Here is a 124,585-nt window from a genome sequence, read left to right as displayed (position 1 = left end):
AAAGATTCAGAGGCCAATTAAGAGAGTTTGAAGGGAGATATCTAAGTAAAAAGATCAGTATCTAGGATTCCTAGATCTAGATTAGGATTTCTCCTGCAGCAAAGGTATCACTTCCAGCAGGGCAGAGGAAAATGACAGAGAAAACATGCAGTTTATACAGGATTTTCACTATATTGGTTACCCAAGTGATTACTAAGCACTGAGACAATTTGGAGACAGATATGTTGACTCTTGGGGCGTTACAATCTGCACATCGCAGGGACACAGTATTTGATACCAGAGGCTGAGTGATATGTACCCAGGGTGTTTCTTCATCACTGAACAAGGGAGGGGTTAACAGATACCATCTTTATTGCAGATAACAGGAATGGGAGATTCATTCACATGGTCCTCAGGGAGTGAACCTTAATTTCAGTATGCAGATGGTCTGTTATCAGTTCTGTTGAATAAACATGACAGGCTTCGGGTTATCATAAGGCCAAACGATCAGGCAGGAAGGGCGGGGAGAAAGTATCACAGAGGAAGTATCACAGCAGGCACCTGCCTGCTCTGTTGGGCAGAGGGGGTATGGCGTCCGCGGCCTGCCTGGTGCCACTGCTTCTCGTGCTGCAGGAGGCAGCGGTGCCAGGCAGGGAAACCCCCTTTGCCCAACTGAGCAGGCAGCTGCCTGTTCCATGGGGCAGAGGGGGGATGGCAGCCATGGCCTGTCCGGTGCTGTGGGGATGGCAGAGGGGGGATGGCGGCTGCTCTGGAGCAACAGAGGGGGTTCCAGAGGGACACAGGGGCTGCGGGAGGATGGTGGCCACTGCGGGGGCAGAGGGGGGATGGCAGCGCTGCAGGCAGCAGTGCTGGGCAGGGAAACCTCCTCTGCTTGATAGAGCAGGCGGAGGGGGGGTAACGGCTGCGGGAATGGCAGAGGGGGGATGGCAGCTGCTCTGGAGGAACATGCCCAAGCTACCCTCCGACCTCCAGGGGCCGGAGGGAAGTGTGGGTGTGTCCCTCCAGAGCAGCGCTGGAAGGAGAAGTGAGTGGAGGGGATGTGAAAAGCGGCACCCTCACGCACGGAGCTGGTTCAACCCCTCCACTCAACCTTTCCTTCCAGCGCTGCTCTGGAGGGACATGCCCATGCTACCCTCGACCTCCAGGCCACCCGGAGCCGCAGTATAAGGCTGAAAGAGCCACATGCGCCTCCGGAGCCGCAGGTTGCAGACCCCTGATCTAAGCCATGAGATATTGTTATGCCAGGGTTTTTTTTATTAAGCTGAAGTAGCATAATGGCTAAGAGAAGGATGACCTTAGGCACTCTCAACTACCCATCTACAATATGAGAACAACACTGGCTGACTTTTCAGGGCCATTGTAAAGACTACCAGATAATATTTTAATTGTTCAGAAAGCTGAGCATGTGCTATAGAAATGCCAAACATTATTATTTTATTTAGGCAAAGTGAAGTAATACAAAACATCCAGCCTTCTGTGCTTTGCCTCTATTCACATAGGATTTTTATCCCATCCCAAGAGCAAAGATGCAATCAGAAGCACAGGTTTTCCTAGGTTGTGCTTAATTTGGCTTGATTAAACAGAAGGCCTGGATGTTGATATCATACATGACAACCAGCTCTTCTGGGTGCAATTGATTCTATAGGATAAACAGTGTTTCTTAAAGGAGTATTTTACTTTTCCACCAAGCATGACTATATTCTGTTAAAACAAGCTTATGCATCCTTAGTTGCTGTTCAGGACTACCTGTGCCACTTGTGGTATCAGTGCTGCAGGCTGCACGCCAATGCCATATAACACATTATACTGCAATGAAAGGAAAAGGTCTGTCAAAATAGTGATGTACAAGTGCCATCCTAAAGCTGAGTTAGTCTATTCTGAGTCCATTGAAATCAATGGGCTTTGAAGGGTGCAACTCTGTTTAGGATTGCACTGTCAATATACTGAGTTATGTACATTGGCTAAATCCTGATACTTTGCCAGTAAATATCTTCTATAGCTCTATGTGGGTTTTTTGGTTCACTTCCTTTTGCATTAATCTGCTGGACGTCTGTCATCCTAGCTTTCAAAGTAATGCTGATGCAAAGTCTAAATAGCTGCATTCTTTTGAGAGCAGATGTGGATTTGCTTCCACTCCAGCAATTCTGTTAATAATAGACATTAGGATGATTAGTCACAATGTACAACAAAGAAAAACAATAAGAGGTTTATTGATGGGTGAATAAAATTCACTTTTATCCTCATATGTGTCACAGCACTATCCTCTTACACCACCAGTAAATACAATCTAGCTGGCTTTATATAACTGCAAGTGAATTAACAAGCCATTCACTGGGTATCGTTTCACCTACTATTTCACAGTAAGTTTAATTGAATTCCATTGGACTTACTTTTGAGTTGAGCTTAGTGGTAGCCCAGCTGGCACGTAATACTAACTTCACAGTTGCTGAGCATACTTACTGGGACAGCACAACATCATCCATTGGAGCAGAGGAACTGAGGAATTAATTTGGCTTCCCAAAGATTCCCTCACTCAATGGTCTCTGTGATGTAGTGGCTAGAATGTCAGACTAAGTCATGGGAGAGTGCAGTTTAAATCCTCACTCTAAAGCTCAGGGATGAATATGGGCTATTGGCTCTGTCGTCTTCATTTACATCACAGAGTATCTGTAAGGACAAAATGGGGGGAGTGGCAGACAACCATCTAGCTCAGGGATCTAGCCCCGCCTTTCAAGTCTATAGCAAATGTTGGTATTCTGACACAGGGTAATAGGCACACAACCACAAAATGACTGCTGCAGGAGGCGGAGCCAATCTCAAAATGTGAGGGAATCAAAATATGCATATTTTATAGTAACTTTTCCATGTTCCAGGCAGAAGCACTAATTAACAGGATGCCTTTTACAATGAACATACTGCTTGCAAATATTTTCTTGCAGACACACTGCTTACCTTCAGTCACACAATGAACATTCTTGAGTTGTGGTGGCACCTCTTGCTGAAGCACTTTTTAAAAATGGCCAGTTACAAGCTCCCCAAGGCAAAAGCCCTGGCTGGTTCTGCCCACTTTCTAAAAGCACTTGGAAGACCGAGAAGGTGTTAGTGGGTGTCGTGGTCCCCATGGGCATCACACTAGGGACTCTGCTCCATCCTGAGCTCCTCATATGAGGGTATAGATAAAACAGATGCATTTTTCTCTACTTGCATGTATGTAACTGCACAATCTGAGTAAACATGTACAGGAAGCAATCCTGAGAAGTTGTATTTAGAAGTAAGTTCTATATCATTCAGTTGAGCATACTCTTGCACAATTATTCTAATGACTAGCAGCAAAGCCCATTGCAGGGGAGATGCAATGGGCCCTAGCAAAGGGTGGGGGAGGAAGCATCTCCTCCTGCAATGGGCTGTACTGGGGCTGAAGTGCCCACTGACCCCCCCTCCCCCCGGCTTCTGGTGCGATGCATCCATCTACTGGTCGTGAGTCTGTGGCTTGTGAGTAGGAGAGGTGGGAAAGGTATGGCTTGAGGTAAGTGGGAAGTTGAGGATTGGGAGCAGGTGGAAAGGTGGGGGTGGGCTGGAAGATGTGGCTTGGGTGAGAGGAGTAGGAATGGGGAGGCTTGAGGTGGTCGGAGGGTTGGAAGGTATCGACTGGGATGGAAGAAGAGTTGGAAGGTGATTATTGGGGTGGGAGGAGGGTGGGAAGATGAAGCTTGGGTGGGGGAGGGTGGAATGGGGACACTTAGGGTAGAAGTGAGGTTGAAGAGCTGTGGTGGGCTAGCAGAGTGGAGTGCTGCCACCAGCAGGGATGGCATCTTGAGGGCAGGGTGGGAAGCGGGAGGGCTTTGCAGAGCAGCATGCATCTAGGTGCTGCTGCTCTGCCGGTGGGGCTGGCCTCTTAGAGGCGGGAAGGTGGGAGGGCTTTGGAGGGCCGGCAGAGTAATGTGCACCCAGGTGCCACTGCTCCATCAGCTGGGATGGCCTGTTTGGCATGAAGTGGAGTCAGGAGAGCTTCTTCAGGTTTGGGAAGCAGCGGCTGCCAAGGCACCACTGCTCCGAGACCCAGGAATGGGCTATTGGGGTGGGGGGAAACGGGAAGGTTTTTTTTGGGCCTGTGGAGCAGTGGGTGCCAAGGTGCTGCTGCTTCACTGGCCGGGCTGGGGTGCTGGGGCTTTCTCCGGGTTTGGGGAAAGGCATGCGGGGGAGGGGATGGAATGTTGCCCACCACTCACTTCATGAGTCCTGTGGTGATTGGTGGAGAGTTCAACATTCCATCCCTCCGCCTTTTATTGGTTAAGGATTGCAGCCGCAGTGTCTCATTGCTTTTGAGTGCTATTGGCCAGATTGTTAAGTACAAACTCTAAAAATATATGCAACATTAAAGTGTGGAATCTATGTCACATAAAACAACTTTTGCAAACAAATTTGTTCTTCTAATCAATGAAACCACAAATAAAATCTTCACCCAAGCTGTTAAAATTTATTATAGGAGCAAATGGTTCTCCTTTGGCTAAATAATATGAATGTTAAATTCAAAATATTTACATGTATTTTCAAACAGTTCCCATCAAATATCTTTGTGAAAAAAGAAAGATATCTGATTATAAAATAATATATCTAATGTATGAAAGCTCATTCATTAGATGAATACTACCTTTGTAGGAATACCTAAACGAAGACATCTCAAATAGGAAGAAAGATAGGAAGTATGGATTCCGGAAGCCAGGTAGCTGGGGAAAAAAGGTGGAAAGGTATCTGAAAGAAGGTAAAGATGTTTTCAGGACATAAGGAAACCATGGATCTCAATACACCAGCCATTTCTTTGGCTGCAGATTTCTGGATAATATCTGTGTCAATATTATCTTCAGTCCTGTTCGTTATCTGATGGTCTGTTGTTTATTAATGTCTATTATTTGTGAATGTCTATGTCGTAATAAATCAGTCTCTATGATGCCACAAAGCTTTGTTCAACAATCTTTACTGCCTTTTTCTTTGACCAAAAGCAAACATATATTTGAAAGCACAGGGAGGTTGGTATGCAAAGGTTTTTTTTTTTTTAAAAAAGACATTGCAAAGATGCTAAGATCTGTCAATCCTGTTATTCATAACTGAATGTAAAAAGTGTTATGGAATACATTGCTATAGAAGCGGCTTTCCAATAAAGGGGTTGTATAGACCTTACTTGCCTAAGCAGTACATACATTTCTGGAATTTCTGCCTTCTAAAGTCATGTTTTAGAAGCTTAGCCTGGAATTAGAAGAGAGGTATGTGGCTGCAGCCAAAAGCAATAAACCTGAATCTCCTCCTCTGTTCTCCCCTTGGTATGAAGCCACTGTGCTACTAGTTTTTCTACCAACACAATTGATATTTAATAAAGTACAATAGTAGCCATTGTGAAGGAAAGAGGAAGAGGGATCGATAGCAGTGCTGATCTCATAGTCTACAAACATCTTGCTTCCAAGCAGTCCTCCTTAGGATGGTTCCCATAATGTCTAGTCTGCATGCTAGTTAGGAAATCCACAGTTCAGAGTTTGCCTCAGCCATGATCTTACTACAGGAAGGAGTGAAGCAAGCCACAGTTTTTCATCCTCAATCTCCTCCAGCCATGTATTTATTTACTTTAGCAATAATCACATTGGTTTATAGGTATATAAAAAGACCACAGGTAAATCAGACTATTGGTCCATCTTGTCCATTAGCCTGTGTTGTACGGTGGCCAACAAGTTGTTCTGGAGGGCCAACAAACAAAGCATAGTCACCAAGGCCTTCCCCAATATAATCTAAACTATATTATACCAGGAATCTGATGCAAAGAAAGGTAGTGGGGGCCAGGAAAAAGCATGGTTCCCCATGGCATAAAGAACCCATCTGTTTTGTGAAATGTTCTGAACATAGAGCTACTGAGTCAATTTTGTACTCTCTGGACCCATTTTTTTTCAGTCCTCAATCACTGAGAGAATACTGGTAAGCAACCTGTTTGCCTTCATACTTTAGGTTGCTTTTATGCATGGATTTTTTTGCCATAATGATATAAAAACAAAACTAAAACCAAGTTATTAAAAGGTAATAGCACACAATGTTAATAATAATAATAACATTTGGACAGCTAAAAACTGGTGGGAACATTGTCCAGAGAAAGTAGCAGAAAGTGAGAAGGTCAAGATCTTGTGGGACTTTCGAATCCAAACAGACAAAGTGTTGGCACATAATATACCAGACATCACAGTGTTCAAGGACAAGAAAGAGACCATCATTGACATAGCAATACCTGGTGACAGTAGAGTCTCTGAAAAAGAACATGAGAAGGTCACTAAATACCATGATTTGAAAATCGAGATTCAGTGACTGTGGCACAAACCAGCTGAGGTTGTTCCAGTGGTAATCAGTGCCATTCCAAAAACACTAGGGTTGCACTTAAAACATCTTGAAGTCAACAGAATCAACATCTGTCAGATTCAGAAGGCAGCCCTGCTGGGATCTGCACAAATACTATAGCAATACATTACAACATCCTAGGCCTTTGGGTGAGGCCTGAATTGTAAAAAATGGCCAACAACAATCAGTTAAAGAACTGGAAGCTGTGATATTAAACAAAATTTAATAATAATAATAATAATAATAATAATAATAATAATAATAATAATAATAATAATAATAATAATAATAATTGCAGCCTCCCTCCAGTTTTAAATCCTTTGTGCCCCGCAAAGGACCACCAGCAGCATGTGGGGTTGGGGGAGAGAATTAACAATTACACAATGCAGCATGGGAATTTCTTTCTACAGCAACAACAACCAACCAAGGCTGACCTTGATCCTTTCTGCTGGTTAGTCAAGCACATCTCTCCCACACAAGGAACAGACTGAACTGAGTTAGAGTTCGGCTATCACAGAGTGGTGGGCAGCACTTTGAAATGCAGCAGACCTCCTTTCATTGCAACAATGACTAATTAGTCTGCAAGTTGGTTGCTGGAAAGAAACAACTTTTTTTGCTAGCCTCATCGTTCTATGCACACAATACATACCATTACAACTTGTTCTATTTAGTACTATGGAGTACTAAATACTATTATATAATGACTTGGCTAAATGGCAAAATATAAAATACCCAATTATTTACTAGTGAGGAATGAGAATCAAAAGAAACAAAAGGTACAGTTCTATGCATGCTTACTCGTTTGTCCTATTGAACTGAGGATGTTTCTGAATAAAGATGCTTAATTGTCTTTTAATGTTACAATCCTACATGCACTTTCTCCACTGAATATGGCCCTTATTTCTGAAAAAATATACATGAGATCAGGATGCCAAGCTTGTAATAATTTTCACTCAGAGAAGCTTTTTTTTAAAAAAAAATCAAGGACTGTCATAATTCATATGATTTTAATTATATGCCCAGTCATTCAGAAACAAGCCAGTTTTCAGTGTAAGTAGATAATGGCCTTGTATCAAAATGCTCTCTTAAGCAAATCTCTTGAATTTGAGTACCATTGAGAAGTTGCAGAGTCTGGGGATTCTGCTGAATATACAGTGCCCGGCTTTGATTAGGAACAGTGTGCAAAACACGCTGAGAGTGCAGTCACTGCCGGAATTCCTGAGGAACAAAGTCATTGCGGTTTACCCACAAGGTCTGGCAATGAGTTTTAAAAATCTACTTTGGTAATAGCAAAATCACAGCAATTGATGATCTTTTCCTATATAGCCAAGTCCAGATGGCGTTGTTTCTTCTTTCTCTTAATCCTCCTCTATCTTTGGGCTCTTTGTGGAAGTCCGAGTGGAGAGGGGGAGTGGAATAGAGGCACAGCACACTGGCAAGGTACAAACAGTTGCGTAGCACCAAGGGGGCGGTGGTGTGTGTGTGCATGATGCACCAGGCGCACACCAGTGCAGGGGTGTGGTGGGGGTATTCTGGGGTGTGGCAGGGGCGCAAGGTGCACACGTGCCCTGGGCGCAGTTCCCCCTTGCTCCGGCCCTGGGTACAAATACAACATTTTGAAAAGTTTAATTATAAATGTTTTCTTTTATCATCCTATGTTAAACTTGCTGATCAGGCTACAACCGTTCAAGACCAAACAAATGAATTCTGTCTAAAAGATCAGATGTACAAACACTATAACAAAATCTCCATTTAATATCAACTGATTAAAATCTCACTTAACCCAAGACGATCCATCCATTTGACAGATGATAGATTTATTCAGGGAGTCAAACTGTTAGAAACCCAGGTTCAAGACCCTCTAAAAGAACTTTGATTAAAAGTTGGTGAAGAACAGCAAAGATTTATTAAGATTCAATCTTGCAAGACAGAGCATCTGTATAACAGCTTCAAGCAGCATGATTATAATCATGCAGCTTCAAGCAGCATGATTATATTTCCTTTCTTGGGGTTTGTGCGTGGTAGGTGGTCCTTCCTCTTGGTCTCCATTGGGTAGGAGCCCAAGAGTTTGCAGCCTATCATATTTGCACAAAACATACCAATGCTTCCAACCACAAATTTTAGATACATAGTTCTTGAAATGTCATTCATTGGCCCCTTCTGCACAGACCAGGGAGGCAGGCTCACACTGGTGTACTTGACTCCAGTGGAGCCCTGGGACCGTTCACACACATTTGTGCGAGCAGCCTCGCAGCTGCTGGGCACCACGGACGCGCCTTCGCATGGAGGCACATCTGTGTTTCCCTTCCCCGCCCCCTCCCACCTCATCCCTGCTCGTCCCTGCTTGTACAGTACAGTACAGTACAGTACAACTTCGCAGGCAGGCAGGGCCGACCTCTTGGGCCATGGGCCGGCCCCTTTCCCCCCCTGATGGCTCTGTGAATGGGAGTCGAGGGAGGGGTTGTGTAAGAATCGCTCCATGAGTGTGTTTACAGTGGTTGACAGCTACGGCAGTCCACTGAGCCACAGCTATGCTCATTGAGCAATTCTTGTGTAACCCGCTCCGAGAGTGCTGTCGCGGGTTAGGGGCAATTTAGAGTCATTTGAAGGGCGGGAACAGTGTGAAGTTTCCGCCCCAAATTGTGTTAATACCGCCTCCAACCCAGCTTTATTGGCCAGTGTGGAAGGGGCCTATGTAACCTCTGCTTGTGAGTTCTGTGGGGCAGAACTTGGAAGGAGTTTGCAACAACTGAATTTAAAAAAAATGATTTACTTTTCCTTAACATATGACACTTATTAGACATTAACATTTAACATAAATGAGCCCTTCGGGGGAGGGCGGTTTATAAATAATAATAATAATAATAATAATAATAATAATAATAATAATAATAATAATAATAATAATAATAATAATAATAATAATAATAATAATAATAATAATAATACTTCAAAGTCCTCTTCAAGTTTCATTCCAAGTCCTTCTAATTACAGTCTGATGATGCCAAGTCCATTTCTTCCTGCTGGTGGTTGGCTCATGAAGACTCCAGAGGTTTGGTGAACTGGATTCAAGATGATGAAGGTCCCCAAAAGAACTCTCTCCAATTACATACACAAAAACCCTGAAACAATAAATTCTAACATTTACAATATAGCAAAATAAACAACACCCTTCCCACATTGCAGATACCTTAAACAAGGTGTTAAGAGTTTATAAAAGAAATAACTCAAGGCCCCAGCCTGGTAGCCTTGCTTCCTCCAACTTCATGAGTTTTGCAGCCTCCTGCTGCTTTCAGTCTTCAACCCTTTCTGGGTCATCCCATTCTGAACATAGGGGTTACACCTATACTTGTCCTCACCTATATGGCTCAATTTTCTAATACGCATTCTGCTTTAACTACAATAACATGTTTTTCGATACTTTGCGGTTCAGCTTACTTGGCTTGTGACCTTTTATCACAGGTGCAAAAACTTCTTCCATTCTTGATGTTCCCTTAGATAAGTTGCTCTGTGGTTTCTAGCATTTCCTATAGAATCTTTTACAGTCTGGAAACCCCACCACAACCAGTTTTACACTTGGTATTATGACCTTTAATTTGCAGCATTTATTTTAGCCCAGGATTTAGCTTTCATATCTCATACTAAAATAGCCTAGAAAGAGTGTCTGTAAGCTCTAATCACTAATATTGTAATAACTGAAAAAGCAATATATCCTTATCGATCACAAAACTCACAGACTACAGAATAGTCACTTGCTGTGAGCAAGGAATGCATGAAAAAAGTGGCATAGTTATTGGAGAAGAAAATTGAGGAAGACAAGGAAGACGGAGTCCTTGATCCGGAGCTGGGAAAATGTCACAAATGTCCCCACTCCTACATTCCTGCTGGCTGACCTTGGGCTAGTCACAGTTCATTCAGAACTCTCTCAGCCCCACCTACCTCACAAGATGTCTGCTGTGAGAAGAGGAAGGGAAAGGAGTTTGTAAGCTGCCTTGAGTCTCCTTACAGGATAGAAAGGCAGGGTATAAATCCCAACTCCTCTTCTTCTTCAATGAAAAATTCCAACTGTTCTAAAACAGTGGACCACAAAGCAAAAGGCTAAGATGCAGGGGACTTGCATGATCAAAGAGTATCTGACAGTTAGTGTCTGCACACACGGGAAAGAGTTAAATCTAACAACTGAAAGTAATCCAAAATATGTCATGGAGTTTCACTGTTTGGTGAATTGTCAAGGTGAAGAAGTTTACAGTGCTATTCTAAGTAGAGTTATAGGCTTCTAAATCTGTTGATTGCATGGACAGAGAAGGGTGTATCACTGTTCAGGATGGCAGAATTATAGTTATGCCATAGTCATGGGGGAGTAATTAAAAATAGCTTGCTATCTACATCCATAATTCAGATGTGGCTCAAAGAAGAAAAGGTTGAAGGGTTACCCACAATCACCATTACAGATCACAGCAGAGCATGATGGATTGTAAGAGATGATGGGTTATTGAATTTACAAGTCAGAAACCAGTGTTAATTGATCTGGTGCACAGTGGGTAAGCTCAGACGAGTTGCAAAAGGAAGTGCAAACTGGCTTTCGGCTCTCCTTAGACTAGTTTCCCCACACATCTTGACTAATCCAGTAGATGAACTTCCTCCATTTCTGTTGTTCAAGCCCTATAATGCAAACAGGTGTCTGATCTCTTTGATCAAATTTTTGGAGTGTTGTAGGACAGCACTGGGAATCCCTCCTTGGAGAAATATCAACTATTCCATGAATCTGCATGACTTCTCCCTAATTTTGACTGCTATCTGTCTGCCTCCAAGCACAGGATAACACTGACATCCAAACCACCTGCCTTTGTTACATTTGAGATGGAAAATCTCTAACTTAAAAAAATTAATCTCAGAACTTGTCTCCGCTGTGATTGTACCATGAATCATAGTTGAATAGAAGTAAATTTAATGTTAACCATTTGCTACTTACACCATTTATCTGAAAATATCTAGAAGTTGGTAGAAGAATCACTGAAAGTTATGACTGCAAGATTCAGTTCACATTGCACCGAGAAAACAAAAAAACCTCCCCAATTAAAAAAGGCACAAAAATGCTTAGGGAAGGAATCTCCTGCAGAGTTATTCCACTGGGCTTAGACTGAAGTAATTCTGTATTTATTTATTTATTTGTCTAACTCAGGGGTCTGCAACCTGCGGCTCTCCAAATGTTCATGGACTACAAATCTCATCAGCCCCTGCCAGCATGGCCAATTGGCCATGCTGGCAGGGGCTGATGGGAATTGTGGTCCATGAACATCTGGAGAGCCGCAGGTTGCAGACACCTGGTCTAACTCATTGGAAACCCAAAGCAACTTAAAATAATTTTCCTATCCTCCATTTTATCCTCACAACAACCTTGTGTGATAAATTAGGCTGAGAGTGTGTGACTCGTCTAAGTCACCCAGCAAGTTTCCATCTCATCACATCAAGCTGCCTTATACTGTATTTTAACAGGGGTTATCTCTTTTTCTCCTTGTAAGGCTCCTGAGAGCTGAGACTGCTGAAGCTGCTGAAAGGTGGGGCTTAACAGGGGTTAACAGAGTTCATCTCTTGTTCCTCTTTGTCCTGGGCTGCTGAGAGGTGGGGCTTTAGTTCAGTCTCTGGTACCAGAGGTGGGGCTTTAGTTCAGTCTCTGGAGCCAGAGGCGCATGCCATTAGGCGCGCACAATTTTATTTTTTGTTTTTTAAATTAATAAGGACATTTTTGACAGATAGTACATACAGATAGCTCCAGAGGGGCACTGACTAAAAGTTTAATATTTAAATATCTAAACAAAATCAGATATGAAGGCAGGAAGCCAGCAGGGGGATGGGGGCTTTCCAGTGTTTTGCACTGAGTGTCACATGTACGACTATCTGCCACTAGGACAGAGAGTTGTGGGTGTGCCACTCGCTGCAATGCAGCTCTCCCTGGCACTCAAGGAACGTGGTGCGTTCTCTTGAAGCCAAGGTGGCAGACCCTGGAGAAGCTGAAAGAAAGAAGGCAGAGAGAGGGGTGACAGACAAGGCTTTCAGGGAAGCCTTAACAGCCGGGTCCCACTCTCCAAGGTGACATCTCTTCAGATGTCATGGAGAATGAAGGTCTTGGGGATGGAGGGGTGCCAGTCTGAGGTGGGGAAGATGCTCCCCTTATAGATGGGATCCCTTCCTTAGCTGGTGATCAGCTATCCCTCTTGCACTGAGGTGATACCCACCCTCGGGGGGAGGTGGGGGAGCTCACACTGTTAGTGGGTGATTTGATCATTAGAAATGTAGAGAGTTGGGTTTTGTGAGAAGTGATGACCGCATGGTGACTTGCCTGCCTGAGATATGGCGAGGTTCTTGGATGTCCAAACCCGTCGTCTAGTTAGGCTTTTAGACAGTGCTGGGGTGGAGTCAGCAGTTGTGGTCCACATTGGCACCAACGACATTGGGAAATGTAGCCAGGAGGTTCTGGAAGCTAAATTTAGGCTGCTAGGAAACAGGTAGAAATCCAGGACCCCCAAGGTGGCATTCTCAGAAATGCTACCCGTTCCATGCGCAGGGCGAGCTAGGCAAGCGGCGATACAGGGTCTCAATGCGTGGATGAGAGAAAGGCTGCGTGTAAGGCCTTGAGAGGGTTTTCAGATTTGTCAGGAACTGGGGAACCTTTTGGGACAAGGCAGGCCTGTACAAAAGGTAATGCAGGCTTCATCTTAATACCAAAGAGGAACCAGGCTGCTGAGCTCAACAGTTAAAAGGTGGCAGAACAGCTTTTAAACTTCGATCCCTGGGGGAAAGCCGACAGGAGCTGAGGTGACTTCGGTTCGGAATACAGTATCTATGGGGATGCAGACAGAGAGGGAGGTTGTTCTAAATCAACCACATACAAGCGAGGAACATAGCAATGTGCATGTGACAAGGGATAGTGTCTACAAAAGACTTGAGGGTAAAGCACATAAATCCCAGAGTTAAGGACTAGAGACAGGGTATACAGGTGTCTCTATGCTAATAGTAGAAGCCTTCGACCTAAAATGGGGGAGCTGGAGTACAGAGTTTTGAAGGAGGACTTTGATATAGTGGGCACTACAGAGACATGGTGGAATGGGGAGAACCAGTGGGATGCTGTTATACCAGGCCACAGGCTCTATAGGAAGGATAGGACAGGGCGCATTGGGAGTGGAGTTGCCCTTTACATAAAAGAGAGCATAGTGTCACATAAAATAGACAATGCAAGGGGAGCTGGTTCCCCTACAGAATCACGGTGGATATCAATACCAGGGGTAAAGAACAGTTTAATATTAGGAATATATTATCGTCCCCTGACCAAAGTGCAAAAGAGGATTCTGAGATGGAAAAAGAAATTAGAGAAGCCAACAAAAACAAAAATGTAGTGGTAATGGGTGATTTTAACTATCCCCATATAAACTGGAAAAATGCATGTTCAGGTCATAGTAAGGAGAGAGCATTCCTGGATATGCTAAATGACTGTGGCTTAGAACAGATGGTTGTGGAACCAACCAGGGGAGAAGTGATCCTAGATCTAATTCTAAGTGGGACCCAGGACCTAGTGCAGGAAGTCAGTGTTGTTGAGCCGATAGGGAACAGCGACTACAATGCTGTCAGATTCAGTGTCTCTGCATGCGAACCAGTGACAATTATGAATGTAGTTATATTCGCCTTCAGAAAGGGAAATTTCTCAAAGATGCGGGGGATAGTGTGCAGGAAGCTGAAAGGGAAAATTAAGAGAGTCAAAACTGTCCAGGATGCTTGGAGGTTATTTAAAAACACATTAATAAAAGCTCAGCTGGGATGTGTTCCGCAGGTTAGGAAAGGCAGCACCCAGTCCAAAAGAAAGCCACCATGGTTAACAAGAGAGGTTGAGGAAATTATCAGAAAAAAGAAAATGTCTTTTAGAAAATGGAAGTCCAGTTTTACTGATGAAGAATATGAGAGGGAACACAAATGGTGGCAAAAGAGAAGCAAGTTAGCTGTAAGGGAGGCAAAAAAGGATTATGAGGAACGCATGGCTGTGAACATCAAGACCAGCAACAAACAGTTCTTCAAGTTGCTTAATATCAAAAAGTAGGAAGCCAGCTAGGGAAGCAGTAGGCCCATTAGATGACAAAAGAAGAGGAACAAAAGGTGTGTTATGCTTGATGACAGGGAGATTGGGCAGAGAGAAGCTGAGATGAATTCTTTGCATCTGTCTTCACCCAAGAGGAAGTTAGGAAAATTCCTGCACACCTGAACCATGCTTCTTGGGAGGTGAATCCGAGGGAACTAGCGTAGAGATAGTGGTAGACAAGGAAGAAGTTCTGGCAGCCATTGATTAAAACTAAATGCTACCAAACCCCTGGCCCAGATCGCATTCACCCAAGAGTTCTTTAAAGAGCTCAAGCATGAAATTGCTGGATCTTCCTCACTTTTAATATGCAACTTCTATCCCTAGAAATCAGGCTCTATCCCTGAAGACTGGAAGATGGCCAATGTCACACCAATTCTTTAAGAAAGGGATCTAGGGGGGACCCAGGAAATTACAGAGCCAGTCAGTTTGACTATCTGTTCCTAGTAGAATTAGTAAGAATCTATCATTAAAGATAAAATTATAAAACATGTAGAAAAGCAAGACCTGCTGAGAGAAAGAGTCATGGCATGAAACTTTGTTAGCAGAGGCAAATCCTGTCTTACAAACTTACTAGAGTTCTTTGAGGGTGTAAACAGGTATGTGAATAAGGGGGAACCAGTGGACATTGTCTACTTGGATTTCCAAAAGGCTTTTGACAAAGTTCCTCACCAGAGACTATTGAGAAAACTCAGCAATCAAGGAATAAGAGGGGAAGTCCTCTTTATGGATTAAAAAAACTGGTTGAGAAAACAGGAAGCAAAAGAGTGGGTGTAAATGGGAAGTTCTCACAAAGGAGATGGAGGGAGTGGGTGTCCCCCAGGGATCCGTTTTGGGACCAGCAGTGCTCTCTTTAACCTATTCATAAATGACCTGTGAAGTAGGGGTGGAGTAGCTGATGATTGTGGCCAAAGTTTGCAGATGATACCAAATTATGTAGGGGTGGTGAAAAGGAACCACAAAGGATTCATACTGAAAGAGCTCCAAGCGGACCTTTGATGCAAATTAGGGTAGAGTGGAGCTAAGGAAATGGCAAATGCACAGTTCAATGTAGAAAAAAAATGTAAAGAGTGATGATGCACATAGGGGCAAAAAAATCCAAACTTCACATACACAAGCTACAAGGGTCCAGTGCTATCAGCTCACAGACCAGGAAAGGGATTTTGGCTGTCTTAGTTGATAGTTCCATGAGAATGTCAGCTCTCAATGCATGGCAATAGCTGTGAAAAAGGCAGAACTCTATGCTGGGGATCATTAGGAAAGGAATTGATAATAAAACTGGGCAAAGATTGTCATGCCCATATATATAAAAGCAGTGGTCTGCGACCTTGCAAGAGACAGAGTACTGTGTGTCCAGTTCTGGTCAGCCGCATCTCAAAAAGGATATTGAGGAGATAGAAAAAGTGCAGAGAGAGGACTAACGCAGGGATGATTGAGGGACTGGAGCACCTTCCCTATGAGGAGAGGCTGCAGCGCTTTACAGGACTCCTTTAGTTTGGAGAGGAGACGGCTAGACTGGGGGGATATGGGATTGAAGTCTGTAAAAATTATGCATGGGAGGGTAGAAAAATGTTGACTAGAGAGAAATACTTACTAGAACCAGGGGAGACATTCATTGTTGAAAATGCTGGGGGGAAGAATTAGGACTAATAAAAGGAAACACTTCTTCACGCAACGTGTGATTGGTGTTTGGAATATGCTGCCACAGGAGGTGGTGATGGCCACTAACCTGGATAGCTTTAAAAAGGGCTTGGACAGATTTATGGAGGAGAAGTCAATTTATGGCTGCCAATCATGATCCTCTTTGATCTGAGATTGCAAATGCCTTAACAGCCCAGGTGCTCGGGAGCAAAAGCCGCAGAAGGCCATTGCTTTCACATCCTGCATGTGAGCTCCCAAAGGCACCTGGTGGGCCACTGCGAGTAGCAGAGAGCTGAACTAGATGGACTCTGGTGTGATCCAGCTGGCTGGTTCTTATGTTCTTATACTGAATCAAACCATCATTCTGAAAATCAATATTGTGACAGTACAGGGAGCCAGTTTGGTGAAGTGGTTAAGAGCAGAGGCCCCTGATCTGGAGAATGGGGTTTGATTCCCCGCTTCTCCACCTGAGTGGTGGTCTTAAATTGGGTGAATCAGGTTTGTTTCCTCACTCCTACAAATGAAATGTACTGGTTGACCTTTAGTTAGTTCTCTTTGAAGTCTCTCAGCCCCACCTACCTCACAACATGTCTGTTGTGGGGAGGGGAAGGGAAGGTGATTGTAAGCCGCTTTGACACTTCTTATAGTAGAGAAAAGCTGGATATAAAAACCAACTCGTTTTCTTCTTGTGCACTCTCCAGGGTCTCAGGGAGAGGTCTTTCACATCACCTCCTACCTAGTCCTTTTAACTGGAGATGCAGGGGATTGAACCTGCGAAATGCTCTGCCATTAAGACATGGCCCCTTCCATTGCACAACTAAGGATTCAAAGTCTTCCGGGTACAAGTGGGTCTTCCAGGTACTACTTCAACACTGACTCATTCCGCACATGCAGAATAATGCACTTTCAAACTGCTTTCAGTGCTCTTTGAAGCTGTGCGGAATAGCAAAATCCACTTGCAAACAGTTGTGAAAGTGGTTTGAAAATGCATTCTTTTGCGTGTGCGGAAGGGGCCACTCTTAACCACTTGACCGCACTGGCTGACACTAAGGTAATTCTGCAAAGGATGTTACGTAACCTTACTTTGCAGTCATGGTCTGGGATCATGACATTTGTTCATAAAACTGCAAACTGAGAAGACATCAACCATAGGCATGATTTAGGTCTCTTTCACTGGTTCTGGCTCTTTTAAATTGTTCTATGGTAATTAAAACACATCCTTGAGTCTTCAGTTTAATGATGGAATGTAAGAATGATTGAGATGTTCCATGGTAGATTTCCAGGAAATAAAGGTTACATTTCAATGTGTACTTACCTGAGAGCAACTCAATTGAACACAGTGGAACTTACATCTGAGTAAACATGTACAGGATTGCTCTGAAATACATTAAATACATCCAAACTAAAAGAATTTGGAAAGTGTATTGTACAACATGCTACAATAGAGAAATGGAAGGAGATGTTTGATTGCAAAGGGCTTGATATGCAGAAGATCAATTCAACTAAATCTGTATTTAGTACTCAGTTTCTCAATGTAAGAGGGCATAGATTTTATTGCTGTAATAGAGTGTTTACTGCCATGCCTAGTAATATGACTAAATTCTCAAGTACCCAATTGAAGACATATCATTTTGTAGCTGGAAATACCTCATTTTACACATATCTGTTTTGACAGAAGTAATTTGATAAGAATGATCTAGAGGTGAGCTAGCAAAAGGGAAATGAACATTTACATTATGAAATCTCCCCCATCACTCCCAGGATTAATGAAAGAAAAGAACTGCTATAGAGGCAAAAATATTTTACACAGACTACAGCTTCTCAAATTGTGTCTATGATGGGTATATTTCTTGTGTCCTACTCTCACATCTCGTCCAACACTGCAGATGTTTGTAAAAAATGTGGAGTTGTGTTGTCATGATGGGTATCTCCCACCAGCCCTTTACCCATAGGCAGAAAGATTCCCCAATTCTTTTGTAATTTGCTTCTTCTGATAATCTCTCTGGTCAATTTTACTATATATAACCTTTGAGGGGGCTGCTCACACATCTCATTGCCACATCTCATACCTCACTAAAGTGGTATAGACTTGTTTGCTCTTAAACAACTGTTGTCCCAGACGAAGTGAAAATGTGGCTAAATTTCTAACGGCAGCTTTATCAAACTTGTGTAATTTTAATCATTGATATCTACATTTATGGTTAGTTTTTTCAACTCATTTTACATTTATGCCATTAAGGGTAAAGAAAGTTCATAAAATATTGGCTGCATATACATTTTCTAGTGGGATCCAATAGCTATATTCCCTCTCTGTTATCAGATCACTTTATTTCAGAATGGTATACTTTGATCTTTAGAAAGGTTGAAGCTATTGGTTTCCCCTTGGAATCACTCCTTTGTAGTCGACCCACGTGGTCAGCGTAAGAACGAGACGAGACGCGGAAACTTCACATACACAAGCTACAAGGGTCAGTGCTATCAGCTCACAGACCAGGAAAGGGATTTTGGCTGCCTTAGTTGATAGTTCCATGGAATGTCAACCAATGCATGGCAGCCGTGAAAAGGCAAACTCTATGCTGGGATCATTAGGAAAGGAATTGATAATAAACTGGGCAAAGATTGTCATGCCCTTATATAAAATACTGCGCGACCGCAAGAGACTTGAGCACTGTGTCCAGTTCTGGTCAGCCGTGATCTCAAAAGGATATTGAGGAGAGAAAAAGTGCAGAGAAGCAACGCAGGATGATTGAGGGACTGGAGACCTTCCTATGAGGAGAGGCTGCAGCGCTTGGGGACTCCTTTAGTTTGGAGAGGAGACGGCTAGAGGGGGGGGGGGGATATGGGATTGAAGTCTGTAAAAATTATGCATGGGTAGAAAAATGCTGACTGAGAGAAATACTAGAACCAGGGGGGGCACGGCCGAAAATGCTGGGGGAAGAATTAGGACTAATAAAAGGAAACACTTCACGCGAACGCGGTGATTGGTGTTTGGAATATGCTGCCACAGGAGGTGGTGGGATGGCCACTAACCTGGATACAGTTTTAAAAAAAGGGCTTGGACAGATTTTATGGAGGAGAAGTCACCTCTATGGCTGCCAATCATGATCCTCTTTGATCTGAGATTGCAAATGCCTTAACAGCCCAGGTGCTCGGGAGCAAAGCCGCAGAAGGCCAGCTGCTTTCACATCCTGCATGAGCTCCCCAAAGGCACCTGGTGGGCTACTGCTATAGCAGAGAGCTGAACTAGATGGACTTGGTGATCCAGCTGGCTGGTTCTTATGTTCTTATACTGAATCAAACCATCATTCTGAAAATCAATATTGTGACAGTACAGGGAGCCAGTTTGGTGAAGTGGTTAAGAGCAGAGGTTCTGATCTGGAGAGAATGGTTTGATTCCTCAAGCCCACCTGAGTGGTGGTCTTAAATTGCGAATCAGGCTTGTTTCCTCAATTCCCAAGTACAAATGAAATGTACTGGTTGACCTTTAGTTAGTTCTCTTTGAAGTCTCTCAGCCCCACCTACCTCACAACATGTCTGTTGTGGGGAGGGGAAGGGAAGGTGATTGTAAGCCGCTTTGACACTTCTTATAGTAGAGAAAAGCTGGATATAAAAACCAACTCGTTTTCTTCTTGTGCACTCTCCAGGGTCTCAGGGAGAGGTCTTTCACATCACCTCCTACCTAGTCCTTTTAACTGGAGATGCAGGGGATTGAACCTGCGAAATGCTCTGCCATTAAGACATGGCCCCTTCCATTGCACAACTAAGGATTCAAAGTCTTCCGGGTACAAGTGGGTCTTCCAGGTACTACTTCAACACTGACTCCATTCCCAAGCATTATTGCAGGAATAATGCACCTTCTAAACTGCTTTCAGTGCTCTTTGAAGCTGTAAAGGACAGCAAAATCCACTTGCAAACAGTTGTGAAAGTGGTTTGAAAAATGCATTCTGCAGCGGAAGGGGCCACTCTAACCACTTGACCAAGACTGGTTGACACCACTCAAGGTAATTCTGCAAAGGATGTTACGTAACCTTACTTTGCAGTCCTTGGTCTGGGGATCATGACATTTCGTTTATAAAACTACAAACTGAGAGGAACTATCAACCCTTAGAGCATGGTTAGAGATACTTTCGCTGGTTCTAGCTCTTTTAAATTGTTCTATAGTGAATTCAGAAACACATCCTTGAGTCTTCAGGTTGTCGATGGGATGTAAGAATGATTTAGGATGTTTCCATGGTGGTTTTCCAGGAAATAAGTTTGGCTACATATTATTGCTTACTTACCTGAGGAGCAACTCAATTGAACACAGTGGAACTTACATCTGAGTAAACATGTACAGGATTGCTCTGAAATACATTAAATACATCCAAACTAAAAGAATTTGGAAAGTGTATTGTACAACATGCTACAATAGAGAAATGGAAGGAGATGTTTGATTGCAAAGGGCTTGATATGCAGAAGATCAATTCAACTAAATCTGTATTTAGTACTCAGTTTCTCAATCATGGGGGCAGCGTTTTATTGCTGTAATAGAGAGTGCTTTACTGCCATACCCTAGTAAAATTGACTTAATTCTCAAATTACCCAATTGAAGACATATCGTTTTGTAACTGGAAATACCTCATTTGCCACATATCTGTTTTGATGAAGTGAATTTGATAAGAATGATCTAGAGGCCCAACGTTGTACTACGGAGCTAGCAAGGAAACGGAACATTTACATTGTAAATCTCCCCATCCTCCCATAGGATTAATGTGAAGAAAGGAGCTATACTCGGTAAAATATTTTACACAGACTACAGCTTCTCAGATCTTGTATTATAGTCGTTTATTTCTTGCTGTCAAGACAACCTCTCTCTCACTACATCGTCCAACACATGCAGATCATTTTTTGCTAAAAAATGTGGAGTTATTGTTGTCATGATGGGTATCTCCCACCAGCCCTTGGCTACATAGGCGAAGGGTTAATGTGCTGAATCAGCTCTGCTGGAGGGAGAAGATTTAAGAATATGGAATGTTCTAAAAGAGTTTGTTCATGTGATAGGACTACGGTTGAAACACTTGACCATTCTTTGTTTCTATGCCCTAAATACAATAAGATACGCATGAAATACATGAATTCCATTTTCTTGCAATGTTCTCAGTGGCATGAGTGTTATAAGATACCCAATCTCCTGAATAGCTCTGATGTGCTCTTTTGTGAAACTGTTGCAAATTTTATACTGGAAATTAGTAATTTTAGCAATTTTAACTGTATTTCTTAACCTTGTTCTGTTTTAAAATTTTGTCCTGTTTTATATGCCAATAGGAAACATGTTGTTGGGTAAAGAAAGTGTTCATAATAGTGCAACTCAGAAGGCTTTTGACTGTTTGACAAGATTTCGTTACAGATTTCTAAATTCTTTGAAATAAGTTAGACTTTCTTGTAATACAGCTTTGACTCTGACTTGCACTCAGAGGTTAATATACATACATACATAAGCCTTTATTGGCATAGTCAGAAAGAAATACATAAATCAGGAGCAAATGCATGAATATATGATAGATAAAAAGGCCCCATGGGGAGCACAACAAGTACGTTCTACTGAGAACTCTCAACTATTTCCGCAATGAAATTGGCGATCTCTTCACAAAGACCAGGGTCCGAATTGTTTAACAATAGAGATAACCTAGTCAGATCAGGCAGCCCAGATTGGAAGAAAAAAATGTAAGTTGGTATATTTAGATCTGAGAGGTTCATATATAAATTCTAGTGCCCAAAATCTTGAAGGAACAGAGTATTCACCCAACTCTGTTTTCTCTTCAGACTTCCCCACATTGTAGGATCACTTTAGAGTTTTTGAAGTAAATCTGTCTCAGAATTAGGGATGAGAATTCTTCTCCCACACATTTCATCTCCTGACTAGAGATTGGCCCTTCTTTGGCACCATCTCTCTCATTCAAACAGCTCCCGCTGCTCTACACAAACAATTCAGGAGACAAACTAGTGAAGAATTCATATTTCTTTAGATGTTTATTCCCCTTCTTGGATAGAGTAGGGTCCTTTTCCCCCAAAAGCTCTTTTTTTTTGCTAACATCATAGGTCTAAACATTGACACTAAACAAGTCTGAACCCTCTGGTTCCAAGAATTCCCCCTAATAATCCTGTCAGCAGCTCTGACAGAGTTCTAAACTCCACCAACTCCCAACATGTCACCAACACACTCAGGCTCTGGGAGGAATCATCCCATCAAAGTCAGTTTTTCCCTGTTTCTGTATGCTCCTAGCTTTGAAATAGCATTATACGGAATGGAGTTTTTATGCACTATTTTCCTTAGGTCTATCACATATGTTTATCAGGAGTGCCCACATTACAAGCAACAATCCTTTTAAAAAACCACTTTCAGCACTGAAATACATTTTTAGTCGTTCTCCAAGGACCCAATTAGACTTTCAGCAAAGCACACAGTTGCTGCCAAAACAGCAGCTATGTATCTAGTTGTCTCCATAAGGCCTAGTACAACTGACCCATGACCTAACATTATGGCCTATGATGTTGTGCATAGGTGGACAAACACAGAACATCATGACTTTATGATACAGTTACATTGTACTAGATGTTGCAGAGGGGAAGGAAAGAACACATGATTGCCATTTTCAGTGGCAGGAGCATGACTAGCATAATGCCTAATCAGAATCCAGGATTCATCAGGGATATCTTCATAGGTGCCTGCACATATTCCATGCCACAATAATCTGACAGGGACATACATTTGTTTGCAAATGAATAAAACAAAACAAAATCTATATTAGTTTCATTCGGTAGGAAAATTTTAAAATCAATGTAAAATCAGTGTTGTGGAGCTTGATTTACAGAATTGCTGTGGAGCTTGATTTACAGAATTCAAAGATGTCAGAGGGAGGGAAAAGTCTCCTTTTGATCTATATCAGGGGTCAGGAACCTTTTCCCCTCAAAGAGCCATTTGGCTCACCACCAAATTTGGCTCACCACCAAAGAGCCATTTGGCTCACCCCCACCCCCCCACCCACTCGCTCGCCCCCCGTCCGCTTCCTGCAGGGCGGGCGAAGAGCCAATGACTTCAGTCTGGCCGGGGAGGCCTCCCTTCAAGCAAGGCGGAGGGCAGAATAAAGCCAGCAGTAGCCCGGCAGTGAAGATGTCACCCGCCCTGCTTCCCCTGCAGGCTGGCGGGCCCGGCCAATGACTCGGCCTGCCCGGCCGCCCGAGAGCGCCCGCCCGCCAAGCAGCCGGGGGGGGGCAGAAGCCAAAAAACGCGGCGCGGCCTTGCAGCGAACGGAGATGTGCCCGCCCTGCTTCCTGCAGGGCGGGCGAAGAGGGGGCCGGCGGCTCCACTCATGGAGCCGCAGAACAGCAGCGGAAGAGCCGCATGCGGCTCGCGAGCCGCGGGTTCCCGACCCCTGATCTATATCCTCCTGTTGTTTCTCTTTTCCTCATTCCTTTTCATCATCATATGAATGAAGTGTTTGTTACCTTCAACTTGCACCTATATACACATTTTAATATGTGATGACTCCTGTGGAAATTGATAACATGATGGCTTGATAGTGTTCTGAGAAGTTACGGCTCTCACAGCAGTAACATATCTCCTGCTCTGAATGCATTTCTAGAAAGATATTGGAAATACTGTGGAGGTTTCAAAGAAGAGCAGTGGAAATTATTGATTAAATGTAAAATTCACTCTATAATGAGACAGTGGAAGAGCTCATTAAAAAGCTTATCAAGGTTAAAAGGTCACACATTAGTTGCTCTCAGAAATAAAAGATAACTGGAAGTACATGACTATTTAATTTAGAAATCAAAATTCTGGAAAATTCTCTTAAAGCTATTTACCTCCCTTGATTTATTTATCAGTTATCTCATTCTTTCCTAAAGGAGTGGAAGGTAGGAGGGTGTTCTTGTAGTTATACCACTTTGATGTACACAGCAGGACCGGATTTGTTTTTGAAGGGAAGCAAAAGTACAAGATGATGCCCCATGTCTTATTTCCATATTTTCTTTATATATTATGTTGATCTCTATGAATTGTTAATGAATAATTGCACTTTTACGTTATTTTATCTATAATATTGACCCCTCTGCACACATAAAAAACCAACCAAAGTGGAAGATTTTTCAGGCTAGCCTTTTCCCAGACTTTAAAAAAAATATAGCACACATAATTTTGACATCGGAAACACCAAACACACCTTACAGTTCTTCACAGTCTGATACAGTGCAAGAAAAGCTTCATGCTATTAAAACTTAAAATGACTAAACTGAAGCTACTAAACTTTAGTCACTGGGAAAGTCTAACTGGAAATGACTCCACGGATCCATTTGACTCCAGGCTGGTGGTGGGGGGGGGGGGAGAGAAAGAGAGCAGGAGAGAGGGGCATATCAGGCATTCTAAACCATTAATGGTGACCAATCCCCAAAACTTTCATCTCCCTGTGAGTATTCAGTATGTGGCCTAAGCGCCCCCCCAGGTCTCGTATGCTCAAAGCCTACCACAGTTACTGTCAATATGCTGTTCTTGAAAGGAGGGAAGAAAGTCATGAAATTGGAAGATCCTATAGATGGAAGAGTAGAGGGTACCTCAGCCAGGGAAAGGAGGGGACTGAGGAGGCCAAGGAAGGGCACCTGGGGGTCTATGTCTTCTACTGCATAGAACTTGACATCTCTGAACATCTCAAGAACTTTTAGTTCCCCCTGCTCTTCACTCACCATAGTCTTGCCCAACTAACAGCTGCAACTTCTTCCTTACCAAGGGATCTGACTCCTCTCTGAGGCCAGGGGTCTCAATTTCCCTCCCCTCCTATCTGCAGCCTAATCAAGGAACAGAATGGCACTGCAGAACGAGCCATTTCTGCAGGGCAAAGAGTCCTCTCCCACCTCCTTGCAGTAGCCTGACTGGAAGAACAGGACGTGCATATGCAAGTGAATGAGCCATCTCTTCCATGCAGTTTAGCCTCCCCCACAGTTGGCTGTAACACCACCACCTAGCAGCAGCCTTATCAGTGGAATGAGCACGCCACTGCAAAATGACTCATCTCTTCCAGGCAACTGAGACTCCCATACCTCCTTCTGCACCCTCTTTGCTCACCGCCTGGGAAACTTGCCACCCTAGATCCAGCCCTGACTCACAATGAATGATATCACAAGAGAACAGTGTGTTCCTCAGCCAATCACCATTTGAACACAGCTCTTCCAAGTCTACAGTCTCGTCATCACATTTCAGTGCAGTTTTAGCCACTTATTTTATTTGAAAAACATTTACCCTTCCTGCCAACTAAATGTACCTGAGGCAGCTTCCAGATAACAACATCAGTTAAAACAGCATGGTAGGCAGCAGTATGGTGGATAGCAGTGGAAGGGTTAGTGGTTTGGACAAAAATGTGGGCTTCTCTCACACACAAATGCATGAACCAAAACCAAAAAATTGCCAAAGCCTTAACAAGGAATTTGGGCAAAGGCAGTAAAAGCCACAACAGATATTTTATTTACTATAGCATTTTTATCCCACTTTTTCTCACAGCTCAAGGAAGCTTCTGTCTGAACTTCCATTTGTGCTTCAATCTGTAAATTCATTTATAACAAAGCTCCCAAACTGCAAACTTGCTTCTTCCAGTGAGTTGCAAACATTTCTGTGATTGGCAATACTGTAAACCAATAGAACTCAGTCTTGTCTGGACAAATCTTCAGCTTATTGACCTCCATAATGTCAGTTAGGTGTAATGGTTAAAATATTCAGGTAGAATGCAGGAGTCAGGTTTCAGTTCCCCCTTTGATATGAAGTGGGGCTTACCCCACCCCTGCCCTCTGTCACCCACACTCAAGCAATCGGATAGTAGGAAAACAAATGGGGGCAGAATGAGGTCACTGATATTACAGCATCCCAATGCCCTCCCTCCTAGAAGTAATGTCAAACTCTAGCAATCAGTTGAAACTCTATGGTATTCTGTGAGAAGATTCTATTAGCTGTAATGGTTTACTGTGGGCATATCATGCTCATCTCAGTCGGGGTGGAAGGTAGATCTGCTTTGCATTATAAAATATTTGTTAAGATTATAGATTCAATTAAAAAAGATAATGCCTGGGTATGGTCGTGCTCAAATGTGCCCGTTAAAGCTCTATTTATATCAGTGGGAGATTTGACCGAATTATTTGTCTTTGTTATTGGAACTAACTCTCAGGCAACATTGTCCCCTCAAGATTATCCTCCAGCTGTACTGAAACCATTGCATTCCACTGTCTCTGAACATTTCTATCTGGTGTTGTACAAAGTGTGGCTCCTGCTGACAGTGCCAACCATGCTCCACTGAAGGAAGGACTGGCTGCTCAACAGATATGTTTGCTAAGATGTATTAAATCAAATAGTAATGTAGCCATTTGATTTTGGATAAACCACCACTGCAGCACACTTTAGTATAGGTCTTCAATTTTTCTGATTACTCCTGTCTCTTCAATGACTGTTTGCTCTTTTATTTTTCCCATCAGCAGAAATGACACTTATCTGGGGATAGTTATGACACATGGAATGGTATCAGCTTTCAAATTTATTTTATAGCCACTGGACATTTCATCAAGATTCCTGAAGACAGATGGGTAAGTTGTCTGACAGCATTGTGTCAAGGATGTCTGGTTTACTATTGCATCCAGTAACTGTAGTATTTTAATTGCCAAAACCTAAAGGACACAGTGAAAGAGTATAGCGGAACTAGAGATGAAAACAGAAAGATACCTGCTACATGAATGCATATATATGTGCATATTTTACACACACGCACGCACGCACGCACACACCACACACACACACACCACACACACACCAGAGCTAGTGAATCAGGTACAAAACATATATCACAATAAATCACATATATAAGAACAAACCAACATATACCAATGAACAGAACAGCACAATATACACCATAAAGAAACAATATAGAAACTGTGCTCAGGCAGTGGTGTACTGGGCCTAAATGGCACCCGGGACATGACTGGCTCCCCATCCACCCACCCTGGCTAACCGTACCCCATTTACGGGAGCCAGCAGAGGGCGGGGCTCGGGGCGGCTTGGACAGGCCGGCTCCTGGGCTCTGCCCACCGCCAAGCCCTGCCCCAGCCTCCCTGCAGTGGGGCATGGGGTCATGTGATAAAAAAGAAGAACCAGTTGCTGAAGTTGAGTGAAATAAAAAGGAATCCTCCCACCACCGAGTTACCATGTTTCACCATCCTGTTTCTCCTTCCAGCATATGTATGAAACAAGGCAGAAGGATGGCACCATTGGTCTCTGTGCATGTTCATTAGCCCTCCAAAGAGCAGCCAGAAAGACAGCTCTGCAGGGACTTGTGATCTAATGAGCGAGTCTACACACAGAGCTGACCCAACTATATAGGTAAATTAAGTAGTTGCCCCAGTCACCAGAATTTAAGGGGCACAAAATTGTCCCTATGTCCCCATGGGCAATATGTCCCTGAGCTCAGGTCTGGAAGGTTGAAGACTAGTACCAGAAAACGGTCCCTGAAAAGGTCTTTTTTTATCATTTCATACTCACATGATTCTGCTACTATGTCCAAAAATGATAGAACTGTTAGGCTGTGAGAGACTTTGACTGTGGCAATTAAATCTACCCTCTTCATAAATTTCATTCCCCCTTAGAAAAGACTTCTACCACTTTTTGTGCTCTTCACAATGTGGGACAGACACCAGCTTTTGTTTGTTTGATTCCTCACAATGTAGACCACAATATTCACTTAGTAATTTTCAGGTTGTGAATGTAAACCAAACACTGTTGAAATGCCTAATTAGGCCACATTCCAGGGGGGCAGGAAATCAAATTGTTCCAGTGGGTGCCAGTGCCAGGAGTTTGAGCCCCATGAAGCCAACAGAGCCATAGAAAGAGCGCATGGAATGCCCATGCCATCCTAAGCCCTTCTGGGCGCACACGCTGCGTCCCATCCCCCCGTGAGTCACAGGTCATGAACTACCTGACTCACGGTCACCAGGTGTCCCAGACAAAGGGACAAAGGGGCTCTTGCCCCCAGGTATGGATTAGACCCAGACGCGGACGCTTCCCCACCCGCCGCGTAGCCACCCCGCGAGATCATGCATCACAGCGGTGCTCCTCCCAGCTCCAGCTTATCTGCCCTGCTCGGCCTCCTCTACACGCGCCCACTAAGAAACCCTGTAAAAGGTGCCAGGGACTAGCTTGCTGCGGCCAGAGTTGCCAGGCCCCGCGGATATTCAATGTTGCCGGATCCAAGGACCGCGCTTCCTGCTGCTGGCTCTCTCCACCGGATGATATCACCGCGTCTCGCCTCTTCCTTGCGACCCCTGCGGGCCGACTTCAGTGTAGTTTTGAATGGTTCTATTCTGTCTAGGAATAGATTTGTTCTTATGTGAAGTCATGGCCCACTCTGAAGCTTGTTCCAGTATTTCCTCTTTACAAATGTCTTTAGTTTCCACAGACTGTACTCTCTTCTGCTAAGCTCTTCCTGGAATTTTTTTTGGTGAACTTTAGGGGTTCATCTTTCAGAATCCGATTCTGTTTTGCAGTTAGTGGCAGGATTCACCCACTTTTGGCACTATGTATTAGTAACAGGTCTGGCTTTTCAAAATGCTTTATTATAGCTCTAAAACAAAGCTGTCCTCTCCTGATGACATCACACAGCTCTGTTAATGGGTTCCGAGGTACTTTTCCTGAAAAAATCCTTCCTGCTCACCCTGCTGCTTTATGATAAGGCACAAACAGGAGAATCTAACCTCTGGTCTCATGTGTAAAGACTAAGAGTGCTAACCAGGAGTAAACCTGTTGGTATTTTTGCAAGTGTCTGTCACAATTCAGTTACTAAAGGGTTAACTGTTTGTATGTAAACCAGTTGCTGAGGTCACTGTTTTATGACCTGCCCTATTGATTAACTATTGGTCAGTGAATCACCCTTGCATATGTGCTGGCAAGCACACAGCCCAGAAGTTATAAAGCTACCTGTTTTCTTTGTTTGAGTGTTCTCAGTGATGTATAGCACACACCATGATGTGACTACGATGCTAGATACAAGAGGTAGTCTTCTACTGTAAATATGTAATAGAGAAGTACAGCATTTATTGTTTTATCCCATGAAACTCTTCCCTAAACTCAGAGGCGCAGCAAGGGGTAAAAGCGCCTGGTGCACTGGTGCATCCTCCACCCCGCCCCGCCCCCAGCCCGCCACATCACGCCCCTGCCACGCCCCCAAAGGGGCATGTGCCCAGTGTGTCGCACCCCCCGTTCCCTTGGAGATACACCTCTGCCTAAGCTTTTTCATATAAAAACAACTCGAGAGGAATCTCTGGCTATCTTTCTTTTCCACATGTGAGTTTGTCTGCACATTTCTGCTATTTAAGAATTTCTATGAATATATTAAAAAACCTACAAAACCCGTAAACCCTAATGTTCTCAAGCAATTAGTGGCACTTGCTAACTCAGTTTGCCAACTGCCTGCAAGAAAAAAAATGACCTGTCCCTTTAATAGAGGCTTAATGGGATGCTATTTACCAGATGATGGAGGCTTCACCTGCCCATTTCCATGCATTAAGTCTTTGTTAAAGGGATATGTCATCTTTCTTCAGGCCTATTGGCAACTACACTAAACACCCGTTACTAAGACATATGTGTGTCAGTCTCAAAATTCCCACATATTTGAGATTTTATAAAAAGTGTTCTGTAATATAGACATTGCATTCTTCCCGAGAGGTTGGTTCATTAAATTCATTAATTACTTAATTCCAAGTCACATATTTTAAAGCACCTCTGGGCTAATTTGGCATACAAGAGGAAATAAATATAAAAGATTAATAGAGTGATTACAAATTTATGAGGCTCAGAGTTGCTACATTGCCTGCTGTAATCAGTATTAATGTTAAAATTACTAAGGAATTATATGGCATAGAAGTGTCATTTAATACTAATTAAAGCATCCATTTAATATTTCTTATGTAAAAGCCCAACAGACTGGAATGCTAGCAGTAGGGATAAGTGTTCATTAAAGTAAGATTGGCCCCATGCATTCTATATGCCATTATAATATGTGCTTACAAGCACATCTCTGAAAAAGCAGAGGAGCATCCCAGTTAAAGTTGCCAACTGGCCAGGAAAAAAAGTATTTTCCCTGCAGAAACAGACTGTTGAAGCTCGTCATGTGGTGCTAAATAACATCACATGACAATTGTATACAGTCCTCTATTTTCAATAGGGTTTTATACATACACATCTAAATTGAGACTGGCTTTTTAAATGTTCTTTTATAGAACATTTTCTGTTCACAAAATTTGCTCCTACCATGTTGAAAATTGCAACCCAAAATAAAGAGTCCACAAGACCTTTTCCAAGTAGGTTGCCAACCTGCTGGTGGGGCCTGAAGAGTTCCTTAAATTAGGGCTGATCTTCAGACTACAGAAATCAGATCCCCTGAAGAAAATAGAAGCTTTAGAGCATGAATTATATGGCATTACACAGTTCCGAGGTCTCTCCCCTTCGCAAACCTTGCCCTCCACAGGTTCCTCCATGAAAATCTCTAAGAGTTTCCCAAACTGTGGCTGACAATCCTATTTCCAAGCCTGTTTCAGGGGATAGCCACATTCATCTCTAGTTGAACAGCTAGAGTTCAACAAGATTTTAGTGTATAAGCTTTCTAGTCTATTTGATGAAGAGAGCTTTGAAGAAAGCTTATGCCCCAAAAATCTTGTTGATTTCTAATGATCTGAATTTAGCTACTTCCAAGCCAGTTCTTAATTAATCTGCAGTACCCTAATAGTTAACTGTGTTCCATATAAAATATAGTTGTAAATCAGTAACAGAAAAACACTGTAATCCTAAACAGAATTACACCCCTCTATGCCATTGATTTTAACTCTCTGCTTAAAATTGCATAGGATTGTGCAGTAAACTACACTAAATTGCTCTGAGATGTATGAATTTCCAAGGTGCAAAGCAGGATGTTCATAAAACAGGGTGCCATGGACATGACAATTCAAAGAACTACTAGGAATGACAACACTTGAGAAGCTAGCCTAACAGGATGAGAGAAGAGCCAAAATAGTATTGTGTTATGTGGGTGTCCTCTTAAGTGGAGACACTTTTTCTTGGAGATTTCCCCCCCTCACAAGACATTTGGATAAGAAGAAAAGAACCTGTTTCTTCTCATGTACTCTCAGCTCTGGATACTGATGTGCTGCAGCATGGTTTACATTTGTATGGAAATGTGTTTAGTTTCGAAACAGTGACCTAATTGCAGTGTGTTTCAAATTTAAAACTGAAACATTATTTTTTTGAAAAACATTTTTATTATAGTGTAAAGCTTTTCAGTAAGTGGAATGTTTTTTTTTAAATTGCCTACACCTTTGAGTTGAATGAAGAAAAATCTGCCATCACAATGCTGTTATATAACACAATATTACTATGTTTGGTAACTGAAGTCTGTAGCTTATTGTGCTTATGTATCAACTAAGAATTATATATGTACTAGGCAATGTAGTTGTACTTATGCTGTAAAGCCAATTAGCTTTAATATAGCTATACTCTAGTAGCACGGGGCAGCCCAATCCGGATTTGGCCAACCCGCCGGCATAAGGGGCACCTACACTGGCGGGAAGGGCAAACTGGGTGGTGCATGGGTGCCGCACAGTTCCTCAGTGCCCAATCTGGAAGAGGCTGCCTCCCCCAGAGCTGTGGCACCATAACTGATGATGCCAGTCAGTGCAACTGGGAGTGAGCTAGGGGTTTTCATGGGGTGGAGCCAGTGGTGGGATCCAAAAATTTTAATAACAGGTTCTGATGATGGTGGTGGGATTCAAACAGTGGCGCCGCCGCACACACGCGCCTCCAGTCCCTATTGGGCATGGAGAATGCTTTAGTAACCCCTTCTCAGCACTCAGAAAAAATTAGTAACCACTTCTAGAGAAGTGGTGAGAACTGGTTGGATCCCACCTCTGGGTGGAGGTGACTTTAGTTGCCTTCCACAGGACTTTTGGCCTCCCCTCTGATTGCAGAGTGCAGACTTATGTCTTGAGAAATTGTGGCGCAAGCTTGTTTGGCCTATGAGGCTATTTGGGTAGCAGGAGGGTTTTTTGATTTCCCTCATTGCTGCAGCATGTAAGGGTCTGTTACTCCAGTAATCAACAAGACTCAGGAAGATTTCAAGAGTTTTATTTGGAACTGTATCAGCCCAGGCTCAGGTAGCCGAAACTGGGAGTTTCGCTCCCTGACTCCTTTACAGTTTATATACTTTACAGTTTGGTTCAACACTTGAGTTTCCCTCACCCACGTATTCCCATAATATCAGCATGTGAAAGACAGTGGAAACAGTTGTATTGTTTGGGTATTCAGCTCACTCCTTCAGATAAGGGAGAGGTTAAGCACTCTTAACTAGTTACTTTGCAACCAAAGGGAAGCCTCCATAGCCTTGAGCTATGATAACGACTGAACCATTTGCAGCTGGGGTGCATACATGTGAACTGCCAGGCCTGGCATGGCGCAGGTCTGACACAGCACCTCAAACCTCTTTGGAGGCAGCGTAGCACCACCTTTGCTGCATGGTCCCCACTGCTGTAGAGCTCTCCCCCCTGCCCCCCCCCCAGTCTGGTTTGGGCTATTAAAGACCAACAAGATTTTAAGGTATACATTTTTGAGAGTGAAAGTTACCTTTGTGAGATACTCACTGTGAGAAAATAGTTATCTAAATGAGATCTCAGATTATTTATTCCAACAGAGACAAGCTGACAATCACCTGTTTCAGTTTTTAGTTTTGGAACTGTTTTTCAATTCTGTTGAATCTTCCACTTGAAATTAAATGTGACGCAGTATTCTTAAAAATTGGTTTGCTTTAATGCAGAAAGGACTCTGATGCTAACAACCTAAACTCATTTTTTTAGATTTAGAAGGATGTAACTCCACTTAAGATGGCACTGAAAGAGGCAAGGAAGTAATATATATTATTTTGATGTTTATGTGCATGTATATTGTAAAAAAAATGGGCATGAATTGATCAATAATTGCTGTTACATTGGAAATTCAGGTACTGATTATTTTATTTCCTTACTGGAAAGGAACATTGCTCTGACAAGGGTACTACATTCCAATACATAAAAAATACATGATAGATTGGGGGGGGGGGGAAGAGGAGGCAGAAATAGTCCACAGTTAAAATCAATCTCTGAACAAATGATAGAACCTTATAGTGAATTAGACCACTGGTCTATCAAGGTCTCTGTTGTGCACTCTGACTACAATGGCTTTCCAGGGTCTCCAACAGAGGTCTTCTAAATTGTCTGTTACCTAACCCTGTTAACTGGAGATGCCGCAAACTGATCCTGGGGCTTTCTGCATGTAGAGTAGATACTCTGGTCTTTCTCCATACAGTATCAGTCCCGGAATGTCATTGCTCAGGTTGTATTTGATGCAACTGATGTTTACCTCAATGAATGGTTAAATCATTTCTGAAACAACTTTTGTGCTGGAGATTGATTACCATGGAGCGCCCCCTGTGGCGCCCTAGGGCAGTGGTGGCGAACCTTTGGCACTCCAGATGTTATGGACTACAACTCCCATCAGCCCCTGCCAGCATGACCAATTGGCCATGCGGCAGGGGCTGATGGGAATTGTAGTCCATAACATCTGGAGTGCCAAAGGTTTGCCACCGCAGCCCTAGGGTCAGGCCTGTCTGTCGTCCCTCCTTCCCTTCCTGAGTGATCTGCAGCCTGTCCTTGGGTTCTGGGCTCTGGCTTACTCTTGGTTCACAGGCCTCAGGCTATGCTCTGCTGTCTCCCATGACCCTCTACTGCCCTCTGGATCCCTGGCTTTTCCACTCCCTCTGTGTCACCTCGCTCTCTTTCTTTCTTCTCTTATTTTTTTCTACTCTACCCTCAGTGCTCCTTCCTGCTCCTTATCCCCTCTCCAATCCTCCAGCTGCCACTTCCCAGGCTGGGAGCTGGCGTGGCCCTGCTGAGAACCGACAGCTGGCTGAGAGAAAAGTCAGCAGACAGAACTTGGAAATAGATGTGTGAATTGCAAGTTATCTGGTGGAGGATACTCCTATGAAAAGGAATGCATTTGGAGGTTTTGAATTAGAACAGGATCCATAGCCAGTTATCTATGAAAAATAGATCTAAGGCTTATAGAGTAATTCCCAAGATGTAAATGGGAAATGACTCTAGTGAAATGAGTAATCCCAGGCCAGTTTGAGAGAGAAACTGGAGGTGTGTGTCAATGTTTCTGAATTCTAAAAGTAAAGAACCACTTTGAAAAAGAAAGAAACTTAAGTTTAAGAAAGTATAAGAGAAGCTTAAGTTTAAGAAACCAAAAAGTGACTGCAAGAGAAATCAGTCGAAAATAGTAGTTTAAACACTTTTATGTAAACCATCTTGATATGCCTGGAATTTCAATATATCAGGCAGCCCCATCCCCAGGGCCAGACAGCCGGCCACAGTACCGCAGCCATGGCAACCCACTGCTCCCACAGAGGCTTCTTGGTGCCACGGGGAGGCTTTAAAAAGCAAAAATGCCTCCCCGCTGCTGGGAAGCCTCTGTCGCAATTGAGTTATGCCACCTTTCAAGATTGAAGTGAGTAGCCAGGAGGAAGCTGATGAGTGTCAGCTCCTCCTCTGGTCTGGCCCCACTACACTGGTGGTGGAGACAGGGGAGCTGGGATGCTGGTGGTGCATCAAGCACCATGTTCCACCATTGGGAAAGGCTGCTGTGGCTGTATGCTGACAGGATTGCCCCTCCACCAGGGTAAGTGCCCCAGGGAGGGTGAATCTTCCAGCACGGCTGCACACCACTCCCATGGGTGAATTTGCCCCCCCCCCCCCCCCCCGGATGGGGCTCTTGGAAGAGCAAGAAGAAAAGTTAGGTTTTTATAGCCCACTGTAAGGAGTCTCAAAATGACTTACAATCATGTTTCCTTCCCTTCCTACAACAGGTAGGTGGGGCTGAGAGAGTTCTGAGAGAAATATGTCAGCAGGCTTCATGTGGAGCAGTGGGTAAACAAACAATACTAACCATCTCAAACTTCTCAGTTCTGTTTTATAGTTACAATGTATATTCCTGTTATGAAGAATTGCTAACCTGACTTTTAAATCCCACAAAAAGAGACAAAAGTATTTTAAGTTGTATTTCAAAAAGTCTCTCAAGTGCCAAATATTTGTATCCATTTTATTATTCAAAAGAAGTCTTTCTGCCACAACTGTCGCATACACTCACCTCCATAAATAGCCTTTGGCGTTTTCCCCATGGCTAATATATCCTGGGATGAGGAGGTGAAACTTCCCTGTTCGGCCATGACTTCCACATGGCTTCCGGGTCTAACTCGGCCCTGCCATGCAAGATTTCCCTTATCCTGCATTTTTCAAAAAATGATGAAATTGGCGGGAGACAGACCTGAAAAATGGGGCAGTTCGCGCATGCATGGCAACGTCAGCAAGGAAAATGAAACTAAATCGGGGGCTATGCAAGTTCTTCCTCCCAGCCTGAATGTGCTGCCATGCATAAGGTGACCAGATTTTAACACTGGTAAAGTGGGACACCATTGACCTTCGCGCCCCACCACCAGACCTACCCAGGCTCTCAGGGTCCCCGGGAGGCACAAAACATGTCAAGGGACCCGATACCCCGAGGCACGCCTTTCCGTTTAACCCAAATGGACGATAAGAAAAGGTGCTTCAGATCCTTTTTTTCAAATACCTTAACTCAGCAGAGCTGCAGCCCTCTAACATCACTCCTGTAACCTCGTTAAAGCCCTTTCTTGGGCGCAGAGGTGTAGCTAGGGGAAATGGAGCCCGGTGCAAAATCTGAGTTTTGCGCCCCCCACCCTGTGAGGCGGCTTCCCCAAAACCAAAGGCAGCCCTCCCCACACTGGGACCAAAGAACAATTTTTTGCACCGTGTCATCTCAAAGAGTCCTGACAATCACATTATAGAGGAACATGCCCCCAACTCCACAAAATATGAGACACGTACATGCCCCAACTCACAAATCCTGGGCTCCCTAGTTTGGAAACAATATTGAGAAAGTGATGCTGTTTTGGGGGTGCTTGGGTGGAGTGGGAGGAATCCCACCCTGAAACAGCATCACTTTTAATGTTGTTTTAGACTAGAGAGCCCAGATTCTCCCTTTTAAATCCACTTTAAAGGGAGAATCTGGGCTCAGACCTAATTTAAACAACATTGAAAAAAATGATGCTGTTTCAGGAGTAGATTACCCACCACCCACAAACAACATCACTCAATGAGCCAATTGTTGTTAATGTTTTCCAGGCTCGCGTGACCCATTGATTCTGGTAGATCTTGTTCCCTAATGTTTCACCTGACATCTGTGGCTGGCATCTTCAAGGGAGTGTATCACAGAGAGAGAAGTCCTGTTATACACTGTGTCCAGACTTCTCTTATTACAGACTCCTCTGGCTGCGTCCTAAGCCTCTGAGAGATGCCAGAATCACAGATGCCGGAGAAGCGAAGAACTGTATTAGGAACAAGATCCTACCACCAAACCTACCCGACACCACGGCCAGAAGCGCCCGCGAACAACCGAGTTGAATCCATCTGTGCAGAAGCCTTCAACTTAATGTACTTTTCAATTTTTTTTTAATCTAGGGAGCCCAGATTCTCCCTTTAGAAATCCCACTCAGAGAGGGACCAGAAGGGATGGCCAATATCTGGGGAAAATTGGAAGGTGTGCCTGTCAGGGTAGCAATGGTTAAGCAGTACCCCAAATTTTCAGGCTACTTTCAGGAGACTATCCTGGAATGATACCACCCCAGGTTTTGAGTGAAGTTTGGTTCAGGGAGTCCCAAAGTTATGGACCCCCCAAAGGGGGGGTTCTCCCATTTCCCCATTGTTTCCAATGGGAGCTAATGAGTATAAACCATACTTCACTAAACCCACCTGGCTGGTATCAGCAAGGAGGTCTACATCCTGATGATACCACCATACTTCACCAAACCTGGCTTTAATTTGTTATCAGCAAGAGTCTATCCTGATATTACCATAGGTTTGGTGAAGTTGATTGTTAATTCAAGGGAATCAAAGTTATGGACCCTCAAGGGAAACCCATCTACTAGCCAGCTCCCATTGGAAACAATGGGAATGGGTAGCACACCTTTGGGGGGGGTCCATAACTTTGGACCCCTAGACAAACTTCCACCAAACCTGGCTGGTATCCAGCAGAGTCTATCATGCAAGTGATACCACCCAGGTTTGGTGAAAGCTAATTCAGGGAGTCCAAAGTTATGGACCCTCAAAGGGAAGCCCATCTACTTATTAAAAGCTCCCATTTAGGAAACAATGGGAGAATGGTGGCACACCCTTTTTTAGGATTATAACTGGACCCCTGAGCAACCATCACCAAACCTGGCTGATATAATCCAGGAATGTCACCTGATGATAACCCACTGAAATTTTGGGGTGCCGCTAGTCCTAAACATTGCGCACCCTGCAGGGCCGACAAAGTAAAAACACTAAGAAATATTTTTTAAATGCATTTTTTGGCAGGTTTGGGCAGGACCCAACTTCCAGGCATGCGCCCGGTGCATCCACCACACCCCTTCGGCCCCTGGGTGGCTATGCCACCACTGCTCCCAGTGCCTACCAAATCCTAAGGCTTTCAGCTTCTTGCATCACTTCCTCATCATTGCATTGAGCCCCCTGGAATTTCTGCCTGCTCCAGTGGATCTGTGCATACTGGAACTGATAGCAGTTCTGAGGAATGCTATCTTGGAGATTCTGGTCTTTAACTTTCTACCACTACTGATGTCACCTTCTTCCTCCTCAGGGCTACACCAACTACAATACAAGCAGACTGCATTGACATCTTTCTTATGTCTTCTTGAAGTATTAGACAAAGGAGTGGAAAGCCCTGAAGAAGTTTCCCTGTCACGTTTAAAAGTTTCTGGCCTTTTTGGAAGCCACATAAAAAAGGACAGGAGTTCTACTCAGAAACATGCACAGGAGAGAAAGCTGGGGCACTAAGAATTTCTAAACTGATGCTTAAATATACAGGCTAACTGGCCAGATTCCAAGGCTGGTGGCCTGGTGCTGGCGATGAGGCAGGCTTCCAAAGAACTGAGTCCCCCTCCCAGATCACAGAAAACACAAAGAATCTCTCTTTTGTGGTGGGAAAAAACTTCTTATTTTTTTTTTGAAGGGAAAAAGCCCCTCCAAAACTCAGAAGCCTAACTGAAACAGCCCAGGAGTAGCTGAGCCAGGGAAGGGGACAGCCATTCCATATGGCTAGCTTATTTCAACAAACTGGAAGGGGGGGGACTAAGTGTAAGGTCTCTCAGAGGTACAACAGTCCGAGTAAAAAGAAACATAAGAAAGGAGCCTGCTGGAACAGACCAGAGACCATCCCTAATCTGGCACTCTGCTACTGTGCTTGGCCGGCCCACCAAGGTGCCTTTGGGAGCTCACATGCAGGATGTAGAGAAGCAATGGCCTGCTGCTGCTGCTGCTCCTGCAGGCACCTGGTCTGCTAAAGGCCTTTGCAATCTCAAGATCAAAGGAGGGATCAAGATTGGGTAGCCATGAATCGAAGCTTCTCCTCCATCAATCTGCCCAGAAGCCCCTTTTAAAGCCTATCCAGGTTAAGCAGCCATCACCACCTACTGTGGCAGCATATTCCAAACATTAATCATGCATTACGTGAAAAAAATATTTCCTTTTATTAGTCCTAATTCTTCTCCTAAGCATTTTCAATGGATGCCCCTGGTTCTAGATGTTCTGAGAATAATAATGGAAAGAGCTCTTCACTTAAGCTCAAGTAAGCCTTCACTACAGAACTGGGTCCCGGAGGCACCATAAAAAGCAAAAAAGCAAGAACTGAGAGTCTCAGCTAAGCTAACATTTAATACTAGCAACAATCCAAAGTCCCCTCCCCCCCCACTATTCAAGCCAGCATCTTCAGAGATACCACAGCTTAGGAGACCTTAGTTTTGGGAACCCAACCAGAGGAAGCTTGAGAAGGGGAATTGTTTTGCTTGGCTCAAGTTCATCACCTATGAATTGCCATTTGAAAAGACACAGCAATTAAGACTGGAAAAGGGCAGTTGCATGATGAGCTAAGAGCTAAAATGAGAGCCTGGTTTTTCCCCCAGCAAACACCACAAAGCACCTATGCATTTCACCACTGCCACCCCCCCCCCTCCTCTCAACTCCCACTCTTTCTTACCCCCACCCCCCTACCTCGTTGGGGAGACCGTGAGGAAGTTCTCTCCCTCTCCTTCCATCCACCAGCGAGCAAAGCAGCCCGGAAGGAGAGAAAACCAAATGGCGGAGATCCCAGCCCACAAAAAGTCCCGATTCCTGTGCCTTGCTAGGCTGGCTGTGGAGACTGGAGTGAGTCAGTCAGGCTCCAAGTCTCTGCAGGGAGAGGGGAAGGGGTTGAGCAGTCAATTGCTCCCTTTTGCTTAGGGCTGATCAGGGCTCACACAGTAGAATGCTCTGGCCTGGCTGCAGGAGCTGGCTGCTACCCGGCTTGCAGCTTCTTTGGGATCTCTTCTGTGAGGAGCCGGAGGCCACAGCTGAGCAGCAGACTGACGAGGGGGAAGGGAGAGGGGCCGGGGAGAATTTTGTGCCCCCCCACGTGACCCATAGCCGTGCGCCCGGTGCGTTGGGCACCCCCTGTCACCATCACCAGCACGAGACAGCCAAGGAGAGCCATAAAAATCGGGACTTTTTTACAAGGCGGAGGGACGAGGGAGAAATTGTTAAAAATCGGGTGGGTCCCGCCAAAAGCGGGATGCCTGGTCACTATAGCCATGCAGAGATAGAAACATTCCGGTATGTATGATCCAGGTTTTGTTCCAGGCTATATTGGCCATGGGGAAAATGCCTTAGGCCTGTGTGGGTGATTGTAGGAACAACATTTTTACTAGCTAAAATAAGACAGGCCAGCCCAGGCCAGAGATGCCCCGATGAGGCTCGGCTTGTAGTATTTTTAAATATCGTGTTTTCCTTCTGTCTTAGTGTGTACTTTCCCAACTCAAATCTCTCCTTGAATGGTAAAGAACTGTGAGGGTCACCCTTTGAGCATTAACAAATATAAAAGTGGAGCAGAAACTCACCCTTAATTCTGTTGCAGGTGCCTTCTTATTCTGGATTACAGGTCAGATTGACAGCTGAATCCTATTGGGGTGTGTGTGTGAAAAGGCCAATGGAACTGATGTGTTTTCCTCCTCCACTGATGCAAGGGACACCCCTGCTGGCGGAGAGGGCAAAGACGCTGGCGTCCAGGTGCCCCACAGCAGCAAAACCCAGAAGTGGATGCTGTCACAGAGCTATGCTGGTGTCTGAGCAGATGCTGACATGGGGGTGGTGGAGCCAACTAGAATTGGCTGCAACCCTGGCTTCCAAGCTAGGAATGCTGCAGCCAGGGCCTTGAATTTGGCATAACTCCTTTCAGCCCTAATAAAGCTGGTATTTGCCTAGCTAAGCTAGCTCTTCAGTTTAATAATATATAGTTGAATGGTCCATCTAACTTTGAAAATGCTGATTAATTTGGTATCACAGACAGGTAAAAGTGTAATAGACTATATTTTACTTCCCCCAGAAATGCAGCAATTTGTTGATTCATTTATAATAGATGACGATTTTATTAGTGACCATCTTCCTCTAATATGCTCCTTCAACGCTGGCGTCCAGGTGCCCCACAGCAGCAAAACCCAGAAGTGGATGCTGTCACAGAGCTATGCTGGTGTCTGAGCGGATGCTGACATAGTGGGGTGAGGGGGTGGGGTGGGGGTTGCCTTCATGGTGGTGAAGCCAACTATAATTGGCTGCAACCCAGGCTTCCAAGCCAGGAATGCTGCAGCCTGGGCCTTGGATCTGGCATAACTCCTGTCAGCCCTACGGAGGACTTCCCAGGTGGTTTTTTTCTGTTTTGCAGCCTCTCCATGCCACCTGAAAGCGCTCTGGAGGCAACACAGTGGCAGAGCAGTCCCTGGCTGCTGTGGCCTCTAGATTGGATGGCATGGCCCTTTGTTTAGGGTAGAGTACAAAAGTAAAAAATATCTCTAGAGAATTTTGACTCCATTATATGTTTTTATATATCCATGACTGTTTTTTTTCCTGATGTAAATCTAAGTAGCTACTGGGGAAGGGAAAAAAATCAATACTGAAGAGAATGAAGCATTAATGGGACCATAAAAGCTTTCGGAATGAATCTATAGCCTTTCAATTTGCTAGCATCTCTGTGGCTTTCAGCATTTTACTAAATAATTGCTTTGGCTAAGGGACAACATTTTCCAGAATCAGACATACAAAAGTTTAACCCTGAGAGAAACAAATCAAGTTTATTTGAATGGTATTATTTATGATGTGCATTTTACTCAGTATCCAGATATTGATCTATAATGCTATTAGTGTTTCACAGTAATTAATAAACTGTTTCTATGCTTGTCTATTGTATTCCATTTACCTTTATAGTTAACTCTATTCCTACAGCCCTTACAGGCTACATAATTCCATTTTTTATAGCTCACATTCCCAATTTCATATTGGGTGGTGGAGGGAACCAAGATGATCCCTGTTCCTGAAGGCACTTTTTTTTTTACTACATTCAGACAAGATATAGTCTAAAACAAGCCAAGTGGCAAATTATTACGTATACAAGAGCTGCATCAATATGAAAGTTTATCTCCACCTCATTTTCCAAACTGGAGTGCTGATTTTGGGAACAGCCATATAATAATGTCCTCCTGCCACACACTTTCTGCAATTTTCCTGTCTTTGGCATGCTGTTTCTCAAACCTAGTTAATTGTGATCTTTTCTGAAAGAACACAGTCTAAGCATGTTAGCTCTGGGCAGGAAGGTAGACATTTTCAGAATTCCTACCCACTGTAATACTATAGTGCTATGATGCTATAAAATTCAGTAGCAGGACTTGCAGGTAGGTTGGTGTGAAGAAGTGGTGGCAGCCGACATTTTTAATAAATGTGCACACCTTTTGTGACTTGCTGTAGCATCTCTTCTTTCAAAGCTGTTCCTTAAAGGTATTTGTAAGCTATATTCAAACAACAAGCATATTTCCTCCCAAACCTTTGTTCACTTGTTTGTTCTCTACCGAACAAAATAGCCTTACAGTGCAGTCCAAAGCATTTCATCAGACTCAGAAGATGGACCTGTGTATGGAATTTCACTGATGTGATTGATTAGTAGATGATTGAGGACTGGAAAAAATGATGTGGGGGGGAGAAAATAAGAACTAAACTACTTCATTCTGTACCACAGATCAGATTTATCTTGAAGCCCACAGATTCAGGGGGGGAAAGTTTTCCATTGCTACATAATTTATTTGACCCTAATGTGGTGAACCTTTAAGCAGGGAAGGGGAGTGTTGGTCCATCATAGTATAGCATAGTTTATTTCAGTGTTCAGCACTTTTAACCTCTTGATGTATGTATTCAGCTGCCCCTTCCAGTAGCGGAATACTTCTCACAGCTGGTGTAGCACAGCCGTTTATTATTTCATTTATTTAAAACATTTCTATCCTATCTTATCTCCAATGAAGCAAATGAAGCAATGACACAAATAATAGTCCAATTAACCAAACGGAACAGATTCGCAATGGAGCTTGCTAGGTGACCTAGACCAGTAATTTTCTTTTAATTTTCTGCTTAATCCACCTTACCAGGTTGTTGTTGTGAGGGTAAAATGAAGTTGGAAGGGGGGGAATCATGCTTTAAGCCATCAGGTATAAACAGGGATAAGAGTATAAACAGCCAAATAAATAAATAAATACTTCCTTAATTTATAGGGCTGTTTGAAACAATAACATAATTTGGACTCTTAAAATGAATAAGTGCTGTTAATTTTGAACTGAAATAAAATATGACATTTGAGTGTTGACCTCTATGTTAAATATTTTTCTCAGATACTTCTGAGTTTTATAATATGCTTAAATTAGCAATAATGTCTCCAGAAAACTCTTTGTCAATGAGTGTTATTAATGACTTAGTTCGGAACCATTTCTAGCTACACGAGCCAAGCAAAAACACCTCCAGTTCCTTAAATGGTTACATGTGCTTGAAACTGTGCAGTGGTTTTTAAGAGCTGGTTTAATAACAGCTAGGAGCGCAGCAGAATTTCAGCTATGTTGCCCATATGGTTCTAATTTAAGAGACTGACTGCACTATAGAACATCTGCTGCCTACAATTCATACAGGCAACATCTGCCAGCACCTGCCACCTGCTAGTTCCTATGACTGGAGCTCAAGGAAAGGAACTTTCCCACTCTCTTCTCTCCTCTTGTGTTCACAGCCGTCTTTTCTTGCTGATTGGTTGCCAACAACCTGGAGAACAAAATGTCCTGCCCCTTCAATAGAGGTTTAATATACAGAAATGGGCTGGTGAAGCTACTGATGACTTGGAGGTAAATTACGATACCTGGTAAACAACATCCTGATTACAGGATATGCAATAACTAGTCTGTCAAGGTGAAAGAATGTGGGAAATACATTTAAGAATTGCCTCTAAACCTTGATTTGCAATGGATTTGCAAACCATGGATGGATCCAGTTTCTCCAAACTACAGTCTGTCTAGTTCAGAGTTGGATTTATACACCAACTAAGATTATGAGCCTCCCCCCCCTCTTTTACCATATGTATTGTCTTAACTCCCACTACATTATGATCTACTCATATAATTCTACTTTTTGGCATTTTTACATATAAACACTTATGCACTGCTTTTAGATTTCTGAAATCTTATTCCTATCATGTCATTTATTGTCTTATCATCTGCCTTGAGTCTTAGTGAGAAAGGTGTCCTATAAATAACAATAAATAATAATATTTTCTCTATCACAACAATTTCTTCTGAACAGGAATAGCCAGAGAGGGGAGAGAGAGAACTCATGTTCTGTCCATCTTCATGATTTGAATACCCAGCATGAGTTTATTTTTGTAGGTGGTGAAAAAAACAGGTGTACTAGTATCTGAAGGGCAATCATAGCAAGTCCTTCAGCAGAGACCCTGGGCCTGGCTTGGCAGTTTGCATGGTAACTGTATATTCCAGCTAAAAGACTGGCTGAGCCACCTGTCTCCGTCTCTACACAGATTCAGGCTGGCTGCAGTAGCATTGCCAGCCAGCCGCAGCAAGGCACAGCTCTGAATTCCTCTCTGTAATATTCCAGCTCCCTGCCATGTTCTGCCTGGGTCTAAAGGACAGGACAGTTTTAAAGCTCAATGATACCTTTGGATACTGTCCTTGCCCCACTGGCCCTTGGGCACTACAGGGCACCAGGCATTACCTTCCACAGGAGGCTTGTGTGTCTAACCTCAAATCTCCTCTTTTCTTTCTTTTGATCGTGGCCTTCAGCTGCCACCAGTTGGGCCAAAGGGAAGTGAGGAAGTGGCCAAGCACCTCTACATGATGGCTGGATCTAGCAACAGCTGAGAATTCCTTTCCACATCCACACAACTGCTACCATGGGTTTCGTGACAAAGATTTCCTCTGAACTGCTACCATGAGTTTCAGCTGAACTGCTACCATGGGGTTCCTGACAAAGATTTCCTCCCTCACATTACCTAGACCAGTGGTGGCAAACCTATGGCATGGGTGCCAAAGGTGGCACTCAGAGCCCCCTCTGTGGACACGGGATAACAGAGCCCCCCCCCCCCACATGTAGGCTGGCCTGGGCCGCTGGGCTTGATTATTAGCATTAAACCTAAGACCTAGTTTTGGGGAAGCAGTGTAGGTAACCCTGCTAAGCGCTGTTAAACCTCACTGATTTTCATCGAAGAACTAAAGCGTGATCCTTTACCTGGGAGTAAGCTCGATTGCTGGGGTTTGCTTCTGAGCAATGGGGCTTGCTTCTGAGCAAACCCTCCTAGGGTCATGATTCACCTGTTGGAAGAGTTGCACGGTTGCTTCAAAGCAAAGCCACCGAGCAAAGCTTTCTCTCGAGTAACGCACGCCTTGGAGCCAATCATTTTTTCTAAACTAAAACCTCAGTATTCAGGTTAAATTGCCGTGTTGGCACTTTGCGATAAATAAGTGGGTTTTGGGTTGCAATTTGGGCACTTGGTCTCGAAAAGGTTCGCCATCACTGACCTAGACTGTATTCAGATATCATGTAAAAACAAATCACATGGCCTGCCTAGATCTTTGGAGTTCCAGAGTGACAAGGGTCACTAAAATTTCATACCCCTTAGCAACCACGGCCATGAAAACATTGGTACTGAGTTTTAATTTTATTCCTATTGGTTTTATTATCCTGTGAGCATGTCTGTGAACCAATCTGGGCTGACAAGCAGGATAAAAACATTAAGCAATAATAGGTTTATTATGTGTGTCTCTGAGCAAGCCAGGGAAATGAAGGAAGGAATGGGAGCTTTGTTGAACCTTTGTCAACCTTCTCCCATGTTCACAGCTGCACCTGCTCATTGATGCAGTATGGTCTGATCTTATATAAATGCACAGCTTATAGAACATTCTGGATCTTGTTCAAAATTACACACAATGCTTATGGGCATGCTGGCATACAGGACTAAAATCACTTCCCCATTATTCAGTTGCTTTCAGTTGTGTGTGTGAGAGTCCTAAATGTGATAGAATCCATTAGCTTTTGTTTCAGCAATCTGACAGGCCTGTATGAAGGCCGAATCCAAAATAAGCTTTTAAACCATATCTGTGCTACAGCTTAACAGCCTTGTAAATGTTTTCCATTGCTGCAGCAGACTGATTAAACACAGAGCGAAACCTATAGGCAACTGCAAAATTGTGGGGAGGTGGAGATTAGAATATTAACAGAATGTAGATTTTAAGTGTTGTGTGCAACTTTAAATGGCTCTGAATGGCTTCTTTCAGTGTGCTAACAAACAAATATTTAATACATCTGATGTAGAGTACAATTAGAACAAGATACCTCTTGCTTTGTTTATCTAAGATGCTGAGTCTGGTATGGCCGTCTCTGTGAAATAAGTGAATTCACACAATAAATTACACAGTTTTTTGACACGTTCTGAAGGATTCCAGGCTTTACGCATTGTTCCCATGCCAGTGCAAAGCCCAATACTGGTGGGAACTTATGTTCCCAGAGTAAATTACGGCAGTTTATTACTGGTATTCCAGTAGCACTTAGAGCTTTCGGATCACATTCATGGACTGGGATTTGTAAATATCATCTCAACCTAGTGAAATTGCAGGGACAAGGATGTTAAATAACAGCCAATGTTCACTCTTACTTATCAATTCAGACTTCAAAATCCTGGCACAGTTGCAACAGAAAAAGTTGTGATGTCTCTGACAGTGTAGCCAGATCAGGATTGGGAATAGGTGGAGATTTTGGAGCTGAAGCCTAGGGAGGATGGGTGTGGAACAAGGCTAAGTCTGATGTTGTGTGGCTCCTGCTTGGTTTGCACAAAAGATACTCAAAGCCAGAAGAATTTCTCATTTAAAAAATCTTTTTTTAAATTAAGAGGCAAATAACCCTTAAAGGCATCTATATTGGCATTCGCAAATGATACAGAAAAGAAGTTGGGTTAAAGTCAAAGCAAATAATATAAAAACTAAAATAAAACAATAAAATTCAGAAAATCCATATTTAGCCTAGCCTTACGTTTCGTGTAGCAATCAAATCAGAAAAAAATAACTCTAAGGTGCAAAAGCAAGCTGGCATGGAACAGTTTCCAGAAAGATTAGGAAAAAGGGGTTGGGTCATTACAATAATGAAAGACAGTTATAGAACAAGCTTACCATCATGTGATAGCTACAAACCAATGAAATCATTTTGTCAATTAAGCACAGACTACAGACATTATCACTTAACAATTATAAGGTGGTAGAAGCACCAAAGAACAAAGGAATGTGGCCGTTACAATTATCTCATTCTACTGGGCAGAGTAACCTTGCAGAGTTCTCACACTGTGGAGGCTAAAAAAAGTGCAAAGCAGATTTTTTGAGAAGAAAGAGCTCTCAAACATGGCTGCTGTTAGGCTAACATACACAGTTTCTCTACAGTGGGGTTTGGGGAGGAGAGAGACCTCAGCAGGGTATAATGCAATGGAGCCTACCCACTAAAGCTGCCATTTTCTCCAGGGAAACTATCTTGGTTTTCTGGAGATCAATTGTAACAGTGGGAGATCTGATATTAGAAATACAGCAAATGACCCCCTCTATAAGAAATACAGTCCAAGATTTAATGACAACTTCATTGATACAACAAAAAGCAACAGAATGCACTAAGTCCATTATTCAACATCAATTGCTAGAGCCCCCCAAAGAGCCCTGTGCCACCACACTGATCTCGAGAAACATCAACTTCAATGTTGCTAGAAACCTGAGCTTAAGTTGCTCACAACCATATAGGAAAATCCCAAGATGATTCAAGGACCAAAAACAATGATGACTCTCAGCAGCAAGAGGTTCCTTTGTAGACTGATCTGGACTTAAGATCTGCAAGGGCTCTATTTAATTCTACTGAACTGGAAGAAATGCACGAAAAACAATCCACAGCCCTATATGAAGTCTCTGCTAGTTCAACCTCCAATGAGGCCACAGTGGATCAGCCCTCCTCAATAGATCCACTATTTGTTTCAATTGATAAAAGATAGTTTCAAGATAGTTCAAGATAGTTTCAATTGATAGTTGATAGTTTCAAGATAGTTCAAGATAGTTTCAAGATAGTTCAAGATAGTTTCAAGATAAAAGATAGTTTCAAAGTGCTCACCCAAGAGGAACAAAGATCGGTTATCAATAAATTGAAATCAACTATGTCTAATTTAGTTGACCTCATGTCTGCTACTCAAGAGGAAGTTCATGAAATCTTATCTTCAGGAGAGTGTGATGCCAAATTAGTTAGCTCTCCATGCCCAACAACTGAACTTAGAAGAGAACTAAGTAAAAACAACCATGACCTAGTTGCTGTTATAGAGAACTCTGTAACAGGAGTAATTCCCACGAATACAAATAACACCGAAGCTCCGAATGTTCACACAGGACAACATCATGGCTGTGTTCAGATGATCCTGAAGAATACTGAAACCTTACCCATGGAAGAATGACAAACACTCCCCACTGCTCGAGTTAGATTGTTATTATGGAATATTGTGGGATGGGGGAATAAAGTCAGTAATAGGTGCTTTGTACAGTATCTAAAGGAACATTCACTGGTGGGATTCAGCAGGTTCGCACCACTTCGGCAGAACTAATTGTTAAAATGGTGCTTGTAAACAACCAGTTGTTCAATTATTTGAATCCCACCACCGGAACCGGTTGTTAAATTATTTGAATCCCACCACTGGGAACATGCAATAATACTGTTGCAAGAAACGTGATCTTCTGTATGCATCACTCTAAACCAGTGGTGGCGAACCTTTGGCACTCCAGATGTTATGGACTACAATTCCCATCAGCCCCTGCCAATTGGCCATGCTGGCAGGAGGTGATGGGAATTGTAGTTCATAACATCTGGAGTGCCAAGGGTTCGCCACCACGGCTCTAAAAAGTTTTAAAGTATATTGCTTAGCTGCAACAAAATATAAGAAATATGGACGGCGCTCAGGTGGTCTAGCAATAATGGTTCCAGACTGTGTTGAATCAAAGCCTCTTCACAGTTGTACCCCTATTGCCCAAGCAGTTTGGATGAATGGAGATTTATCTTCTTTAATAGTGGTAATTTTTTATATGCCAATGGTCATGGATTCAACTGTACTATCTGACACATGGGAAAGATTAGCCCAATACTTAAGAGGTGCTAGAAAAGGAATTTCCAGATACTGAAATCATACTAACAGGAGATGCCAATGGTAAAGTAGGGAACAGTTTTATGCAACATCTGATTAGAGAGGGATTTGAAGATTTTGTTCAAAGTCTACTTACTCCTCTCTGAGGCCTGTTACTAATAAAGGCCTTGTTAATAATAAAGCTGGTATTTGCCTAGCTAAGCTAGCTCTTCAGTTTAATAATATATGGTTGAATGGTCTATCTAACTGAAAATGCTTATTATTTTTGTATCACAGACAGGTAAAAGTGTAATAGACTATATTTTACTTCCCCCAGAAATGCGGCAATCTGTTGATTCATTTATAATAGATTATTATGTTATTAGTCACCATCTTCCTCTAATATGCTCCTTCAACTTACCCACGACAATGACAAATAAATCATCAACCAATTTGTCTCAATAAATAAGATTTAAATGGTATCCTGAGACAATGAAGAACTTACTGACAACATTTATAACTACTACTATACTGGATCATAAATCCGTCATAATGAATTCACAGGACCCAAAAGAAGAAATAACTAGATTTGAAATGCTCATACAATCACTGGCCCAAAATGTAATTCTGTTAACCCTTTATAATGACACTAAGAGGCAGACCACTAAGAGCTGGTTTGACAGTGATTGTATTAGAGCTAATAGTCAGATTCGATTAATGTACAAAGAATACTGTCAAGAGGGATCGTCAGTATCTCTGAAATCCCTCCTAGATCTAAAAGACCAGTTTCATGAGCTAACTAGATTAAAATGAAAGAACTTTATAGAAAGAGAATGGAGCCTTTTAATACAAGCAATACAAACTAACAACTCTAAACAGTTTCGGGACAGAGTTAACAAATCCTCCTCGCACTCCCCATCTCAGTCATATATCTCTCCCAATAATTGGTATCTTCGCTACTACAATTATTTAATGAAGGCCTCGAACAGAAGACAGCTATAGACGAAAAACCTCCACTCTCATCAAATCGGTTTCCTGTAACAGTACAAGGGTCCTTCTCCTGATTCAAGAACTGAAGTCTGGCAAAGCCCCTGGACCTCATCTAATAATCCAAAAATCTTAAAGGTCAATCCAGAATGATAGGCTCAGCTTCTGGCTCTGTTATTTACAAAAATAAACCTAACAGGTTTAATATCCAAGACTGCAATAATTACACCTATATATAAAAAAGGAGATCATGCAGATACAAATAATTACTGGCCTATTAGCCTTTTATCAGTCTTTGGTAAAGTGTACACCAAATATTTATATATAAAACTAGACACATGGGTAAGTCAAAATGGAATAATAGGACCTGAGTAAACAGGTTTCCGTAGAGATAGCTCAACCATTAGACCATGGAATGGTTCTTTTCCATCTCTTACATAAATATTCAAGGCACAGTCCTTCCAAACTGTATGCTGCCTTTCTGGACCTGAAAGGTGCTTCTGATTTTGTTTCCAGATAGCACTTATGGGATAAGTTAAACTCACTGGAGATCAATTCTAGATTACTTTTCTTAATTAAGAACTTTATACCAATATCTCTTGCCAGATCAAATGTTCAAATATAGGTATTTTAACAGAAAACATCCCAATAAAAAGAGGCATTAAACCAGGGTGTATACTGGCCCCACTTCTTTTTAATATATATTTAATGACTTGGCAATGTCATCACCAACAAGAAATAATCACTCCCCCAGTTTAGGATCCTGTCACATTCCTTTGTTATTATATATGCTGACAATACAGCCTTGCTCTCTATGACCCGAATAGGTCTAACTAGGCCATTTTGTATATTTATTTACAGTCTTAGACCAAAACACTTAAAAATACAGTTTAAAAATAAACCAACTTAAAACCTTCTTAACTAATATAAAATACAATTAAAATATTACTATTCCATATTTCAACAACCAAGGTAACAAAAACTTATAATGGTATTTCTTAAGGTCTATTTTAAAAAGTCACTTCACCCTATATTTCATTGTTCTTCAAAATTCTTAAATTTACACAAGTATTCACAAAATCTTGCAACTGACGATGTAATATTAGGATCTGTTCCCTGAAGTAACCGTCTTAATATATGTTTGTTATTATTTCCAGCAAGTCTCTTTAATATCAGGTCTAATATGTCTTTGCGAGGCTTGTCAAGCAAAGGACACCTGAAAAACACATGTTCCATAGTATCGATTTCTTTTCATTGACATCCACATAGCCTTTTTTCACAGGGAATTTTCCTGTATCTTCCCCCCAAAACCCTGGAGGGGAGTGAGTCACTTCTAGCTAAAGAGAATGCTCTTCTCTTATTACTTCCTTCTAGAAAATATAAATAGGGTGCTGGGTCATTTTTGTATTTTAGGTGATCTAGAGATGGATACTCTGAAAAAAATGCTAAATCAGACTGACGCTCAATATAAAAAATTCTTTGCTTGACAAATGATTTAGCCCGTGCAGGTTCCAGCTCTAGAATAGCCTGGGGGAATATACCCATCTTATGCAAAGAACAAATGACTGATTTAAGCCACCTAGATTGGAAATTATCCCACAATATTAAAGGAAATAGGCCTTGAGGGTTGAAATGGCCTGACAACCATTTGTAGATGGAGAGGAGATGTATATTAGCTTCCACCCAAATCAGCCCCATTTCCAATCTAAGCCATGTGTTGGAATCTAGCTAGGCTGCTTAACAAGTTTGGAGACTATTGTTACATCAATAATCTTTAAATTAATTATGAAAAATCAAATATAATGGTGTTTGCTAAAAGTTGGAAGAACCAGAATTGGTCCCTGCATGGACAGGTAACAGACCAAGTGAAGTATACAAATATTTGGGAATAATATTTAACCACAATCTTTAGTGGACCCCCCATTTCAAATCAGCCATGTCCAAAGTCTCCATCTCTGTAAACACAATATTTTGCTGCTTTTTTTTGCAGATGGGGAAAACAATATATTCCAGCGATTATCAAGGCATTTAATGCCAAAGTTTATTCTCAACTACTTTTTAGCGTCCCCATATGGGTAAACACAGTTAATAATTCATTGAATATTATTCACTGTAAGTTCCTCCATAAGGCTATCGCCCTACCCAACTGCATACAATACACAGTGATTTGTGTGAAATAGGTCAATATAGGTTACCTGCAATAGCCTGGTCTAGAGTTTTCCAATACTGGCTCTATATTCATTATCATTCAACTCCAAGAAGCAAAATAGCCTTATTACTTAAAGAACTTGATTTAACTGACTGGCACAGTAGGGGAAATAGATATATTTCCAGAGGGACTTTGTAGACTTCCTTTCTCCAAGGCCTGTAAAACAGTGAAAACCAAATAGGGAATATGTGAACCTCATAAGAATGGCGAAGAAAATATGCTCACTGCTAAGCCTTGTTGGTTAAACAGGGACATATGGCACCTTATCTTATTGAAGTAGTGAACCCAAAAAAGAGGAGAATCTTATCAGCAGCAAGGTTTAATGTACTTCCACCTGCCCACCTGACTGGAAGATTCTTGAACATACCTAAAGCTAGACGCTTCTGCCCAAGTAACTAGGGATTTGTAGAAACTTTAGCTCACTCTTTATTGCCCTAGAGTCGACATATAAGGGCAAGAGCAAAATATGGTCACCTAGCTCTGAAAACTCCTCATGGTCAATCTGATGCAGACAATCTGATGCTTCATGGTCAGTCTCACTGCTGGATAGTTCAGATCCACTAGTATGTGAATTAGTAGCCTCTTTTTTACTTGAAATAGTGAACATGGACTAATATGTTTTTATGGGTTAGCATTGGACGTATTTTGCTGTATTGGTCTGTTTTATAACTGCAATACTTTTAATAGGTGAATAAAGGCTTTCTGTTCATTCATTCAGTGGGAGATCTTCAGGTGCTACCCGGAGGATGGAAAGCCTAGTCTGAGAACACACATGCAGTGTTTAGAGTTTCTTTCAGGGAAATCACAATGGTTCACAAGCTACCCATCATTTTTTACACACAGAAGTGCTTTGCTTCAATTTTGCCCAACCAAATACCTTCAATTGCTTTTTTTGGCCAGGTGCTTACTCTGTATATAACAAAGAAACTGTCCTGACAGAAACCAAAGGACTTTTGGACAAAGTAGCTTTAGATAATATGGAATCTGTATCACACCAATGAATAGGACAGAGATACACCATAGTTCTAATTTTTAATCCCGTGTTTTCAGCTCCCCTGGAGGAAATGGTTGCTTTGGAAGGTTGTCAAAAACACATGTCTAAGACTTTAAAGAATTTGTCTAAGACCTTTAAAGAATTTGGGCAAAGCTTGGTGAAGAATCAGCAAAGTTGATTTAAGATACGTTTCTTGCAAGCAACGGGCGTCTGTCAACAGAGAGAGGCGCACCTAACAGTCACAAACATCATGCATATATTCCCTTCAGATGAGTGAGCGTTCTCCCTCCCCTTGACTCTCACTGGGAGGGCCAAGGGTTTACAGACTAAGGCATGGTCCAATTACATTCCTTTGTTTAAGACATTGTCTCTGTCCCCTCCTGATACCAGATTTGGCCTTCCACTTCCAAGAATTGTTCTCAACTTTCCACCTATTACCTCTTCTATCTGTCTTTTCTAGCACCCACTCAAAAACTCCTTTCACACCCCCTTCCCTAGCGCACAGCTTCTGCTCTACTAGTCTAAGACTTGTTTTCTATACTTTTGTGGTTAATATGTCTTGCGACTTCTTTGTTCATTTTTCCGATATACCTACTAGATAAGTTGGCTATGCGGTTTGGCGTTTCCTATTGCACAACCCGCTCTTTGCCTGTTTGACCTCTCAACATTAGTCTATTTAGCTTCTTCTATAAGGCAAGCAAGAAAGTAAAATACAATTTACCTCTAACACACTAGGTTATAGGGATACATATAAATCCATACTTCATGCTTAATTGATACACATATATAGATACTGAAAAAGCTACATACTAAACTATAGGACTACATATAAACCCATATTTCATTCCCAATGATATATATTGAAAAAGCAATATTTATTTATCACAAGGTGGACTCTATGGCCTCTCCAAACTCCACCTTTCTCAGGCCCCATTCCCAACATCTCCAGGTATTTCCCAAGCCATAGTTCACAGGATTGCACTGGTAATCTCTTCACATATTCTGCTAATCTGGGTATTGAAGCCCATAAAGTAGGGACAAATCTTGGCTGAGATACTGAAGGCACTCATTGTCACAGATCCTCCTTGCCTGCCCCCCCCCCTCATCCACAGCAGCCTGTTTCCTTGGAGACAAACTGTGAACTAGTGTGTCTCAGCCAGAGTGGAGATCCTGACAATTTTTGAACAGATGAGGGTACTGTTCCAGTAGCTGTTTGAACAGGGGTGCAGTATTATAAAACAGTGCCCAGGGTTAACCCACCCCATATCTGCACCCCACCCCCTAACTCCGCACAAAGTTTAGGGGCAGGGTGGGCCCTGCTCGCTGGCATTAACTGTGCCCTTGCCCCAAACTCTGCAGGGAGTTTGGGGCTGGGATGCAATTGCAATGGGGGCCATGGCCCTGCAATGCACCCCCAAGGAAGTGGCACCCAGGGCTCCAGCCCTCTGCAGCCCCTCACTACATCACTGTGCCTGAAATCAAGTTCCAGTAACAAATGGGATGTTTTGTAGTAATAAAGTCAGCAGGTTTCATAGAAAAAGGAGGTTTTTCCTCAACAGACCTTACAGTGCCTGGACTCTTGACACAATAGGAGAACTATACTGCTCTTTCAGCTGGAATGTTGATTGGAACTTCTACCTGTTTTTTACAGAACTCTGTCCTGGACATCCTTTTGCAAATGGTTAGAAATTTCCCCAGCAGTACAACTTACCACAGACCTGTGTGTTTGGGCAGAAGGCATGCCCATGAAATTAAGGTCTTTGATAACTTCCCTGTAGCAAGGAGGGCTGGAAATCTGATTTTGCAGAAGTTTTGCAACAGCTGAAGTTTTTTTTTTTGCACTCTGCTTTGCGTGTCTGTATTTGGCACAGAAACAAAAATGCTTGAAACCTTGCTTGCAATGTACTGCAGTAACAAAAAGCACTTGAAAAAGGTAAACAATGTGGGAAGGAAATGTAAGCGAGGTTAACTAAGGTTAATCAGAGTATATATTTCTGATTTAGAGCTGTTATGGATATCAAGAGGGAATTTAAAAAAAATCTTCTGTCCCTTGAGTGTGTCCAAAATTAATCCTTAGGACTTTTGCTTAACGTCATAGAATTAGTCAAGTTTTAAAGTACTGATCCCCAGCTTGGGGCCTGTGGGTGTCACAGTGCCTGCTAATGTGCTTTTTGGTGGCAACTTGCTTCTCTGACCTTCAGTGGTAGAGAAAAACAACAACACAGGGAGGCTTGAGTACAGACATGGCTGTGTCTTAACCCTCACCCTTTTTTGGAAAACACATGACAGCTTCCCTTTCCCAAGTGAAGAGCCAACCCTGCTATATGCAGCAGCCATTTTGTTATTGGTTTTGCCAGCTTTGCCAGCTATTTTGTGGCAGCTCAACAAGGCTGAGGGCTCCTTCTTTGGAGTCTTGTTCTAAACCTTATCATGACTAATGTGCCTGTTGTGGATTCTGCTGTCATTGCAGTATTATGAGTCAGCTACTGAAAGTACCATATGTACTCATGTATAAGTCGAATTTTTCAGCACATTTTTAATGCTGAAAAAGCTCCGCTCGACTTATATGCGGGTCATTAAAATTTTGTGTGTGTTTTTACTTTGCCAGCCAGCAGGGGTCGCAGTTTTTATGCTAGTGACACCAAAATTTCAGGGTACCCTCAGAAGACACTCCTGATGATACCAGCCAAGTTTGGTAAAGTTTGGTTCAGGGGGTCCATAACTTTGGAGGTGCCCCCATTCCCCATTGTTTTCAATGGGAGCTATTAGTAGATGGGGCTACTATTTTGAGGGTCCATAACTTTGGACCCTCTGAAGCAAACTTCACCAAACCTGGCTGGTCTCATCAGGAGAGTCTCTTGACAATACCAGCCAGGTTTGGTGAAGTTTGGGTCAGGAGATCCAAAGTTATTGACCCCCAAAGGGGGTGCCCCATCCCCCATTGTTTACAATGGAAGCTAATAGTAGATTTTCCATTTCTGATAATATCCCTCTTAAAATCTAAGTTGGGTTACATTTGGACATACAGATGATGAGGAGGAGGAATCCAGTTTTGATGGATTTTAACTCTTGTGTTTTAGCTTGGTTGCTGATTGAGCTAAGGTTTTTGTACTTTTAAAGTTATTGTTGAGACCATATTGTTTTTGTTGACTCCCTTTTCCACTTATAGAGCCAGTTTACTGTTTTTCTTTGAAATAAATATTCAAAAACATTTAACCTACTGATGCCTCAATTGATGTACTTTTATTGGTATCTATTTTTATTTTTGAAATTTACCAGCAGCTGCTGCATTTCCCACCCTCGACTTATACGCGAGTCAATAAGTTTTCCCAGCTTTTTGTGGTAAAATTAGGTTGCCTCGAGCCAAGATGCGGGAAACTTATACACGAGTGCTCACGGTAAGTGCTTCAGGACTGCCAAGTCCAGGTTGGGAAATTCCTGAAAATTTTGGAGCCTGGAGCCTGGGAGGGAACTCAGAATTTTGGGAGGGAACTCTAAGGTCACCAAATCCCTTCTTCCAACCAGTGGGAACTTTTGGAAGGTGGCAATCTGCATCCCCATGTGATGATGTCACTTCTGGCATATTGTGGAAGTGCTGTCTTCACACTGTGGCGGGGGTGGGTGGCGTGAGCTCTAGTATTTGCCCAAAAAATTCTATGGCTGCCACAGAGTTTTAGGGAGAATGATAGAGTGTTTCCCAGTTTGATGCCAGTGCTTCCATACTGCATCAAAAGTGACATCATTGTGCAGGGAGGCAGATCACTCCCCTTTCAGCCAACCAGCTTCTGCCCACTAAACAGCTGAGTAATGCAATGCAAGCCTTTATTGGCATATAAAATTTACAAAGTTTACTTTAAGAATTTATAATTACATATATAATTGCATATATAAAAACAACCAAACTCAACCAATGCTCAATGGTGACATACTCATATTTCATACTGAAGCATTAATTACATCTAAAAGGAATTTGGCTGCCAATTCACAGAAAATTTCATAACAGCTGAGTAGTAATGGGCAGCAGCAGAAAGCCCTGGGAGATTGCCCACCATTAGAATGCACAGGGTGTCAAGATTTACCTTTTTGAGGGTTAAAGTGGATAGAAATATCTGTGGAAGATGGGTGAAGAGCCAGCTGAAAATAATCTAGTTCCAAGAAGAAAGTTAATTTGCTCAGTAAAGCTGAAACACCTGGCAGGAAAAGTGAGATTGGCTGCTGAGGTTTAGATAAAAGCAGCAGCTATTGTGGAGTGTGAGTAGGCGGGGATGCTGCAAATGGAGCAGCCTGTGTAGCACAGCTGAGAAATCTGGACCGGAAGATTGCTGCTGTGGAATTGCCAGTTGGGTCTGCATTGAATTTTGGCCAGAGAAGGTCTTTAGCTAATGCCCTAAAATGGTCAGGTTTTTTTTCTTGTTGCCTGGATTAGTTTGTGAATGTGTGTGTGTGTGTGTGTGTGTGTGTGTGTGTAATGCTCTTTCCTGAAATAAATCTTTGAACTTAAGATCTTCAGTGCTCTTACTAACTTGACAAACCCATTTGTCACACTACTTGCCTATTGTACAGTCCACTCTCCAAAGCGGCCATTTTATCTAGGGGTAAAAAGCTCTGAAGTCTGGAGATCAGTTTTAATTCTGAGAAAGCTCCAGGTCTTTCCTGGAAGTTGGCTACCTGGTTGAATGTCACATATTGATTGAACTGGACAGCCAGTTCTTGGATACTGTTTCTTATACTTTTATATATTCACTAGCAGTACCTGACCACGCGTTGCTGTGGTTTATTGTGGTGAAATGGGAAAGGAACAGTAGCAATTGCAGAGGCTAGCAGTACGTGCTCATGGAAACGGGCAGGCTGATACTGTGTGATGTCATTGATGTGTGTGACCGCATTCTTTGGGGGGGAATGGAAAGGCACCTCTCCCACACATCTAGGCTGGCTGGTCGCTATCGTTTGCCTGGGAGTAAGTTGGGATGGTGGCAATGGGTGTCACTTCTGAGTAAACCCTCTGAGGGGCGTGACTCAGCCATTCAAAGTATGTCACGGTTGCTTTACTGAGCTTACTCTTGAGTAATGCGTGCCTTGGAGGCAACCTGGTTTTCTGAACTGTAACCTCAGTATTCAGGGAATCTAGGCTGGCTGGCCCCTCCCTCCCTCCCTCCCTCCCCTCCCTCACTTCTCTTCCCTTGCATGGCACCCCCTCCCCCTCCCTCCCTTCTGTCTCCCTTTGCTAGGGTGGATCATATCCAGATGCTGGGCCCGCTCCCTCCCCTCCCTTGCATGCTACTCCTCACTCTCTGTCCCCTCCCTCACTTCTCTTCCCTTGCATGCCTCCCCCTCTGTCCCTTCCCTCTCCTTCTGCTGAATGTGTATGAGAGTAGGTGTGTTGTGTGGTAGTAGTAAGTGAGGCACAGAGAGTGAAAGGTACCTGCATGTGAGGGGGGGGGGACCCCACCTGACGTCTCACACGGCAACATGTGTATGTATTTCACTTCCACTCGAGTTATTGCCTATGTACTGTTTTCACTGCTCATATCTGGCCATCTGAGTGAACATTCTAAGGGCACGAACATTCTAAGGGTGACAGTTACACACAGGCAGCTTCATGTCCTTCACCATGGAGCACCAGGAAAAAAGCATTTTACCTGGCTCAGGTGCATTACCTGAGAGAGGGGAGGTGTGGAAAACATGCTCACATACATGAGCGGCGGCGTGTGCAAGTTTGGGGGCATTCGGTCCAGGCATTTTGGCGTTAGGGCGTGACTAACAAAGTCACGGTTAGCTTTTTATATATATATAGATTACATGTATGTACCACACTTATTTATTTATTTATTTATTTATTTTATTAGATTTTTATACCGCCCCATCCCCGGAGGGCTCAATAAAACCTTTCCAAGATCCATATTAAAAAGAAAAATTGACACAAAATGCATGCTGCAGTTTGTCACAGGTCAACAACTTAACACACCTTCTTTTTCCTTTCATCTAAAAATACCTCACCCATTCGGAGATCAAAATGTTTTGAATATTTCTAAACAAAGTGAGAGAGCAGGCTGAACTCTTAAAGTGTGTTTGGAATCTGGTATGTAGACATTTTCAGAATGGAAAACTAGGCCACTACTGTTGATATGGTTACCAAGAATACTACTAGTAGGCCACTACTGCTTAGATAAAAAGGCCTCTTAATCTAAAAATCACTGGATCCAGCCATGGTGTATTTCCCCGAAGAAGAACATCCTGAATATAAGTCTACTCACCTAAAAAATACAGCGTTGCACTTACCTGTGTAACTGTAGTTCAATGAGTGGGTTTCTTTACAGACACACATTGGAACTGTGCTTGTGCAGGCTTGTACAGAAAGATTTTCGAGCTTGCTTTCTGCTCTGCAGCTCTAAAGAGTACTCACTCCCCTCCCCCTCCCTTTTCTGTTACTTATAATAAAATTATACTGTATGTTCTTGTAAGTTGTCTGCAGATAAAGCTGAATCCAGACAAGAGAAAGGTAATGTTGGTTGGGAAGGCTGATATTCTGGAGGGCTGGATGCATTTGTCCTAGGTGGAGTGATGATGACTTTTTCAAAGCAGGTTTGGGTTTTCAAAGCAGGCTTGCTATTTGAAGAGCAGGTTGGAATGGTGTCTAGGAGCACCTTCTATCAGCTGTATCTTATTACCTAGACTCAGCTGATCTGGCCACACTGACTCACGCTTCTGTAACCTGACAACTGGATGGCTCGGTTGAGAAATACCTGAAGATTTTGGTGGTGGAGCCTGGGGAAGGGAGGGTTTGGGAAAGGGAGAGACCTCAGCAGGGTATAATGCCATAAAGACCACCCTCCAAAGCAGCCATTTTTCTCCAGGAGAACAGATCTTGTTCATCTGGAAATCATGTGTAATAGCAGGAGGTTGGCAGCGCTAATTGTACAGCTCAATCTTGTCAGATTTCAGAACTAAGCGGAATCAGTATAACAAAGGGAGACTTCCAAGGAGGACTTAGCAGAGCAAGACAATGGAAAACCACCTCTGCTTCGCCCTTATCTTGGAAGACCCTTGCTGAGGTTGCCAGAAGTCAGCTGTGACTTGACAACTCTGTACACACACACAAACACAATTAATTTACAGCCCCGCCCCCTGCAGGTCACTTATTGGCATTACCTGTATGGCAAGAGCTTTGAGGTGATGAGTACATTCACTTGTCAAGTAAAATTCCCTTTCTGCTCAAACATTTTTAAAAACTTGAATTTAATTAGAAATAAACTGTATCTGACAACATCTTCATCCCAGGATTTTCTTCCAATAATCAAATGGATACTAAATTAAAATGAAATTCAGAAATTGAAGAAGAATTGGATTTATATCCCCCCTTTCTCTCTTGTAAGGAGACTCAAAGGGGCTGACAATCTCCTTTCCTTTCTCCCCCACAAACACCCACAGGTAGGGCTGTGAGTGTAGGCAAGATTCAGATTAGAATTATTATTATTATGAATATAATAGAGCTGCCTCTCTATCTAGAGTTTCCGTTACAGCCACCTAGGCCAAGGGGCAAGGGAACTCTTCTCCCCTCAAGCCAGAGGGAAGAAAGAGAGGCAAAGGTTCCCAATCACAGACAAAAGTCTTACTCAGAATAAAAGCAGAGTTTATTTCTAAGCCAGCACAGATCCCACCTAAAATGAGAGCTGCCCCGAACTGGTGGAAGGTCCAGGGTTTTTAAAGGGTCCCTTTAGGGTACATCAAAGCAGAGTCACATTAATGCTGCAAAAAAGATTTAGGATTGCAAACAAATTATCCCACGCCAAACATTTGGTACAAGTTCCTGGGCAGCGACATTTCTAAACCAAGTGAATGTGAGAACAGTTATCTATTGTGAACCTGGCTGCCTCCGGCTATCACCTTTGTTTATGGTACTTCTTGTAAAAACAGTAAGGGCATCAAGTTCCTGGGAGGCCAGGAAAATATGGACGGGGTGTTTAGACATTCAAGTTGTTTATGCATATCTCTGCATACTGGGAAAGGGTTATCTTCCCACATATCTAGCCAGTAAATTAGCTCCCATAGACTGAGGGGCTCCTTGTCTGGGTAATTAACTAAGGAATGTAGTTAGCCTAACCTAAGAGCAGAGGGAGAGATCTATATAAGTAATGCTACTATATTGATATCCTTATATTGTATTTCTTTAAAGCATAATTTCCAGTTCTTCAGCGTTGCTCACATGAGGGCTCAGAAATGTGACTAGCCCAAGGTCACCCTGCTGGCATGTGCTGGAGTGCACAGGCTAATCTGAATTCCCCAGATAAGCCTCCACAGTTCAAGCGGCTGAGTGGGGAATCAAACCCAGTTCCTCCAGATTAGAGTGAACCTGCTCTTAACCACTATGCCACTGCTTCTCTTGTATGTCTCTTGTATGCCATTGTATGTCACTGGGGGTATTCTAATTAACGCCTTCACCTCTAACAGTAAATGCATTCTGATTGTTCAGTTGATGCAATATTCTAATAAAATTCTTTCACTTATGCAAGCTAGCCCAATAAAAAGGGAATTAGAGAAAATAAATTTGAATTTCATGTGCCTGTTGTATTTGTGTGTGTGTAAAGTGCCATGAAGTTGCAGCTTATGACAATCTTGTAGGGTTTTCAAGGCAAGAGACCAACAGAGATGATTTGCTATTGCTTTCTTATGCAGAGACCCTGGGATCCTTGGTGGTCTGCCCCATCTAAATATTAACCAGGGCGGACCTTGCCTAGTTTCTGAGATCTGACAAGAGTCAGCTAGCCTGGGCCATTCAGGTGAGGGCACACTTACTTTATTTACTTGTACATTAACTGTATGTCATACTTACAGTAAGTTTTTCTTTTCAAATGCAGCAGATGTCAAAACTAATTTAAGGGCATTTTCATTCTGCACCAACCTTTCTTTTTCCATTTCCTGTGTCTGCAATGCAAATGCATAATCTTGGTTTGACAATGGCTCTCTCCTTCTTCCTACTGTGCATTAACATTCACAATGAAGCAAGGAGGTCAAAGAGATTTTTAGCATAATGTGTGGAAAAGGCCTAAGAATCCAATCCTAAACAGATTTAATTGGAAAGAATCAAGCCCCACTGCTTTCAGCAGAATTTACTTTCAAATTAATTTTCTTAGGATCACAGCCTTTATTATCTGGAGCAGTATTTCCACATGCAGTTTAAATTGGTTTTTGCTTCAAATTTATAATATGAATGTAAGAGCTGTATGAGTTAGAATGATTATAGAACAGGTATGCTTATTTAAAATTATTTTGTGTTTGCCATCACTAAAGGACTGCAGCTAGGAGCAACCAGTGATCATTCTTGCCTCCTGCAGAACTCCTTTCTTTAGAGTTTCACATCCACTATCTTTGTCTTGGATTTGCACAAACACCTAGAAACAGCAGTTCCTTACCAACATCCACTTACTAGCAATCCACCAGACACACCACGATATGGAGTGCGTACCTCCTAGGTCAGAGGGTTTCCAGCACCAGCCGTGATTTTTGAATACTGACTGTAAAGGTAAGTGCCCTAGAGAAACCTATGCAAGGACAACCAAGATGACCAAGGGATCGCAGCATCTTTTGTATTAAGATAGTCTAAAGAGTGGTGGACTTCACAGGCTAGAAAAGAGACTATAAGGTTTATAAAATTATGTACAGAGTACATGGAGAAAATTTCTCCCTCTCCCAAAATACTAATAACTCAGGGGAACCCAATTAAGTCGATAGGAAGTAGATTGAGAATGGACAAAAGGAAATATTAATAACACCACAAGTTATTAAAATGTGGACTTCACTGCCAGAGGATGTAATGATCCAATCAAACAGACTTTAAAAGATTAGACAGATTCACGGTCTACCAGAGGCTACTAACCGTGCTGATTAAAGGGAACCTCCGAATAAACCACTGAGTGCCTTTGCCAGGAAGGAACATCAGGGGAAAGCTTCAGACTCTGTAGTTTCCATCGTTGGTCCTCCAGAGTGACTGGTTTGCCATTTTGTGTGATATCAGCCAAATCAGCTCTTATGCTCTGGTGTGACAAGCTTGGCAGTTTCTTCACACATGTACAGTCAAAGCACAAAACACTGGGGACAAAATCTGAATCGTTCAGTGTCGACACCACTTCCTGATTTGTGCAGTAAGTTTTTTTAGACAAGTAATGACCGGAAGGGAGACAAGGCACTTAACCAGCAAGTAACATTATTATCCTAACAAGATACAGATTAGAAAATAAGAGATCAGAAAGAAAATCAAGGCAGCCAGCCACATAACAAGGCCAATCCAAGTTTATCTGTGTTCCTTTTAAATTAAAACACATCCAGTTAATAATTGGGGTTCTGTTCACTTGGCTAGTACAGAAAAGAAAGAAGATGGGTGATGGATTGCCCAAGGTGAGACCAAAAATGGGGAGAGCGCTGGAGCTTTAGTAAGGAAGAAAGGATTCCCTGATTAGGTAGTTTTTGGGAAAGACTGCCTGCAAAATCGCTGACTAACCCTGAACTGGGCAAAGAGAAGCTAAGAAAAGGGTGTCCATGGCAAAAACCAAACCAAGTAAATAGGTTAAAAATAACGAAGGAAGCAAAATGGGAGAGTTATGTCTTACTATACCTTGTCCTAAAGAGGCAAGGATCCAGGGTTACAGTGTTGTAGTAGTAGATGGTTGGATGGGACCATCTACAACGGTGATTCTCAACCTTCCTAATGCCATTACCCTTTAATACAGTTCCTCATGTTGTGGTGACCACCAACTCTAACATTTACCCATTTTACAGCTGGAGAACACTGATGCAGAGAGTCTTAGGTGGCCCCTGTGAAAGGGTCGTTTGACCCCCAAAGGGGTCGCGACCCAACAAGTTGAGAACTGCTGATCTACAAAGTTTGAAGACACTGTATGCCCTTCTGATGGATCTGAGTTTATCCAGGCTTCAGTGGTGAACCCTGGCCATTTGTCAAATTGGGTGCAAAACTAGCTGTTGAAATCCCATAGGGATACAAGTGACAGTAACAGTGACAGGATTCTGGACCAGATGGACCACTGCTCTGATGCAGAAGAATGATGCTTAAGGATGACCTGCAAGGCTATATTCAACCAGACCTTCCTTACCAAGAGACTATTCCACAACTCAGTGGGCCTCCTGGCATAAACAGGGCCATCTTCCCTTTTAAAAAAAAAACTCTTATGAGATTTTCTACTGAATTCACCTTGATTATGAGAATACTAATAAATAACAGGAAATGCATCTTCATTAGACTTTTATTGTATATTGTTCACAGATAACTGCCAAAAGACATCATTCAAGTAACAGAATGATTAATTATACCAGACAAACACACAGGACTTGTATGTGCAACTATGACACTTCCCATTACATAAACCTGCAGTATTGGCATGAGTCCCACCCCCACCCTAACATGCTTAATGCAGTGAATATTACAAATCCATCAGAACTGTGAAGCAGCAAGCAACATGTACAGTTTGACAGTGAGATGGCTTGGTTCCATTGCCAAAAGTGCATGAAACATTGATTGGTAAGAGCCAAGGCACAAGGCAGAATGTGGAAGAGACATAAAATTGCCCATGCAACTTGCTAACAAAGAGTTCTCTTTGTCCATTTACTAGCACAGCTGCTGACCCTACAGTACTTATTTGAATGCTGTACCTTTTTATCATTTCAAAATGTCTCTTCATCAGTACTTACTTTGAGGTGACTATCATAAAGTTGTGATCAGACACATGTTTGATTCTTATTTTCCACATTCAATGTGTTGGTTTGTATCCTCTGAAAGTGTGGAACAGCTGGGTGTGGATCAGGCCTTTGCTGCTTCTCCCTCCCACTATAGCTCACTGAACCCTCTGGAATTTTGTTCCTGGGGACCAAGGGACCAAGTTGGCAGAAATCACCATCCCCACCCACGGACAAAAGTGTTCACATTGCGTGAAACATAAAGTAGGATCAAAAGTGTCATTTCTCCTAAATTTCTTCTAGCTTATAGCTTTCCTCTTGCATTCTCCATCTCAACAAAGTGGAAGTAATCTCAAGGTCACTGCCAAAATAATGAAGTGAAAATTTTCTTCTCAAAGTATCCATGGGCAATTTTAGGTAATAATTTAAGTACGCAATTTTACTAATATCATGCTTAGATTTTGAATAAGGCTTATTATGGAATACACACACACATATTTGCGTAATTTCTAAAATGTGTGTATGTATCATCATAGGCATACAGATGTGGAACTGAAATATATAAGCATTTTTTACATTGCTATAAAAATACTAAGGTGCGAAATATATACCATTTTGTTTTCTGACAGAATAGTGCACAACTCGTAACACCTTAAAAAGGTATACTTTCATAAGACCAAAAGCTGCTAGCTGCTACCTTCCACTCAAGTTTCTGAAATGCTAAACATGGCTGGCTCTACCATGAGGCAAGAAGTGGAGGCAATCTCAAATGGCAGGTCCCAGTGGCACTTGCCCCATTCCCCACAATGGCACTGCAGTACTTAAGGAGGGAAAGAGAATGATCTGCTCTGGCTTCCAGAGAGCTATATGTGGTGGCCAGAGGCAAGAGTCTCAGATGTTTCCTCTTGTAGGTCGTTTCCCCACTTACCTCGACGACTCAGTTAAGGTTGCTAAGCACTATCTCCCAGCGCTAAGGCGTCATTTCTGGCATGCCGCCTCCCAGGTTTCCCCATCAGCCATCAAAAGGCCCCGTTTCGAGGAGCGCCAGGAATGATGCGCGCTGAGGGGGCGCGACAGCGGCAGCGTTGGGGCGGCTGCATTGTCGCCGCCCCTGTAGTGGGGAGTGCCGGGGGACCCCGCTGCTAGCATTGGGGAGAGTAGCGTGCAGCAGCAGGTAAGTGGGGAAACGACCGTAGAGCTGCCCCTAATGCTAAACCATGTGCAGATGTATTCAATACAATTGGAACTTTTAAGGCTCCTTTTCAACTTTGTAACTGCACTTCAAGGGGGAAAAAAACGTGCAGCCTGGTTTTTAATACCCTAGCAGGACAAGCCCACCTAGACTGAAGGGCCAAGCTAGAACTTATGTCAGCAGATGCATATGTTTGGACACATGAGTTCCCTAAGTAGGAAGGGGTGTGTGTGGCGGCCATTTAAATGGTAAAAAAGGTTCCCAACTCTCCCTGCAGTCCCCTCCTGCTGTTAGTCCAGATGAGGAAAGAAATGCTTGGCAGGAAGTAGCCACATTAGCACCCACTTCCATCTTTCTATGCAATTAAGACACTTCTGTTCTTAAACATGTGGAGCTGCTGCTTGTCAATCTAGATTTGGCTCCAAATATCTGGATCATCTGGCCAAACCCTCAAACGTGTCAATCCTTACCCACCTCATTTCCTATTGAAAGATAATGTGATTGGAGCTGCCCAGCTTGCTCAGGTGCGGTATCCATATACCTTTTCCATGGTAAGACTCAAAGGTGAGCATGACGATTGTAGCTTGTTTATATAAAGTGACCCTAGTTTTCAAGTAAGTAGATTTTCTAACTGTGTTCTAGCTATTATGTTGAAATGCATTCTGAATGCCAAGAGGTGTTAAAATGCCAGATTTTCCCATCTGACTCACTCAGGCTGGCACACATTCCCTCAACATCCTCTTCCAAATAGATTATTTCTCAAAACTTAAACAATACAATATCTATTTCATATCATATAGCTGCTTCTAACAAAAAAACCCAAGCCCACAGGGAAAATGGGTGCATATAATTTTCAGTTAGCTATTCATTACCCATTGCTGAACTCTAAGAGGATTGTCAAACCAAACAACTGCTTTTTAGAAAGTTGTTATGGTATAGTGTTCCTCAATGATCAGATGAAATTCAGTCATAGAACTATGGCTAAGATGATGATGTGAGAATCTATCTTTTAAATCTCTTTAAATTATTCTAAACTTCAAGACACCAGTATGAACAAAGTAAATATCAGCTTTCAAACAGCAATGAATAACAAAGGATCATTTTAGCAGAGTATTAGATCTATTTATCAGCATCCTGCTATCCTTAGCATGTTCTCTGCTAAACCTCCAGCTATATGAGTTTGCTCTGTGGTAAACAACATGATTGAAATTATTAAAGTACGCTATAAAATATTAATATTACACATACTCAAATTCAGAATAAGCAGCTTGATCTGCTCTGTTAGCACAACTGTATTTTATGCATGCAATTTACTATTTGCCTTGTGCAATCCAGAAAATGTTGATACTTAATCTGGCATTTGCTGATTAATTGCACTGGGACAATGGCACAACTGAATACATTACTAAGTTCTAGCCCCAAGATCTGCCTCCTGCTGATGCTTTCCAAGTCCCAGAGGTAAGAGACAGACCGATCTCCATACCGCACTGAACTCCAAGCTCAGCACAGAGCACAGTGTGGCACAAAGATTGCCCTCTGCCGATGCTTTCCAAGTCCCGTGGACTTTAGAAAATATTTTTTGGCGTAAGAGACAGACCGATCTCTGTGCTGCAAATATTTTCAGTAACAGCTGAATGAAGAAAATGGATATTAGCTTTGCTTGGCTTTAACAAAGATTTCTAGAATAAAATCCCCCAAACTTGAAATTTACTGATAATTTTTATCGATGCTCATGCCTAACTTTCACTAAACCATAGTCACAGCACTGAGCACAAGATGGCTTGAACCAAGATAAGGGAGTCTCTGGAAACTGTATGCAACAAAGAAATTTCCTTTTTTGCAGGTAGGTCAAAAAAGGTTGGTGTATAACAGCTGCTTGTGAGGAAGTAGCTGTGAATTGTTTTTTTTGGCAGCTGCCTTCATAGAGTGAAACTTACATCTGGAATGGCCCAACTATCCAAGGGGCCTTCTATCACCCTACCTGATCAATGAACTTGAAGTAAAAGGGTGAAAGGATATTTGATTCAGTGCAGCATCCTGTTAAACACAGGCAGCCACCAGAACAAGAGATTTAAAATGGTAATTGTATTGTGACAAGTTTGTGGATACTTCAAAACAGTGTTTCCCCCTTTCCTGATACTTGAATAATGAATACAGCTTTTAAGAAGCCACAGCACAGACTGGTTCTCATTACTGACTCCGGATAATGTCAGCAAAACATTTCACTCTTTGTTGTAGGTTTAGTTTAGTTTTATAGTTTTATAGCCACTGGATCAGTTGATCTATCGACTTTGGCTTTAGTATTACTTTCAGGAAAGACAGAATATCACTGACACTGTTCTTAAATACAAAGTTCTGTTTACAAAATGTTTTTATGACCTAGATCTCAAGATTTCCCACACAAAATGATTGCTCTTGATGTGTCCTGCTTAAGAATTTGATGAGCAGCTACTTTGTTCTGTAGCACAAGGAAGTTTGTACAAAATGCTGCTAGAACAGAAGTGCAATCTATAGTGCCTTTGTAAATCTGCCTCGCTTCGAAGACTAAAGGGACAAAAGCCTCAGCAAGAGAAATGCTTCTGGTTTTCACTACTGTAGCCAAAAAGACACTCTATACAAAATGCTTAGGACCAACTTAGACTAACCTTTTTGAGCCTGTGGGAACCTTTGGAATTCTGACATAGGGTGGTGGGTGCAAATAAACGATGTCTGTCATAACAGGCAAAGTGAAAATGAAGAAAACTTGTACCAACCAGGCTACAATAATGACTTCAAAAATTAATTCTCCCACTGGAGAATTACAACTCCAATGGGAGAATGTAAATAATTTTCCCAAAACATTTTGTTACTGTTTGTGAAATTATAAAATTATTTTGGTTACTTATAAGTAAATTGCTACTCCAGTGGGAGAACTAATTTTTGAAGTCATTATTGTAGCCTGGTTGTTACAAGTTTTCTTCATTTTCACTTTGGTGTCATAGCAGGCAGACACAACCACACAATGACAATAAGTAACGTCATTCATGTCTCTAATAATGACTCTTCAACAGCTGCTCTGTTTTAACAGGATGCCCTTCAAAATAAATACATAGTTTAAAAATATGTTTGTGCATATACAAACAGTAATGCACCGAAAATCCTTTTTTTAATGGCAGCAGCTGTTGCTGAAGCAACTTTTAAAAATCTGCACAGTACATCCAACATCCTTCTGGGGAAAAGCTCCACCTACTTCCTAAAAACACTTGGTGGGTGCCAGGAAAGGTATTAGTGAGTGCCATGATGCCCACGAGCACCATGTTGGGGATCCCTTACCTAGATGATACAACGTAGATCTATGCATTTAAATCTGAATCTGCTGAGATCGTGCAAAAAGTGGAGGCATTGGAGCGTCTAATGTAAAACGAATGAACAGGATACATTAGCAAGGAAAGCAGAACTGATTGATCACAGCTCAATTCCTGCCATCACTATTAGACAGTCTTCAATCCTCCAAATGAGCTGGGGAAATGTGCCTGGGGAAAGGGAGTGAAGAAGATAAACAGCAGGTTTGGATGTCAGTTATGTGCTCCTCACCTGCGTGCTCTCTTTTACTGCTTAACTCAGACAGATCCAGTGGGGCTCCCAGTATAACTTCCGCTTGTTTTCAGGATGCAGATTCAGTCATGGGATCCAGTAGGCATTGCAAACCTCATTTTAAATGATAAAAATTTAGGGTCTAAAAAAAATCATGCTGTATCAGAAAGTTCTTACATTTTAAAGCTTCTCTAGTAAACATTTAACCTACATATTTATTCTTGAAGGTGCTTTTGATTCTCAGCTTCTATTTATCACCAGTAGTTTAAAATATACATATTCTAGTGCAGTTCTCAAAAAATGAGCACCCACAAACAAGTGTATCAGAACAAAAGATATAAACCATTTCTAATACCAGGGAAGTTCACAGTGTGACAGTAGAAATACAAGACATTTTTAACAGGACAAGCAAGGGGTACTTAAATTCAGAACAAAGCCAGCTAATTCATTGAGACAGATCAGCACTGTTACAAGTCATGAAGAACCTCAAGGATAACAGCAATTGACCAGGCTTGAGATTCACAGCTGAAGGGGCAATACTGCCCATTTTCATTAGTCAATTCTGGAAGCCCCTTCCAAGAGGATCTGCAGAAACATGACACACAAAAAAGAAATACATCTTTTATTTAATATCAAATTAAGGGGAGGACAAATGGACTGAGTTGCATGAAGGTGTTCAAAAGTTTACCCAGATTGACAGGAGTTTAATAAGAAAAATTAGATTCAATAATATGAGGTGGATCCTTGCTGCAGCCCAAAGTGGCTTTCCCCACCCAAATGTTGCATCTGGGGAACAGCAGACCCTAGAAACATTATGAGAGGAGAGACGGGTTTGCCATGGGAGGGAAGAACATGTGAAAATTGTCTTTCCATTCAATCAGTGGATATTTCTGCTGGATGAAACCCTGCAACTGGATTTTTTTTTTAAGGGGCTAGCTTATGTTAGCAAACAGAAAGCAAGGTCAAACCAAACTAAGGCCGTTTCCGCAAGGCCACGGTGGGGGTTGGGTCGGCATACATGACGCTGACCCAACCCCCCTGGAACTGTTCGCACGAACGGTCCCAGAAACTACCGGGAAGATGGCGCTGCGCCGTCGCCCGATCGACTTACCTTCCCTGCGACCGTCCGGCGCGTCGCCGAGGCCAGGGGACACGCCCCCTGCCCTGCGCGACCGCTCCAGAGTCGCAGGGCAGGGGGGCGTGTCCCCAGGCCTCGGCGACGCGCCGGACGGTCGCAGGGAAGGTAAGTCGATTGGGAAAGGGGGGAGGGATGGCGCCTTCCAGCCGCTGCCGTTCGCACGGCAGCAGTTGGAAGCCGCTGTTTCCCAAAAACCTCGCTCGGGGAGCGAGGTTGGGAAACAGCGGCTTCGCGCTGCTGGGGAGGAGCAAGGGCGGCGCGGCTGCGAAGCAGCTACACCCCCCTTGCGAACAGCTCCCTGGGGACGCCATTTTTGCCGTCCCCAGGGCGTTGTATTGGGACAGTGCGGAAAGGGCCTAAGAAAAACAGATAGAGACCAACAACAGTAAAGTTATTATGCATGAGATCTCTTGACAGTATCCGTTACTTTTCAGGAAAAGGGAAACAAGACATCAGAAAACTATGGAAACTGTAAAACAAGACTGTTCATGAGAGCATTTTTATAAAGATAATAGAACTATATTATAACAAGATGGTTCAGAAAGGAAGGAGCAGGATTGTGGACTATATTTCTTTGTATAGAAGATATTACCTACTCTCATCACTTTGTTTTGACATTTATGTAATGCTATTTTCTGCATTGTTTAACATATGATGTCTAATACTTTATGCTATGTTTCAGATTTTTGTAATTTAAGTTCTATTATATCATTATTAAGCTGCATCCTATTGATCATACTGATTGCACTGTGTAATCCGCCTGTGTAATCGGTGAAATAGGTGGACTATAAATAAAGTAGTAGTAGTAGTAATACTAATAACAATAATAATTTGCCTTCTCAAACTCCATGCAGGAGAAGTCTTCTACGGGGAGGGGACGGGGGAGGAAGGCTGATGAATGTGCTCAGTATACCAGCTGCTTGCTGGAGGTGGGTATTTTTGAATCACCTTTCCCCCAATCCCAGGGCATAGGAGGTTTTTCAGGCAACGGGATTCAGTGCACGGGATTCACATATGGTTTACAGTCTCTACATGGACTTGACTCAGAGATATATCCAAGTAAGACTATAGAGTTGAGGCACTGAAGTATCACAATAAATTACTGTATATACTTGTGTATAAGCCGACTTTTTCAGCCCATTTTTATGCTGAAAAAGCCCCCCTTGGTTTATACTCAAGTCAATAAGTTTTCCCAATTTATAATTCAAAAACATTTAACTTACTGATGCCTCAATTAATGTAATTTTATTGGTATCTATTTTTATTTTTGAAATTTACCAGTAGCTGCTGCATTTCCCACCCTAGGCTTATACTCGAGTCAATAAGTTTTCCTGTTTTCTGTGATAAAATTAGGTGTCTCGGCTTATATTTGGGTCGGCTTATATTCAAGTATATACAGTAAAATTACTTTTGTTGGATCCTAGCTTCAATTTTGTCAATAATTTAAAGACAAACATTGTTTCCCTTTTCATTAGCCTTGCACCAGACAGCTTATAAAATGGTGACCACATTTTAATCCCAATTAACATGTCTGTTACCATATTTATAACAATGGCATATACCTTAATTCCCCATCAATTCCTTCTTTTTTGCTCTTAAGGTGGGAGAACTCATTTGGGTTTGGAACCAAATCAATATTATCAAGCTGTAATATTTTCAAGCTGTACAAAAAAAAATTAAATGTACCTCTCAAGATGAACATAATGTCGAGAAAGCACATTCTTAACCAAAAACACAGTCTTTGCATAGATCTCAGGACCAATTAACTTGGCAAAGTACAATTTGGCACGAAGAAAATATCCAATAGGCCAAAGCCACTCCTGTTACGAGAACACAACAACAGAAGCAGTATTATTTTAACATCTTTTAGCTAAGGAACACTGAAATCCACTGAGGAAAATAATGTTGAAAACAGCAAAAAACACAAATCTTACAGGTCCTTGATGATAATTAAATCCTTTAGCCACATTGTAGTTGTCATTGTCCAAGGCATTGTCATACACACCACAGTAAACCATATCACTGCAATAAGCAAAGAAAAAACCCAGTAAATACCTTCAGAGAAAGAAGCATTAAAATACAGGGGCTGGATTTTTCCATTTAATTGGCATCTGTGCACTGTTCTGGCACCAGGACTTTTCTGATGACATAAGACCCTCTTGGGTTGATGCCACAGCACTTTGCATCAGCTAAAATGGCTAATGGCAGGATACAGTCCACAGAATAATTTAGAGGAAGAAAACCAATCATTCAGATTCAACAGTATTGAATTGAGAAAAATTCCTAGTATTCGTTAACAAATTGTTTTATTTATAAGCAACATTATGGAATTACAGATGCCATCAACATTATCACCAAAGCACATGAGTGAGTGTGAGCTGTGCTTTACAACCACAGAAGTATCCTTTTCAAATTTTATGTAATTTTGTCTGTGTGTGTCTTTTGGACAACTGTGGACTTCTGCATGAAGAAGAAGAGGAAGAGTTTGGATTTATATCCCCCCCCTTCTCTCCTGGAGGAGACTCAAAGGGGCTGACAATCTCCTTGCCCTTCCCCCCTCACAACAAACACCCTGTGAGGTAGGTGGGACTGAGAGAGCTCCGAGAAGCTGTGACTAGCCCAAGGTCACCCAGCTGGCGTGTGTGGGAGTGCACAGGCTAATCTGAATTCCCCAGATAAGCCTCCACAGCTCAGGCGGCAGAGCTGGGAATCAAACCCGGTTCCTCCAGATTAGATACATGCGCTCTTAACCTCCTATGCCACTGCTGCTCCAATCATGCCCAGGGCTAGACCCTTTTGCAGAAAACAGGGCAGTTCTGTATCATGGTTCAAACTAGATCTGGCTTAATTGTTTGTAAAATCAGATTCATAGTGACAAGGAAAAGGGAGAACCAAACATTTGGATCACTTGGCCAGAGGAAAGACTCTGCAAGGCCAATTTCGATTTTGACACACATGAGAAGTTCAAGATGTGAATTCAAAGAGATGGATTCACAAGCAAGGAAACAATGTAATTTTTAAAAGCTCTGTCTCTTCAACATAATTTCATATTACTCAGATAACAAAATGTCAAGTTTTTTATAAATGGTATCTGTTAAAGGTAACTGAAAATTTAGGAGAATTTCTGATTTTAAAGATATTTTCATGTTGATTTCTCAACACATGCAACATTCTACGTACACACAGCAATCAATATATCCCCAACTATTATTATTATTATTTATTGGGTTTATAGACCGCCCTCCCCCGGAGGGCTCAAACTAGGATTTAGAATGCATTCAATACGGTGACTCCAGAAGAGTCTGGACCTGTGCACGCCATTCCTTTCTATTGTGCAGATAATTTAGCTCCACAAAGCCAATTTACAGATGGAACGGTGTTTATGGATGAGCAGTTCTTTGGGAGACTTTCTATCATACTTACTCTGGGTCCAGCGTTTTCATGCCAAGTGGACCAAGTAGCTTTTGCTCTACAATTTCAAGCGCTTTCCAAGCTTTTTCAGGAGAAAACATTTCCGGTGCCTAAAAAGAGAGAGATGCATGAAAATGAAGAAAACAATCAATTTAGAAAGGAAACAAAATCAGAACATTTTAAATCTTTCTCTCCTCAGGTATTTTTTTCCTGAGGCCTAAAATTATTATTTACAAACTGCTGTTGTGGTTATATGATTGTTTTCTTCATCTATATTATGCCAATATTGGCAGCTGAGCCCTGGCAAATATCAGGCATACTTGTAATCAAGAAGATAAAACAGCTAGGCTACTGTAAAAGTACCATGATTACTGCACTAGCTGAAGAAAGCTGCCACAACATCTCATAATGAAAACCTCTGATCCCTAACGGGTGGTTACCCACAGCACCAAAGCTGACTGTTGCATAACAGGTATACTTCGTCATGTCTAGACCTCAGGATTCTCTGGGACTAAGGGGAAAGCAAAGGGACCATGTAGCAGAATCACACAGTAGTGCACAAAGGAAAGTGGTGGATTGGGCTCTCAAAGAGAAAATATTGAACTAGCATTGCATTTACTTTTCTGGAACTTTGTTTATGATAATGCTAAGAGTTTGTGGAGCTATTTCAGAAGCAGTTTGAAATGGCTTCTCGCTATCACCATCATAGTACTCTCATCTTACCACAAAAGGTATCAAGCTTAAGGAATACCTACGCCTATATGAACCTATCTATTCACATTGGGCATCTTCAGAGATCCTGCTTTGGGTGCCACCTCCATCTGAAGCTAGATGGGTGGCAGCCCAATAAAGGGCCTTTTGGTCATGGCCCCAAAACGTCAACATTCCATCCCCAGGGAAATTTCCCTCCCTCCCTCTACTGTTGTCTTCTACCAGCAGGTGAAGAGTTTTTTGTTTTGTTTGGCATTCCTACATTAACCGTCATTAGCAATCCTTCCTGTTAGTCCCCCTATTTATTTATATGTCATTTTTAATTATGTTACACGTATTAGCATTTTAAAACACCGATTTAAGGTTTGAAATGTTTGCTGCCTTGGAGACCCTGACTTGGGTGGAGAGGAAATACAAAAATGTTCTTAAGTAAACAGTTTATTTCAATGGCCAAAGGGGCTTACAAGAACCAAATACCATACTTATACAAAACATACCACAACCATTGCTATGGTGAAATTTGGCCTTAGTTGATAGTCACACCATGGACTTGATGCTCCACAGCTGTCTTTATAAATGCCTCGTTTATGAACCAGAGTGGGATATTTTTCATTAGGATCTGCTGGGTTCTCAGAGACAAAGAACAGCTTTTCAAAGTGTGCTTGGATTTTTCTGTTCCACTGATCATATGTAATAGTTTCCTCCGTCCCTAGAAAGCAGAATAATACAGAGGATAGTTACTGAATATGATCTGAAACGAAGGGGGAAAAAGATAAGAAAATATGCAACTTCTTCCCTTTCTGCTTATCCTCTGTGTCAATTGTCATACTGATTAGCCCATTTATCTAGTGGACATAGAAAATGTATACTTGCAATTGGCTCTGTTCCATGTTGAATCTCAAAATCATATCTTATCCACTCCAAGAGTGGTTGAGAAGTGGCATACAAATAAATAATCTATTTTTCTTTAAAAATTATTTCAACTATCAAGGAATCTGAGTTCCTTCCTTGGCTTTATCACTACTTCTGGAATACATTAGAAATACAAGACTTGGGATCTACCTATCTATGGGGAAAATAGACTTTTGCTTCAATTAAAAGCTTTTTTATTATTTAGAATTTTCCCATCTATCAGTATCTCTGCCCTTTCTGGTTGTGTTAATATGCTGATTGAACTTAATGCATGACATTCATAATATCTCTATACCACTTTCCTGCCAGAGTTGACTCCCAAAGAAGTTCACAGGGATCAAAATCAAATACAAATAACCAAGTCCAATAGAAAACTGGCTGTTGAGGGTTTTCCGGACTGTGTGGCTGTGGCTGGAAAACTTGCAACAGCCAATTGATTCTGGCCATGAGAGATTTCAACAATACGGCAATACAAATTGTTCCTTAAAGAGTGCAATTTTCAGCTGAGCTAGATTCAAGTGCTGTAGAGAACTTGGCTGCTTCTTCCCTCTCTCCAGCAGCCTTACCAATGATAGTTAAAATGGGAGGGAGGTAATAGCACCTTTTTGTGTTTCTGTTAACTTCACTAAAATACAAGAACACTTTTAACAGTATCATGATACACAAAAACGCTTCTGTTCAAATCAATAGCAAATGTTCTGGGTTTTTTTTTAAAAAAGATACTTGCTAGTTTTTGTACAAAATGCTGTCAACCTTTCTTCTTTTACTCAGGCATATTTTAAATTTGACTACCTAGTTCCATTTTTAATATAACTATTCCTCAGCTCAGGGGTCTCCAACCTTTTTCAGCCTTCAGACACCTTTAGAATTTTGAGGTAAAGTGGAAGGTAAAGAGGCAGAGCCAAACACAAAATAAACCAGAAGAAAGGGATGGGGAATACAAGCATACATAAAAATAATGATCAAGTGGGGGGGGGGGGGGGGGGCAGAGGGATGCTCCACAGCTTTTTTGCTTCCTAGCCCCTACTACTCCACAGCTGATCTGTGGGTTCTGGTTACATGATAATGGATCCTTTTCCAGTGAGCTTTGGAGAGAATTCAAGTGCAAAGCCCTGTATTTATCTGCAGGCAGCCATTCACTGGTTTTGCCTTCAGAATGCACAGGGTGGACACTACGGGAAGTGACTGTAGGTGCCAAGACACCACACAGCTGATTTTTTTCCTCATTCAAATACTGTGTACAATATCCTGGCAACAACTATCTTATACACTATTTCTGTGTGCTGCAAAGAAAGAATCTTTGTACAAGTCAGTCTTGCTTTAAGCACAAAGGAAGCATGAACATAGAAAGACATCTGAAGTAAACCAGGAACATACAAGCTGAAACAGAAATTTTGAACAAGAGAATTGTATCAATTTCTATAGCATCCTTCTTCCAAGATCTATCAGCCAACCAGGATTTAGCGGATTTGATTTTCACAACAGTCCTGTAAGGTGTAATAGACTGAAAGGCATCTACTGTCCCAAAGTCATCCAGTGAGTTTTATGGGACAGAGAGACACTGAAACCAAGTTCCTATCATGCATTTTCCCTCCATCTGCTATACCATTGCAAAAATCTTTAGGTAGCCAAACACTAACTTTTGCTAACTATTTCATTTCATGTGGAAAACCGAATAAGCTAATGGTCCACAGATGGCCAACTCTAAATCTATATTTTTCGGTCAACAGCAAATCTGTAGGTCAAAAGAATATTAATGAAATTTAAGCTCATGTCAAGCACTCAAATTACAGTAAGAGAAAAACGCATTTGAGAGTCACTCTTCTAACATAGATATGAACTTGAAGCAAGGGAAAAGCCAAGGAGAATAAAGCAATAGTTTTTATGATTCTCATTAGAAAAATCCTGAACATAAATACATTTTTGAACATAATCAAGTTCAACACTACAGAGAAAATCTTGACCCTACATTATCTCTCTCTTAACGCATTACTTACCACTTTTGTAATTCCAGTCTTTATTGCATTGTTTATGATCAGTGACGTAGGTATAGATTTTTTATGGGGGGGTTCGGGGGCGAGGCCACGCCCCACCCACCACTGGGGGTGTGGCCACGCCTCCCCAAGCCCCGCCCCCGGCCTTAGTGCTTATAAAAGCAGCTCTCCGAGGCAAGGGACGGCAGACTCCCCTGCCCTGCCCCCTGCCCCCCCCCATCGGCTGGGCTCCCATCTGGCAGCCGGCAGCTCCTTCTGCCCTCCCATCCAGACAGAGGGGTAGCTAGGGAAAATGGAGCCCGATGCAAAATCTGAGGTTTGCCCCCCCCATGGGTGGCTGCTGTGAGGCTGGAATCCACCTCCAAACAGCATCACTTTCAATGCTGTTTAAATTAGATTCTCCTTTTAAATCCATCTTAAAGGGAGAATCTGGGGTCCCCAGTTGAAACAACATTGAAAGTGATTCTGTTTTGGGGTGGATTATCCCCCACCCTGAAACAGCATCACTTTCAGTGTTTAAACTGGGGACCTCAGATTCTCCCTTTAAATCCATGCCGAAGGGGGTGGATTTAAAAAGAGAATCTGGGGAAATCTGGGGGGATGCCTGCTGTTAGGGGTACAATTGTTAATCTAGCAGCACCAAACTTTCAGGGTATCTTTAGGAGACTCTCCTGATGATACCACCCAGGTTTGGTGAAATTTGGTTCAGGGGGTCCAAAGTTATAGACCTTCAAAGGTGTAGCCCCCATCTTCTATTCGCTCCCATTGGAAAAAAATGGGGGATGGGGCATCCCCTTTGGGAGTCCACAACTTTGGACCCCCTGAACCAACCTTCACCCAACCTGGGTGATGTCAGCAGGAGACTATCCTGATGACCTAGGTTTAGTGAAGTTTGATTCAGGGGGTCCAAAGTTATGGACCCTCAAAAGGGTAGCCCCATCTACTATAAGCTCCCATTGGAAACAATGGGGGTGGGGCACCCCTTTTGGGGGTCCATAACTTTGGACCCCCTAAACCAAACTTCACCAAGCTTGGCACATATCATCAAGTGTGTCACCTGACGATAGACTGAAAGCTGCTAGCCTAAAAACAGCGCCCCCTGCAGGCCAAAAACCGAAAAAACACTTTAAAATACAAAAACCCCACAAACGGGGGAGGGGGCGGAGCGTCAGACATGCAATGGGGGGTTTGAACCCAAGAACCCCCCCTTACCTACGTCCTTGTTTATGATATACCATGTCTGATACTGTTCTGCATTGTTTCTAATGTATTATTTGTTGCACGTATCACACTATTTGATTGTATTCTTTTACACTGTGTAATCTCCCTAATCCACAGCAAAAAAGGAAGGGTATAAATTAAATAGTCACATGCCAGCAGTGATTAGTTTTTCCATCTGATGAATATCAAAGAATAAAATAACATTTAATCCCTAACATTTTTAGCGAATTCTGCAATGGTTCCATTATTTGTTTATTTATATTGTTAACTTTATTTATATCCTACCTTCTTCCCCAATGGGAATCCAAAGCTGTTTAAATTGTTCTCTCCTCCACTGTATCTTCACAACAATCCTTTGAGACAGGTTCACCTAACCCAGACAGCTTCCACAGCAGAGCCAGAATCAGACTTGGGTCTTCAAGATCTTAGTCCAGTGTTTCCCAACCTTTTTGACATCACGGTACCCTTGACCCCACTCTTCATGTCTCACGGTACCCTTGCCATCCCCCCACCTTCCCCTCCCAGTGCCCCTGCTTGCCACCCTCCCACCTTCCCCCAGGGTGAAGGGAGGCACTGGGAGGGGGGTGCTGGAATTGGCTGCTGACCTTGTGGCAGATCCTGCCTTCTGGGCCAGCTCCTTGTCCTTGTAGGCGCCGGCGGCAGACACCACAAAAGGTGGGGGCGGTAGTGTTGCCGCGGTACCCCTGGGACATGCTCATGGCACCCCAGGGTACCACAGAACCCTTGTTGGGAATCGCTGTCTTAGTCTAAAACTCTAACCACTACACCACATTGGCTGTCAGTATCATAATGTGTATAATATTTCTTTCAATTTATCCACTAAATCAAAGACTTTCCAACTGGATGCTGTGAGGCCCACCAATATCTTTCCTTTTTAGAAAGCAGGCAGGGCCAGGTGGGGATTTTGCTCAGCAAGGCTTCTGACTGACCATTGGAATTTGATTGGCTGTACAAGTTTTTTAAAATGTTACTTTGACAGCTGTCACCAATGCACAAGGATCTTCACTATGTAATTGAAGGGTAAACTACAGACATTTTGTGGAGGGCCCGACCTTCTGAGGCAGCCATTTTGTAGTAGCCATTTTGTGCCTAAACCCACCATATTGTCAGAATTACAAAGGTGTCCTGGGGGGGGGGGGGGCTGTTCTACAGTGCACTCCTGACTCATGTGGCATGACCATGAGATCTCAACAGCGCTGATTAGTGTGCTAGACATCCTAAGGTACATCCCAGAACTCTCTTAAACATAAATAAGTTCAACAGTAGAAACAAGGGCATTTGTTGGATTATGAGGCAACACAGAAACTGTTTTCTGAAGTTAAGAAGTTCATGATTTGCTGCCATATAATATTGTACAACACTCAGAATGTGGTTCTTGGGGTTCTACAGAGAATCTCTTCTATTAGTCCCCTTGTTCTGCTACTACAGTTGTATAGGCAGATAAGACTACTTACCATGCCTTTTCACAGTAACTCCAGAATAAGGAAATGTGTTGTTCTTTGACAGCTCATTCAGCCAGCGAACTGTTGATTTGCACAGGCCAACAATTTCTACTGCAGATCCATCTCTAAGGAAAAAGGATAAATTTTCAGCAGAGTGCCAGAAGCAGATAAGTGACTTCCTTGCTTTCCCATGATACTTCCTATCAACATATTTAGATTCTTTAATCACTTAGCAGCCTTGAAAAATATTTTTGCTAATGACTAACAGAGCCAATTTTATTACATACAATTTTTAACACCCATACTTTATTAATTTAATTATTATTTATTAGGATGTTGTGGGTTTTTCAGGTTGTATGGCCATGTTCCAGTAGTATTTTCTCCTGACTTTTCACCTGCATCTGTGGCCATATAACCCAGAAAACCCACAACTTCCTAGTGAGGGAGGGATTTCTGTTAGCAGATCAAAACTCCTTGTCTCCTCTCACTAATGCAGACCAAAATGCCTTCTGAAGTTCTGCTGTGGGGGACACAGCATATATGTGTATGTGTGGGGTGGGAGGAATCAGAGGTCTGCTGCAGGAGAGAAGGAATTGGCAAAAATTGCCCACCTTATCCATCAGCAGAAACTTTTTGCTGGATCCAACCACAAATGTTGCCAGAATCAGAGGAAGCCAAGGCTGAACCCTCTAGTGTGGTGGGAATCATAAGGGCTCAGAATCACAAAACCTTATGTCAGAATTAAAGTACAAATCTGGTATTCACATATAAAAACGAGAGGGGCGGAATGAGAATCAGGTAATTCAAGTGGACTCTTTAACTCAAATACTAGCTCTTATGTACAAAAGCAGATCCTGCGGCTAACAATTCTACTTTTACCATTAGTTGAAGAAGTTTACAAGGTCATCACCACAGCTGTGAGAAAACTTTAGGATAAGAACAATTATTCAGTAATTGGTCATAAAATATACTTTGGTGACATCCAAAGGACTTCATTTAGAAGGGATAACGCTGTTTACATACTTCAGTACCAGACTGCACCAGGACCTAAAGACTGCGTGCGTTTACTAGCCGAACAGTACACACAGTGGCGTTCCTGCCTAGGGACAGGGGGTACCCTATGTCCCCGGGCGCCCCCATTTGGTCACGTGGGGGGCACCAATATTTCAGGGTCGTTTGTGTGTTTTTTAATTTTTAAAGTGTTTTTTCACGTTCCGGCCTGCAGGGGGCGCATTTTTAAGGCTAGCGGGACCAAAGTTTCAGGGTACCATCCAGAGACTGTCCTGATGATACCACCCAAGTTTGGCAATGTTTGGTTCAGGGGCAGCAAAGTTATGGACCCCCAAAGGGGGTGCCCCCATCCCCATTGTTTTCAATGGGAGCTAACCTGAGATGGGGGCTACCCATTTGAGGGACCATAACTTTGGTCCCCCTGAACATAACTTCACCAAACTTGGGTGGCATCATAAGAATAGTTACCAGATGATACCGTGAAAATTTGGTGTCACTAGCTTTAAAAATACACCCATTCCAGGCACCCCAAGAAATCTGCCCAAGATTCTTGGTTTTGCAGTGATTTTGCTCCATTGTAGCCAATGGGGAATTTCTGAGTGTTTAGGCAGGCTGCACATTTTTGAAGATAGAGACACCAGACTTTCAGGGTGGCTCCAGGAGGGCCTCCTGGTAATAGCATCCAGGTTTGGAGACCTTTGCTTCTGGGGGTTCAATTTTATGGGCCCCCAAAAGCCTTATTTTCCTTGTTTCCTCCTCCGGGCCCTGCACATGAAAAGCCTGTGGGCTGAGTTCTCCTCTCAGAACTCTCTCAACCTCCCTCCCCCCCACTCCAGAAGGCAAAGCTCACCAAGCTTGGATGCTATTACTACAAGGCCTCTTGGAGTCCGCCTTTGAAAGTCTTCAGTTGACTTCTTCTATCTTAAAAAATGTGCAGCCTTGCCTCAGAAATTCCTCATTAGCTAAGCAATGGGAGCAAAGTCACTGCAAAACAAAGGAATCTTGGGGCAAATTCTCTTTGGGTGCTCTGAAAGGGGATGCATTTTTTAAAGTTTAGACACCAAAAATTTCAGAGTATCATCTGTTAACTATTCTTATGATGCCACCCAAGTTTGGTGATCGCTATGTTTAGGGGACCAAAGTTATGGTCCTCAAAATGGGTAGCCCCCATCTTCAGGTTAGCTCCCATTGAAAAAACAATGGGGATGTGGGGCATTCCATTTAAGCTGCCCATAACTTTGCTGCCCCCTGAACCAAACACATTAAGCCAAATCTTAGTGGTATCATCAGGACAGTCTCTGGATGATGCCCTGAAATCATGGTGCTGCTAGTTTTTAAAATGCACTCCCTGCAGGTCCGAAAAAACACCTGCAAAAATACCCCCCTCAAAACCCAAATACCTTTTGTGCATTCTGCAAGATTTGTTCATATTTGGCAGGACATAATCGGACAATTTTTGTACCCCATCAAATGCCTTAAATTTTCCTGCAGATTCCAGCCGAATCTGCTATTTGTTTTCTATCTGAATCTCCAACCCCTCGTGGCTGGCCTGTTGAGATTCAGTTCTAAACAGCATCACTTTCAATTTTGTTTTAACCAGGGACCCCAGATTCTCCCTTTAAGGTGGATTTAAAAGAAGAATCTGAGCTCCCTAGTTTAAACACCATTGAAAGTGATGCTGTTTGGGGGTGGATTCCACTGGAGGTGTTTTGTGAGAGATGATGCTGACATTTATTTGGTAAATGTTTTGCTGGGGGTGATTTGTGAGATATTTACATGCTTAATACCGACTTGCACTGGCTTGGAGTTGTTTCTCAGGCTAGCAACCTACCTCATAGAGTTGTTGTGATTAGGAAAAGAGTTGGTGGGGAGAGAGCCATGTATGTTTTGATGGGAGTGGGAGGTGTTTTGTGAGCTGGTACAAAAAAATCATTGTTTGGTCATGGTGGGGGAGGGTGGCCGCCCATACGCCGGGCGGGGGGGGGGGGGCGCCAAACTCAGGTTTTGTCCCCGGGCGCCAGTTTGCCTAGGTATGCCCCTGAGTACACATAACATACTCAAGGAAAACTGTCATACTGCATGTTCCAGTTCTGGCCAAAAAGTTTTTCCATTGAACTACAAATGTAGTTTTGAAAATGTGTGCAATTTCTTGCTAAGAAAAGAAAGCCTAACACAAACATTGTTCTGAAAACTTACTAAATACATGTTCCCACTACAAATTTAAGATATCAAGAATAATTAATTATAATTATTATATTGTACCTTGGAGTTGCTGGAATTCCTTTATTGCGAGCTCTATCACTCTCACCCATCTTATCCATCCATGTGCCACAATTGAAACGGTTTCCTCCGTAGATGAAGCCTGTCTCCATATCCACTCCTGCAGTCACATTAAAACCTACCGAGCAGTAAAGTTTGATTTTGCAGAGAGAAATAGGGGGACTGATGAACCGATAGATAAACTTCAAAAAATGCCCCAAGATATACTCTAGTACAATTACTGGGTACAAGCTGTTGGGTACACGCTGTTCTTATTGAGTACAAGCTGTTCTTATCACAGCACCTAGAATTTAAAGTACATAAAGGTTTAAAGGACACAAAGTCTCCAAGATGTTTTAAATTGGGAAGAACAGATCTAATTTTAAGTGTGAGTGGGTTTTGGTCTCCAGAGCATTTTTAAAAAAATCTGTTTTCTGTCCAATCTGTACCATCTTGGTGAAAGTCTGTTTAGTCACTCACTGTATGGTTTTTCTGGGGAGGTATATGAATACTCATCCTTGTTGCCATTTCAGGAACTATGTAAGATGGTTTTTTTTTCGGCAGGGCTTGTATGCGTGGAGATCCTTTCAGTGCAATCCTAAGAACATTTTCCTGGATGCTAGCCCTGCTGAATAAAGCTGATTAGGATTCTGAGTAGACTCCTGCTCAAAATTGAACTTATAATACCAAAAAAACCCCCCAATAACTGCAGCAAAATCCAAAACTGCGCAAAAATATATATTCACTGTTCTAAAATAAATCAAATGAAACAATCACATCTTGTTTCTTTTCTGGTGTTACTTTCCTATCAAATGTGTAGTATAAATTTCTTATTTAGATTAGATTTTGTTACTTAGAACAGATTTTAGAACAGATTTTGTTAAGAACGCAATTGGAAGACATTCCTGCTTCTGACAAAGGGAAGACAAAACAAGCTATTACTGGAGGCTTGTAACACAGGGGGAGGATGAAGAGGAGGACAAAAAAGATTCACATTTGACATCTAATTGGATTTGGAATTATTATATTATTTTGGACATTATATGAGTATTTGGATTTTTTGCTTTAACACAAGTGACTACAACTAGTAACATACATAGATTGTATATGCAATTATTGATGATTTTTGTTAATATGTGAAGAAGGAAACAAAATACAATTGTTGTATAACAGTGAATATGTATTTTGTGCAGTTTTGAATTTTGGTACAGTTATTTTTTGGTATTGCTAGTTACATCTCTATCACTCCCCTTTTCTAGTAGGTAGAGCTCTGCACAAATACTTTGTTTTAAAAATAGGCTGCTATGGTATTGCTTTTGGAGTATCAGGGTAATTGTTGGCTTGTGAGTGTATACATGCATGGTATGTTTAAAAAATGAACTTTTAAAAATTTAAATGGTTAGCAACAACTTAAATTTAAAGAGACAGTATATAAATCTTTCAAATAAACAAACAAAAATTATTTGTGCTGATAGTGCAGAGCACATACAACTTGCTGGATCAGAATTTTCTTTTTAAAGTCCCCTAAACAAAATGTACCTTCATCTCTCATGTTTCTATCTATCTGTGGGCCAGCATTCCTCTCCCGGAACTGTATGCCTTGCATGTGTCTCTGCATAGCTTCTTGTATCACTTCATAGAGTGGCTGATCCTGAGTTTTGATGGATTCAAACGGAAAGGAAAAAGAAGAAGGTATGATTATCAACATATTCACTTAAAGGTAAGTTTCATTAAAAGTTTAAACTGCCAAAACTGTGTGCTAATTATAGCAAGCACAGAGTTTTAAACTGCCTTGAAAATTATTAATTGGTACCTACTTCCATACATGGTGGTCCTGTAAAAAGGTTCAGAAGTTATGATGAACAGTTCATGGTTTAGTTCCAAAAATATCAAAGATGAAATTTGATATGAATCCTAAAATTTACCTGTTAGGAATATTCGATATTGAAGTATTAAATAAGAATGATTACAGCAGCAAAAATGACTTTAGCTAAAGGCTGGAAAATGTCAAAGACTCTGACTGAGAAGGAATGGCTGAATAAATATGGGAGTATGCAGAATTAGATAAGCTAACTAAAATGCTGAAAGAAAGACCATTAGAAAAATGTGAGAGAATGTGGTCTTCCTGGTTAGAATTCATGAAAGAACAATATGGCTCAGATTTACTCTCAGCTGGATTTAAGTTTTAGAATGAAATGTGGATATTGATTTTAGATGATATTGTACTAGTCTTATCTTCTTTTTGGTTCTGTATTCTTAATCACCATGATATTAATTAGATATGCATATGATATATATTATATAGAGAGCTAGAGTATAGGATTGTTATTTCCCTGATGGATGTGAAAATGGAGGTTGGAATACCTCCACAATACTGATTAAGTGTATTTCTTCTTTCCCCCCTTCTTTTTTCTTTATATGCATCCTTTTTTAATAATTTAATTAAGACTTCATATCTAAATTAGTGCATTATCAAACTAATAATATTCTTATAGTAATAATATTCTTATACTAATAATATAGTATATTCTTATAGTAATAATATTGTTATAGTGCTACATTATCCTCCTTAATCAGATCTTAACATATTAATAATTAAAATAATTATTAGAGAACAAAATTTTTGCACAAAAACCAGTACAAGAGCTAGCATGGCGTAGTGGTTAAGAGTGGTGGACTCTCATTTGGAGAACTGAGTTTGATTCCCTGCTCCTCCACATGAGCAGCAGACTCTAATCTGGAGAACTAGGTTCAGTTCCCCACTCTTCCACATGAAGCCTGCTGATTACCTTAAGCTAGTCACTGTTCTCTCAGTACTCAGCCCCACCTGCTTTACAAGGTACCTTTTTTTTGGCGGGGAGGCAATTGTAAATCCTTTGAGACTCCTTACAGTAGAGAAAAGTGGGATATAAAAACCAACTCTTCTAAATAAAAACAGTGTTTTTTTGCCGAGAGGAGGAATTGCATTTTAATGTTTGAAAGCATATTTATTAGCTGTGTTTCCAATTTTTTCCCTAGGAAACTAAATATGCAGTGTACTGGAATCCCAGGTGGTCTCCAATCCATGTAGAAGCCAAGCCCAGACCTATTTAGTTTCAAAGATGCAACAGCATAAACACCTCCAGTTTCAAGTCAAAGCAAAGACAAAGGAGATCAGTCTCTTTTTGTGCAGGATCACAGTGGTGGCTTGGACCATATGTCAGTGAATCTAACTCATTTCTAGGAGATTCAACCATTACCCCTCTACTGGGCTACCAATACAGATCACCATGTCCTAGTAGCAAAGCACAAGGAGATTCCTAATCAGGAGTAATTTTTCCATGATAAAATGACAAACTACAGCAAGATTATAATTACATGACTGCCTTCTGGCTGAGGAGGGGAGTCATCAGTAGGAAACATTCTGGATACAGGACATCTGAGAATCTCGGTACCGTTTGGAACGATTCTGCAGTAATCTTGAATACACTGAAGCCACCACCACACAGCATCACGGCAGTTGAACCTTGCATGAGTGCCCTGACCAAGCAAGTTGGGAATGAGGCCATGTCTCAGGGTACAACCAAATGCTAAAATTATGTTCCTGAAACCAATGGAGGAAGGAAAAAGCAAAAGCATACATTAAAAAGGTAAAGTTTCCTTTTCAGTCATATCTGACCCGGGGGTACTGCAAGCAGTGATTTTACAGGCAAGCCACTTTTGTGGGGTAGTTAAAAGCATACATTAAGTATACATTAAATCCCTTTCCCTTCCCTCCCTTGCATGCCACCCCTCCCTCTACTAGGGTGGGTGGGCCATGTCCAGATGCTGGTTCCCTTCCCCTTCCTTCCCTTGCATGCCACCTCTCCCCCTCACTCCGCTAGGGTGGGTGGGCCATGTCCAGATGCTGGGCCCCCTCCCTTGCATGCCACCCCTCCCCTTTCCTTGCAAACTACCCCTCCCCCTGCTAGGGTGGGTGGGCCACACACAGATGCCTGGCCCCCTTCCTCCCCTCCCTTGCATGCCACCCCTCCCCTCCCCTCCCCTCCCTCACTGGGGAAATTATAAGCCTTTCTTCATACAAAGTTTAGTTTCCACATTCATACAAACTCTAGTTTACTCTTAAGAGTAAACAGTTCTGTTCAAAAAGGAAAATAACTGTATATAGATCTGTGAAATATGAAACACAATCAGAGTGCAAAGGATGGAAATGCTTTCTTTTCTGTCCCCATTTTTTTTGCCAAATATTAAAATCTTAAGGAGAACAGAAGTACTAGCATGAACATCTGTATGTGACTGCAAGCACTTAAATCGGGCCAATTCCCCCCCACCCCCATTATCAAAAATGTGTGCTTCCTTTCATGTGTGTGTAACTATGTCAACAGCTACATCGCCCAGCTACAAACAGCATGCGTATTTGGTCATACCTGGCTTCCAGGTACCGTCCAGTAACCAACATCAGACCTCTCAAGGCAATAAATGTGTCTCTTCCCCAACAGCGGAAAATGCCAGATGAAAAATGAGGCAAACCTATAAAGATAAGAGGTGACACACACAACTTCGCAGTGCAATGGCTCCAACCTCTCCTAAAATTCTCTCATCCATTTTCCCCATTCTTCCAGTAATCTATTCTAAGCCACATTTGAAATTCATTCCTCGTTTAAACATATACATCTTTTATGGAAGGCAGCTTTCAAACACCATTATTAAACCATTAAAAGCACTCATGGATGAATAAGTACCAAATGGATCATGTATTTAGTTCTTTGTTTCTAACTGTACTTCTGATTGTTAGATTTCTTTCAAACTAAACATGGGTAGACACTAGACTGCAAGGGTATACTTTGTCTAGCAACTCTCTGTATAGAAAGAATGTCCTGAAATTGATGGACCCTCAGTTTGCTGTACTTACCTTACTCCTCCTTAGCATGAGCTGCTGTTATTATATTTCTATGAAACAGATACTTCTTAATGCTGCTATGGTTTCATCCCAAACATTCCTCAGGTGTAACTTTGGGAAAAATGCACTGACCCGTTATCCGTACCGTTAAGTGTAAATCTAGAGGGTAGCTTCCTGTGCCTTTATTTTGCTCTAATGCTCTAAACTGGATATTAAGAAATCTTACTTCCCAGATACAAAAAATAGTACCAGTAATGCGAAAGTATGTTAGCTGTGCAAATATCACCAGGAGAACAACTGTATCAGTGCAACAAACAAGGGCAAGATAGCTAGTGAATGGAGATGATTATGTGTGTACTGGGAGAGGGGGGCGATAAGCAGAAGTTCACGGCATATGCATCTGCTTACCTTTGGGGGAGGGCGGTATAAAAGTGGAATAAATAAATAAATAAAAATAAAAAGTGTTATTTGTAAAGCCTTCTAAGAGGGTCTAGTCAGTGGTGGGATCCAAACATTTTAGTAACAGGTTCCCATGGTGGTGGGATTCAAACTGTGGTGTAGCGCCAATGGGGCTGGGCACGACGGGGCAGGGCATTCCTGGGCGGGACTGTAGCAAGGACGCAGCTGCTGTGCCAGTCCTTGGGCGGGAAACGAATGCACACAGGCGCAGGGTGCCACGCACGCCGGTGAACCTCCTGCTAGACTGCTTCAAGTTCTGCGCGCTACTGCTGAGAGGAGGGGCATAACTAAGGCAAAAATCACGTGGCAAAATCACCAATTAGTAACCCCCTCTCGGCACACCCAAATAATTAGTATCCTACTCTCAGGAACCTGTGAGAACCTGCTGGATCCCACCTCTGGGTCTAGTAATCTATTATCACTTGTATTTTACAGAGGCTCTATGTCACTGCTAGAATAACAATCTGTAAATGTAGCAACTTTGGGGGTCTTAGAAAAACATTTGGATTTCACATAATGTAGATTTTATAAACAACTTTGGAAAGTATTTATATTTTAGGTGCACCAAAGGAAATTTAGGCCTAGGGATAGTAGAACATCCCAATGCCTAAATATATACAGCATAAACATTCTTTTGCTAGTCCCCATAACAGTTCGTCAACAGTGTAAAGGTTGAACACAATGTTAACGGTACATATATTCAAAGAATTTTCATGTAACTTGAATTATGTATATTAATTTCTGTATCCTTGCTCCAACGAAAACATGATTTAAAAGCAGAAAATTCAGTCAGCTGAAAAGAGTGGATGGTTGCTTAGAAACCAGACGTTATGGCAACAGAATTCCATTAGCATGCCACACAGACTCCAAGAAAGATCTAAGGAAAGCAACTGGAATAGGGGAGGGGGGGGAGTTAGTAAGAGTTTGCAAATTGTAGTTAAGATTGTGGTTGCTTATGCTGAACAGTGGGCAGTTACTTGTGAGGGTCGGTAATGGAGTTCACTTTTGGCTATTAGGAGTACCTCCCCCTGTGATCTCAGTGCCCGAGCAGGTACATACAGGCACAGGCGCTCTGTAAAGGCAGGCCCCATTCCCCAAGCTGTTTAGGGCTTTAGACATCAATGCCAACGCCTTGAATTAGGCCCAGGAGCAAATTGGGAGTCAGAACAGTTCCTTAAGGACTGGCATGATGTGCATCTGGCCAGATGTACTGGCTAACTGCCACATGCTGCACTACTTCCAGACCGTCTTTAAGGGCAGCCTCACATAGAGTGCATTACAGTAGTCCAATTGAGAGGTTACCAGAGCATGTGAAACTGTGGCCAAGTTCCATTTGTCCCAAAATGGGTGGAGCTGGCAAACCAGATGGAGCTGCTGGATGGCCCCCGTGCCCATTGTCATCACCTAAACCTCAAAGGACAGCAATGAATCCAGGAGCAGCACCAGATCTCACACTTGGTACTTCTGGGGCAATACAACGCCATCCAGAACTGGGTACCCTGTGATCTCATGGACTTGGGACCCTGGAACACAGAGAACCTCTGTCTTGTCTGGATTCAGCCTCAGTTTGTTAGTCCTCATCCAGTCCATAACTGCTTCCAGGCAATGGTCCAACACATGGAGCGTGTCTCCTGACTCTGATAAAATGGAGAGATAGAGCTGGGTGTCATATTGATGACATTTCACTCTAAATCCCCTGATGACTTCACCAGTGGCTTCCTGTAGATGTTGAATACCGTAGGGGACAGAACTGAGCCATGGGGAACCCCATGAGGGAGCTAACAGGACTGTGAGCACAACTCCCGCAATGCTATCTTCTGGAGCCAACCTTGAAGGTTGGAAGAGAGCCACTGTAACACAGTGCCTCCAACCCCATTTTCCAGAGCCAGTCCAGCAAAATACATGGTCTAACTCTACGGTATCAAAAACTGCTGAGAGATCAAGGAGAATCAACAGGATAGTATTTCCCATCTCTCTCTTGATAAAAGTCATCTGTCAAGGTGATTAAGCCATTTTCATGCCATAACCATGCCTGAAACCAGATTGACAAGGGTCCAGGAAATCAGTTTCTTCCAAATAAGCCTGCAGTTGAGCCACAACTAAGCTTGGTGATTCGGACAAACCAAATGGCTGAATATGCCCAAATCAGGGCCAATTTGGGCATATTCAGGCCACATTTGGCCCGAATACAATGGGCCCAAATATGAGCCAATCCGAATACAAAGCATTCGGACCGGCTTGTTGACATTCGGGATTCAGTGACATTCGAGGATCGTTTAAACCATAGATCCTGTGTTTCTCCGATGTTCAGATTCCCATCAGCCCTTACCAGCATGGCCAATTGGCCATGCTGACAGAGGCTGATGGGAATTGTAGTTCCTGAACATCTGGAGAGCCGCAGGTTCCCTACCCCTGGTTTAAAACAAATCCCCGCGATGCAGTTGATTCCTGGTGAAGAGTAGCGGTGGACTCTTTTAATAGTTTGTTGTGGGTTCTGAAAACTAAAGAGTCCAATTCCTTCCCCGAATTCTTTTAAAGGGACTCCCTAATGTTTCCATTCCCAGGGAAGGGGGATCTGACAGTGCTAGGCTGCTTTGGACTCTCCTAAGAAGCCCAGCACTCAGTCAGCGTTGCTGGGAAAGGTGAGGGGTGGGGGGGAAACGGGACAGAAAGTTCCCCCCCGGGCATTCTCCTCTGCATTGCTGACAATGCTGGGCTGCTTAGGAAAGTCCTTCTCTTTCCTTGTTGGCCTTTCATTTTCTCTCCCCGCGACTGCCCCTTCCAAAATGACATGTATGGCTGGTTTGTGGGAAGTTGAGATATTGCATTTCCTTGAGCCATTTTGAATGGCACTCAGATGCTGTCAGAATTTGTTACTGCTAGTTCAATGTTTTATATGGATTTTTGTTAGCCATCCTGAGCCCGTATGGGGAAGAACAGCCTAGAAGCCTAAATAAACAAACATATAAAAAAAGAAAAGAAGCAACTAACACCAAGCAGTTCAGGGCAAATATTTTAAGAAAACTTGAAGCCAGAAACTCAAGGAAGATCAATGAAAATATGATCTGAGAAAATAATTCAAGATATACATACATACACACATGTAAAGAGCAAGCTAAAAATTATACCACACTGATAATCAAAATCTAATTTGAAAAACTGCACTGCCTATTCTATTATTTTGCTTACAAAAAGGCTGAAGTTCAAAAGTGCTGCTTATTGACAGAATTCTCACCACAAAAACGGCACCATAACCTGTGCAGAGACCAACACAATACAGGTTTTCTATTACAGAATATGGATCCAAGGGTTGTTTGTATCTTCAGAGATTCAGAAGAGCCAGTGCTACCCTCTGCTTTTCAGTAGGAGATGAGTAATTATAGTGCATGAATCCATGAATGAAACCAGGCTCCATTTCTTCGCTAAGCGTAATCTTTCTACCATACGATGATTTAGCTGCATTTCTATGCTTCAGTCTCATATTTCATGCTCACAAATCATCTATAGGTCTATGGAATATCAGCAGCCTCATTTCTGCTGCCTGAAGGAGAATCAAAATGTTTAACTTCACTTTATTAAAAAAAATTATCTCAGAGACAAGAGACTGTATTTTTACTTACCAGCTGCTAAAGAAACACAGCACTGCTCTCTTTCTTTTGTAATTGCATTCAGCCTGTAGGGAACATCTTGAATGGCAGGAGACAGAGGTGGCAAAGAAGGATATTTTCCTATTCCACACATCTGGACTGAACCCAAGGAAAGATGTTTAACAAATGTTGATCCATTCTGAACAAAGCTGTAATTAAAGCAGCACTATTTATTTCAAGACTGTGAACTTCTTTGTCTCAGATGTCACATCAAATGATTCAGCAGTTATTCTAAATGCATGCATTTTTTAACATCTGTTCTGGACCATCTGAAGCTTTAACATGATTACAAAAGGCTGGAACTCCAGGCACCACCAAGGTCATAATAACATATTATTTTGCTCCCTCCCTTACTTTTTTTGGCTGACATATGCCATGGATTTAAAAAGTTGATGGCATAGTGTTCTTCTCAAAACATGCAGAATGATTTACTTTCAACTAATACTTCACAATCGTTTGCAAGTGGATTTTGCTATTTTGCACAGTAAAATCCAGCTGCAAAGTGCATTGAAAGTGGATTGAAAGGGCATTATTCTGCATGTGCAAAAGTGCCCACAGAGAAGGCAGAATAACTGTTTCCCCTCTATTACAGTTAATTGATAGAGCAACTATAAGTACATGTTCAAAAATGGAATTACTTGGTTTGTTTTCAGGAAATATTAGGAGAGCGCAGCATGTTCTCTGTCAGGATGATCCAGCATAGCTCTGCTATCCATTCTGGAATCTGCTGAACTGCAGGTTCCCCAATTCTGCCACACTTATCAGAATCCAGCAGTTTCTGGCATCCCTGATGATCTTCAGGGACTGCAGCAGGCCTCACAATGAACAGGTCTCCTTGCAGTAATGAACACAACGATATGTTCCACTGTAATAAAACTACTGTATCATGAAATCGTTCTATGCCACTGGATTCTACTAAGTGTCCCACCTGTTCAAGTACAATCCTATCATACAACAGAACACCAGGTTTTCCTCATTATAATCCGTTTAAGTTCACATTACTGGTTTGGACATTTGTACTGAAATTCTGGCCTTATTTCTGGTCTTATCAATGCCATCGTATTCTGCAGAATGAAGGAAATTATTTTTGCTTTCCACTAAAACTGGAAGTAGTTAATACGTTTTGATGGAGACAGCTTACGAAGACAGCGGAGAGTCTATGATTAACATATATCTATCAATCAGTCCTAAAAGTGTCTGAGTTACAGAAAATGGGCAGAGGGAATGTTTTCTGAATTGTAAGGCCTCTTATAGTCTAGGATAGGGTATTATCACTTATGTTTCTTTAGAAAAAATATTCCAGACATCATAGATCTATTGCATGTGCACCCAACACCCTTTCTGCAATTGTACTAAAACATACCTTGACATCTGCTTCCAAGCCACATCAAGCAGTGTTGTATATGCACCAACTAAGATGGCATCAAAATAACACGGAATGAGATAACGAGGAATCTGCTTCAAGTAGATAAACATTGCTTTCAACCACTTGCCAACCTGTTATTTCAAAGAAATAAAACTGGTAGAAATGAATATGTAATTGAAATAAATCACCACATATTATGTTCAAAATTACTATGTAACAGCTTTTTAAAAGAACTTCTGTCTATGTGAAAATTTCCTTACAGAGGGTTGTTTAACTTACTTCAGCATAGGTTCCAGCTCGGGAAATGAGACGGTCACTGACGTAGTCAATCATCCAGTCTCCGGATCTCAAGTTCCCGCAGAAAGGGTGTCCCAAATCATTATTCGGTCGTATGTCAGCCATCACCGACATTAAACCTGAAAATCCATTGAACACAATTGTGCATTACAGGTCATGAGAATACCACAAACAGAAGAGCAGAGCTCCAAAAGCAAACACCTAGACAACAGGTCTTGGGAGACAGTTTGTGTTCTTAAAAACAAGTATCAGCGATCTCAGTCAATATTGGTTAACTTCAAAGAAAGCCAGAATGCACACAGATTTAGCATTTTAAAAAAATACTGGGCTTTTCCCTACAGTGCGATGCTGCAAGGACTTTACTGAAGGACCCAGGGAACATTACATCACATTTTAGTTTGAAACAAAAAAAATCACATGTTAATTTTTACCTTGGAGGCCTCCATACTTTAGGGGTGTCCAGTTTGGTATGTCATAACATCCCCCACCATCCTCTTGTTCTTCAGCATCACACCGATATAATACCTGATTCAGGTCTGCCAGAGTTAATTTTGATGCAATGCTGAGAGAAAGAGAGTCAACAGTACATTGACATTTTTTTTACAGAATGAGAATGATATGAAGACAATAAATTGCACAGTATTAACACCTTAAATCTGTGTTTTTGGTACAAAAACCCAGGCCGTATTTAAACACAGTCTCTTGGCATGGTGAAAGCCTAGCAATGTAAGACATACAAGCTTTTGACAGGGCTAGAAGCATATCCAGCTGCTCTAGACTTTTCCCAATTAAAAGAAAAATCCACTCATCTAGTTATTGAATGAAACCTTCCCGTACCTCAGCAGCCATACCTTAGTCAGGAGATGCAGCAGGGCAGGGCAGGGCAGGAGAGAAAAGATCCTTTCTGCCTGTTCAATTAAAAAGCTACATTGATGGAGGAGACAGGAAGGATAAATTTGTCTTCTTTCCCCTCCCCACTGCAGTCTCCTTACATATATGGCTTTCAGAACTTGAGGAGTAAACTTGCCCAAAGTTAGAAACAGCTGCTGGGCAAGAGGGGAAATCACCAAAGATTTGCAGTCATCAGCTCTTTCCACTGATGGATGACAAGGTCCAAGTCAGTGCAAGAAACAAAACAGATTCCAATGCAGATATGCTTCAGATCTCTTGAATAAGTCAGCCCCTTCCATTTATCTGGCCATCACCAATATTCTGAAGTCAACCCGCATTTAAGAGCTTACATACAGATTTTACTGCAAATGGGTGACACTAGGGCCGTGGTGGTGAACCTTTGGCACTCCAGATGTTATGGACTACAATTCCCATCAGTCCCTGCCAGCATGCCCAATTGGCCATGCTGGCAGGGGCTGATGGGAATTGTAGTCCATAACATCTGGAGTGCCAAAGGTTCACCACCACTGCACTAGGGCCTGCTCATTCTTCCTCAATCTTACATTTACTATTCTAAAGAAAAAAATTCCTCCATCCTCAGAAACATATTTTCATATCACTGTATTACAGAAGTATAAACCTACAAATGAGAAAATAACACGATATTCCTGTGACTCTATTACTTGTAGAAAAGATAAAAGTGACTTATTTGTCAATTTCCTTTCCTCTCAGTAGCCTGCAGTTGTAAACCCACCCATCTAAACAAACTGCTGATGATAGAAACTGACAACTTATATACGGCTATTTGATGAAAACAGTGAAGAGACTATTAGGTTATTAATCTTCATAACTGCTTTGACTGCCGAACTGGGGGTGGGTGAAGAGAACAGGGGAAATGGTGAGGGAAAGGAGGAGGCAGACAGCAGAGCTAGTTTAATGCAGGGGTCCCCAACTTTTTGGAGCCTGTGGGCCCATTTGGAATTCTGATCCTGTGTGGAAGATGCAGCAACAAAATGGCCTCCATTGGAGGTAGAGCCAGTCACAAAAAGAATTGCCACAGCTTAACTTCAGTCACAGAGTGCAGATCCTAGTATTGTAGGGGCAGCTGCTGCCAAAGCAACATTTTTAAAAATTTGCATAGCCCGCCGAATCTCCAGAAGTCAATTAGAACCTTCCTTGGCAAAAGCCATACCTAGTCCTAAAAACACTTAGCAAGCACTAGAGATTGGCTAGTTCTATTGTGCCCACAGGCAACATGCTGAGGGGCACAATGCTGGTCTAATGCTTTAATATATCCTGCCTATTACTTCCTCTGAGCTTCATTCAGGAGTCATACTTACACAGAGAAGAGCGTTTTGAGTATAGGTTCTGAATTATCATCAGGAAGACTTCCAGATTTAAAGTGAGGACTGAACTGGACCAGGTGACTACGTAGTACTCCAACAGCCTCTTGTGCCTTTGGATCAAGACTAACTCTACACATATTAGCATAAAACAAAAAAAATGTCAATCTGGGCATCCTTGTCAAACGTTTGAAAACTCACAGTGCAATCCTAACCACAGCTACACCCTTCTTAGTCTACTGACTTCAGGTACACTACATGTCAGTCAGCCAACCAAACATTCTGTATACATAAAATAGTATTCACAATTTACCTAAATATAATCACACTGCCTGGTGTTAATTTTTCAAATTCTATTTCTTGAACAAACTCATTGGGGCCTTTTGTAGCAACTGAAGCCTGCTTTATGATTTTGCTTTCTTTGAGCTGTCAAGAAGAAAAGAATACATAATTCAGTAAATAACTTCAAGACTACAGCTTCATTTGCTAGGAAATCAAAAGAAAAAATGGTGGTGGTGGATTTATATACCTGGATGTGTTCTCGAAGCTCAACTGTATAATCAGGCAATCCATTGATCGAGCGCTCATCTTTCTTATATGGACCAGCGTTTCTTTCAACAGTCCTAGCCTCAAGAATGATCTCTTCAATTCTGCCTGCAAAAGGTGCAAGAGAATGACAACTATTAAATTCTATTTATCTAAATAGCTATCATGATAGTTAGTGCATTATTCCCAAGTAAAGGTGAAGGACATTTCTGACCCATCGGGTGAAGTCACATCATGACTTTTACTAGACAGACTGTGTTTATGTTTACTAGACAGACTGTGGTTTGCCATTGCCTTCCTCAGTCATGTACACTTTACCCCTACCAAGCTGGGTACACAATTAACCAACCTCAAAAGGGTGGAAGGCTGAGTCAACCTTGGACTGGCTACCTGAAACTGACTTCCATTGGGATCGAACTCTGGTCATGAGCAGAGCTTTGACTGCAATACTGCAGCTTACAAATCTGTGCCATGGAGCTCTTACATATTAGTCCCAGAGCAAAAACAATTTTACAGGAGAACAGATCACACAATATTGTGAGCAGGGGCATTTTTAAAAAGTCATTTAAGATGTTTAACCCCCAATTGTGATCCAAAATGGCTTTCAATATCATCTTCTTCTCCTTTTTATCTGAACCACCCTGTGAAGAAGGTAGGCTGACTGAAAACCACCCAGTGAATTTTTTATGGTGGAATACTAAGGGATCAGAACCCAGTGAGTGGCGGTTCCCACTGAGGCTGCCAGGATTGTTATGGACTGTTACAATTCCCATCAGCCCCTGCAAGCATGGCCAATTGACTGTGCTGGCAGGGGCTGATGGGAATTGTAGTCCATAACATCTGGAGTGCCAAAGGTTCGCCACCACTGGACTAGAACCTAGGTCTCCTTGATCCTAATCTAGCATTCTAACCACCACACCACATGGCCTCAACATCACAACCGTGTCTACTTTTCCTCAAGCAAATGTGAGAAATTAAAAGGGTATGCTGAGGTCTACGGTGGCCCCAAGAGTCCCTGGTTTTTCTTATGGAGGGTGGCACGCCTTCCTCCTTTCCCACCAAATCACGCCAGCAGCAACCTGTTTGCTTTGTCCCATAAAACTTGATAAATATCATTATTACTTAAGAAGTATCCCACACAGGCTACAAAGAGAAGCTGCACAAAGAAGAAAATTATACATGGTGAGGTGTTACACGCAGCAGTTCACCAGGCAGCTCTCATACACACAGCAATTCAATATGTGAAAGACACAATGCTAGAAACTTATTAGGTTTCTCTAGCTGGTGGAAGGCAAAAAGGAAATTCTGCTTCACAACTATTAACAATTATAAAGTAAGCCAAAAAGAAGCTTTAATTCAAAGTTTTAAGAACTTCAATATGCAAAATTGAACCATCTAAGGCTCCTTTTTACTTCATAAAAAGGGAAGAGGTTGTGGCAAATACTTTTATAGATTGGACTCCACTTCATCAGATGCATGAATCACTATCGTCTAATAGGCACAACAGTATAGACAGTGTCCATAATGGAACTGGTAGTCTTAAAGATCAGGCAACATTACCTGGAATGCACATCTGGGGAACGTCTTGGCTATAAAATGATGTTTTGGGATTTCTGAAAGCTGTTCGGGAAACAGCTACGACCGACTGGTGGGTGTTAGGGCAATGCCTTGTCACAGCCACAATATCTTCATCGACTTGATCTACAAATACCTAAAAGTGATGTTTTTTCAAAATAACAGAAATGTTTTAGATTAGCAGTAAAGTTGCCATATCAAAATTCTTGCCTTGTTTGTGTTAGATGGGTTTGAAAGTTTTAGGAAACCTAGACAAGAGACAAACAGAGCATGCTGTTCTCTAGCAAGGACCGAGGAAATGCAATGGAAAAGGAGTTTTTGTACAGATGACTCAAGCAAGTGAGCCAAATGCCCCATTGGACTGCAGGTTCATATACTAACTTAGCATCTTTTTCATTTCAACACAAGGTGCCTTTCTCTAAAGGTTGTCTCCAGCTTCCTCAGAACCCCTGGCTGGGAACTCCTGCTGTCCCCTGGCAACTGTCCCACCTTATCAGCCTTTAGGAGATGGTTCCTTCTTACCTGAATAAAACCTTTAGCTCCCAGCTCTTGGTGCAATCTGTTGATCGCCAACCTTCCTGCTATAATCCCTGTTTTGAAATTAACTTCCCCAGGTGTCAAGGGCGCTGCTGCTGGATTCCACTTGGTATAAAATCGTTCTTCAGAGACCACAGAAATCTACAAATTGAAATATGCAGCAATTTAACAACTCTCCGCTTCTCAAGTTATACATTTTGCAAAAGCTTCAATTTTCAAAGTTTAAAAATTAATAAATTAATGCCCTTTATCGGTGTAATCTTTTTTTTTTACTGGAAGGTAATCCACAAGCTATTTCCTAGATGGCAACATACACATTTCAACACTATAGCAATTGTATTTATAAGCCTATAAAACCCATTAATGATAAAAGGCATACCTGATGTGGCACAAGTTCATCATAACCTCTAGTGCTCCCTGTAGCACAGCAAGCCATGGAAACAACTGTTGAACTGGGAAGGGCATCATAAGCAGATCGATGCTAGCAATAAGCAGTGAAAAGAAATACAATCAAGTCATGCATCTAGACATTCATTTAAGAAAAACCATATAATATTACTGATGTAATATCGTATCATTTACAGAAAATACTGAGGTGTGAAGGAAATATGCTATACTTACCCTTGTCAGGTACATGCATACAAATTGCTGCAATATATATTTTATTGATACAGAGATTTAAAAGTCTGGCTTTATGTTTGATATAATGTGCAAGGAACTCTGATAGTATAATCATATGAGCTTGAAGAGTGCAACTCTTGCTTCATACTGCACTGTAAGAATGCAATTCTACGTACTCTCATCTGGGTATAAGCCCTACTGAATACAGTAGGAGGTACTTTTGAATTAGCAAGGCTGAATTCAAATGTCAAGATCAAAGTTGGTTTGTTTGAACCATAGTTTGCACAAACTCTAACTAGTCTATCTGACTTAAATCTCATTTGTGTGTCTGCCTCCGGTTTCCACTTCCATCTCCCAGCAGGATGGGAAGCCTTCCTGTACTGCTGTCTTTGGGCCAAATGGCCTGGGGAAATGGTGCTACCTAGCCAAACTGTGGTTTGAGAATGGGGACACTATAAGCCAAGTCCAAAGCCTAGCTGAAGTCCTGTCTGGTGCCAAACACACCAGTTTCTTTCAGCTATCTCAACTGACTGCGGTTTGATCAGACCAATTTATAAGCCACGGTTTTATCATGAATACAAATCCACCTCCTGGCTCACCTGAGTATAACTGGACACCTTTGAGCATAGATGTGCATGAGAATGTCTTATAGCTAAGCTACCTGTGGGGGATGACATCCAGGACAACACCTGTTCTACAAACAGAAGGTGTGTTGGCATATACAATACTTTGTACTATATCACTTTGGACTAGGTGGAGGCTCAAATGTCAAAGTTCCTCCACTAAAAACCATCACACAGAAGAGTGGCAAGATAGGGAGAACCATTCTAGTTTAGCTTTCTTCCCAACATGCTTCTTTCCCATGTACAGGGAGGCAATCTGTATTGAGGAACAGTCAATAGTGTAAGCCCCACCACAATTCAAAATAGACATTAAAATAAACATTACTTAATATTCATATACATATTTACACTCAACTTTGATACATAACAAAACCTGTATTGAACAGTTGCAATCCATTCCCATTGCTTACCTGAATTGGACATTCATTATCATGTGTAATATCCATGAACAACGCATGAGCGATGGCTGGCATCAGAGGCCTCAAACGAGGTTGCACAAACGACCCAACTGGCTCTCCTCCATAGCGGTAAACTAATCTTCCCTCTTCATGACTGTTGTATGCACTCATTGCCTCTACAGAACAAGACTTGCATGAATACTTGCCATGAACATGAAGAACCACTCACTGCATTCCTGGTGAGCAGGCATACAACTAATACAGTCGAGAACATTTTTTTGGGAAAAAATTATCTCTAGCTTCTGACCTTTGCTGATAGTTACAGCCCCCAGTACAAGGACACCAATCAATGTGTTGTTTTAAGGGCGGGGAGGGGAGACACAATAACAGCAAAACATTTGCCAATCCACACAGGACTGATAAAGATATAGCATGGCCAGTTGCTTTATAGGCCACAGAATTATACTTTTCCATCCTTCATCTCATCAAATATCATTACCCCCTGATTGTAATGATAGTTAAGGGTTACATACATGCAGATTTTAATCACAGTACATAGCTTAATCACAAGTTCCTTCTTAATCAATGTTTTGTTTTCATTTATGAGGGAACTTTGGTAACCATGATTAAGGTTAGTGTCACCATAACCCTTAATCATGGTTAATGCAAGTAGGGAAAGCCAGGGGAAAATTTGTGTTCCAGAGCTGAGGAAGCACACAGTCACCCCAACTCCTGTAACCGTGATTCAGGGAAGACTGCATTATATCTCCTTCAGCCAAACAAGATGGATGTCTTTATATGACTGGGCTGGAGGAATGGGGTTGTAGTTATCATTACTATTTGCAATATGTACAACAATCTTTCCTAATGTACACCACAATGCATTGATTAATGTGAAATAAGTTATAATACATGAGTGCATCATTAAGTATTTAAAAGCAATATAAAGTCAGTATTTTGCTAGTTCATTTCCTTCATGCAGTCTCAAGAAACAAAAGAGAGCAATTCACAGCAAGCCTACCTCTTATTAAAGAGCTAATGCCCAGCTTATTCACAAAGATATTATCCAGCTCCTCACTTCCTGTGAACAGTTCAGCCACTACATACAAATTGGGCCGCAATTTTCTAGCCGTGTCCAGCATGTACTGCAAATAGCACAGCCAAGGAAGCCACAGGCAGGGAAAAGGCAGAACAGAAGAAAAGAAAGGACACAAGACTAGGCATGGATTTGGACAGAAGGGGAAACACAGTAAGTTAAGCAAAAAGCCACACAGCAAAAAAAAAAGGCCAAAGAATTAAGAATCAAACACAGTAAGTTAAGACAATGCAAGAAAGTTAGCAAAGTCAGGAATTGAGACATAAATAAAAGAAAAATGGAAAAACAAACATATGTATGATGGGGACGGGGAGGAAAAGTATTTTCAAAGACAAGAATAGGACAAATAAAAACACAAAATTAGTTTGATATTAACAAATTGACTTATACACAGCAATCCTGCATCAATCCTTTCAAACGTAGCTTTGACATTTTTTGTACCTCTAATCAGACTGGTAATTCCAAGGCGGTTGACAAAGACATTGTCAATGTACTCACTGCCCGTGAAGAGTTCAGCTATCACATAAAGATTAGGTCTGACTGACCTGGCTGCTGCCAGCATCTCCTACAGATCACAATACATGTTTTTAATCAACTTCCCCACAACATGCAACTTTCAGATAGTGTGTGATACAGCTGCGACCCAAGCACAAGGTGCTTCTCCCAATGAATGAGAGAAGTGATAATCGGGTCTGAGGAAATAAATAAGGCTCCACTCTACCACTGAAACCAGAGAGATTTTCAAAACTCTTTGCCATGGATCCCATAGATCACAATTCAAGCTAAGGCTCATTCCGCAAATGCAGAATAATGCACTTTCAAACTGCTTTCAGTGCTCTTTAAAGCTGTGCTGAATGGCAAAATCCACTTGCAAACAGTTGTGAAAGTGGTTTGAAAATGCATTATTTTGTGTGTGTGGAAGGGGCCTAAGTTTGTGAAAATGGATCTAACTTCCCACTGCAGTTTTGGAAGAATTGTTACAGGGGGTTAGGCTACCCTGGAAATGGCACAGATGCAATACAAAAGGAATTCAAGACAAGTCAATCCCTTATTAAGTTGCTAGAACACGATCATGTTTGTTTAAGGATATGTCTTCAATAACAGAAGTCCTCGTGCTCCACCTCAGATTTACTCAGTGAAATCCTGAAATCTTCCCTTTCTCTCTGTTCAACTTTTGGATTCTCATGCGTAATCTTTTTATAGAAGTACAGAGATCCCAATTTAATCATGCCTCACTTTGCAGCAGTGGAGTGTAGATAAGGGCCAGAAATAATAAGATGGTGGAAGACACTCTGAGGGCATTATCTTTTCCCACCATGGAAGGGACCTTTGATTGAACAATAACTGACAGGAAAATATTAAACCTATAATTCTAACCACTGGTTCAATCAATGAGGTATGAATCCCTCTCTCTCCCCACTCCCCCATTTAAAGAAAATAAGATCTTGAGAGACTGATCAGGAAGTCCTACTGAATTTCGAGTAAAGTCCCTGAGATTCGCTTGGCCGAGCCATTAACTCTCAGCATTAAACCCAAACTGTGCTAAGAATGAAAGTAGTGGATTAATTAACTGTCCCTGTAAGAATCACGGAAGATTAGTGTGAAATACTTGCAACATGCAAATATATCCTGAGACTCCCTTTAGTAAGTTGTTGGAGAAAGACATAGTGGAATGGATTAAGGAGCTACAGAAAGTTTTGCTTCAAAAAATACTTTTCTCCATCCAAGAATGTTTTTTTCTGTCAGAAAAGGCCATTCTCCATTGGAGGACATATTTCTCCTTTGAAGGAAGCACAAGAGGATTCGGCTTAGTGGGAGGAACTCTTAGGATACAACACATTATTATTATTATTGCCTATATTCATGAGGCTCTTTAACATGCAACTTACGACTCTTCCCTGATGTGATATCCTTCTCAGGTTCCATGAAAGTGAGCAAAGTCATTGCCCAGTAGGGCTTGTGGCTGGCAAGAGGTTGCTAAATTAAAACAGTTGCCTCTGGAGGGACTCAAAACTGGGTAAGCTAAGAGCCTTTTCTAAGCCTACAGCCTAATTCCAAAGATAGAAATAAAAGAATTCCTCTACAGTTTCTGCCCTCTCAACTCTGCACCAGAGCAACTGTCAGAATGTGGGAAAGCTGACTGCAGAGGACTCAAAGAGCCATTTGGACCCGTTTTCCACGGGAAAAGAAAACACTTGGAGACGCAAATAATTTTTGACATTTAAAATAAAGATAACACTATATATATATATATATATACATATACATACATATATATATATACACATACATATATATATATATATATACATATACATATATATATATATATATATATATATATATACATTAAGGCTATTGCCATATATATATATATACACACACACATACATATACATACATATATATATATACACATACATATATATATATATATATACACATACATATATATATATATATATAGCACATGGATGCGCCCGCCCTGCTGCCTGCAGGGTGGGCAAGGATGAAGCCGGCAGCTTGGCCTTGCCGGCCGCCAGGAAAGCGCCCACCCCTCTCCAACGGGGCGGGCGAGAGGGGAAGCCCGCGGTGTGGCCCAGCCAACCGTGGGCAGTTGGTGTGCAGGGATGGGGCTGGTGGCTCAGCTCGTGGAGCCACAATGTAAGGGCAGAAGAGCCGCATGCGGCTCTCGAGCTGCAGGTTCCCTACCCCTGTGCTATGGCATACTGAGGAGAAAGGATGAAGGCCGAAAGGAATTCCCTTCACCTTCTCCTAATACACAAAGGCTGACTAAGGTTCAAAAGGGCAGGAGGCAACCTTGCAGGCACTTGGGTAATCTAAAAGGCTGTAATTACATACAAAAATACAATTTGCAGTCAATTTCCAGGGACTCTGTAGGGTTTTCAGGGCAAGAGATGTTGAGAGGTGGCTTGCCATTGACTGTCTCTGTGTGGCAACCCTGGACTTCCATGGTAGTCACTCATCGAAATAGTAGCCAAGGTTGACCCTGCTTTGCTTCCAAGACCTGATGAAACCAGCCTAGCCTGGGCCATCCAAGTCAGGGCTACATTAATAGTTATATCTTAAGCTTATGTTCCACAGGGAATACCTTAGTCATGTGGAGCTTTTGTTTCCAGTAATTTTGAATGTACTACTTGTCTAAACCAAAATAAATGTGCCTCACAACTAATGTTTGAGGTAGGCTAGACTGAGAAATTGCAACTAATCCAAGATTACTTAGCAAGCTTCATGGGAAAACAAGAATTTGAAGTCACATCTCCGTGGTCCAAGTCTGACACTCTACTACTACACCACAAAAACACAGGAAAATACCAGTGACTGCCCACTATTAATTGTCAAAAACATCTTGCAATTAGAAAGCATGTTCAGAGGGTCCTGGACATGCAAGAAAAGAGTCTACTCAAAAATGAATTAAAATTTAATTTGTGATAAAAACTAGCTGGTACAAACGAAAGCTTAAAACAGGTTTTACACTTACAAACACTGTGGGATTTTTACTTTTTTGCTATAATAGTGCTTTGTTTTTCTATACCTCAGCCACATGAAGAGGTGTAGAGTGACAGTTGTCAAGACGTACTCCATGGAAATATTTGGCAGTCAGTTCAGTATACTTCTTCATGTGAGCCCAGAGATACGGACAGTCTTCTGGCTTGTTCCCATAGCGTAGCTTAACGCTATCACCCCAACAAATGAGCTCTCTTCTCAGGTAGACATTTGAACCTGTAAAAAAGGTCAAGGTGTTACTTAGGTATACACTATACTGGCCTTTTTGGGTTGTTTTATAATTCTGTAATTCACTTTGAGCTTCAACAAGAAAGGAAGATTGTATATGAAGTAAGTAAATAAAGTAACTTTTTAAAACAGCCATGCTCATGTTAGAAACAGAATCATCTCAACACATGATTATAAAACATTTTAAAACACACATATTATAAAACAAAACTTGCCCAGTATTAAACTCACTTTTATAGTAGTATTTATTTTATTCATTTACTTAAAATTGGCTTTCTTCCTTGTGGAACTCAAGGAAGCTTACAATATAAATAAGATTATTATTTAAAACAACACAATAAAAACAATATGATTAAAATAAAAGTTATAACAGCATATAACTAGGCCAAAATTTAAAAATTCCATTAAGGATAGCTGATAAATATAAACTAAATCAGTCAAATACAGCCCTAAATAAAACAGTCTTCAATTGCCTCCTGATGGTTAATAGTGAGAGGGCCAGCTACACCTTCCTGAGGAGATTGTGGGGCTTCCACTGAAAAGGCTCTATCTTTATTACTTTTATCAATGTCATCATTACTACTCAACTTGCCATTTAGATGAAATGTGGGTTTATCCAGAAGTCAGCAGATCCTCAATAGTTAGGGCGTTGTTATGTTCATTAAAATGTGGTTCGTGTTGATTTAAACTCCACAAGAACACTTAGGGTAGGGTTGGCCAGCCTATGGTGCTCCAGATGTTCATGGACTACAATTCCCACCAGCCCCTGCCGGCATTGCCAATTGGCCATGCTGGCAGGGGCTGATGGGGCTGATGGGAATTGTAGTCCATGAACATCTGGAGCATCATAGGTTGGCCACCCCTGCCTTAGGGCAACTACTTCTTCAACAACAGCCCAGTAGACTGCAATGCAACTTAGGCTGCATTACAGGGGGGACAGGGAGTGTCCTACCTAAGTTATACTCCTTGCATGCAAGATCCCACTTCCATTTAGAATCCTTTAATATATTTGGTCATTGTTCTGAAAAAAGAGTTAGGTTTCATTTTAACTACGATATGTCCCTCTCCCTTGATTGTGATCCTGCTCCTTTAACACTGAGCAACATTATATCTGCCTTGGACCAAGAAGTATACTTTGGAAGATTTATGATAGTGTCCTACCTTGTATAAATTCAAATTAAAACAAACAACAAGCACACCTTCCTAGGACTCTACTGTACTATACAGTATATGCTCAGTTAATGTAGGTGTATTATTTTTAACAAGCGTGTAAACATGGTTTTTCTTAAATGCACATCTGCTTATGATATACTAGCAGCACAATCCTAAATACTTGTGTTAGTTAATTGGCAATACATCACCACTTTAATATCCGCAAAATGCCAGCATAATTTGTGGTATGTGATAGTCTGTGCTAGGATTAACAGAGCCAGGCTGGACAGAAGATGTTTTAGGATGATGCAATTTAAACAGCTGAGGGAGAACATGTTGATGTTGAAGCCAGACAAAATGGAGGAGAGCTGGTTGGAAATGCCAAGGTCCTGGAGGGAGTTACACTCCTATTAAAGATGGTATGAGAGGTAGTTATTAGCAATGTCACCTCAGTGCTTGGTAGTCCTATTGGACATAACTCTGTTGCTTGAAAAATAAGAAAATGTGGTAGACAGAAGTGCCACATTTTTCAGCCAAATTTAGCATGTAAATTCTTTTGAACTCACCTAATCAAGCCATGTTGTTTCATGCTACAGTAACCTTGCAAATGGACTATTGTAATATATTCTATATACGGCTGACTGCAAACACAACCAGGAAATGTGAAAAGTTTCAAAATGAAGCAGCTCAATTAGTGGCTCAAGTTCACTAGTTTGTTCAAATAACCCCTAGTTCAAAATTGCTGGTTTCCTGTTTGTTTCTAAGTCCAAGTGAAGGTAGCGACTTTGACTTATAAAGTCATTCTGAGACCCGTGTACCTCAAGTACCATTTCTCCCTGTATGAGTCTGTGTTGCATTTCCAGATAATTCTGCTTGTGATTTGGTTTTGTAGAGCAATGCGATCTGCCACAGCCTGGTGGCAGTTGTTTTCTGTGGTGCTCTGGAATAGCTTGTTCCAATCTGTAGGAAAAGATCCTTCTCTCTTGATATTCAGGTAACAGCATAAAACTAAGTCATTCAGGAGAACTTTTATGGATAGCTAGATGTGAGAGGCATTTCCAAGGCTTGAGAGTTTTTAGATGGGGCGGATACTTTTATTCTTTAAAAAAACTGTTGTTGTTTTCTGGTATACAGTTATTTTTGGAGGTACATTTTGCTGTTACAGTTTGTAATATTGTTTCATGCCACCATGGGTCATTCTCTAAAGGAGAAAGGCAAGGTACAAATATTTGAAATATGCAAATGTAGACAAATTTCAGGAAACCAGGGTTCACATAAAAGCAGAACGAATTTGTGTGTTGCAGAAAGAAACTGCTCTACAATTGTAACTGCTAATTTGCCACCATACCCTTCTTCATCTATTAAAGTGGAAGGTAAGATAAAATGTTCAGATTCACAAACCTGGTTCAGCAAAGTTTCTCAGAGGATCATCTCCCATCACCCAACCATTATGGGCCATGAAATAACTCGCTTTATCAGGCTGATGCATCATAATTTCTTCTTCTTCCAGAGTTAACTCTTTAAATGGGTAAGTAAAGAACCTGCAGTATGCAGAAATTATTTTGTCTTGCATCAGACAGCATATAATTTTAAATAACAACCAGCATCTGTCTTTTCACAAATGTTTAATGTCCACTAATAAAAAGGCACTTTGCATAATGGAAAAACAACCTTTTACCTTCTTAAAAAGGGCTACTTTCTTTGAAATTCAGAGTTTTTTTCTCTCTGTTTTAACTCACCATTACCTTGTTAGACCTAAATCCAGAAAAGTTATTCCCATCTTTAGGGATATCAGTAGTTTCACTGAAGATTTAATTAAACATCAGATCTACATACATGTTATTTTTTAAAAAAAAATCTTTCTTTTATGGCTTTAATTTAGTTTACCTATAATACCTTTTTAATTGAAATTACTTGTGCATTTCACCTTCCTCCATGTATTTAGAAGACTTTAAGTATAGGGGTGCTTTTTTTTTTTGGAATGCTTGAACTGGTAAGATTAGTGTCCCTTAAACAGCAAACAACCCCAATAAACAACTCCTCTCTATTTTAAATCACAACTGTGCAGGTGAGTGTCTTGGATCTGGTTGTGGTGGGTTTTCCGGGCTGTGTGGCCATGGTCTGGTGGATCTTGTTCCACACAGCCCAGAAAACCCACTACAACCAGTTGAATCCAGCCGTGAAAGTCTTTGACAATACAATGTCTTGGATCTGTTCATTCATACAACCATGGTTTGTTTATAAAATTATGATTTGGCTTACAGATAATCATTAGAATCTTGGATTGCCTCGACAAACCCTGGTTTCACCCCCTTCTTTCCTTCCCCTGCTGTGATCTGGATGGTATGCCAAACTGAACTGCAGTGAGGCAATGTCAGGAACCAAGGCAAGATGTCCAAGTTGGTACAGTATGCAAAACCAGTGTTAAGATGATAGTTAATCCATTTCAAACCATGGTTTTGGATTGGGGTTTGACTTTCTCTAACCATGGTTAGTGGCCTATATTTAAATTATCACACTAACCTTAGTTCACATGACATCTGACCTGAGCTGTGGTTTTGAGTGTGCAAACATGTTCTTACAGAAAAAGTCAATAGTCACCAAATAGTCACATGTGAATGCTGACAACCAAAATAATTTGGACAATGTCTGAAAAGTGTGTTTTTGGAACATGTACCAGTAAATCCTGAAAATCAAGTCTAAATGACTCTTAATATACTTTACATTGGAGTTTTAAGACATTCACAGAATATGAATGGTACTATTTAATATGTGAATGCCAACATTTACTATACTAAATAGAATGTTCTGCAGTAACTCCCTCTGTTCAGGGAACTAAGTAATTATCAACATCCATTTGCTTTACAGTATATTTTCTTCAATATGAATCAAGATACAATACCTTGTAACCAAAGGATGTTTTCTAGTCACAGCACCAAGCTTAGGACCATGACCAGCCAGTCGTTCATAGTTCACTGTTGCCAAGATGCAACTGACCCCCTAGAAGTCATTAAGACAATTGTTTCAATAAAACTAATAATCCCATGCAAACTGTCAACAATGTATGAGCTTTGTTAATCAGTATGACCTGCTCTTGGTGGTAATTTGTCTGCCGGTACTGTTCACCATTTAGTTCTTCAATTCGCTTGTGGAACCAGTTACAACACTCTTCTATTGCAGCAGGTCCATTGCTAAATGAATACACAAGGGAGTTCTTTGAAACTGATATGAAACAACTCTCAATTTTAAAACGTCATAAGCTCAGAATTAAGTACGTGGATATATACCAAAAAAATCTTTCTAACTCTGACGCAAACACCAAATCCTTGTATCAAAGGCCATCAGTCCTTTTAGTATATTTTTCTATATGTGGGGCACAGCTTTGCGGTATCCCTGATGGAAACAAGTACAATCCAAAAGGCATTGCTATTTCAGATAGTCAGGAACCATCCCTTTCTAGAGTCATCTTTGCATTAAATATACACATGTACACAGAGGTCTAGAACCACCTCACCATTTGTGCATATTGAGAGGTTTCTGACCCCAAGTAAGAGCTGAAAAAAAGAATAGAAAATGGGAGCACACTGAACATGTTTTGGTCTACGCTTATTGAGACTGATTATGTATGGGTTAAATAATGTTCCCAACAACACTCAGCACTTGAATGGCATTTTAATTTCTTTTCCAGCAAAACAATGAATTGCCTCACATTTTAGTTTTAAAATACACCAAGTAATGTAGTACCTATGTGGTATGAAGGTGTTCAGTGCAATGTTCATATCTACAGTACAGCCGAATCTCTTAAATTCAGGATCTTGAATGATTGCAAGATGTTGACTGGGATCAGTTTTAACTTTTGAGCCACCTGCTGTAACACAAAAAGAAGGAACATTTGGAATGAATTTAGAAGGCATTTTATTGACAGGTAAGCTATTTTAGTTTATTTGGATGGTACATCTATTTATTTGGAACATCTATTGGATTTGGATGGTACATCTATTTATGGAATGAAAACATTGAGAATAATAAAGATTTTAATAATCACTACTTTAGATTCGCCATTCTGGGAATATTATTTATTTAAACTTAAATAAATTTGAACTTAAAATATGTCCAAAAATGCCAAGGTGACTGTCACCACAGGTAGCATTATTCAGAAGTGAAATGATCTTGGAAGTAAATAGTTAACATATCATATCATCTTGGACTTATCACAAGGAGGTTATAAAATAAACAAAAGTAACTGATATAAGAAGACATTACTTGTGTTTGGGGGGGTTTTATACACAATTATTTGAGAGTTTTGAAATAGATAAAAGATCTCATGGTTTTGAAGATTGCATTTGAAGAAGAATTATGTATGAATGATGATCACGTTATTAATAAAATATATAAAGTATTGTTGATATTTGAACCAGAAGGAGAACAAGTGAAAGAATGTCTGACAAAATGGGCTATTAATTTTAGTAATAATTTTTAAATGGAATAACGGGAGAATATGTGGTCGAAGGGGCTTAAATTTTCAATAAGCCACAGTTCAAAGCTGAATTTTTGTAAAGTGATGCACTGTTAGTATATGCTACTGGAAAACTTGGCAAAGATGTACAAAAATACTTCAAGTAGGTATTGGAGATGTGATCACCATGAAGGGACATTTTATCATCTATGATGGACTTGTAAAAAAGGCTAAGAAGTGCTGATTAATACACTCAGCAGTTCAAAAGATTTAAAACATTTTTTTACATTTTTTAAGATTAGAACTTATTAAATTGGAAACCCTTGATAGACTTTTTGGGTAAAACAGGAAAAAATGAGTTGACTTGTACATCTGAGGGATAGCAGATAATCAAAACAAGATTTAATAAAGTGTGAAGTTCATTAGTAATAACAATGAAGAACTAATTTTACATAAGTTAGTAAAAAGTAAGTCATAACATCTTTATGTGTCAATACTCAGTGCAGCCAAAATCAGAAGCCCTTTTGTTAAATGTATTTTTGAGTTCCTTTCCCCCATTTTTTTGTATTTTATATTTCTAAAAGTCTTAATAATAATAAGGGTTGCTACTGGAACACGGCCATACTGGAATGCTACTGGAACACGGCCACACAACCCAGAAAACCCACAACACCCTAGTGATTCTAGCTGTGAAAGCCTTTGACAATACATCTTAATAATATTTCATTTTAAAAAAGAGAAACTGATACAGATACAATCCAGCAGTCCAACTGCAGGTATTTAAAGAGAAACCACTCATGTTCTTCAAGAATTAGAACAACAATGAAACAGAACCACTGTTCAACACCAATAAAATACAACCCATTACAGTATTCCATAGGTGTGGGAGGGAATGGAGATTCAGGGATGGTTTCATACATACAGAACAGCTTCAGGGGAAGTACAAAGAGCAGATGCCACAAATTCCTGCCTCCCCATCCCAAGCATCATGCAAGACCATACCATCTCTTCACAAAAACCACCCAAAGATCCACTGACACTAAGACAGGAAGGAGTCACATATTAGATCCTATGAAGAGATGCTTTTCTACATTTTTTAATGTAAGCGGGGAAGAATTTGCAAGACACATATTTCCTCTTGAAAGCCAAAAGGAGGAATTCATTTGATACTTCTGTTCACAATATCTTGGCTTAGATAGCATTTTCTTATTAAACATATTTTGACCTGTTGTTATTGAACAGCCAGGATCCAGAGAAATATTAGGCTATTTCAGTAGGCACAAGGGCCTTTAGACTTACTTTTCCTTAAACAGTATCTTTATCTTTATCTTTATTAACCTTTAATAGGCATAAATAGATCAAGATTTACACAGACACATTCTTCAGTCTCAAGTATAGTTCAGCAGCAAGAAAACAGATCACATAACCTGACGGTTGACCCCAAGGGGCTCAAATCACTTCAGATTCCTTTTTTTAAAAAGAAACAGCCAGAGCAAACAACAACAAATACCCCTACACATCAATGCAAAAATACAATCCAATATAAAATTGCAATAAAAATAGATCTGATTAGCAAGTTAAAAGCAAAATGATACAGCAATAGGTATCCTACCATGCAGATTAGACAGATTGGAGACGATACCTATCTTTTATAGGAAGTTCTACGTTTGTTTTATGTATCATATTTTATATTTAAAACAGTAGATGCTAGAATACTATGGACAAATTGCTGCTTAAATTGAAAGTAGTTTCAAAAGCACAAGATGAAGGGGTGTGAGTGCAGAAGAGAGCATGGTTTGTTTATTTTAAGTCAATCACAATCCTTAATCATGAGCTGAGGCAACTCTTTTGGATCCTAGCCATTTCTCTTCAGTGAGTATGCCGTAAAACAAAAAAACATGCATTCACCACCAAGCATTTTTTTTACCTTGAGTTAAAAGAGTTTTAAATTGCTGCACTGCTTTGTCAACATCTACTTGGAAGAATTCCCATAATCTTATCTTGGGATAAACATCCTCAGACATAATTTTTCGTATGCACTTTAAATAAAAAAAATAAGATTGTCAGGTAGATAAACAAAATTCAGTGTCACATTTTTGTACAATATAAATGCATTTGTGTCCACACTTTTGAAATATCAGTTGTATGCTTAATGATGTTGAAGAAGGTCAATCGAGAATCACTAACACCTTAAGTTTATTTAGGGAACATGGAAACAATCTTGAGCAGCACCATAGCACGAGTATACACAAACGTTATTTGTTTGTATTTTAAAAAAGAGAATTGAAGGCAATTTCTACTGCTATCTTAAGAACAACTTGCTGGGAATAACCCCGCTGATTATACCTTAGTAGGATTCGGAGTCTTTTCAAAATCCTAAGGTAACTACAAAAACCATCAAAACTCAACAAAGACAGAAAAATACTGTTAGCAGCAAAAAGTAGTTCATAAGTCAGTCAGTTTCAACTGGATGGCACAAGCTTATTACTGTTCTCTGGAAAGTGTTCTTAGGACTGCATTGTAAACAGATGTACTCAGGAAAGGATTTGCACAAAGAAGAAATGAAATGTTTCTTATTCAGCCACAACATTTGATATTAAGAAAAACATGTTTTTCATTCTCTTACATTCAAATGATGCTCGTTTTCAAACACTGGAGGCACTCCTTTATCACTGTATTTGCCACCAGCTATTTTACAAGTTAAATGCCAAAGAGCTCTGTCCAAAAGCCAGGCTGGTTTCAAGTGAGGAGAATTAACAAGATTGTATGTACATTCTGGATGTTGAGTGATCCACTCACTATTTGAAGCTTAGAAAAACAAACAAAACAACAGAATTAGAAACAAAAACCAGCAAGAAAAATACATCCTTGGACTTGGATAGGACTTTTATTATAAGGTACAAAGAAATCAGAATTCAGAGTGCATAGAAATTGCACCTGTATTTAAGTTCCTTGTATAAAAAATGTGGTTGATGCCATCACTCTTGCCTAATGATTTCTTTCACTTTTAGGAACAAAGGAAGTTCAAGAACAGATCTCCCAAGGAGCTCTAGAAGTTATCACAACTCTTATTCCATGGACTGTGAGAACAGAGTTCTCTGCAAATTAAGGGGAGGTCATACAGTCATATCATCACCTTTCGACAGCAACATAGACTGAAGATGTTTCAATAACAAATCAAAAAGCCAGAATTCTCTTATGGCTTCAGCCACAATGTTTTCTACAACTGCAGTTCACCTGTGAATTGCTTAGTGATATCTCACTGAGCTAGGCACACCCATGTGTCAGTAGATCTGTTTGGAGGGAGTAGTCTACAGAAGCCCTTATCTAGAAAAGTGGCAAGGAAAAGCCAGCTGGGCCCTTTGGAAACAAAAAAACACTGTTGAGGGGAGAAGAGCAATTTGCCGCCTTCATTGCAGTGCAAGTTGCTCTTCCTTAACTTCAAACATCTTCTTACATTACTCAAGATCTCTGGAACTTGGCATTCTGAGACAAAGAGATCTGATTTTTACTGAAGGTCTCACCTTTACAAACTTGGTCCTCTTTAAAACATGGTACACGTTTATACACATGGTCCTCTGAGAGCAGCAGTGGCGTAGTGGTTAGGAGCAGGTGCACTCTAATCTGGAGGAACCAGGTTTGATTCCCTGCTCTGCCACTTGAGCTGCAGAGGCTTATCTGGGGAATTCAGATTAGCCTGTACACTCCCAACACATGCCAGCTGGGTGACCTTATGATAGTCACAGCTCTTCTGAGCTCTCTCAGCCCCACCTACCTCACAGGGTGTTTGTTGTGAGGGGGGAAGGGAAAGGAGTTTGTAAGCCCCTTTGAGTCTCCTTACAGGAGAAAACGGGGAGATATAAATTCAGCTCTTCTTCTCTATTGGGGCAACTAAAGGCAACCAGCTGACTGAAGTGACATAACAAGGCTACACTGAACTTGACCATTTCTCAGGCTCCACTTATCTGCACAACTATGTTTTATTATTTACAACAGTGACCGCTTCTAAAATTTGTAAGGAAGTATGTTTTTTTAAAAGGAAAACTGTGCACAAATATCCTGCACATGAAGACAAACACTACAAACAGAAGTGTTTGTTACAATTCTGTTAGTTTGCCTTGGGGCATTTTGTAAAGCAATTAGATTCAAATATTTTGGAAGGGGAAATACTGTAAGGGGACATTTTACTTTGGTAAAATCAACTTTTCAAGAGCGACTCTGCTCATTTTGCACTTTTTAAATGCTCTATCCCATCTGCCCCCCACTTACCCACCCAACTGCTGAGCCCTGAAAGACCACTACCACCCAGCAGGTGAGCGAGGAGTTGCTCTGGGCTCGCCCACTGAGGCCACCACTCTGTCTCCTCCATCAGAGTTCTGGGACTAGAGCCTCTCCTGGTGTCTGCCACCGTGGCGGCAGCTAATGTGGACCAGCTGGAACACCTGCAGCTGCCCCAGACCTGGCCAAATTGACAGGAGATAATGACAGCTGCCAACTGTACATACATTCTCTGAGAATGCACAGAGAAGATTTTCATTTGGGAAGAATTCACTCTTTCCCCTTTAAAACTTTTCAGATTTTTCTGCAGACTTAGGAGGTCCCCGGCATCTTCAGAAAAATCTGTAGCAGAGTCAATGTGCTCCCATTTGCGGATGGAGATATTCCGCAGATAGGTGGCACACTTGGGAATTTGATACTTAGACGAAGCTCTTAAACTCACCACTAATCCCCAAAGGGAAATCTGTACACACACTGAAAATAGTCTTTACATTTCTCTTGTTCCTAGCCAGACAAGATCTCTTCTAGTTATTCACACTAACCCCATGACATTTTCATGCCAGTGCTAGCTGCTGCCAAAAACATTCAACACTACTGCAAAGTTCTCCATGGGATAAGGGCAAGTCCCATAGAGGGATCAGTGACAGCCTCCAAGGATAGAGCAGAACCTGTCTTCGAGGTTGCTGCCAGTAAAAATTTGGTGATTTCTCAAGTATTTACATGTACCATCTAAATTCATGTATAACTGGTTATCAGTTTAGAGAGGGCTGCATATTACCTGACATTTAGTAGTTTTCTCTCTCCTATTCCCCAGACAAATTGCAGCCGCCATGGCTGTAAGTTAAAGGTGAAGACTGCTTTGGGAAGACAGGATATTTAACTCTATCTCCTTGCACCCACTTTTCTCCTGGTGCTAATCCAAAACTAATCTCATCCCCGCTGGGCAAAATGAACAAGCAACTGTATGAGAAGGAACCCCCTCTGCCTCAACAATGGTGTTTCACTTTCAACAGCAGTTCCTGCAATCTATTTAACAATTGAAAAGTAAAAATAATTAGAAAAATACAAGCAATATGTAGTTCCTCCTTTACATACAAGTAGTATGCCAACATGTTTAAAAACTTAAGTATACTAATTTCACTATAAGCTAAAATTATTTACTTCTGTGGCTTAATAAATCAAGTTCTTATGGAAGAAAACTCTTATTCTCACCCAGTGGTGGGATTCAAAGGATTTAACAACTGGTTCCGGTGGTGGGATTCAAATAATTTAACAATTAGTTGTATACAAGCACAATTTTAACAACTGGTTCTGCCGAAGTGGTGCAAACCTGCTGAATCCCACCACTGTTCTCACCCATGTTTATCTGCTCAATTGCAAAAAGCTTCTGAGCTTTTTTGTATTTAGAATGCAAAAATACTATATTAAAGCAGCTCTTTAGCAGAACCAGTGTCTTCTGGATTCTTCTCTGAAGAATCCAGAGAAGAATCCAGAATTTAGTGCAGAAAGATCACCAAATACTAGCTATACACCTAATCGTATTTGCATTAGTAACATTACAACCATCAGTGAAAGTTGAAATTTGCAGATGATTTCATGACAGTTAAAATCAACAAAAAGAGCAGCCAAGACAATGAAACCAAACATACCAGTGTGATTGTAGACTACATCTGTAATACAAAGCATATTCCATTCATTTTTCATTTTTTCTACTAGTTTGCCAATTTCACTCCAAGAACACTTCTTGTTAGGGGTTGAAAAATCAGGATTTGTTTCCAGCTGATCAGCCAATGAATAACATGATCTAGATAGCCCAAGTTTCTGTACTGGTGTCAAGTGAACCATGTTGTAACCTACAAAGCAAAAAGGAGTTATGTTAATATACATATGGACATGTTTTCTCCCCCTGCCTAAAGGTGCACAGATAAAAATTCACAGAAAAACACTGAACACCCTTGCAGGACATTGTTTGGAACTCCAGCAGCAAAGTAAGTGTAGGAGACCACCTGGGAAACTTATGCATGCACCCTTGAACTCTCCAAGGGAAAGGCAGAGTATGTTAATCAGCACAGATTTGTACTTTCTCTGGTTCATAGAGAACTGGCCATAAAAAGAAATTTAACTGATTAAAATCAATGAGGTTATTACCAGATTCTTTTGCAACTCTAAGTCGATCTTCCCATCCATCAAATGGGCCCAGACACTTTGTTAGGAATGTCTGGAGTGTAACACAATCCAAAGGCATCTCATGATTGTCAGCACCAACGCGTAAAATAGGATCCACAACTATGTAGCCTCCACCACTTTTCTGACCTCTGGAATAAAAAGATGCATAATTCAGTGATTTAGAAGAAAATGCTGGGTGAACCACTTGTTATAACTGAAACCTGCTCAAAATTGGGGGGGGGGGGGAGCTTGCCACTTTTAAAACTTTAAAACACTTAGTAATGCTGTAGAATACACTTAAGTTACCTAAAAGCTCTGACTCCAAAGAAAGGTAACAACTTCAGGTAGTTTACAGATGTTCCCAAACACGATGCAACCAATTAAACTCAGTATAATACAAATTCTTGCACACAACTTCATGATAAAGGCATGTCGTCAAAGTGCTGTTTAAAATTCATTGCAGCATTCCAAAAGAAAATGAATACAACTACAATTGCTATTAGCTGTCCCGTTCACATGCTAGAACTTTTTTTTGTCATTTGAACATTAGCTCCAGTACCTGCCACTGACTAGAAAAAAAATGAAAGGGCTGACAATATTATACTGTCTAACAGTCAATTTTTGAAATTTTAACTTGAAGGTGGCTCTTCCACCTCATAAATTTTAATTTTAAATTTGTATCCCGCCCTTCCTGACCAGAGTGAGGCTCAGGACAGCACACATACATATTTAAAACATCAAACATACATAATACATGGACTGACATTAATATCTAATTTTAAAACCCACAGATGGCTGATAAAATAACAACATACCCTATGACAAAACATACTCCCCGTCTCAACTAAAAACTGACTGAGCTTGGGGGAACTTAGAAAGAGGAAGCATGCAATATTTCATATGCACATTGGTGGTTCAAATTTGGGAGGCAGGTAATTGAAGTAATTTTAACTCTTGTTCTGAGCATTTATTTAGATGCATTTAACTGACAAAAAACCCCACAACACACAACCACTTGCACTACAATTCACACTGCCAAGAGACCCCTCTAATTAAAAAGATACATTCCACTCAAAAAACAATCCACTCTACATGGTTAGATTCAAGTTCAGCAACATAATAGAGACCAACAACTCTTGGTGATCTGTAAGATGCTACTGAACATGAATCTAACCATGTAGAATGGATTCTAACTGTTTTACTGCAGACTGTAAAATGGCTACCCTCTGCAACACTCTAAATGTGGTAGAACAGCCTTTTTTTCCACATCAAACCACTGAGAAAATGTCCAACTCAGGCACAAAAGGCTTGTACATGCCGAGGTCCAATTCATGTGATTCTTCCTCTCTCAAAAAGCAGGTAGATACTACGGAAAGCCAAGAGACTCTTGGTTGACATGGTAACTTCTGGTGGGCAGCCTATCCAAAATCTATCACCATGTGAGTAGGGGTATGAAGCAGCTCCATGTTATATGGAAAAGTGTCATTCATTTGTGCTGTCTTCCTCACCAGTGAATTCACTTACTCATGACTGAAATAATACTGGTATGATCCAGACGTCTGGAGGTCTAGTTTACAGTATTTATCAGAATCATCTTCTTTTCCTGTTGGGTTGTGCCATGATAGGGATCTGAACTTGTGACGATCAAACACTTCTCCAGAAGCAGGATAGTTGGTATACACCGTGACATGCTTGCCTTGCAAAGTAGGGCCGAGTCGAAACTGGAGTTCAAAACCTGAACAAAGCAAGACCAGAGTCTGTCTTTGAATACAGAATTCTGTTGTGAACACATTTTTTTGGTGTGAAATCCCAATGGTTTCAGAGCAAATTCATTTTAAGGTAGATGGCTGAGGAATGTAGCACAGAGTTACATAGGCTGCAATTCTCCCAGCCCTTTTACAAACCTTACTCAGTAAGTTATCTCACGATTCTCTCTCACAAACAAACTCTATGCATAATAGAACTAAGGATATTTTACTATGTAATAGCAAACAGATAATGAAGGAACTGGAAAAAATCCTTACAGGTCTTAAGATATTAAGATCAAGATAATTCATACTATGGTATTCCCCGTTACAATGTATAGATGTAAACTTGGCAAGATTTAGGCTTTCAACTATGCCAGCTAAATGTTTGCCCTAAGAACATCCAGAATAGAAGGTATGCCATTTTTCAAAGCAAGCTGGTATCAACAATAGGTGTTTAGATGGTCTGATATGTATTGAGTAGAGGACCATTCACACAGTTCTACTCACCACATTTTGACTAAAACAGGAGGACTTAGATCTCAATTTCTACTCTACTGTGTCTGATGAAGGGAGCTTTGGCTGTCAAAAACTTATACTCTGAAACTTGTTGTTGGTCTCCAAGGTACAACTGGACTCACATCTAACTGTTCTATTGCAGATCAACATGGCCAACCTCTGAAAAAGTTTTATTCTGGACTTCTTTTCAATCTTGGCAGTGCTAAAGCGGGCACAATGTGCATGCACAAAATAATCATCAATTAACTGATGGTTTGACAATAACAGACTGTGGCTGTGCAATTTTTAGATGGGGAAGAGGAGAAAAATGGGTATATGATTGAATAATATAACAGTAGTCAAACTATTTATGTAAACTGACTTGTTAAAAAAAGTTAATGGCTGATGCCAAGACTTTGCCACTGGCCATATTCAAGAAAACCATGACACTCATGCATTCCACTTATAAAATTAATCACAGAATCATGAATATACTTAATTTAAAAATTGCCTCGATATTTTCAAGAATATCGAGGCAATTTGGTTTTTTAAAAATTAAGTATATTCATGATTCTGTGATTAACATTGTAAGTGGAATGCAGAAACAAACTAGGAAGCACTGTACAGATTACTGGAGTTACTACAGCACAACCAAATACATATTTACTCAGAAGTGAATCCCATTGTGTTATCAGAGGTAAAGGTGTGCAAAAGACTACACCCTACTTAAATGCAACACTAGGATTTATCAGAACTAAACTGTCACAAAATATTAAGCAAACCCTAAACCTTCACAGAACTCATGATGAGACTACATGTTAAAGTTTAAGTTAAGCGCACATCAAGGAAGTGTAGGGAGAAAGATATTGTTGGGAGAGGCAAAAATCTCATGTCAACCCTAAAATTCTTTGACACTAAATACAAAACACAAATCTTAAATGAACTAGTTTGTGCATTTGCCGTGACAGCTTGTTTACCAACTCTGCTAAACATAGTCTTGGCCACAGATGTTTGCCATTGGTATCTTATTCCCCACAGTAAAAGTTATGGACAGTAAAAGAAAGCCTTGCTCAAAGTGACTGTGTACCCTCCATATGTCATTCTGGCCCAAAAGAAAACTGTATGCATGCACAGTTTTAAAGTATATTCAAACAGTCGCATCAGTGAGTATGGTTTGCAGGGGAGAAGGAACAGGTAGAGATGAGGTCAATCCTTCTTCATCTTACTCCTGCAACACACACCTGTTATTTCTTCCCATTTCATGTAACAAACTCAGTCCTAGAAACAAAGTAGTGGCCAAGGATGTTATCGGAGAAAAACAGCAACATAGGACCCCCCTCTAAAGAAATGATGACAAGTGTTACTGCCCTGTTTCTACTGCCAAACATTTAGTTTTGGCCCTTTAGATAGTGCAATTCCGAAGCCTAGGACACATTGCCCCGATGTCAAAATGTATTAAGGATCCTCAGGGGGGCATTATATTAATATGCCATTTGATAGATTGGAAGTCAGGGGGGGAGTGGCAAAACTTTGTCTTCTTCATGTACTATATATAATCTCATGTAGCCAAAGCTTTCTCCTCAGTCAAAAATCTGCAACCATTGGCTCCTATACCTGAGCACTTTCCCTGAGCATCTCAACCATCTTCCTCTTCCTCCAGATTCCTTCTCAACACTGAGCTGTTTACATGATGCCTGCAGCTTTTACAGCACAAACTGGGGGGGGGGGGGGGGGGGGATCAGAGGCTCCCTGCTGATTTTCATGCAACTTGTTCCAATATCCTGTTCAGGATAAAGATGAGAGTACGCTCCCACCTTGTGCACAAGAAGTGACAGGAGGCAGCTTCTACTGAGAAAATAGTGCTTAAATAAGCACTAACAAATCATTTCTATCTGCAGCTTTCCTTAAAATATGCATTGGCAGTATTAACCTTGGAACTTTTTAAATTAGCATTTTTTATCGCCATAAACAAGCACTGGCAAAAACATGACTCTTTTCACTCAAAGACACTCCCCTCCATATAGAAAATGGCCAACGGAGCAGCAGGAGGAGAAATGACTGTGAAAATGGCCAATGAGGCAGAATCCAGCCCCACAATTATAGTTTGAAGGTAGCAATGCTGTTGTACTGTTCCATTTTGGGGCTTGGCAAACACAGCTGCTGCTGCTCTGGGCAGGTTGGGGTTTCCCTGGCCACTCCAGAGGCTGGCAGGGACAGCTGCTACAGCTCTGGGCAACTTGGGTCTTTCCCAGCCACTCCAGAGGTTGGCGACCACAGCAGCTGCTGCTCCAGGTGGCTCGGAGCTCCCCCCAGCTGCTCTGCAGGCCAGTAAGGGCAGCTGCTGCCATCCCAGCAGTTCAAAGCTTCCCTGGCCAGAGGGTGAGGACAGCCACTGGTGCTCTGAAGGACTGTCACTGCTTGCCAGAAGAAAAAAAACCCACAAGAAAATTCAGACATTTGCCAAAAATTCAAATCACTATTTTATGCAGAAGATGCTTTCACACACACAAGTCTTGTAATCAACTTTTATAAGCAATACAATATGAGGACAATAGTCATAAATCATAAATAGTCATAAGGGGTTGGGGGTGGAAACTAAACAAGGTAGGCACTAGGATCACAGTAGGCCATTCAGCTATGAAGAAGTCCAGGACAAAACCAGGAAGAAGCAGCAGATTGATGTACAGTCAAGCTCTCATCTTTATCCTGAACACGGTATAGAAAAGTATGTCCTAGATTTCAGCTTTAAATTTCATTTTGGTGGTGCGGAAAACTAAGTATACATAAATGCATTTACTTACATTCATCTTATACCCCTTGCTTCCCATTTATATGCTGGTGCATCCCTCCACTGCTGTAATTCAGGCTGTACGCTTCTAAGGTTAGGGCCACTGTTATTTCATTTTCTAAAGTATACACACTGATTTCTATCTGCTACTTTTTTATCCCAACAAGGAGCTCAGAGCACCATATATGGTTCTCCCTTCTTCATTTTATCTTCACAACCGTCATACGAGGTAGGACAGGCAGAGACTAACTGGTCCAAGGCCCCACAAGCAACTTTCACTGACAGTATAAAGAAGGGCTGCCTGCACAGTATTATCTGAACCCATCCTCTCCTGCATAAGGCTGGTTCAAGAAATAAAAGGAACACATGCATGACTCTTGACCTTGTTCCAGCCGGAAGAGGGTCTTATCCAACTTTTCCATGTCGTTGAGAAGCAGCACACGGGTTTGCTTAGCGTGGGCCATTGTGGCGACCTGCAGCTTTCCGCTCTTGCAGGCGACAGCAATTAACTTCCGAAAGACAAGAGTGGCTCCTAAGAAGAAACAGAGGCACACGCCAACCATAAAATACACAGAGCAAAACTGTCTCCGAGCAAAAAGAAGAATCCCCAGCTAGGTCACCTTGAAAGTCCTCAGCCGAATCAGGGAAAACCCACACTTACATTTTTGCATCCTCAGTCCCAATAACATTAAAGAAGGGGTGAGAGAGAGTGTGCGTCTAACAGGAAATATTGCCAAGGGAATGATAGAAACGCTCTTTCCAACAGGCAGGCACACCGAGAGCCTCTGGGGAGGGAGAGAGGAGAAGCCTCAGTCCCTGCCGGGCCAGCAGCCACCAGCTTGGCGCCTGTCACTCTCTTCTCCCCCCGCACAATGCGAGACCTGTCCTGGCGCCACTGCATGCCTCCCCCACCCACGCGCCCCCATTATCCCCGGCTGCTGCTGCTGCTGCTGCTGCTGTTGTCTATAAATATAGAGGCCACGCAGGCCGCCCTTCACTCACCCAAGGACACTGCAATGCCTCGCGGGTCGAAGGGGAAGCTGAAAGGGCCAGGCCGAGGCGGGAGGAAGGGGAAAAGGACACACCGGGAGGAGAATCAATCCCCTCCGGAGAGGGAGGACTCGGCTCCGCCTTCGTGGCACGCTAGAAAGAGGCAGTGCTAAAGCGGGCACAACCCACCTCGCCTCGGAGGACGGCCGAGCAAGCGGGCTTTGCTTCCCGTTGGGGAGAGAAAGGCATTGAGAGCTGTTGCAATGGGGAAACGCAACCAGGCTCCGTCCTGCAAGGAGCGCGAGGAGGGGAAGTTGTGCAGCTGAAACCAAGCAGCGAGAAAAAAATGGCAAAGGGGGGTGTCGCAGTATGCCTGGAAACACGAAGGGCTTTGGGGTGACTCTGTGTGCCCTTCGATCGTGTGGGAGCGAGTGGGGTTATATGTAAGACTGATTAAATTTGGAATCCACGTTTATTGGTTTAACAAAGCCATTTTTCATATTTTTCTTCATTAGATTTGATTTGAATTGGCATGGACAGATTTATGAAGGAGAAGTCGATTTATGGCTACCAGTCTTGATCCTCTTTGATCTGAGATTGCAAATGCCTTAACAGTCCAGGTGCTCGGGAGCAACAGCCGCAGAAGGCCATTGCTTTCACATCCTGCATGTGAGCTCCCAAAGGCACCTGGTGGGCCACTGTGAGTAGCAGAGTGCTGGACTAGATGGACTCTGGTCTGATCCAGCTGGCTTGTTCTTATGTTCTTAAAGTGAATTCCACTGTTGAACAGTCCTGACAGTCAGAAAGTTCTTCCTACTGTTTAGATGGAACTTCTTCCTGCACCTGAATTCCGTTACTCCATGTCCTAGTCTCTGAGGCAGCAGAAAACAAGCTTGC

The 124,585-nt window shown here is 41.6% G+C and overlaps 1 protein-coding gene across 3 annotated transcripts; it reads right to left on the bottom strand.

The window, feature by feature from the left end:
• Positions 1-64,248: 64,248 nt before the first annotated feature.
• AGL (amylo-alpha-1, 6-glucosidase, 4-alpha-glucanotransferase) lies at positions 64,249-123,845 on the bottom strand. Of its 3 annotated transcripts, none has more exons than XM_048496500.1 (34): positions 123,701-123,845; positions 123,081-123,230; positions 119,192-119,402; positions 117,650-117,816; positions 117,151-117,354; positions 113,850-114,031; positions 113,151-113,262; positions 110,512-110,635; positions 109,856-109,958; positions 109,670-109,767; positions 108,169-108,308; positions 105,416-105,603; positions 102,301-102,424; positions 100,776-100,939; positions 99,501-99,602; positions 99,107-99,262; positions 98,570-98,720; positions 96,993-97,117; positions 96,777-96,889; positions 96,461-96,595; positions 94,661-94,791; positions 94,212-94,348; positions 93,930-94,063; positions 92,540-92,715; positions 87,988-88,090; positions 86,939-87,164; positions 85,121-85,232; positions 83,585-83,720; positions 80,324-80,436; positions 75,219-75,430; positions 74,023-74,120; positions 72,534-72,621; positions 72,286-72,419; positions 64,249-70,046 (listed from the first exon to the last, which is right to left on the bottom strand). In XM_048496500.1, exons 2-34 carry the CDS (start codon positions 123,160-123,162, stop codon positions 69,929-69,931), a joined length of 4,599 nt encoding a protein of 1,532 aa, XP_048352457.1. In that variant the 5' UTR covers positions 123,163-123,230; positions 123,701-123,845; the 3' UTR covers positions 64,249-69,928. The 3 variants fall into 3 exon arrangements, with proteins under 3 accessions (XP_048352457.1, XP_048352456.1, XP_048352458.1); XM_048496499.1 differs by lacking the exon at positions 102,301-102,424 and adding an exon at positions 101,785-101,908; XM_048496501.1 differs by lacking the exons at positions 102,301-102,424; positions 123,701-123,845 and adding exons at positions 101,785-101,908; positions 123,360-123,528.
• Between the last annotated feature and the right edge of the window lie 740 nt (positions 123,846-124,585).

The sequence above is a fragment of the Sphaerodactylus townsendi genome, linkage group LG05 (genome assembly GCF_021028975.2).
Source record: "Sphaerodactylus townsendi isolate TG3544 linkage group LG05, MPM_Stown_v2.3, whole genome shotgun sequence".
Lineage (NCBI taxonomy): Eukaryota > Metazoa > Chordata > Lepidosauria > Squamata > Sphaerodactylidae > Sphaerodactylus > Sphaerodactylus townsendi.
The sequence above is the reverse complement of the archived record's forward strand: the minus strand, read 5'-3'. Positions and strand labels throughout refer to the sequence as shown.

What these genes read in the sequence shown, in the direction of transcription:
- AGL (XM_048496500.1), bottom strand. Translation starts at nt 123,162, where the DNA reads ATGGCCCACGCTAAGCAAACCCGTGTGCTGCTTCTCAACGACATGGAA. An exon ending in CAAATTACCACCAAGAGCAG is followed by an intron (nt 109,768 to 109,855) that starts GTCATACTGATT and finishes AATGACTTCTAG; the next exon opens with GGGGTCAGTTGCATCTTGGC. An exon ending in CACCTCTTCATGTGGCTGAG is followed by an intron (nt 102,425 to 105,415) that starts GTATAGAAAAAC and finishes TGTGATCTGTAG; the next exon opens with GAGATGCTGGCAGCAGCCAG.